At 46.8% G+C, this 142,704-nt stretch overlaps 3 protein-coding genes across 8 annotated transcripts; all 3 read left to right on the forward strand.

Moving 5' to 3' along the window:
• Positions 1–8,326: 8,326 nt before the first annotated feature.
• On the forward strand, positions 8,327–41,636 carry LOC310833274 (methanethiol oxidase-like). Its single transcript, XM_083715880.1, has 12 exons — positions 8,327–8,461; positions 14,747–14,800; positions 20,809–20,921; positions 23,394–23,579; positions 25,053–25,173; positions 27,838–28,020; positions 30,126–30,304; positions 35,559–35,637; positions 36,429–36,550; positions 38,038–38,130; positions 38,945–39,063; positions 40,510–41,636. Exons 1-12 carry the CDS (start codon positions 8,458–8,460, stop codon positions 40,670–40,672), a joined length of 1,416 nt encoding a protein of 471 aa, XP_083572006.1. The 5' UTR covers positions 8,327–8,457; the 3' UTR covers positions 40,673–41,636.
• A 6,342-nt stretch (positions 41,637–47,978) lies between these two features.
• Positions 47,979–80,166, forward strand: LOC310833263 (methanethiol oxidase-like). 2 transcript variants are annotated; one of them, XM_083715859.1, is made up of 12 exons: positions 47,979–48,198; positions 55,250–55,303; positions 60,279–60,391; positions 65,620–65,805; positions 69,380–69,500; positions 71,987–72,169; positions 72,632–72,810; positions 74,523–74,601; positions 75,866–75,987; positions 77,927–78,019; positions 78,108–78,226; positions 79,684–80,166. In XM_083715859.1, the coding sequence occupies exons 1-12, from the start codon at positions 48,144–48,146 to the stop codon at positions 79,844–79,846; spliced, it is 1,467 nt and encodes a 488-aa protein (XP_083571985.1). In that variant the 5' UTR covers positions 47,979–48,143; the 3' UTR covers positions 79,847–80,166. The 2 variants fall into 2 exon arrangements, with proteins under 2 accessions (XP_083571985.1, XP_083571986.1); XM_083715860.1 differs by lacking the exon at positions 47,979–48,198 and adding an exon at positions 52,953–53,082.
• A 5,193-nt stretch (positions 80,167–85,359) lies between these two features.
• Positions 85,360–109,657, forward strand: RFX5 (regulatory factor X5). 5 transcript variants are annotated; one of them, XM_083715675.1, is made up of 12 exons: positions 85,362–85,676; positions 86,243–86,462; positions 87,974–88,041; positions 94,895–95,032; positions 96,563–96,596; positions 101,019–101,101; positions 102,582–102,701; positions 103,579–103,695; positions 103,988–104,069; positions 104,547–104,745; positions 106,261–106,355; positions 107,372–109,657. In XM_083715675.1, exons 4-12 carry the CDS (start codon positions 94,908–94,910, stop codon positions 108,623–108,625), a joined length of 2,109 nt encoding a protein of 702 aa, XP_083571801.1. In that variant the 5' UTR covers positions 85,362–85,676; positions 86,243–86,462; positions 87,974–88,041; positions 94,895–94,907; the 3' UTR covers positions 108,626–109,657. The 5 variants fall into 5 exon arrangements, with proteins under 5 accessions (XP_083571800.1, XP_083571801.1, XP_083571804.1 ...); XM_083715678.1 differs by having other exon boundaries at positions 85,374–85,676; positions 86,276–86,462; positions 87,974–88,045; XM_083715676.1 differs by having other exon boundaries at positions 85,374–85,676; positions 86,276–86,462.
• Positions 109,658–142,704: the final 33,047 nt, after the last annotated feature.

The following is a 142,704-nucleotide window of genomic DNA, read 5'->3' on the forward strand; positions in this document are numbered from 1 at the left end:
CACATCAAACAATTTCAATATCTTATCTTTCATTCACTTGTTTCAACGACCTCCTCACACCTCCCTTTTCGTATTCCACTTCTGTTAATTGTTTCATCAATTCCTTTCCATCTTCCTCTGTTTTCTGTCCTATAATTATCTTAACATATTCTAACCTTATTTTTTCCTTTAATACACTAATAATCTATTTATACTTAATTCCTTATAACATTTCTACTAAAGCCATATAACTTCATTCCCACATTTTTCTAACATTCATTAATTTTACAATATTTCTGTAAATAGTCTTTAAACTTTTTCCAGTCTTCTTCCACCAACTCTTCTCCCTGGTCTCGGATTCTGCCGGTCATTTCCGCCAGTTCCATATAGTCCATCAACTTCATCTGCCATTCTTCCCGGGTGGGTAAATCTTGTGTCTTCCAATATTTCGCGATGAGTATTCTTGCTGCTGTTGTTGCATACGAGAGCTGCGCAACTTCGCGCAGCTCTCCCACGGCTTTTGGAGAGCTGCCTGCACCCCGAAGCCTGGGAGCGCACTGAGCTCAGTGGCCCCCAGGCTTTGTGCTTCGTGCGGCTCTCCCACGGCTTGTGGAGAGCTGCCTGTTCTGGGGGCTGGGACCGGGGGAAGCTCAGGCTTCCCCCACCCCAGCCCCGCGCCTGGAGGGGGAAAATATTTTTTTTCTTTATTTCCCCCCCAAAAAACTAGGTGCGCCCTATGGGCCGAAAAATACGGTATATAGTGGTATCTCGGGTTAAGAACTGAATTTGTTCTGGAGGTCCGTTCTTAACCTGAAACTGTTCATAACCTGAAGCACCACTTTAGCTAATGGAGCCTCCTGCTGATTTCTCATCCTGAAGCAAAGTTCTTAACCCAAGGTACTATTTCTGGATTAGCAGAGTCTGTAACCTGAAGCATATGCGACCTGAAGCGTCTGTAACCCAAGGTACCACTGTATATGTATGTATGTATATATATATATATATATGCTTTCGTAGATTTTCACGGGTACAGGAATGCAGGTTTTGGTGTCCTCGGGTGTCTTCCCGTGTAAAAGTTGGGGTGTCTAGGCGACGTTTCGACGAGGTCTCACTCGTCATCTTCAGGCTGGTGCTTTCGGCTTCTTGTTACTGGAACAGAGCGGGATCTCAATGTTTGAGTTCCTATAAATACTGTAGAGGGGGTGTGGTGTCTAGCCTCCAATGTTCTGGGCAGAGAGGCCTGGGAACTTCCTCTCTGCCCAGAACATTGGAGGCTAGACACCACACCCCCTCTACAGTATTTATAGGAACTCAAACATTGAGATCCCGCTCTGTTCCAGTAACAAGAAGCCGAAAGCACCAGCCTGAAGATGACGAGTGAGACCTCGTCGAAACGTCGCCTAGACACCCCAACTTTTACACGGGAAGACACCCGAGGACACCAAAACCTGCATATATATATATATATATATATATGTGTGTGTGTGTGTGTGTGTATGTGTGTGTGTGTGTGTATATAACCGTGTTTATGGAAGACAATCTTACTTTTCTACGAGGGATCGCCAAAGATGTAGTCCAGCATTCTGTTCTCACAGGGGCCAGCTAGATGCCAAGGAGAAACCCAAAAGCATGTTACTGGAAAAATCCGAGGGCTCCCTTGGACAAAAAGTAAAGACACCAACCAGAGTAAATTGAAGCAAATCAGCAGCCTGTAGGCTTGGTCTTTATTGAAGAAAGACTGTCGCGACAGGGTGTTCCCCTCACTTGCAGGTGAGAGGAAAGACACAGAAAAATGGTGTGCAAGGTCTTATAAAAACTTTTGGAATCCCATCCTGTAAGTCAAGCCCACTCCCAGAAACATCATGTATACATTACAGAAAGGAGGGGTTGAGGGAGGGGTGGTGGTGGTAACCTGAGTGTCCTGTCACCTGGCTGGTTCCCTTCTCTCCCCCTCCCCATGAGTCGCTTCCAGGAGACAAAGGGGCGTTTGCAGTTTCCTGCCCCCAGAGGGAAGATCTGATCATTGTCCTTTGCTTCAGTCCATGCTGAATCCACTCCCATATGCAAGTTCTTTGTGATCTTGATTGTCTTCTGTCTGGGACCATCAGGGTTGGCATAGCAACTGGGCAGGGCTCCTGTGGATGTGCTGGGATGGTGAAGGGATTATGGCTGACCAGAACCAAGCCATCCCCCTTTGATAGTCCTTGTCATATGGAGTAAAATAAAAATGGAACAGTGCAAATCCGATGTATGGCTGATTTTTCTATGAATCTACAACAGAAGTGTGGCGTATGTAGTGTGTGAGCATGAGTGTGTGTAAAGCCTGTGTACAAACTGGATGATGGGGGGGGGGGGTTCCTGCTACAAGCAGGACCTGAGCACAACAGCCCAACTCTCTCTCCTCCTGTGGGTTCCAGCAACTGGCATTCGGAGATGTACTACTGCCTCTGACAGAGGAGCGAGAGCCTGGCCACTTAATCGCAACTGACAGCTTCACCCTCCATGAATTGGTCTAGCCCTCTTTTAAAGCCATAGCTCACCTGGTAGGGCATGAGACACTTAATCTCGGGGTCATGGGTTGGAGCCCAGCGTTGGGCAAAAGATTTCTGCGTTGCAGGGGGTTGAACTAGGTGACCTTCGTGGTTCCTTCCATCTCTACCATTCTATGATTCTAAGCCCATCAGTATCACTGGTGGGAGTGTCAGATGTAAAAAGGCAGATGGGGACTATTGCTAGAATGGTATACAAAAGACGAAGTAAAGGAATCAATGATAAAATGGGCAATTGATATTGGGCATAACATTGAATTGGATGCGTGGAAAAGATTATGGAAGGAGGGTTTGAGATTTACAGGATGCATGGCTTTAAAGGAAAACTTGCTAAAAATGATGTATAGATGGCATTTGACGCCAGTAAAATTAGCTAAAACGTATAGGAAAAAAGAAAGAAAATGTTGGAAATGTAAAAAGGCACATGGGGACTATTTCCATATGTGGTGGACCTGCGATAAGGTAAAAAAAAAATGGGAATCAATTTATAATGAACTCAAAGAAATATTTAGATATACCTTCCCCAAAAGACCGGAAGCGTGTCTATTAGGCTTAATAGGAACAGAAATTAAAATAGAAGATCAAAATTTGTTCATGTATGCTACAGCTGCCGCGAGGACCCTTCTGGCCCAAAGATGGAAAGTACAAGATATACCAACTATTCAGGATTGGCAGGCGAAGTTGACAGAATATGCAGAGCTTGCCAAACTGTCAGGGAGGATCCGGGACCAGGGAGATCAAAGATACCAATATAACTGGAGTAAATTTATTGAATATTTAAAGAAGAATTGTAAAGAGGTCAAGACACTAGCAGGATTGACATAATACCTCCAATGTATAATAGTACTAATATGAGAATGATGTGCGTGATGAAAAGAGGATAAATATACCAGTTGTGGGGAGGGAGGGGGGTCGCGACTCGGCAGAGTCAAAGGGAATGTATGGTGCTATGACAATTTGTTGGAAAAGAATATGTAAGGAAAACAATAAAAATTCACTTGGGGGGAAAAAAAGATGCTGGGGGTGGTTGCTCGTGAGTAACCAGGCAGGACTCTGACCTGGCTTTTACAGGTTTTATTGTGCAAACTATTTACAGTGCAGACCTACCAAGTTCATGTCCGTCTCAGTCACTTGCAGAATCTGGGAGTGGCCCCTTCCGGCTTCTCCCCCAACATAAGAACTTCGGCACCCCAAGGCTCCTCCTCCCCTCCTTGCGTTTCACCCCTCTGCGCAAGCTGGGCGACGGAAGTGGCGTGCGTCCCTCCTGGCCGGTCTGGCCAGGTGAGGCGCTGGGGCTCTCTGAGGGAGAAGAGTTGGTGGAAGAAGATTGGAAAAAATTTAAAGTTTATCTACAGAAACATTGTAAAATTAAGGAATGTTAGAAGGATGTTGGAATGAAGTTATGTGGTTTTAGCAGAAATGTTATAAAGGATTAAGTAAAAATAGATTGTTAATTGGTGAAAGGAGAGAATGTAAAGTTACACTATATTAAGATAAATTATAGGACAAAAACTGGGAAAGATGGAAAGGATTTGCTGAAATAGCTAACCGAACTAGAATACAAAAAAGGGAGGTGTGAGGAGGTTAAGGAAACAAGCAAATGAAAGATCAGTCATGGGAAGGTTTGATGTGTTTTTTAATTGTTTTTATTTTTCTCTTTTTGTTTTCTTTCCTTTTTTCTTCTTTTTTCTTATTGTGATGTGTTGTTTTGTTTTTGCTTAATTTGGTGTTTTTTCTTTTCTAATTTTGTAACCTTTAAAACTTTAATAAATATTACTTTAAAAAAAAAAAGGAACTGGGGCTCTCTGCATCATCCTCGAGCCCTTTCCTTCCAGCCCGGCCAGGTGAGGCGCTGGGGCTCTCAGCATCATCCTCAAGCCCTTTCCTTCCAGCCTGGCTAGGTGAGGCACTGGGGCTCTCTGCATCATCCTCAAGCCCTTTCCTTCCAGCCTGGCCAGTTGAGGCACTGGGGCTCTCAGCATCTTCCTTGAGCCCTTTCCTTCCAGCCTGGCCAGGTGAGGTGCTGGGACTCTCAGCATCATCCTCAAGCCCTTTCCTTCCAGCCTGGCCAGGTGAGGCCCTGGGGCTCTCAGCATCATCCTCAAGCACTTTCCTTCCAGCCTGGCCAGGTGAGGCACTGGGGCTCTCTGCATCATCCTCAAGCCCTTTCCTTCCAGCCTGGCCAGGTGAGGCCCTGGGGCTCTCAGCATCTTCCTTGAGCCCTTTCCTTCCAGCCCGGCCAGGTGAGGCGCTGGGGCTCTCAGCATCATCCTCGAGCCCTTTCCTTCCAGCCTGGCTAGGTGAGGCACTGGGGCTCTCTGCATCATCCTCAAGCCCTTTCCTTCCAGCCTGGCCAGGTGAGGCACTGGGGCTCTCTGCATCATCCTCAAGCCCTTTCCTTCCAGCCTGGCCAGGTGAGGCACTGGGGCTCTCAGCATCTTCCTTGAGCCCTTTCCTTCCAGCCCGGCCAGGTGAGGCACTGGGGCTCTCAGCATCTTCCTTGAGCCCTTTCCTTCCAGCCTGGCCAGGTGAGGTGCTGGGACTCTCAGCATCATCCTCAAGCCCTTTCCTTCCAGCCCGGCCAGGTGAGGCCCTGGGGCTCTCAGCATCATCCTTGAGCCCTTTTCTTCCAGCCCGGCCAGGTGAGGCGCTGGGGCTCTCAGCATCATCCTCAAGCCTTTTCCTTCCAGCCTGGCCAGGTGAGGCACTGGGGCTCTCAGCACCACCCTCAAGCCCTTTCCTTCCAGCCTGGCCAGGTGAGGCCCTGGGGCTCTCAGCATCTTCCTTGAGCCCTTTCCTTCCAGCCCGGCCAGGTGAGGCACTGGGGCTCTCAGCATCTTCCTTGAGCCCTTTCCTTCCAGCCTGGCCAGGTGAGGTGCTGGGACTCTCAGCATCATCCTCAAGCCCTTTCCTTCCAGCCCGGCCAGGTGAGGCACTGGGGCTCTCAGCATCATCCTTGAGCCCTTTTCTTCCAGCCCGGCCAGGTGAGGCGCTGGGGCTCTCAGCATCATCCTCAAGCCCTTTCCTTCCAGCCCGGCCAGGTGAGGCATTGGGGCTCTCAGCATCTTCCTCGAGCCCTTTCCTTCCAGCCCGGCCAGGTGAGGTGCTGGGGCTCTCAGCATCATCCTCAAGCCCTTTCCTTCCAGCCTGGCCAGGTGAGGCCCTGGGGCTCTCAGCATCATCCTCAAGCACTTTCCTTCCAGCCTGGCCAGGTGAGGCCCTGGGGCTCTCAGCATCTTCCTTGAGCCCTTTCCTTCCAGCCCTGCCAGGTGAGGCACTGGGGCTCTCAGCATCTTCCTTGAGCCCTTTCCTTCCAGCCTGGCCAGGTGAGGAGCTGGGGCTCTCAGCATCATCCTTGAGCCCTTTCCTCGCTTGGCTGGCCCCTTCCCTCTCTTCTCCACTGGAGGTGTGGCTTTTCCCACCACTGGAAGAGGAACTGCTCCTCAGGAGTTTCAGAGGCTTTCTGTATCCCAACGCCCCCCCTGCCTCCCTCCCCTGTTCCGATGGCAGTCCCCTGACAGGGAGCATATTCCATAGTTTAACCATGAGTCCTTCCTTCTGTCTGTTCTGAATTGTCTTGACATTCAGAATCATTTGATGTCTAGAGCTTTGAGAGAGAAGAAAAACCACCCGTTCACTTTTCCCATGCCATGCAGAATTCTTATATACACCTATCATGCTGCCCCCTTCTTGCCTTTTCTCTAAACTAAGACGTCCCCGCCCCCAAGTTGTCACTTTCCCTCACTGGGGAGTTGCTCTGCTCCCTTGATGGTTTTGGATTCCCTTTTTCAGAACCTTTTTCCAACTCTGCAATGTTCTTCCTCAGGTGAGGCAGCCGTTGCGTGGCGAGTTCCCGCCCCCCACCAGGATAAATAAAGACACGAGACACCATGATTTAAGGTTAATTGGGCGAATTAGGCCACAACTTTATTGAATTCAGGAATGTTAGGCATTGGTCCTATCGACTATCCGGCTCCAGCCCATTTGCTGGAGACATGGGGAAGGGTTAACACCATATCGGGGGAGTCTCCTGCCGAGGCACGACTAGGAGCTCCCCCGGGTCACCGCTCTGGGGCGTGCCTTTGGCCCACACCTCCATAGGCTTGGGACAGGGCCACGCCCCCGGGGTCCTTTATCAGACCACCCTTCGTTCACTGAGGGGAGGTGATGGCGTTCCTCCCCCCCCACACATCCTCTTAACCCCTTCTTACCAATGCCTACTGCCAATGCCGAGAAGTTGTGACGAGTTGCTACGAGGTAGGCGAAAAACCAAAAGGCTAGAAATCGCCAATTTGGAAAAATTCCTACCATGCCCCTTGCGGCGACAGACCGAAGTCCATAGCAAAGTCAAAAACCTACCTAAAGCCTACCTAAAGGGAGGGAGGGTGGGAAAACGTGGGGGCTAGCCGGCGAAAAGAGGGCAAGCCCCCTCTCCGCCGGCTCTAAATAGGGCAGACCACGCCCCCCAGCCAGCTGATTGGCTGGCTGGGGGGGGGCAGACCCGGCCGGGATTCCCATGCTCTTGCGGGGGCTGCAACCAGCCCCCGCTCACGTGGGGTGGGCGTGAAGCCCGCAACCCCACCTCCTGGGCAGGCCGGAAGTGGCTGAACTGTACACAGTATTCCAAGTGCACACCATAGATTTATACAGTGGTACCTCGGGTTATGGACGTGGGTGGCGCTGTGGGTTAAACCACAGAGCCTAGGACTTGCTGATCAGAAGGTCGGTGGTTCAAATCCCCACAACGGGGTGAGCTCCCATTGCTCGGTCCCTGCTCTTGCCAACCTAGCAGTTCCAAAGCACGTCAAAGTGCAAGTAGATAAATAGGTACCACTCCGGCGGGAAGGTAAATGGCGTTTCCGTGCGCTGCTCTGGTTCGCCAGAAGCGGCTTAGTCCTGCTGGCCACATGACCCGGAAGCTGTATGCCGGCTCCCTCAGCCAATAAAGCGACATGAGCACCACAACCCCAGAGTTGTCCGCAACTGGACTTAACTGTCAGGGGTCCTTTACCTTTACCTTACCTCGGGTTAAGAACTTAATTCGTTCTGGAGGTCCGTTCTTAACCTGAAACTGTTCTTAGCCTGAAGCACCACTTTAGCTAATGGGGCCTCCCGCTGCCGCCATGCAATTTCTGTTCTCCTCCTGAAGCAAAGTTCTTAACCTGAGGTAATATTTCTGGGTTAGCGGAGTCTGTAACCTGAAGCGTCTGTAACCCGAGGTACCACTGTATTGTGATGAGTTCAGGGAACCCCTGGAATCTTGCACCGCTGGGGTGGCACACAACCATATGTTGTATTGAGGCAGAACTGGGCATCCGTTGCGCTTCTTGGCACAACTCACAACTTGGCTTCTTTCACAACCCCTCCGGAGCCTGCCAGCGGTTGCTTTGCACCTGACATGCAAGCAAAATGGTTTTTTGTTTTAATTTAAAAAACCTGCCCCGTTTGCCTGTTAGTTTCAAAACTGCCCTGTCAGCTCAGGCATGCGCTGGCTGGCGGGCTGCATTTTGCAACACCACCTCGAGCCAAGAGTTTTTGCTAAACTCCACTTGCTTGCTTCCTTTCCACTCCAGCCCAGGAACCCAAGATGTTTTTTTCTGCCTTCTGAAACTAGAGTTGGAGCTCATCCTGAACTGCGTCTCTGTGTGTGGGAAATAAACACCATTCAAGCCAGGGAACAAATCTGTCCTTTGTGGCTTACTGAAAGTGAGGGAAAGTACTGGATTTTGACCCTGAATCCCTCCTCCCACTTCAGCCTCTCCTCCTTCCAGTTGCCTCCTCTAACAGCTTCTTTCACTCAACACTCCCCTTCTCCGCCCATTCAGCTGGTATATATAGCCCTGCAGAGCAGATCTCAGAGTCTGTGTGCCTCCTTTTTGCTGCTGAATTCCTCAGAATCTGGAAAAAGGGAGAAGCAGAGGACTCCAGTATGGGTAAGAGAATAACCACCTCTTTCTCCTTTTCACCCAGCTGTGTGATCTGTGGGAAAGCTGAGCTTGCCCTCCTCCTGCTTTCTATGTAGCTTCCAGCTCTAACATGCTCCAGTTTTACGGTTTTTTGCCCTGCAATCCTGTACACACAACCCACACGCCTCCAAGTTTACATCTTGGAGGGTTGAAAGTGTTTGTGTGTGTGTGTGTTTGTTGCTTTTCTTTTGCAGCTTAACCAGCCCAACTTGTGGGCGCTGGTGTGGTTTCTATCGCAGGACCTTTCCATGTGGTCTCTGGTTTGGGTTGCAAGTTCATGCATGTTTCCTCGGGAGTAAAGCCTTGTGGAACTCCAAGAGAGGTTTGCATTTAGGTAAATGCGTCCGTCTAAGTGGGCTGCACAACTTTTATCCCCGCAGGGGCAGTCTGGAGAGTACATTCCATAGAAATCCATGGGGCTTCTAGGAAAATACGCTCTCCAAAGTACAGTATTTTAGTATAAATACACAACCTCATTATTTAATATGCTGATGACAGGACGTTAGCTGAAAGGCTAGCGATTACCTTAAAAGAACTGATTTGACCGGTTCAGCAGGTTTTGCTGGCATCCGTCTGTCTGGGGAGACAGTGGAAGAGTCACCATTGGGGCGAAGTCAAACCCTTGGAGAGTTACAGCGCTTGCTGCGGCTGTAGAGAACAATACAGGAGAGACATGTTTTATTGCAGCCAGGGTAGCTAAAGGCACCCAGTTTTGCTGCTACAGGTACACCATGGCTTTTTATTCTCTCTGCGCTCCTCGCAGTGGTCATTGCTGTGGATTCAGCAGGTTTACTCTTATGGATTCTAACCTCACAGATACAGAATCAGAGGTTTGAAAGAGACCCAAGCATATCATTTAGCAGGTTCCCCCAAATCTGGGTCTCCAGATGTTTTCGGACTACAGTTCCCATCATCCCTGACCACTGGTCCTTCTAGCTAGGGATGGTGGGAGTTGTAGTACAAAAACAGTGGGAAACCCAAATGTGGGAAACTGTGGTCTAGATCGATGCACCAGAACCTATGACATTTTAAATTTGACATAAATATGTGTGTGTGTACACACACACACACACACACCTACAGACATGTAGGTTTTTGTTTTACTGAGGCTTACTTCCAAGTAAGTATGTTTAGGATTGAGCTTTAATATTTTTCATAGCCTGTGAGCAGTAATTCCACTTTGAAACCGCTGCCCAGTCCTGTGCATGTTTACGTGGAGATAAAGTTTCAATGTTTTTCAACAGAGTGTTCTCCTTTTTTGCTTCTATCTTGCATAGAGAGAACTATGGGCAAATCTGCATAAGTAGTGAGATTTTAGGGCCAGCAGATGAATTGCGCACGGTGCCACTGGAATGGAGAGACAGGCCTTTTGAAAGTCCAAATACAAAATCTGGAAGAGTTGGAAAGTGGAGACTGGTCCTGCACCATGATCTGTTTGTGCCCTGCTTTTCCAAAAGCCAGCCTAAAACACCTAACAACACGATATAAAATTGTATACAACAATATCAAAAGAGAATCAAACAATCTGAAAAGTGAATAAAAGTGAGACAGTAAGCCTATAAACAATTCGCAGAATCACAACGGTGGAGGGGACCTTAAAGTTAACCTTGTCCAACCCCAGTCTGACTTTTTGATACTGGGAAAGATGGCAAAACAGGTTATAAAGTGATCAGTTTGTTCATGCTTGATTATTGTAGGAAATGCACCAATAACCTGATTCGTGTATTGTGGGAATGCTGTGGACATAATTTATCTTTGCTTCAGCAACGCATTTGACAAAGACCCCCATAATATTTTGTTTAGCAGACTAGTTAAATGTGGGCTTGATGGCTTTGCTCTTCGGTGCTTCTTCATCAAACTGGAGGAAGGTTTTCACTGGGAGTGCCATGCAGCTGTCCTGGGCCCAGTACTTGTTTAAAAAAATTGTTAGTGACTCAGATGAAAGGGTGAAGGGAATTTATCAAATCTGTGGATGACACAAAGCTGGGAGGAGTAGTGAATGCTGGGATAAAATTCTGGTATTACTGTACTTTGATAGAATGGAAATTCAGCAGTGGTAGATGCATTTAAAAAGGGATGCAGGTGGCACTGTGGGTTAAACCACAGAGCCTAGGACTTGCCGATCAGAAGGTCAGAGGTTCGAATCCCCACGACAGGGTGAGCTCCTGTTGCTCGGTCCCTGCTCCTGCCAACCTAGCAGTTCGAAAGCACGTCAAAGTGCAAGTAGATAAATAGGTACCACTCCGGCGGGAAGGTAAATGGCGTTTCTGTGCACTGCTCTGGTTCTCCAGAAGCGGCTCAGTCATGCTGGCCACATGACCCAGAAGCTGTACGTTGGCTCTCTCAGCCAGTAAAGCGAAATGAGCGCCATAACCCCAGAGTCGGTCACGAGTGGACCTAATGGTCAGAGGTCCCTTTACCTTAGATGCATTTAGGCAAAAACCAAACAAACAGGTATACAATGGGAGATACCAGGCTTGGAAGCAGAACATGTGAAAATGATATTGGGACTAATCAATCCCAAGCTGAGCCAGCCATGTAACACTGCAGCAAAAAAGGCAATTAAAATATCTCCAAACTGAAAAGTGAGTTGCTGCAATTTGGATATATTGCTTTAGTTTATTGCTGTGATAAGGCTATCGGACACCAGTCGTCTCCTCTTTGCCTTCTTTTGCTTAATCTGTTACTTATTAAATCAAATATACTGCTTTGGGACTTGTTCAGCCCAAATTCCAGTTGAGCCCAAATTCCAGCTCCACTGGCTTGCTGCAGGAAATTCAGCTCACAAAACGAATTTTCCTATGGGCTTGCTTCGCAAGACGAAAATGTCTTGCGAGTTCCTGTGGGTTTTTTCCGCTTTCCCCCCCCTTTTCCTAAGCCGCTAAGCAGCTGATCGCTAAAAGCCGCTAAACCGCTAATAGCACTAATCCGCTAAGCTGTCAATGGGCTTGCTTCGCAAGATGAAAAAACCGCTATACAAAGAGCCTCACGGAACGGATTAATTTCGTCTTGCGAGGCACCACTGTACCTCCAGATTCTAGTGCTATGGTGAGAAAGATAAAAGCTTTTCTCTGGATCCACTTCACACACACACACAATATTTGAGTGCCTCCTAGAGTTCACTGTCAAGTCACACAGCAACAGGTTTGGCCGCTGAACTAAAACATGGATGCACCTTGCAACTTTTCCCAAGACAGATTGCAGCTTGCAGGAGTCCTGCAGCAGGGGCAGGACATTTTTGGAAAACGTTATCTTTGAATAGCTTCCCCACCCTAATCTCCAGATACTGTTTTGCTTCAACTACAGCCCCCGCCCTGACCATGGGCCATGCTGGCTGGGGCTGATGGAGTTCGGAGGGCACCACGTTGGGGAAGACTGGCCTCGGATGTTTTACAATGACCCCAGGTCAGGCTCTTTGGGTCGGCGCCCGATCTCTTGCGTGACAGCAGCCGCCTAAGAGGCTTAACAGGACACTCCTAAAAAATACAATTTAGAGTGTGGGGTGTGTTTTAGCACAAGTAGCTGTTGGGTGCCAAAAATTCCATTTTCACTCCAGTGCCAAGTTTGTCCATTCCAGAGCTTCATGTTGTTTACAACCATTTCTTGGATCTCAACCAACCTTAAAAGTGGAACTGCTGTGCGGATCTACCCCGTCTGTGAGCCCACAGCCCTACACTGGCAGCTTTCTCCAGAGTAGCCATGCAGAGAGCTAGCAAGAAGAACCTCGTTAGGTCAGGCCTGTTAACGGAGAAATCTGAGGGCTCCCTTGGGCAAAAAACAAGGACACCAGCCAGGAATACCAGAGCAAAACAGCAGCCATTCGGCTTGGTCTTTATTGAAGACTGTCGCGACAGGACTCCCACCTGCCACCAGGTGGAACAAGATGGAAGCCCCGAACAAAAGAGAACCCAAACTTTTATTTGCTGCTAATCCCCATGTTACACCCCCCAAAAACTACATCACTCATACATCACGGTTACATCATGAAAGGGGAGGCCTGGTGGCCGTAATCAGAGCAACCTGGACCCTGCCCCATGGTTCTCCTTGCCCTCCACCAAACACCCATCAAGTGTAACAAAAAAGATATTTACATTTCCCTGTTTACCAGCCAAGTTAATCACACCCTTTTGTCTTCATCTGGGTTTGTTGTTTCTGGAATGGCTACCTGTCTGGCACTCAGGTATCAGGATGCCAGGGATTATCACTCAGGCAGAGGGGCTGCTGAGGAGCTGAGCTCATGTGTCTATATGAATTTCTGAAGTTTTCCCAGTGAGCCGGTACATAGAGACATTTATCAGTGAATTCTTACATTTGGTATCGTGCAGCAAAGGCCCTTTGATTTATAGGAAGAAACTGTGATGAAGTGCTTTGTGGGGACAAATCACAAAAGTCACAAAAGTGATTGTGCTGGTTTTGGTAGTGGTCTGTGTGTGCCTGATATCTGCTGGAGGGGCAACCCCCCCCCCAACCTATACATAAATTCCTGCAACAGGCCCAAGGTTCACATAGTAGCCCAGTGTCCTCTTTCCCGCAATGGGATATTCCCAATGGCCAGCCCTTCCATTAGACAGTGTGAGGCAGCTGCCTCGGGTGGAATATCCTCAGGGATGGGGTGGGGTGAGGCAAGAGCTCCCTCATGCTTACTGAGCAACCTCATCTAGTGCTTTGGCTTAGAATCACAGAGTTGCAACCTTTGCAGTATCAGCACTGTTATGGTAAAATCTGGGTGCGAGGCTGCTCTGCCACCCAGCTCGTCGGACTAAGTCCGCGGGTCCCTGCGGAGGAAAATGAGCTCAGCCGGAGACAGGAGCAAGCTGCAGAAGATCCAAGTTTATTGTGCAACAGGTTCAATGCGAGATTGAACAGCGAGAAAGGGGTGACATGAACTTTTGAAACTTCCCTCCATGTCCCAGAATACAGTGCAAAATACATCCCAGTTACATCATGAATACTTTAAGAAGAGGTTGGGTTACACAGATTACATCATGAATACATTAAGAAGAGGTTGGGTTACACAGATTACATCATGAATACATTAAGAAGAGGTTGGGTTACACAGGATTAGCATATGGAGGAGGGAGGGGGGAATATGCAGAGCTGGAGATATGCGCAGATAAGCACATCCTGAGTACCGGTGATGAGAAGACAATGGTCCATGTACGCATAGTCTGCCACCTGGCATTGCCCGCAGGAAAGGCTTGGCAGAGTGATTTGACAGGATTAGCATCTTGACACCTTGCTTGAGGGATTATGGAGGACAGGGAAGGTGTCATGGAGTCCTAGAGAAATTGAGCAAATTGGCACGTTGATTTTCTATGAATTTTATAGATTTTAGTCCCTTTTGACATTGACAATTGGAAATAAATGGATATATTGTAGCAAAGAAGAAGGTGAAAAAGAAATGCCCCCCTTTCGTATCAGCACCATTCTCTAACCAACTATGCAGCCTTAGCATTGAAGGAAGTTTCCGCTGCCAGGCTTGCGCAAAGGGGGGAAGGGACCTATTTGATACAAACTTTGGAGGATCCTAATTGCTATAGTCCTGAGGGCTAGAAACATGTGTTGTAAACAAAAATTGCCCTTTTCCCTTATGGGGTACCCAAGAGCCCATATAGAGTCCTTACGTAGGTTCCCTATCGGTAGGAGAAAATAACAGAGGCCAACCAGAGAATATTGAGAAGCAAAGCAGCTAGTAAGCCTGATCTTTATTGATCTGTTGCAACAGGGTCCTCACTCCCCACATGAAGGAGGGAGGAGGAACCCCGAACAATGATGCGCAAAGCCTTATATGGACTTTTGAAATTGCCACCCTGTAGATGAAGACCGAGGGACGCGAGTGGAGCTGTGGGTTCAACCACAGAGGCCCGGCCAGATGGGCGGGGCATAAGTAATAAATTATTATTATTATTAATTCTAATTTTAAAAGAAAGAAAGTTAAGGTGCGTAGGAAGTTGAATTCTGCATGGGGAGTCATTCTTTACTCCCTGCATTCCCCTGTTCCAAGATAGCAAACTAAAGACATTCACTCACATTAACACTCGATTGGGAGCCACCCAGAGTGGCTGGGGAGACTCAGCCAGATAGGCAGGGTATACCGGTAAATAATAAATTATTATTATTATTATTATTATTATTATTATTATTATTATTATTATTATTATATCAAAAGGTCTGGGAATATATCTAGGAAAGGCATCTTTTGGGACCAGCAAAACTGTCACCTGCTGATCTTTCAACCATTTCAATTTGCAGCGAAATGCGGAGAGTGCGGCCCTGGATACAAAACACCTTTGGACGCTATGAAAGGTAAGGGGCCAGGGTCTTTGTGGCCACTTTTTATTTTTATTACAAGCATGCCTGTATCTTGCCAACTTTCCAAGGAGTTCGGAGCAAGCTTGCGTACCTGAACAGCACAAGGGGACCCACAATTTTTTTTTTTGCCAGTCCCAATTGCTGGCTACTGTTTGTGTTTGCCAACAACCCTGTACTGGGGGGAAAACCAGTGCCTTGTCTGTGTCCTCATACTGGGATTTGAAAGTAGTGCTTTCTCTACTCCCCCACTGCTTTTTCCTTTTGTGTAGTTCCTGTTCTAGGTTGTAAGTCTGTGGGCTGGGATTCCCTTGTTTATAACTTGTGTGCAGTAACGGTTTCTAAATGACAAACAAGAGCATGGTGAAATCTAATCTATCCACTGGTCCATTGAGTTCAGTAATGTCTATACGCTGATTGGCTCTCCAGCGATTCAGCGGGTGATCTTTCTCTTTCTTATATATATAGTATTTTTATTGATACTTGTACAAAAATGCATACCTATCACAAAAATATAATACACTGAAATGTCTAAAAAAAGAACAGAGGCGGGAAGAATATGAAGAAGAAAGAAAGAAAGAAAGAAAGGAAGGAAGGAAGGAAGGAAGGAAGGAAGGAAGGAAGGAAGGAAAAGCATGGGAAAAGAGAAAAGAAAAATATATATAAAAAGATTTCTAGTTCTCTGTCCTTCACCTAAACATATTATTCGCTCATTCTGTCATCTATAAACCAGTACTTTTTCCATCTTCGAATCCAGATATTACAAGTTCATTTTCTCTTTCATGCAAAAAGTCCATAAGAAGTTTCCAGTCCTGAGTAAATGTCAATAATGATTTTTTTCTCTAATTAAACACATTACCTTTGCCATCTCAGCCAAGTCCAATAGTTTTATCAGCCATTCATCGATAGTGGGTAGGGCTGTATCTTTCCATCTTTCTACATATAACAATCTCGCCTCTGTAATCTTACATTGGAGTGAACTTCCATCGTCCTTTTGCAGTTGTGTCTCCATTAAGCCTCAAACAAAGAGTTTTGGCTTCAACTGAATACTAAGCTTTAAAATCTACTGCATCCATGTATTTGTATCCTTTTCCTCCTCCATTTTACATGTTCACCAAGCATGATAAAATGTCCCTTTGCGTTCTGGGCATTTCCATTAAACATTTGAAACACCTTTATACATTCTAAATAGTTTAAAAAGGTAAAGGGACCCCTGATCGTTAGGTCCAGTCATGGACGACTCTGGGGTTGCGTGCTCATCTCGCTCTATAGGCCAAGGGAGCTGGCGTACAGCTTCCGGGTCATGTGGCCAGCATGACTAAGCCGCTTCTGGCGAACCAGAGCAGCGCATGGAAACACCATTTACCTTCCTGCCGAAGCGGTACCTGTTTATCTACTTGCACTTTGATGTGCTTTCAAACTGCTAGGTGGGCAGGAGCTGGGACCGAACAATGGGAGCTCACCCCGTGACGGGGATTCGAACCGCCGACCTTCTGATCGGCAAGCTCTGTGGTTTAGACCACAGCGCCACCCACATCCTTCTAAATCATGGGTAGACAGCCTAAGGCTCAGGGGCTGGATCTGGCCCAGTCACCTTCTAAATCTGGCTCATGGACGGTCCGGGAATCAGCGTGTTTTTACATGAGTAGAATATGTCCTTTTATTTAACATACATCTCTGGGTTATTTGTGGGGCATAGGAATTTGTTCATTTTCCCCCTTCGAAATATAGTCCGGCCCCCCACAAGGTCTGAGGGACAGGGAACCGGCTCTCTGCTGAAAAAGTTTGCTGACCCCTGCTCTAAATAGTTTATTGGGAGTTAAATACCAATGGTCAGCCAGGAGACCTACCTGCAGACCTTCTGAGACTCCAGATTCCTGGGACCCATGCATTGCAAAACAAGCACGGTACCACTGAAGTGGTCATGCTGATCAGATTGCCTCTGAAGCCATGCACAGCTTAGGAAGGACAAAGGAAGCTTCCTTGTTCCATCTAACTCAGTGCCAGTGTGGTGTAGTGGTTAAGAGCGGTGGACTCGTAATCTGGGGAACCGGGTTCGATTCCCCGCTCCTCCACGTGCAGCTGCTGGGTGACCTTGGGCCAGTCACACTTCTCTGAAGTCTCAGCCTTACTCACCTCGCAGAGTGTTTGTTGTGGGGGAGGAAGGGAAAGGAGAATGTTAGCTGCTTTGAGACTCCTTAGGGTAGAATTATAGAATCATAGAATCATAGAAGAGTTGGAAGAGACCACCAGGGCCATCGAGTCCAACCCCCTGCCAAGCAGGAAACACCATCAGAGCACTCCTGACATATGGTTGTCAAGCCTCTGCTTAAAGACCTCCAAAGAAGGAGACTCCACCACACTCCCTGGCAGCAAATTCCACTGTCGAACAGCTCTTACTGTAGGAAGTTCTTCCTAATGTTTAGGTGGAATCTTCTTTCTTGTAGTTTGGATCCATTGCTCCGTGTCCGCTTCTCTGGAGCAGCAGAAAACAACCTTTCTCCCTCCTCTATGTGACATCCTTTTATATATTTGAACATGGCTATCATATCACCCCTTAACCTCCTCTTCTCCAGGCTAAACATGCCCAGCTCCCTTAGCCGTTCCTCATAGGGCATCGTTCCTCATAAGGCATCGTTTCCAGGGTAGTGATAAAGGGGGATATCAAATCCAAATCCAAACTCAGTGTTGTCCACACTGACTGGCAGGGGATCTTCAGAGTGCCAGGCATGGGACATTCCCAGCGCTACCTGGATGTGCCAGGTTTTGAACCCGGGACCCAGCCACTGAACTATGGCTCTGCCCTCTCTTGGGACTGGTTGCTTACTAATGTTTCATTTTTGCACATTTGATAAATTTAATGAAATTTGCACACCCCTGCAAGGTTTCCTGAACTGCAGTCGCAGCCTCCGTCAGGGAGTGGCAACTGTGTCGTCCTAACACTCAGGAGAAGCGCCAGCAATAATAAGGAAATGCTTTCAAGCTAAAGAAACTCCCTCTTTCATTTTTCATCCACATCTGGGCACTGTAGATAACAGGCTGTGGTTTTTGAGGGTATCATTGCCAGGGCTGCAAATGTATCTGAAATGATCCTGGACTGCTCTCCAGTCCTGAGGCCTTCATAACCCCCAGTAGGTGATATGTTAAAAGAGATATAGACGTTTTGATGTAGGTTTTTTACATTATGAAGGACTGCCACTCCCCCACCAATATATTTTTATTGGGTTTTACAGTACCAATTTGAATTCAAACATTATACATCAACATCACCATTTAGGATTCTCTGAATCTTATGACCCTCTCCGCCTTTCCATTGTTACAATTTTCAATCTTTTTTTCCAACTGCCTTCCTTATTTTCTCTATTTTTCAAAAAACAAATAAACCATTTTTACCATAATTCTTCATATATTACAAGCGTTACTCAAATCCTGCCAAAGTGTTTAGTTGTTTACAGTGTTCTCTTATAAATACATTGTGAATTTTCCCCATTCCTTCTTAAAATTCTTCTTTTCCTGGTTTTTGATTTTCCCAGCCAATTTTGCCATTTTGTGGTAGTCCATCTCCATCAGCCATTTGTCTCTGGTCAGAACTTTTTCTTCTTTCCATCTCTGGGCCAGTAGAATTCGCGCTGCTGTCGTTGGATACATGAATAGTCGTTTCTGCTCCTTCGGGATCTCTGCACCTAAAATACCTAGCAGAAAAGCCTCTGGTTTTTCCCTAAATGTTATTTGGGAAATAAAAGGACTGTCAAATTTAATCATGTTTGATTGGTTAGATAGATTGAAAAACATTTTGATTGGCTAAAAAGTCCCCCCTGCCTTAATTCAACAGTAAGTGTTTGAAATATGACTATTATTATTATTATTATTATTATTATTATTATTAAACCAGGTGCTTACAAGACCTTCAGATAGCATTGTCTTATGTTACGTGTTGCAGGAGGAACACCTCTTCATAAGATGGTCAAGTCAAGTAACTTTATTGGCATCACATAAGAACATTCAGAATACATTTAAAATAGATAGGCCACTTCGATCTCGTCACCACTTCAACAGCACAGTCATTTGCCAAAGGGCAGTAGAGGCGAGCAATCCACCTCATCTCTGAGGGTTTCCAGTAAGGGCAGGATCCTGTAGTGACAAAAAATCAAATAGAGGAACTTAGCTACTGTCTGGGTGAGCTCCTGGTCTCTCCCCTGTAATAAGAAGCATATGACCTCAGTCTCTGGTTTCCATGTTGGAATACATAGATGGTCTAGAAATTGTTGGCGGAGATCATCATACATTTTACATTTAAGGGCCATGTGAGCTAGAGTTTCCACCAGGTGGGCATCGCATGGGCAGATCCTATTTCCTTCTGCCATACCCGCAAGCCTACCCCAAAGGAGGTTAGAAGGATTAGAATTGAATCATAAGATTGTGTGCCCACCTGTGAGAGAGGAGGGATGCTTCATTCCCCCCAGTGTGTGAGTGAAGATGGAAGACCTCTTAGAGGAGGCGTGAGGAGAGATACGGTACCTTGTCTCAAATAGCATTAGAAAGGGCATTCTGTTCCCATGAGGGAGAATGCCTCTTTTCAGATGATACTAGACGAAGCACTCCAAAAAGATGAGGCATTACCTTCTTGCCTGCCTCTTCCCAAACTACCCCTGTTGTGATGAATACAGTGGCACCTCGGGTTACAGACGCTTCAGGTTACAGACTCCGCTAACCCAGAAATAGTACCTTGGGTTAAGAACTTTGCTTCAGGATGAGAACAGAAATCGTGCTCTGGCGGCAGCGGGAGGCCCCATTGTCTAAAGTGGTGCCTCAGGTTAAGAACAGTTTCAAGTTAAGAACGGACCTCCGGAACGAATTAAGTTCTTAACCAGAGGTACCACTGTACCTACATCACCAAAAAGCAATGTTTCTTTCCTTCTTCCCTTTAGAACTATTTCTCCCCCATCTGCAAATTCATGCATAAATTCATAAATGAAGCTTTGTTAAAAAATGGCCTCATTTCATGGCAAATCAGGGATGGCCGGCTTGTGGCTTGCACGTGGGATTTGCCCCCTCAGGCAATATTATCTCACGTCGTTCCCCCACTCCTTTGACCTTGCCAAAGTCTAACGGAAGTCTTGCTCACCATTTCATTCGAGAGCAAAGCAGAGATGTTCCAAGAAAGACACTGTTTGCATTGTTCGTCACATCCAAACGCAGTGGTGAAAGGGTTAGCTTTTCTCCTTTCCTCATGTGGCTCCCCTTAATACCAGTGTAATAAACAGAAAATCTGCCCTTATTCCCTTATGGGGGACACAAGAGCCCTTATAGAGTCCTTTGCAAGTTCTCCATCGGTTGGAGAAAATAACAGAGGCCAACCAGAGAATATTGAGAAGCAAAGCAGCTGGTAAGCTTGATCTTTATTGATGTGTTGCAACAGGGTGCTCCCTTCACACACAGGAAAGGAGGAGGACCCCGAACAAAGGTGTGTCCGCCCTTATATAGACTTTTGGAATTTCCCACCCTGGAGTCCAAGACCACCCCCAGAAACATCATACCTACATCACAGAAAGGGCGGTCTACAGCAGAAATCTGAGTGCGTTGTTTACCTCCTGTCTGGCAGGTTACCTGTCAATGGTGACTTGATTGGATACCCTGGGGAGCCTGGCCAGTCTTTTGTAATGATAAATACTTAGTTCCTGAGCCAGATCACAGGCTCACCCTATTCAACACAGACATACCCTTAAGACAGGATTTGTGAAGGAAAATACAATGCAGAGGCTTTTCCATTTTCCTTGACCTTGCAGAGAAATAATTTGGTCAGTTTGGGAGTCAAAATGGCTCCATGGCTGCTCTCCTGTGCAGCTTCAGACATGTGGTCTATATATCTATGTACGTGTTTGCCTGGTACATTTATGAACGTTTATTATATACATAAGACCTTAATTGATTTATTTCACCAGTGTGTTTGCTTCCCTGTTCCCCAACTCCCGGTGGCTCATACAAGGTTTTTTGCTTTTGGACAGGCCCCCGGGAAGAGATTGTATACCTGCCCTGCATCTACAGGAACACCGGAATAAAGAAACCAGACTACCTGGCCACGGTGGATGTGGACCCCAAATCTCCAACCTATTGCCAAGTAAGTATCTTTCGGTGTGCGAAGGCTAGTCACGCAACAAGGCTTGGCATGCACCGATATCTTCAGGGTTACGTTATTGCTCCACAATTGTGTGAGAAGTCCTGTTTGCTTTCCAAGGATAATTCTAAGTCGTATCTCGTAAAAGAAAACCAAAAGACACCCTGACACATCCCCATAGCAAAACCCCACCCTAAAAACACTTTTAAAAGTGCAAACATCGCAATCCGCCTCATTCAGGCTGTTGCAGAGGTCATCTGTGACAGCTGCTCGCTTTAAAACTGGAGAGTCCATTCTTGCAGAACAAAAGTGGGGGTGTGGTGGTTTTTCCAAACACTTCCCCGTTCATTCTCAAGCGGTTCAGATTGCTAAATCTTTTGTTGGCTTTTGTATACTTAGCCACACACTTTGTGGGGCAGTTGATCTGGTCCAGCAAGATATCTTGTCCAAGCTTGTTAATTTTATTTTATTTTATATTTTCAAAAACCTTAAACTGTAAATTGAAGAGGAGGTTAAGGGGTGATATGATAGCCATGTTCAAATATATAAAAGGATGTCACATAGAGGAGGGAGAAAGGTTGTTTTCTGCTGCTCCAGAGAAGCGGACACGGAGCAATGGATCCAAACTACAAGAAAGAAGATTCCACCTAAACTTTAGGAAGAACTTCCTGACAGTAAGAGCTGTTCGACAGTGGAATTTGCTGCCAAGGAGTGTGGTGGAGTCTCCTTCTTTGGAGGTCTTTAAGCAGAGGCTTGACAACCATATGTCAGGAGTGCTCTGATGGTGTTTCCTGCTTGGCAGGGGGTTGGACTCGATGGCCCTTGTGGTCTCTTCCAACTCTAGGATTCTATGATTCTATGATTCTAAATAAATGTTTCAAATTGCCACGTCTGTGTATGAGAGGGGGGCGGGTGGGGGAACCTCAGAGTGATAGTTGTGTTTAAAGGTTTTTTTTTAAAAAAATAATAATTAATTTTTTTACCAATCACCAAAACACAAACAGTGAACCGCCCCCCCCGACGGCTGATACATTGGGTATACAATATTCAATAATATACATATTCAATAATATATTCAAATTAACCATATGTACACTTCTATATACCTTAACACTCCTCCTTCCACAAGGTTTATTTAACTTCTAACATTTTAATTGCCCCAAATTGTTCAAACCTGCCCAAATAATTCAGTATCTTCTCAAACCAATCCTCCTCTTTCTCACTGACCTTAAACCCTTTCATTCTGTGTATCTTCACAGTTAGGTATTCTAAAATTATAATATTCAGTTTTTTCCTCCATTGGTTCACCTCTAACTCTTCTGCATTTTTCCAGTTACTCGCTATAACCTGTCTGGCTGCAATTACCATAAGTTTTACCCATTTGCAAATGCAGTTGTGTTTAAAGTTCTAAACAACTAAGCGTCCAGATATCTGAGAGACCGCCTCTCCCTCCTTCCCTACAGACACTCTCAGGTGTTAAGACCCCTCTCGCTCTGCAGGCTTCAGGAGAGCCCCACCAGCAGCCCCACAAACCCGATGTGGTTTGGAGGCTGACAGTGGGGAGACGCATGCTTCTCCCTGCCGCCAGCCCTGCAAGCTCGGGGGACAGCGCGCAGCTTCGGGATCGCTCTGGGACCTGTTCTGGGGGCTGGGGACGGGGGAAGCTCGGGCTTCCCCCTCCCCCAGCCCCGCATGCTCCCAGAGCGGGCTTTGCACAGCTCTCTGCAAGCTGTGGTAGCCCGGCGCGACTTCGCGCTGGCCTCCAAGGCTTGCGGAGAGCTGCCTGTTCTAGGGGTTGGGGTGGGGGAAGCTCGGACTTCCCCCGCCCCAGCCCCATGCCTGGGGGGAGGAATCATTTTTTCCCCTTTATCCCCCCCAAAAAATCTAGGTGCGTCCTATGGGCCGGTGCGTTCTATAGGGCGAAAAATACGGTAATTAAAAATATGTAAAAGATAATTAAAATTAAGCAGTGACAGATTAAAGGTCAACATGTTGGGATTGTTGTTGTTGTTGTTTAGTCGTTTAGTCGTGTCCAACTCTTTGTGCCCCCCTGGACCAGAGCGCCCCAGGCCATCCTGTCTTCCACTGCCTCCCACAGTTTGGTCAGACTCATGCTGGTAGATTCGAGAACACTGTCCCACCATCTCATCCTCCGTCGTCCCCTTCTCCTTGTGCCCTCCATCTTTCCCAGCATCAGGGTCTTTTCCAGGGAGTCTTCTCTTCTCATGAGGGGGCCAAAGTCTTGGAGCCTCAGCTTCAGGATCTGTCCTTCCAGTGAGCACTCTGGGCTAATTTCCTTCAGAATGGAGAGGTTTGATCTTCTTGCAGTCCATGGGACTCTCAAGAGTCTCCTCCAGCACCAGAATTCAAAAGCATCCATTCTTCGGCGATCAGCCTTCTTGATGGTCCAGCTCTCACTTATTGTTATTATTATTATTATTATTATTATTATTATTATTATTATTAATTTCATAGGTCATCCATCGCCTGCCCATGCCAAATGTCAACGATGAGCTCCACCACACTGGGTGGAACTCCTGCAGCAGCTGTTTTGGGGACACGACCAAGAAGCGAAACAGGCTCATCCTTCCCAGCTTGATCTCTTCCAGGATTTATGTGGTTGATACAGGCACTGACCCACGAGCTCCGCGCCTCCATAAGGTACAGGCTTTTCTGGGGCTCACCAGAAACCACACCCTCTGTTTTACAAGTTCCTCTGTTGCTCAGTGAATCAGAAGCCCTATCAGAGTGGCTCGCAGTGGGTCTTCGGTGTAGTATTTACAAGGCCATCAGCACTGAGGTTTTTTTGTAGCAGAACCCGTCCCTCACAAAATATGTAATAATGTTAGCACTATGGATGGGGGAGGGACGCGGGTGGTGCTGTGGGTTAAACCACAGAGCCTAGGACTTGCCAATCAGAAGGTCAGTGGTTCAAATCCCCGTGACGGGGTGAGCTCCCGTTGCTCAGTCCCTGCTCCTGCCAACCTAGCAGTTTGAAAGCACCTCAAAGTGCAAGTAGATAAATAGGTACCACTCCGGCGGGAAGGTAAACGGCGTTTCCATGCGCTGCTCTGGCTCGCCAGAAGTGGCTTAGTCCTGCTGGCCACATGACCCGGAAGCTGTCTGTGGACAAACGCCAGCTCCCTCAGCCAGTAAAGCGAGATGAGCGCCGCAACCCCAGAGTCGGCCACGACTGGGCCTAATGGTCAGGGGTCCCTTTCCCTTTACCTTTATGGATGGGGAATCAAATCCGTTTAGTTTTGCATTTTAATGCGAGCCAAACGGTTCTAACTTTCCAAGTCCAATGCATGAACCGAAATGCCACACCACCCTCCAAAATCCACACACTTCTCTGAACTTTGGGACGCAGTTCTCCAACAATGCGTACAAGAATGCAAATGTTAAGTGAAGGTGTGCCTAAAAATTCATATATTAGATAAAACAGCGCACAGGAGTGCATTATATTAGGAGAAATTGCTTGCAAAGGTTAATACGTTAAGGGGAAATGGCATTTAAAGAGTATCATAGGAGAAATGTATGCTAAAAATATTCCCTTTACGGCAGTTTCTCTTCTCCTTCATTGACGGAGAATGGTTAGGGAGTGAGGAACACACACATAGAACGTTTTCAGGACAACACTAGCTGTTATGTACTGAGTTGAATAGGATCCAAACTGCAGCAGTCTGATTGGTCCTAGAACAATAGGATTCAGAATGTAGCAGTCTGATTGGTCCTAGAACAATGCAGCAGTATGATTGGTTGGCAGGAACCACCCAATCATGCTCCAGATAGAAGTGAATCCACAACCTGATTGGCTTACAGTAGAATTCTGGAATTAGCCAATCATGTGCAGCCCATTGTGTAAATAATGTATATAAAGCAGATACTTTGAGGGGACTTTCATTCATTCCTCCTCACCACTATGAGCTGAATAAAGAGCATGAAATCACTTTGCGACTCTGAGTATATTTCACTAGCGTTACTTTCCCTGTGCAGAAGAAGGCACGATTCACACAATTTCTGTCGGTCCTGTACCCTTGGAATCATAAGAGCTAGAAACTTAAAAAGCACACAGAGGAGAAATTTTTAACACCGCACTAACCTTCGCTTTCTCTGTGCCACCTTTTCCCTTAGGCTGTCGAGCCCGTTGACATGTACTGGAAGTGCAACCTAGCTAATCCTCACACCACCCACTGCTTGGGCAGTGGCGAAATCATGATCAGTACCATGGGAGACCCGTCCGGCAATGGAAAAGGTGTTTGTTTTGGGCTGGGCAGACAAAGGAGGTGGTCTGGGCTGGGTTAACAAGAACACTAAGTCCTTTGCAAAGTGAGTCCCAGTCCAGATTTTGAACAGAGAAAATTTCTGTTCTTCCACATGCATGGTTTTTTTAAAAAGCAGATTTGCACCATGCCTTTTATTTTGTGTAATTTATTCCAATATTGATGGCTCTGGAGCAGTTTCCCCCTGCCACCAAGCTCCTGGGTGTATACATCTGCTTGTTGGGTTTCAACAGGCACGGCTCACAATTCTAGACTGCGTTTTTGCAATCATAAGGACTACAAACTTAACTTTTTTTAAAAAAAGAAAAAGGCTAGGGCAGGGGGGGCGGTGGAAGGAAGCAGAGATAATTGGGAAACTGAAATGTTAGGATTCTTGTGGGCCAGCTACTTATTTATTTATTTGTTAAATTTGTTAGTCTCTTTATCTTGCTTAGGGCAAAGTGACACAACCAAGTTACAGCAATATGCACACATACAGTGGTACCTCGGGTTACATACGCTTCAGGTTACAGACTCCGCTAACCCAGAAATAGTGCTTCAGGTTAAGAACTTTGCTTCAGGATGAGAACAGAAACCGTGCTCCGGCGGCGCGGCGGCAACAGGAGGCCCCATTAGCTAAAGTGGTGCTCCAGGTTAAGAACAGTTTCAGGTTAAGAACGGACCTCCGGAACGAATTAAGTACTTAACCCGAGGTACCACGGTACTCTCTAGGAGAGGTTTTAATTTATTTATTTAATACAAATATAACAGAAAGAAAGAAAAGAAAGGAACAGCATCAGCTCACATTAATATTAAAAATAATCCATCAATCCTAGAATCCTAGAATCATAGAGTTGGAAGAGACTACAAGGGCCATCGAGTCCAACCCCCTGCCAAGCAGGAAACACCATCAGAGCACTCCTGACATATGGTTGTCAAGCCTCTGCTTAAAGACCTCCAAAGAAGGAGACTCCACCACACTCCTTGGCAGCAAATTCCACTGTCGAACAGCTCTTACTGTCAGGAAGTTCTTCCTAATGTTTAGGTGGAATCTTCTTTCTTGTAGTTTGGATCCATTGCTCCGTGTCCGCTTCTCCTTTCTCCCTCCTCTATGTGACATCCTTTTATATATTTGAATGTGGCTATCATATCACCTGACTTAAACTATACACACACACACTATATATACAGTGGTACCTTGGTTTAAGAACAGTCCGGTTTAAGAACAATTTGGTTTACAAATTCCGCAAAACTGGAAATAGTTTCTTGGTTTGAGAACTTTACCTCGGTCTAAGAACAGAATCCGAATGGCAGAAGGTCACCAGCGGCGGGAGGCCCAATTAGGGAAAGTGTGCCTCAGTTTAAGAACGGTTTCGGTTTAAGAATGGACTTCCAGAATGGATTAAGTTCGTAAACCGAGGAACCACTGTATGTGTGTGTATGGTGTGTGTGACACCATAGCTGTCAACTTTTCCCTTTTCTTGCGATGAATCCTATTCAAAATAAGTGAATTTCCTTTTAAAAAAAGGAAAACGTTGACAGCTATGACACACAAACCAGACGCCTTCATCTGCAACAAAGCATGTCTATCCTATATTGGTTTCTACAACCTTCCAACAGTTTGACTTCACTCCAAAAGACACACTCCTCCATTGACAGACGAATGGCCAACCAACCATTATAATCTACATTCAGATGCAGAAAGGGCAGCGTGAACTTCAGACCACTGAGTAGTGGATGGAGCATGTTTACCCTTCAAACCTATAAGTCTTTTTGCAACACGCACTCACACCAGCTGGGCTATATCAAATACCTTTTGGGATTTAGAATAATGCATCTTGTTCATGGCAACGACTGTCGCTTCCTGGCAGAGCATCTCCCTTGCATGGAGAAAGCCTCGGGTTTAATCCCTGTCATCTCCAGGTGGGGTTGGGAGACAGCCCTGTTTGAATCCCCGAAGAGCTGTTGCCAGTAGGCAGTACTGCCTTAGGTGGACCGACATGGCCTGACTCGGTATATAAGGCAACTTCATGTGTTCCTACGACATCTTCATTGGCTCCCAGTACGTTTCCGAGCACAATTCAAAGTGTTGGTGCTGACCTAAAAGCCGTAAATGGCCTTGATCCAGTAGACCTGAAGGAGCGTCTCCACCCCCATCGTTCTGCCCAGACACTGAGGTCCAGCCCCGAGGGCCTTTTGGTGGTTCCCTCACTGCGAGATTACAGGGAATCAGGCAGAGGGCCTTCTCGGTAGTGGCACCGCCCTGTGGAACGCCCTCCCACCAGATGTCAAAGAGATCAACAACTACCAAACTTTTAAAAGACATCTGAAGGAGGCCCTGTTTAGGGAGGTTTTTAATGTCTGATGCTGTACTGTTTTTAAAATTCAGTTGGAAGCCGCCCAGAGTGGCTGGGGAAACCCAGCCAGATGGGCGGGATATAAATTATTATTATTATTATTATTATTATTATTATTGACATCTTTCCGCAGGGCCTGCAAGACAGAGCTGTTCCGCCTGGCCTTTGGTTTTGACTCAGTCTGACCCTTATGTTTCCCTCCCATTATTATTATTATTATTATTATTATTATTATTATTATTATTATTATTACTATTACTATTACTATTACTATATTTTTTTTTTTTTTTGTAATGTCAGGTGGTTTCGTGCTGCTGGATGGGGAGACGTTTGAGGTGAAGGGCAACTGGGAAAAAGGGTCCAAGGTCCCTAAGCTGGGCTACGATTTCTGGTACCAGCCGAGGCATAACGTCCTGATGAGCACGGAATGGGGAGTGCCCAAGTGCCTGGCTAATGGGTTTAATCCAGCTGATCTGGAGAAAGGTGAGTGCCTCCTTCTGCACATAAGCACTATTGAAGCAAAGGGCGGGGGGAATAATAATTGTAATACAGTGGTACCTCAGGTTACATACGCTTCAGGTTACAGACTCTGCTAACCCAGAAATAGTGCTTCAGGTTAAGAAGTTTGCTTCAGGATGAGAACAGAAATTGCGCCCCGGCAGCAGGAGGTCCCATTAGCTAAAGTGGTGCTTCAGGTTAAGAACAGTTTCAGGTTAAGTACGGACCTCCGGAACAAATTACAGTGGTTACATATGCTTCAGGTTACATACGCTTCAGGTTACAGACTCTGCTAACCCAGAAATAGTGCATCTTTGAAAGTCTGTATAGGAATAATAAGTCTATGGTTGAAACAAAGTACCGTATTTTTTGCTTTATAAGACTCACCTTTTCCCTCCCAAAAAGTAAGGGGAAATGTGTGTGCGTCTAATGGAGGGAATGCAGGCTGCACAGCTATCCCAGAAGCCAGAACAGCAAGAGGGATCACTGCTTTCGCTGCGCAGCGATCCCTCTTGTTGTTCTGGCTTCTGAGATTCAGAATATTTTTCTTCTTCTTTTCCTCCTCCAAAAACTAAGTGCGTCTTGTGGTCTGGTGCATCTTATAGAGCAAAAAATACGGTAATAGATGCTATTCTGTGGGCTAAGCAGTAAAACTTTTTTAGGCGCTTATGGTGCCGAAGTAGTAAGTGACTTACTATACTTCTATGGACTTTCAAAGATTGACAGACATGTGATCATTTGATTTCAAATATGTTAGAGAATTTACAAGTGTACACATTTTGTTTTTGTTGTACTAAATCATGTGTATTATGCAATAAGAATTACAGTGCTATCTAGTATACTGGTCTGCGTGTTGCTTGTATTGTTTGTGGTGCTATTTCACAATGCAGCATTCCTCTAGGAGATTATGAGGAGCAGAACGCTGAAGAATTGATAGTAGCGAAAGGAAGGGTTTCTTCACACAGTGCTTAGTTAAAATGATGGAATTTGCTTCCTGTGAGAAGTAGCAATGGCTGCCAACTAGGATGGCTTTGCAAAAGGTTTAGACAAATTCACGGAGGACAATAAGGCTATATTCTGAATGGCGCTTGCAGGGAATTGCAAGTGGGGAGAATGGCCGTTGCCCTCAGGTCTTGTTTGTGGGCTTCTGTCAAGAGCATCTGATTGACCACTGTGAAAACAGGATGCTAGACTAGTTGGGCCATCGCCCTGATCCAGCAAAACTCTTCTTACATTGTTAGATGGGAGGGATTTTGCGCACAAAAGAATGTCTTTCACAGGCAGCTGTTGTAAACAAAAATTGCCCTTTCCCCTTATGGCGTATCCAAGAGCCCATATAGAGTTCTTACATAGGTTCCCTATTGGTAGGAGAAAATAACAGAGGGCAACCAGAGAATATTGAGAAGCAAAGCAGCTAGTAAGCTTGATCTTTATTGATCTGTTGCAACAGGGTGCTCCCCTCACACGCAGGAAAGGAGGAGGACCCAGAAAATGGCATGCAAGGCCTTATAAAGACTTTTGAAATTCCCATCCTATAGATCAAGACCACCCCCAGAAACATCATACATACATCACATATAAGACCACCCCTCAGATACATCACACCTTCACACAAAAAAACCCTGTCTAAAACAGAACATTTGCATGTTGTTTTTCTCCTGTCGCTGTTTATCTCCTGTCTGGCAGGTTACTTGATTGGATTTCCTGGGTAGCCTGGCCATTCTTTTGTAGTGATAAATACTTAGTTCCTGGGCCAGGTCACAGGCTCACACCTTATTCAAACACAGACATACGCTTAAGACAGGATTTGTGAAGGAAAAGACAATGGGGGAGTCTTTTCCACTTTGACCTTGCAGAGAAAACATTTGGTCAATTTAGGAATCAAAATGGTTCCAGGTTGGTCTTCCTGTGCTGATCTATGTATGTGCGGTTATGAACATTACCATATATCTAAGACCGTAAAATTCCTATCACACAGCACTCCTCACACACCAATGCTGGGGGAAATCGAAAAAGTGACCTCTCAAGTAAGCTTTACTTTTCTGCTCTTTATTTACTCTACTTCCTCCACAACCACTGCGTCTTCGAAGGCTGCTACGGCAGCAACATTAATGTGTGGGACTGGACCACCCATGAACTCATCCAGTCCATCAACGTGGGGAAGAATTCCATCCCTCTTGAAATCCGCTTTCTCCACAACCCCGACGCGGCAGAAGGGTTCATCGGCTGTGCCCTCACCAGTGCGATTCATCGTTTCCACAAGACCGCGGTAACAAAAAGGAGTAACTTTTTAGTAATACTTGAGGAAGGGCTATGGCTCTCTGGCAGGAGATCCTCCTAGGTAAAGGTAAAGGTACCCCTGCCTGTACAGGCCAGTCGTGTCCGACTCTAGGGTTGTGCGCTCATCTCACTCTAGAGGCCGGGGGCCAGCGCTGTCCGGAGACACTTCCGGGTCACGTGGCCAGCGTGACGAAGCTGCTCTAGCGAGCCGGCACCAGCGCAGCGCACGGAAACGCCGTTTACCTTCCCACTATAAAGTGATACCTATTTATCTACTTGCACTTAGGGGTGCTTTCGAACTGCTAGGTGGGCAGGAGCTGGGACCGAAAGATGGGAGCTCACCCCGCCGTGGGGATTCGAACCGCCGACCATACGATCGGCAAGTCCTAGGCACTGAGGTTTTACCCACAGTGCCACCCACGTCCCTTTAGAAGACCCTCCTAAGCATCTCCAATTAGAAAAGGCCATTTCTTTGTAGACTTGGGGGAGAAATTTTAATTCAGTTCACACCGGAAGGCCAACTCACTCAGTTTGCACTTTCTGAAACAATGCATGGACTGCAACACAGCCTTCTTTTGAAATTTGCCCTTTTCCAAATTTTGCAGTGCAGTATCACGTACAAAAATGCATATACTGGGGGAAAGTGTATAAAAATGCATATGTTCAGAAAGGTCACACACAAAAATGCTTTATACTGGGGGAAATCGGTTTGCAAAATTGTGGATTTCAGGTGAAATTTCATACAAAAATGTGTTTGGGAGAAATTTGCACTAAAGTGCTGATGAGTTTTCACAAGGACTTTTTAAAAAAAAAATCCAAACTGATGTGGGAATGTGGAGAACTGAACTTAAGATGGGGGAAGGGGAGGAAAAACAGAATCTGAAATTGACAGGTGCCTAGTTGGATATGACCTTGGGGAGCGTACTCTGTCGGACTGCTCTCTTTTGCAAAAAAATTATTGGTGTACAGTCATACCTCGGGTTACAGCGGCTTCAGTGAGAGCCAGTGTGGTGTAGTGGTTAAGAGCAGTAGTCTCGTAATCTGGGGAACCGGGTTCGCGTCTCCGCTCCTCCACATGCAGCTGCTGGGTGACCTTGGGCCAGTCACACTTCTCTGAAGTCTCTCAGCCCCACTCACCTCACAGAGTGATTGTTGAATTGAATTAATTTTATAATGAAATGATTTTAGAATGTTTTATCATTTTATTGTTGTTAGCCGCTCTGAGCCCGGCTTCGGCTGGGTAGGGCGGGATATAAATAAAATTTAATTATTATTATTGTGGGAGAGGAAGGGAAAAGGAGATTGTTAGCTGCTTTGAGACTCCTTCGGGTAGTGATAAAGCAGGATATCAAATCCAAACTCCTCTTCTTCTTCTCTTCTTCAGGTTGTGTTTTTTCAGGTTGCGGACTGCCCAAACCCGAAAGTACAGGAACGGGTTACTTCTGGGTTTTGGTGGTCATGTATGCACAGAAGTGCTAAATTGTGCTTTGCGCATGCGCAGAAGTGCCGAATCACAACCTGCATGTGTGCAGACACATAGACGCGGGTTGTGAACGTGCATCCCGCATGGATCATGTTCGCAATCTGAGCATCCACTGTATTTGAGTGTATGTGGTTAGAGATGATAAAATAGACGACATTGCAAAGGGATGTGGCAAGGGTCCCTATGGTAGGGCCTCTGTTGAGGCTCTGCACCCTAACAGGGGCCGCATTAACAACAGCCCCGGCCCCCACCACAGACCTTCTCTTCCTCTGTACCGTTGCAGCCTGCCTGCTTGTTCACCCACCTCTTGTTCTGGGGCAGACATTAGTGGTGGCAAACAGGAAGAACAGTGATGCCCCTCTCGGCTTCCTCATTCCTTCTCTGCCTGTCAAGTAAGCAGGTCAGCAGTGATGAGGAGGAAGAGGAGCTGCTGCTGGCGGTGGTGAGGAGGGGAACTCACGGAGGGTGTTTTGTTTCCCCAGCCACCCTGGGCGGCTTCCAACAGAACACTAAAATACAATAACCTATTAAACATTAAAAGGGATGCGGGTGGCGCTGTGGGTTAAACCACAGAGCCTAGGACTTGCCGATCAGTAGGTCGGCGGTTCGAATCCCTGTGACGGGGTGAGCTCCCGTTGCTCGGTCCCTGCTCCTGCCAACCTAGCAGTTCAAAAGCACATCAGAGTGCAAGTAGATAAATAGGTACCACTCTAGTGGGAAGGTAAACGGTGTTTCCGTTCGCTGCTCTGGTTCGCCAGAAGCGGCTTAGTCCTGCTGGCCACATGACCTGGAAGCTGTACGCCGGCTCCCTTGGCCAATAAAGCGAGATGAGCGCTGGAACCCCAGAGTCGGCCACGACTGGACCTAATGGCCAGGGGTCTCCTTTACCTTTATTAAACGTTAAAAGCTTCCCTAAATAGGGCTACCTTCAGATGTCTTCTAAAAGTCTGGTAGTTGTTGATCTCTTTGACATCTGGTGGGAGGGCGTTCCACAGGGCGGGTGCCACTACCGAGAAGGCCCTCTGCCTGGTTCCCTGTAACTTGGCTTTTCACAGTGAGGGAACCGCCAGAAGGCCCTCGGCGCTGGACCTCAGTGTCCGGGCTGAACGATGGAGGTGGAGAAGCTCCTTCAGGTATACTGGACGGAGGATGTACACACACACACTTCCTCTGCAGTTTGTGACACTCCTCTTGAGACGGTGGGCAAAGGGAAGTATTTGCAGGCGAAATTAAGTTTTACCAATGGGGGCATCCAAAAGCGATCTCCCCACCCCCCAACTGGTGCAAAAGATCCCTTCTTGCAGCAAAGCACGGTGGGACAAATTGCTGACAGTCCGATTCCCTCTGAACACGTAAAAAGCCAACAGTGCACAGGATCTGTGTCGGCAGGAATAGGCGCCAGTCCAACTGGCGATGGAGTCAAACAGGTGTTGTCAGGCGGTGAGCAGGAGGCTTTGCGATCCCAACGGTTGTCTGACGGGGGCCCAGATCTGCAAGCCGTTCCCTCCCCACCCCACTATGCGCAGTTATCGCCTTTGCATCTCAGGGAGTGAATTATTGATCTTTGGCATAATGGGAGAGCGCAATCATTAACCCGCCTGGCTTACCAGAGGTGGTTCATTGAGCCGCCGCTCCCATTGTAACGGCTGTTTGCTCAGGTCCTGTGTCACCTCCGCATATGTCGAGCTGTGTACATACGATTGTGCGGCGGTTCAAGCCATTAAGCTTTCTCTTGTCTACATAAGATAGGTGCCTGTGATACCACACAAGAGCTGTTTACTCTGCAGTGCGTTGTGGAGTGGCCAAGAGACAGTGGTGACGGAGGAAGTCTCAGCATTCAGAGATTTCGCCTCTGCCCTGCACTCGCTCTCTCCTGCTGCCTCAGCCCTTCCACCTGTAAAATGGGACTAATAATGTTTGGCATGCCTTGTAACAGAGCCAGGCACACTTCAGGTTTGCAAGACCTGCTTTGAGCATTCCTCAACCCCCCCTTTTTTTTTACCCCTGAGATCCACTGACTGGAACCAGATGCAAAATAGTGGCTGGAGTGGGGTGGGGTGGGGATCATAAGTGGATTATTCCAACAGCTGGCGTGGAAGCACCCATTCTCTAAGAATCAAATAAGAAGATGCCTCTGAGTACATGCTCAGCACCAGAATTTCTTTTCAGAATTGTCACACAAAAGTCCACGCCTGGACCCACCCCCCAAAAAAAACTCTCTTCCCCTCCCAGCAACCTGATTTAGAAATAGGGCAGGAGGGTGGGGGGGACGCGGGGGGCGCTGTGGGTTAAACCACAGAGCCTAGGACTTGCCGATCAGAAGGTCGGCGGTTCGAATCCCCCTTGACGGGGTGAGCTCCTGTTGCTCGGTCCCTGCTCCTGCCCACCTAGCAGTTCGAAAGCACGTCAGAATGCAAATAGATAAATAGGTACCGCTCCGGCGGGAAGGTAAATGGCATTTCCGTGCACTGCTCTGGTTCGCCAGAAGCGGCTTAGTCCTGCTGGCCACATGACCCAGAAGCTGTACGCCGGCTCCCTCGGCCAGTAAAGCGAGATGAGCGCCGCAACGCCAGAGTCGGTCACGACTGGACCTAATGGTCAGGGGTACCTTTACCTTTACCTATTACTAAAACAAGTGGGTGTCATTTCTTACTGACGTTAAACAATTACAGTGCTACCTCGGGTTACATACGCTTCAGGTTACAGACTCTGCTAACCCAGAAATATTACCTCGGGTTAAGAACTTTGCTTCAGGATGAGAACAGAAATCATGCTGCAGCGGCACAGCACCAGCGGGAGGCCCCATTAGCTAAAGTGGTGCTTCAGGTTAAGAACAGTTTCAGGTTAAGAACGGACCTCCGGAACAAATTAAGTTCTTACCACTGTATTGAGCAATTGCCAGCATATTGCAGATCTAGTAGACTTTGATCTTCCTTAAGTCTTTTTGCCCTTGCAGAGTGTGATCACATTCTCAGCATACATTTAAAGCAACATTATACTATTTTAACAGTAGTTACTTCCCCCCTCCACCAAGAATCATGGGAACTGTAGTTTGTTCAGGGTGCTGAGAGTTAGGAGACACACTTCAATTCCCCTCAAAGAGCTCCAGGTCTCAGAGTGGCTTAATGGTCAAACCCTCTTCCCAAGGCCTGAGGATCTCCTAACAATGATGCCATTTAGGGCTTTAAAGGCCAGCACCAACGCTTTGAATTGTGCTCTGAAACGTACTGGGAGCCAATGGAGGTCTTTCAAGACCGGCGTTATGTGGTTTTGGCGGCTGCTCCCAGTCCCCAGTCTAGCTGCCGCATTCTGGATTAGTTGTAGTTTCCGGGTCACCTTCAAAGGTAGCCCCACATAGAGCGCATTGCAGTAGTCCAAGCGGGAGATAACCAGAGCATGCACCACTCTGGCGAGACAGTCTGCAGGCAGGTAGGGTCTCATCCTGCGTACCAGATGGAGCTGGTAAACAGCTGCCCTGGACACAGAATTGACCTGCGCCTCCATGGACAGCGGTGAGTCCAGAATGACTCCCAGGCTGCGCACCTGGTCCTTCAGGGGCACAGTTACCCCATTCAGGACCAGGGAATCCTCCACACCTGCCTGCCTCCTGTCCCCCAAAAACAGTACTTCTGCCTTGTCAGGATTCAACCTCAATCCGTTAGCCGCCACCCACCCTCCAATATTAAGAATATATCCATCTGTGCTGAGTGGATGATGCCGTTCCTGTGTTTAATCTCCACTGTGGTTGCTCTTTCTGCAGAATGGGACGTGGGCGGCCAAGCAAGTAATCCAGGTGCCCAACAAGAAGGTGGACGGCTGGGTTCTTCCTGACATGCCAGGTGAGTCCAGCATGGTTTCAGATTTGGGCCACAAGTAGGATTTATCTTGTGGTTTTGAGCAGCTTTCCCACCTGCCAAGCCTCTAGAGGCAAAAGAGGTTCATTCAGGGCAGCTTAAGAGAGTAAGTTCGTCCCAACAAAAGAACTGTGGCAAGAAAAATTGATGAGTTATGCAGAACTGGCTAAATTGACATACAAACTGCAGAACGAGGACAACTGTGACTTTAAGGAAGAATGGGAACTTTTTACAAATTTTAAATAATTTTACAAATTGTTTAAAAAGACAACAAAATGAACTGGACTCCTTGGCAGGTTTTGAAGAAACATACACAAAATTATTGGTTGATATGATAGATAGACAAGGCAAGGGTATGTATAATTTTATGACATGTAGAGAATAATATGTGCAGAGAAATCAGAGAGAGGAGCCGAGGGATGTCCCTGGTTGGGGGGGGGAGGAAGGGGGGGAAAGAATGTATGTGATTATATGATTTGATAATTTCTTATGTTGAAATTGCTTAATAAAAATACTAAAAAACAACAACAAATTTACCAAAAAAGCAAAGTATTTCTTTAAAGAGAACAAAACAAAACGAAAACTACATCTCCCCGCCCCCCAAAAAGAGAGTAAGTTCACTGGAGAGAATAAAATATTAGAGATTTGTGATATATTTGTAGCACCTCGTATATTTCTCTCTCTCTCTCTCTGCCCCCCCCAATACACACAAACAGGTGACTCACAAGAATTTAACGCTGTGGCTTCTTTTATTACTCTCCACTATTCTCCTTAAGGTCTTATCACGGACATCATCATCTCCCTGGATGACAAATTTCTGTATTTTAGCGACTGGCTTCATGGAGACATCCGTCAGTATGACATCACCAACACCCAGGAGCCCAAACTGGTGGGACAGGTAAAAGCTGGCTTTGAGTGAATGACCAGAGCAAATAATTAATTTTAATATATATATATATCAATATTTACCAATTAGGTATTTACTAATAGTTATTTACCAATAAGAGAACGAACAATTTCAAGAAAAAATTGTTTGACTTGGTTGCATACACACTTACAAAAGAAAATGGCTTTCAACCACCAGCAACACGTGGTAGACCATAGACAGATACTCGTTTTTGAAATTGAATCCAAAGTTAATCAACTATTTTGTTTGATTATGCTGAAACATTCTGGCAAGGAGGGTGAGGGGGGAATTCTTTGTTGTTTATTTATAAATTGTATTATCTGCAAAACAAAATAAACATTTAAATTTGTTTGTTTGTTAAATATCCAGGCTTCCACTGGTGTATAAAAAAGGAAGTGTAAACTGTAAATAAAGTGATAATTAATACCTGGCAAAGTCACCAATATATGCATATGTTTAACATCGTACTCCATTTATCAGCATCAGTCACAAATACATACAGTGGACCCTCTGGATACGAACTTACCGTATTTTTTGCTCTTTAAGACTCACTTTTTCCCTCCTAAAAAGAAAGGGGAAATGTGTGTGCGTCTTATGGAGCGAATGCAGGCTGCGCAGCTATCCCAGAAGCCAGAACAGCAAGAGGGATTGCTGCTTTCGCTGCTCAGCGATCCCTCTTGCTGTTCTGGCTTCTGAGATTCAGAATATTTTTTTTCTTGTTTTCCTCCTCCAAAAACTAGGTGCGTCTTGTGGTCTGGTGCGTCTTATAGAACGAAAAATACTGTAATTTGTCCCGGGGGTCCGTACTTACCCCAAAAAAGTCCGTATCTGGAGGCGCCGTTTCTGCGCACGTGCGCAGTGTGATAGAGCGCTTCTGTGCATGCGCTTCTGCACACACTCTTCTGTACGCTTCTGCACATGCGCACACGGCAAAACTCGGAAGTATACACTTCCGGATTTGCTGCGTTCGCAACTCAATTTTACATTACCCAAAGGTAACGTAACCCACTGTATATCAATCAAAAAACATATTAAAAAGGAGCTTGCCACACAGCGCATAGTTAAAACTATAGAGTTTGCTCCCACAAAATGTAGTGATGGCTTTTAAGGAAGATTAGGCAAATTTGTAGGTAAGGCTATCAGTGGCTATCAGCCATGCTGACTATGTTCTACTTTCCCTGTGGGAGGCAATGTACTTCCGAATGCTCGTTGCCGGCGGCTGCATTTTGCCCTATCCAAAAGGGTGAACTGTCTCCCTTTGCAGTAGTCTATATCTTACCTCTAATCAGATGCAGAGGTCACATACCTAGGAAGGAAAACTAGCTAGCATCTAACCAGCCAGATTTTTTAAATTTACACCATCTTGCCAGCTGGCCAGTACGGTAGGGAGATTCCTGGCTGCGCCATTTGCCCCTGGAAGCTGGCGACTCTGCAAACATGATTCTGTCCTGTCCTGAGTCTGGTATATTTCCTTGCAGGTTTTCGTTGGAGGCAGCATTGTCAAAGGCGGGCCGGTCACTGTGGTTGAGGACCAAGAGCTGGACTGCCAGCCAGAGCCATTTATCATCAAGGTGCATGAGAACCACCACATTCCCCCCATTTATTAATTGTTTATCACATTTTATATCATGCCTTTAACCCAAGGCACTCAAGAAACACTCCTTCCTTCCTTCCTTCCTTCCTTCCTTCCTTCCTTCCTTCCTTCCTTCCTTCCTTCCTCCTCTCTCTCCCTTCCTTCCTTCCTTCCTTCCTTCCTTCCTTCCTCCCTTCCTCCCTTCCTCCCTTCCTCCCTTCCTCCCCTTCTGTTTTTGCCCTTGTCACTGTTGTTGTTATTGTTGTTGTTTAGTCGTTTAGTCGTGTCCGCCTCTTCGTGACCCCCCTGGACCAGAGCACGCCAGGCCCTCCTGTCTTCCACTGCCTCCTGCAGTTTGGTCAAACTCATGTTCGTAGCTTCGAGAACACTGTCCCACCATCTTGTCCTCTGTCGTCCCCTTCTCCTTGTGCCCTCCATCTTTCCCAGCATCAGGGAGTCTTCTCTTCTCATGAGGTGGCCAAAGTCTTGGAGCCTCAGCTTCAGGATCTGTCCTTCCAGTGAGCACTCAGGGCTGATTTCCTTCAGAATGGAGAGGTTTGATCTTCTTGCAGTCCATGGGGCTCTCAAGAGTCTCCTCCAGCACCAGAATTCAAAAGCATCCATTCTTCGGCAACCAGCCTTCTTGATGGTCCAGCTCTCACTTCCATTCTTCTTACCTTCTTAAAATCTGGAAGGCCACAGATGTCCTGCATCCCTGCTTCACTCTTTCCTCTTGCTCCAAATTGTCCTTCCACTTACGCCAAGCAATACATGATCCTCTGGAGTGTGTTAACATATCTGTTTTTTTTCAGGGAAAGAGGGTTCAAGGCGGACCTCAAATGATCCAGCTAAGCTTGGACGGCAAGCGACTGTATGTCAGTACTTCCCTCTACAGCGGCTGGGACAAGCAGTTCTACCCAGACATGGTCAAGTAAGACACCTTTCGCCTGGATATTATTATTTTTAAAAGTCAGGGCTGTAGCCCAGTGGCCGGACACCTGCTTTGCATGTAGAAGGCCCCAGGTTCAAACTCCACGTTGGGTCGATAAAGACCCCTCCCTGAAACCCTCTGCCCCTCTGCTCAAAGCATCTTCTTCACACAGCGCCCAGTTAAACTATGGAATTGGCTCCCTTAAGGCCACGGATGCCTTTAAGATGTGGCTTAGGGCCCTCGTATTTATGGGACCACCTCTCCTGGTCTGCCCCGCAGAGGACCTTAAGGTCCATGAATAACCATAGTTTAGAGGTCCCGGGCCCTAAGGAAGTCAGACTATCCTCCGCCAGGGCCAGGGCCTTCTCAGTGGTGGCTCCGACCTGGTGGAATGCTCTGTCCCATGAGACCAGGGCCCTGCAGGATTTAACCTCCTTTCGCCGGGCCTGTAAGACAGAGCTATTCCGCCTGGCTTTCAGTTTGAATGTAGCCTGATCTTTTATTCCCCTTCCTTCCTTCCCTCCCCCTCCCCTTTTATGAAGATTCCCCGCTCTGGGATCCCACAGCTAATTCTCCCCTGGTCTCCTCGCTGGCCCAAATAGGACTAACTTAGCCAGCTAGCCCTGGTGAACATCTAATGTTTATTGGAAGGATTTTCCCTCTAAATTTATTTTTGATTTTATTGTTATTCACGTTTTATACTGTATTTTATGCTGGGTTTTTTTGTAGCATCAGTTAAGTGTTTTAAATTTGTTGTTAGCCACCCTGAGGCTGGTTTTCTGAACCGGGAAAGATGGGGTATAAATAAAAAAATATTATTTTTATAAAAAAGGATTAGGCAAATTTGTAGAGGGATAAGGCTTTCAATGGCTACTATGCTCTGACTTCATCGCTGGAGTCCAGTGATGCTTCTGAATCTCAGTTGCTGGAAACCGCAGATGAGAAGAGAGGGCTTCTGTGCTTGAATCCTGCTTGCGGGTTCCCACTGAGGCATCTGGTCCAGCTTTCCAATCCTGAACAATAGGATTGTTAGCATGTCTGCTAAGCAGGTTAGTGCTTACAGCTATGTCAGGTCTTGAACATCTAGCAATGAAATTCAGTTTGCCTGGAATGCATCTGTACAGTGTAGTGTCAGAAAATGCTTCAGCAGTACCATCTACCTGGTAACCTGTTACCATCGGTGTGTCTGCTGGGTTTGCATCAACCAAATTCAGCCAGGTTAATACATCAGCAAGCTTCTGCGTTTGGTGTACCAGAAAATTACCTGCCTGGTCTTTCTCTACCTGCAAAGAAAGATAGTTGGGTGCTGGACCAGATGGGCCACTGGCCTGATTCTGCTACTGGACTCTTCCCTTTTGTCCTCAAAAATAAATGATTATGGCCTTATTTCTGCCTTCCTTCACAACATGTTTTCTCCACTCCTGTTTCCCCTCCTCTTCACTTCAGGGAAGGCTCTGTCATGTTACAAATCGACGTGGACACCAAGAAAGGCGGCTTGAAAGTGAATAAAAATTTCCTCGTGGATTTCGGGAAAGAGCCGGAGGGCCCTGCGCTTGCCCATGAGATCCGCTACCCGGGTGGAGACTGCACCTCCGATATCTGGATCTGAGGAAGGCTCCCAGCAGGACAGAGAGCAGTTGGACCCTTAATGTTGACCCTTTGTCCTTTCTATGTTCCACATATGAAAATTGATCTCAGTGGGGCCTCTAACCAGATTTCCATGTTCTTGCAGACAGGGAGCAAGTTTATAGTCTGTGGAACTGAACAGTACAGTGGACTCTCGGGTTGCGAACATGATCCGTGCAGGAGGCACGTTCGCAGCCTGCAGCATTCGCAACCTGCAGTGGCGCATCTGCACACACACAGGTTGCGATTTGGCGCTTCTGCGCATGTGCAAAGTGCGATTTAGCACTTATGCGCATGCGCGACCGCCGAAACCCGGAAGTAACCCGTTCCGGTACTTCCGGGTTTCGGCGGGTCCGTAACCAAAAAAAACCCACAACCTGAATCATCTGTAACCCGAGGTATGACTGTACAGCTTTTCCTGGACTGTACCACTTCAGGCAGTAAGCCGGGGTGTAGCAGGTTAGGACGCTCCCACACAACATTAAAAAAAACATATGCACATAGAAAACTAGTACATTAGCAGTAAGGCTTATGATCAGCTTTCTCTATGCATAGGGAGTCTGGGGGGAGTGGGAGGGGAATTTTTCCAACATGTAACTCCCGCTTCCTGAAGGCTGAAGGAATCATCCATAGCTCAATGGGTAGATTAAGAGAATCTCTGGAACAGGTGTATTACCTGATGCTTTTAATGATACCAAACTGTCCTGCGTGTTTACTGGCCTGCCTGCCTCTCTCTACTGCAAACCATAGTCTTGCTCACATGATTTATTCTGCACCTGATAGGTCATCACACTAGGCCTTGGAGCCATTCAATAAAGCTGAATGTGGGAAGATTCAGGGCGGACAAATGAAAGTTCTTCTCCACACAGCGCTTGGAGAGTTTTCTTTCACAACCAATCAGTGTATAAATCTTACGAAATAAATAAACAAATAGCCAAACTGTGGAATGTGGTCCCCGCCGGATGTATCAATGGTTTTTTTTAAGTGTTAGACAAATTCGTGCAGGATTAGGCTACCAATGCCTAGTGACTTTGATGCCAGAGGCAGAAATGTTTCTGAATACCAGTTTCGGGGACTTTCTGGTGGGGATAGCCCTGCTGCGCTCAGATCCTGCTTCCCATTGAGGCATCTGGGTACCCAGAGTGAGAACAGGGGTGCTGGACTAGAAGGGCCACTGGCAAAATAAAAATAAAAAGGCCTTCTCCCCACTTGTGCTCCTTAAGAAGTGATATTCAGAGGCATCCTACCTCCAGTGCACACAGCTATTGTGGCTCTGGATCCGGGCATTAGCTTTTCCCTCTTAAACTACCGTATTTTTCGCCCCATAAGATGCACTTTTTTCTTCCTTAAAAGTAAGGGGAAATGTCTGTGCGTCTTATGGAGCGAATGCGTGGTCCCTGGAGCCAAATTGCCCAGGGGCGGAAAGCAGATCATGCTCTGTTTTTTTGAAAGAGGGAAGAGGGTGTTGAAACAAAGCCGCTGATCGTGTGCGCTGATCGAGAGAGATAAGGGACGCTAGAGGTAAAGGAGGCTGCCTGGGAACGGGGAGGTAAAGACAGCAGACTTGCAAAGGGGGGAAACAGGAAGACTAAAGCAATAAGGAGAGGAATTAGAAGAAAAGGAGGAGCAAAAAAACTGCTCCAGCTAAGGAAAAGACACTAAGGCAAACAAGAGGGAAGGGAGTGTTGAAAGGAAGCAGCTGATCAGTAAGCGATCGGGAGGGAGATAAGAGACGCTAGCGATAAAGGAGGCTGCCTGGGAGGGGGGAGGTAAAAGCACATGGATCCTCAGGATTTTTGCATTGGGTCACCCCAAATTCACCATCAGATCACATAGCATGTCCGTGGCACAGCCTGCACCAAAAAAATTACGCACCCACTGTTGCATGGGGCTGCAATGGTGCAAAAACGTGGTTACACAGCACGGTTCCACATGGATCCTCAGGATTTTTGCATTGGGTCACCCCAAATTCACCATCAGATCACATGTCTGTGGCCACAGCTTGAACCACAAAAACCATACATCCACTGTTTCGTTCAGAATATTTTTTTTCTTCTTCTAAAAACTAGGTGTGTCTTATGGTCAGGTGCGTCTTATGGAGCGAAAAATATGGTACTTCCTTCCTACTGCCTACTTGGATTTTAAAGTAGGGTTACCAGACATCTCTGGTTCCCGGGGACGGTCCCCAGATTTGCAAATCTGTCCCCGGGAAACGTGGCAGCGGCAGCCTCAGCAGTCCGGAGCCAGTCTGGTAGCGCAGTTGGCTCTGGCTGGCTTCAGGAGATGCTCACTGCCGAGGGGGAACCGGGGGCGTCCGGGGGTACAGATTTCCTGCCCCCTCCCCCCTTTGTTTTGACAGATTGGGGGAGGCTCAGGAGTTGCGGGTGGGCAGCCGTTGCCCAGGAGGGATGCAAGGCACGCGGTGTCTCTGCCAGGCAAGGTGCAAAGCCCTTCTTTCACACCCTGTTAAACATAAATGTGCAGTGTTTTTTAAAAATTGGGCAACGGCCGGCCACGACTCCCGAGCCTCCCCTGATCAGTCAAAACAAAGGGGGAAGGGGATGGGAGATCAGGGGAGGCTCGGGAGTCACAGGCGCACGGTGCGCCATTGCCCAGTTTTTTAAAAAAACTGTGCATTTATGTTTCACATTTATGTTTGACCTTTATACAATATGCATGTATGCTTGGGTTCAGGGTCTTTTGCTTCACAATCCCCACTACTGACTCCCTGTTGCTACTCAGCTCCCCCCCCCCCCCCCAAAAAAAGTGTCCCCAGATTCATTGAAAAAAATCTGGTAACCATATTTTAACGTTCCATCTTCTTTAAAAGTGTCAACAGGACCCAAAGGCTAATGGATTTTTTTGAATGTATAAGGTTTGGACCCGAGCACAATTTGTTTCTCATCCTTCATCATTACTGAATGATGAAAATGTGTTAAATACCCATAGTCTACAGCAGCCTTTCTCAAGATGCTGTTGGACTACAACTCCTGTCATCCCTAGCTGGCAGAACCTTTGGTCCGGGATGATGGGAGTTGTAGTCCAACAAGATCTGGGGACCCAAGAATGGCTGGTCTGCAGTGAGATCTGAAATTACAGATTGGCCAAAAATGAATGGTTCGCTCTTTATTTGGTAACTACCATTTTCTGCCACAAGAGGTCACATTCGTATTTTACCACACGCCATTTAACTAGGGGCTCTGCCTGCATCAACAATACTGTACATTACTGCTTTTAAACCAACTTGACAATAAGATCAACTGTGTTATCATGACCCACAAACCTGAGGAAGGTGGTCTTCACCAAAAATTATTGGAATTCGTAGTGAGGCTACAATCCCCAGGGAGAGGTTTCAAATTGGTTTAAGGCCTCTCTCAGACATCCTTTTTATAATGCTTATGATTATCCGTGCTTATGATAATACTGAGGCGGTTATACACAATTCTGTTTGCAGCTACAAAAGTTTTGGAGAAGACATAACTGCTTCGGTTCCAGTCGTTGCATGTCCTGTAACTTCCAGCTTGAAATCCTGTATCTTTTTATTAGAGAATGTTTTCATGACAGAGTAAGCTGCAAGCATTCCCGTGGAAACTGAGCGCATGTTTTGGAGAAATTTAAAAAGTGTTTTAACAAATAGCAGAAGGGACCAGCATATTAGAAAGGTAATATCTTCCAGGGAAGGTAGGTGACAGGTCAGAATCCAGTTAAGGTGTGTTGAGGAAGGAGTATATTACACAACTGGAGCTTCTTTTAGGAAACCTCCAAATTGTTGAGTTTTTATATGTGTAAGATCCAGGACAAAGCGCTGCCTTTCAGAAATCCCCTCCAGGCATCAATTCTGCCTTCATCCTCCACTATATAACTTTTTACATAATTTTTATTGCAGGGTTTATGCACTCTGTTTTTTTTTTAAACTAATAGTGGCATATACCGTATTATTTGCTCCATAAGAGGCACTTTTTTCCTCCTAAAAAGTAAGGGGAAGTGTCTGTGCGTCTTATGGAGCGAATGCATGGTCCCTGGAGCCGAATTGTCCAGGGGCAAAAAGCAGATCATGCTTCTTCTTTTTTGAAAGAGGGAAGGGGGTGTTGAAACAAAGCCACTGAGCACCTGAGCAGCAAGGAATCAGGAGGATGATAAGGGACTCTAGAGATAAAGGAGGCTGCCTGGGAGGGATAGGTAAAAGCACATGGATCCTCAGGATTTTTGCACTGGGTCACCCCAAATTCACCATCAGATCACATAGCATGTCCATGACTACAGCCTGCACCAAAAAAACCACACATCCATTGTTTTGTGGGGCCACAGCGGCGCAAAAATGTGGTTACAAAGCACGGATCCACATGGATTCTCAGGATTTTTGCATTGGGCTACCCCAAACTCACCATCAAATCACATATCATGTCTGGAGCCACAGAATGAACAACAAAAATCATACATCCACTGTTACATTCAGAATATTTTTTTTCTTGTTTTCCTCCTCTAAAAACTAGGTTCATCTTATGGTCAGGTGCGTCTTATGGAGCGAAAAATACGGTAAATATTTTTTAATAAAAAAAATAAGAAACTAACTTTCATGTAGTGTCAAGGGCTGCTGTGACCTCAGCAGCCAATTAACCAATCGCCTCTCCCGTTCTCTGTCACATCCCACAGCCCAGCACATCTGAAAACGCTGAGCTTGTATCAGCGAGTTGGGTCACACGGTGTAGATCTCAAATGTTCTCATCCCCAAACGCCCAGCGGGGCTTTCCGTCTTGCGTTTCTTGAATGGCAGGCTCCCTCCTTTCAGTCCCCCAACACTTTGGCTCACGTCTTAAGCTTGGGGTGATTTCAGAAGCGGCGATATGGCGACAGGGCGGTTCAAAGGAAGCGCTAATGAACTGCTGAGCATACATACATATATGCTTGCAGGCACGCCCTGCTGCTTCCTGGACCCCAGCCATGTGCTTGAACGAGGCAGCCAAAACATTTATGGGAACTTTTAGCTGCATCATGCTCATTGATAAAGGCAGAGTCATGTGTGTAGCTCACCCTCAGTTGCAATTAATTCCGGGCGCCAGGCAGAATCCGTGCCACCTGCCTCACAACCAGTGCCAAACAACACAAGACGGAAAAGAAGGTGTGATAATGATGAACTGTTTGCAATGATGAACTGGGTGGCGGGAGCACAAAAAGAACGCCATGGGTGTTGCCAAGATTTATGTTAGGGGTGCGCGACACCCACCTGTCGTTGTCTTCTTCTGTCTGGCTCTGTCTGGCAGATCGGGATGGAATGTCTCAACCCCAGTTGTCTTCAATTACTTTCCTCTGATCCTCAGTGCCCAGAAAAACCTGTCGAAATCTCCAGTCGTTTGAAAACTAGGAAGTTAAGCAAAAAATAAACACCAGGGGGTACCTTCCATGCGGTTAACGAGCCTATTTTGCATAATTACAAAGAGCACGCCTTTTTTACATCTTGTTTATAAAAAATCTAAACTAAAACAAGTTTTCTCGGTTTCGCTGGAAACCTTTTCAGCACTTTCTTCTCAAATAACTCCTTTTTCACCCCCCCCCAAGGCAGTTTTTCTGTGCACGCTCAGTAAGCAGAGCCCATGGAGACGTTTTCCTTAGCCGGGTGATTACTCTCTCCTGAATGACTGCTCCACAGTACAAGTGAGCTCAGCAAACATTTCGATTTTGAATATTCTGATAATTTCTACTTTTAGTTAAGTATTTTTATTTATTTACTTAGAATCCTAGAATCCTAGAGTTGGAAGAGACCACCAGGGCCATCGAGTCCAACCCCCTGCCAAGCAGGAAACACCATCAGAGCACTCCTGACATATGGGTGTCAAGCCTCTGCTTAAAGACCTCCAAAGAAGGAGACTCCACCACACTCCTTGGCAGCAAATTCCACTGTCAAACAGCTCTTACTGTCAGGAAGTTCTTCGTAATGTTTAGGTGGAATCTTCTTTCTTGTAGTTTGGATCCATTGCTCCGTGTCCGCTTCTCTGGAGCAGCAGAAAACAACCTTTCTCCCTCCTCTATGTGACATCCTTTTATATCTTTGAACATGGCTATCATATCACCCCTTCACCTCCTCTTCTCCAGGCTAAACATGCCCAGCTCCCTTAGCCGTTCCTCATAAGGCATCATTTCCAGGCCTTTGACAATTTTGGTTGCCCTCCTCTGGACATGTTCCAGTTTGTCAGTGTCCTTCTTGAACTGTGGTGCCCAGAACTGGACACAGTACTCCAGGTGAGGTCTGACCAGAGCAGAATACAGTGGCACTATTACTTCCCTTGATCTAGATGCAATACTCCTATTGATGCAGCCCAGAATTGCATTGGCTTTTTTAGCTGCCGCGTCACACTGTTGGCTCATGTCAAGTTTGTGGTCAACCAAGACTCCTAGATCCTTTTCACATGTACTGCTCTCAAGCCAGGTGTCACCCATCTTGTATTTGTGCCTCTCATTTTTTTTTTGCCCAAGTGCAATACTTTACATTTCTCCCTGTTAAAATTCATCTTGTTTGTTTTGGCCCAGTTCTCTAATCTGTCAAGGTCGTTTTGAAGGGTGATCCTGTCCTCTGGGGTGTTAGATTTAGGGGAGGCAGCTGTCCCTCCCTACCCCCTGGCCATGCCCATCCACCCATCTTCCAATGACAACACCCCAGCCAATACCAGCCCTAAAGGTAAAGGTAAGGGTACGCCTGACCATTAGGTCCAGTCGTGGCCGACTCTAGGGTTGCGGCGCTCATCTCGCTTTACTGGCCGAGGGAGCCGACGTACAGCTTCCAGGTCATGTGGCCAGCATGACTAAGCTGCTTCTGGTGAACCAGAGCAGCGTACGGAAACGCCGTTTACCTTCCCGCCAGAGCGGTACCTATTTATCTACTTGCACTTTGACGTGCTTTCGAACTGCTAGGTTGGCAGGAGCAGGGACCGAGCAACAGGAGCTCACCCCGTCGCGGGGATTCGAACTGCTGACCTTCTGATCGGCAAGTCCTAGGCTCTGTGGTTCAACCCACAGTGCCACCTGCATCCCTTTACCTTTTTTAAAGGCCCCCAAATTGACTAAAGAGAGAGAAACGAGGACTTCAGATAAGCAGGCACAGTTAGAGATCATGCCATCCCAACGTGTGCTTTCATCAAAGCCTGTGTGAGAAGAGGAACTGGACCAACCGGAATCCGAATCTTCTGCGACTGTCTCCTCCTGAGCTCTGAGATCTCCAAAGGGCATGTGAGCACCTGGCTACAGGTAGATGGGGTGGGCGGGCCAGGAAAAAGGATTTATTGGGAGTCAGCTTTTCCCTTAATGAGTTCCTTTACAAGACCACACCTTCCTCACCCACCGTTTTGGCATCCTCTTGGGTGTGTGTGCGCACTTATATATTTAGAGGATCCCTCTGGGTATAAGCAGATCTCGAGCATCTTCTTACTACCGTCAGACGCACAAGCCCGGGCTGCCAGAGAATGTATCAGACAAAAGGAGGGGTTGTCCCGGAACAAGAGGAGCCCGACAAAGGAGGTAAGAATTGATCCTCTCTGTCTTCAGCTGGCTGGAGCAATAATTAGCATTGTCTTTTACAGTGGTGCCTCGCAAGATGAAAAGAATCCGTTCCGCGATTCTCTTCGTATAGCGGTTTTTTCGTCTTGCGAAGCAAGCCCATTGACAGCTTAGCGGATTAGCGCTATTAGCGGTCTAGTGGCTTTTAGCGATCAGCTGAGAAGCGGCTTATCAGCGGATCAGCTGTTAAGCGGCATATCAGCTTAGGAAAAGCAGGAAAAAAGCGAAAAAAACTTGCGGGAACTCGCAAGATTTTTTCATCTTGCGAAGCAACCCCATAGAGAAATTCGTTTAGCGAAGCGCCTCCAAAACGGAAAACCCTTTTGTCTAGCGGGTTTTCCATCTTGCGAGGCGTTCGTCTTGCGGGGCACCACTGTATTTTATTTTTATTATTTATATATATTTTTTATTAAATTTTCTGTTTTACAATTTAAAATACTCATTTTAACATCCTTAAAATATTCCTTCTTCCCTTCCCTTCTTCTCTTTCCACAGTTCATTTTGCATATCATAAATCCCTGCGTATTTTACAAAAAATAAACCCTTCTGTATTCCATCAAAACTTATTTACACTGTTGAATTTATCTTAATGCTGCCAGCGTTTTCAGGTGTACGCAATCCCCCCCCCCATATATTCAATAAACGTCTTCCAACCTTCTCTAAACATATGTTCTTCTTGTTCTCTTATTCTATATGTTAAGTCTGTAAGCTGCACATATTCCGTCAGCTTCAGTTGCCATTCTTCTTTAGCTGGGACCTCGCGCGTTTTCCATTTTGGGGCTACCTAAATACAGACTGCAGTAGTAGCATACACTTTTTTGACACCTGGGAATTTCAGTCTGAATTATCCCCAACAGAAAGGACTGTGTGTGTGTGGTTTTTTTTGGGGGGGGGAGAACTTTAAAAAAAAAAATTCAATTTGTTATGGAGCATTTCCCAATACCCTTTTACAAGTTTGCCACATGTGAAAGATTGTTCCCTCCACCTCTTTGCATCTTCAGCACTTATCTTATTCAGTCTTATACATCTTAGCAAGCCTGCTTGGAGTTAGCATTCTCTTTTAGTTCATTCATTCATTCATTCATTCATTCATTCAGGGTCTCTCCAGACTGGTGAAGCTTTTCTGTAGGGGCATTGATGCAATAAATGTGCCTCGGTGATGGATTGATACCAGACCGTCCACACAGAATTCCACTTCCATTACAGTGGTACCTCGGGTTACATGCACTTCAGGTTACAGACTCCACTAACCCTGAAATATTACCTTGGGTTAAGAACTTTGCTTCAGGGTGAGAACAGAAATCGTGCGGCAGCAGCGGGAGGCCCCATTAGCTAAAGTGGTACTTCAGGTTAAGAACAGTTTCAGGTTAAGAACGGACCTCCGGAACGAAGTAAGTTCTTAACCCGAGGTACCACTGTAGTTATTTTTCTGAGATGCTTCCCCAACGTTACTGCACAAACGCCCTCAGGAGGGGCCACTTTTGCAAAACGAAAGCAGGGCAAAAAAATAAAGGGGAATGTTTGTGGCAGGATTTCGGTAGGACGTGAAGGGAAATGAATATCTGATTGGAAATGAAGCCATATGCCCTCCTTGAAACTTTTGAAAGCAGGATCGTGCCCTGACACCATCATGAGCACAAATCATCATGATTGCACAATGAAAAGCATGGGGAACCCTCGAGGGAGACCCACAGATCCCCAGAGGAGGAAGGCTCAGGGCTGAGAGATTGGTGGTGGGACCCTGAGAAGACGTCAGAGGGAGAAGATTGGGAGGAGGGTCTGGATGCTGAAGGGGCAACAGGGTTTCGTCAGAAGCCACCGCTGAATAATGTCTTACAGGTGGCCATCCATCTTCTGCTTAAAAGCCTCTAAGGAAGGAGAGTCGCTGTTCATTCCACTGTTGAACAGCTCTTACTGCCAGAAGGTTCTTCCTGAAGTTTAGTTAGAATCTCCTTTCTTGTAGCTTGAAGCCACGGGTTCGAGTCCTACCCTCCAGAGCAGGAGAAAACAATATTGCTCCATCTTCCATGTGACAGCCCTTCAGATATTTGAAGATGGCTCTCTAATAAATAATAATTATAATTATTATAATTATAATTATAATTATTATAAGTTATTTATACCCTACCTTCCCCGGCCAGAGCTGGGCTCAGGGCGGCTAACTCCAGTAAAATTACAGTAAAAGCATAATGGGGGGGGGGGGACCGGGACCAATTTAAAATACAGGTTAAACTGCAATTTAAAATGCAGCCTCATTTTAAAAGTTGTCCATAGATCAAAACCGTAAGGGGAGGGAAACGTAAGGGTCATTCTGAGGCCAAATCAAAGGCCAGGCAGAACAGCTCTGTCTTGCAGGCCCTGCAGAAAGATGTCAAGTCCCGCAGGGCCCTGGTCTCTTGTGACAGAGCGTTCCACCAAATCGGGGCCAGTACTGAAAAGGCCCTGGCCCGAGTTGAGACCAATCTAACCACCTTGCGACCTGGGACCTCCAAGGTGTTGTCATTTGTGGACCTTAAGGTCCTCCGCGGGGCATACCAGGAGAGGCGGTCCCGTAGGTACATGGGTTCTAGGGCTTTAAAGGTCAAAACCAGCACCTTAAACCTGACCCTGTACTCCACGGGGAGCCAGTGCAGTTGGTACAGCATATCTCCTCCTTTCCAGGCTCAACATACTCAGCTTCCTCAACCATTCCCAATAAGACTTAGCTTGCACGCCCTTGGTCGTGTCTTGGTCACCCTCCTCTGCACACATTCCAGCTTGTCAATGTGCTTCTTAAACTCTGGAACACAATATTCCAGGTGTGGTCTGACCAGTTTTGAGGTCTGCACCCATGCAAATGATATTGGAAGAGCATAAACAACAATGATTGACACGGACAAGGGAGTTTCCATTCAAGGGTGTACAGTCATCTACCAGGAGCTAATTGCTGATGGAATCTAGCTAGATTAAATGGCCTAAATTACTCATGTGGGTTAGTTTCTATTGGTCTACTCTCAGCAGGAATAACATTGGCTAGAACCTTGTGGATGGGCAGCATGTAGGCATTTTCTGTTCTTCCTTCTTACTGTACCTTACTTCATCTTTAAATCAGACCTGGACTAGATATAGGGTGGCCATATTCCCAAAAGTGAAAATCCAGAGAAAGTTATAGAGCTTTTTTGTGATAAAATAAAAGTATTGGGCCTTTTTTGAATTTTTAAATGATTTTATAAAAAGCATTAACTATATACAGTACTATATGTCTAGCTTTCCCGGACATTTTGCCAATTTGCCAAAAATCCGCCCAGACGCCATTTTCGGGCCAAATCCCCGGATGTGTTTCTGAAAACCTGGACGTACAGCAGCCCTACTAGATAGCCCATCAAATAGGCCACCTTTAAATATAGGGTTCTCTTCTGTAAAACAGGCCACATACCCTCAAAACTAGTCTGGAGTGCATTAATTAATGGGCAGCACATGGAGATATTGATCATGACTTGTGGTATCGTGAAGCAAACACCTTATGTGTGCATTACAGTGACAAACTAAACATTCTCTAGAATTCTTCTTTAAAAAAGCTTTATTATAGGGTTGTAGCCAGTTAGATCTTTTCAGGGTAAATCTGTTGAAGTGAATGGACCTGACTGACCTGGACCCCTCAATTTCAATGCGTCTATTCTGGATAGATTGCATAATTTAGCTGGACGCATCCCATAATTTCTATATAAACAACATCATGCAACTTCATACTATCTCCACATTCCTTACAAATTCTGAAGGCTGTGTCTAGCGTTAGTCCAAGTGCACCCATTAAGAATAAACGGGCCTGACAAACTTAGGGCTATTCATTTGAATGGGTCTACCCACAGTATAACGTACTTGGATCCAAACCATAATATTCCCTGACATTCTCAGAATGCTGTAGTTGGAAGTAGTGTCCAGGCAGAAATCTGCAAAAATGTCCGGGAAAATTTGGATGTATGGTAAGTCGATAATCCTTTAAAATTGCTCAAAAATGGGATTTCAATGCCTTTAGTCTGAGTAGCTTATTACGCTTATTATTTTATCATGAATAATTATGATTTATGAATTGCCTTTATATGCTGCCTTTCTGCAACCGTGGTTTACACTGTTAAAGCACTTAAAGAAACAATTTAACTTGTAAATTTGGCCCGGTCAGTGGGTGGGTAGTATTGAACACAACCCTAATTACATTTTTTTAAAAAAAAAACAACAACCTTTATTTTACCTTTTAATCTCTCCTAAAAATTACATTTAAAAAACGCCTCTCTGTTATCTGGGTATTATCAAAGTGAACTTGGAAAACCAGAGCTCTTTCTTGTTTTCTTTTTCAAAATAAATTTATTTGTTTGGCTTTTCAGATTGAAATTTTAGTCACATATGTAGAACATATAAAGTAAAAACAAGGAATCTCTTGGACTTTCCTCCTCCCCAACTGTTAATCATTTCCTCCTGCATCTTTTATGATCATCCAAATATTCAAGGGATATTCCGTGTCCAATAACAGTTTTAACTGTTTACAATGCTTTTTAAGATAGCTTATCAATTTCCCCCATTCCTTATTGGAATTTTTGGTCTCCCTGATTTCTGACACTTCATTTAAGCCATTTAGGCATAAAATCCATCAATTTGATCTGCATGAGACTCTGGGAACCAAGTCTTCCTCTCGTGGTCCGTCCCCTATTCCTGCCCCCCAGCCTTGACTGGTCCGTCCTTTATTGCGCTCCCCCCTCTGCCTTTGCCACCTGCCTCCCTTCCAAAGACCAGAAGGACTGTCCACAGAGGTTGTGGGAATGGCTATACGAGTGTACAGCTCGACTCTTGCTCAACTCAAACTGCAAGCAGGTGCAAAAACCGGATACTGAGGAGCAGGAAGAAGAAGAAGCCAAAAGGCTTCTTGCGCTCAGGATTAGGTCTAGCGGGCTCAGGATGGAAGATTTAGGTTGAATATCGAGGGGCGGAGGGTGTTTTCTTGGTGGCAGCGTACATTTAAAATGTTATGATGCCGTGTTCCTGTCCGTCCACCTCCCAAGTATCCTGGGAGTTGTAGTTTCTTAAGGGTCCTGTGGACAGTTGTTAAGACATGCACAGGGCCAGATTGAGGTCTGATGAGGCCCTAAGCTACTGTGATAGGAATTTTATGGTCTTAGATACAGTGGTGCCTCGCAAGACGAAATTAATCCGTTCCGTGAGGCTCTTTGTATAGCGGTTTTTTCGTCTTGAGAAGCAAGCCCATTGACAGCGGATTAGCGCTATTAGCGGTCTAGCGGCTTTTAGCGGCTTATCAGCTGATAAGCGGCTTAGGAAAAGGGGGGGAGGGGAAAAACCCCGCAGGAACTCGCAAGACATTTCGTCTTGCGAAGCAAGCCCATAGGGAAATTCGTTTTGCAAAGCGCCTCCAAAACGGAAAACCCTTTCGTCTAGTGGGTTTTCCGTCTTGCGAGGCGTTCGTCTTGCGGGGCACCACTGTATATGGTAATGTTCATAACCGCACATACATAGATCAGCACAGGAAGGCCAACCTGGAACAATTTTGATTCCTAAACTGACCAAATGTTTTCTCTGCAAGGTCAAAATGGAAAAGCCTCCCCATTGTCTTTTCCTTCGCAAATCCTGTCTTAAGGGTATGTCTGCGTTTGAATAAGGGTGTGAGCCTTATCATTACAAAAGAATGGCCAGGCTCCTCAGGAAATCCAGTCAAGTAACTTGCCAGACAGGGACAAGAGAAAAACAATATTAAAATTTCTGTGATGTAGGTGGGATGGATGAGAGGGGTGGTCTTAGGTTACACCCCTTCTGTGATGTATGTATGATGTTTCTGGAGGGTGGTCTGGATCTACAGGAGGGGAATTTCAAAAGTCTTTATAAGCCCTTGCACAGTATTTTTGTGGGTCCTCCTCCTCTCCTGCGTGTGAGGGGAGCACCCTGTTGCAACAGATCAATAAAGATCAGGCTTACTAGCTGCTTTGCTTCTCAATATTCTCTGGTTGGCCTCTGTTATTTTCTTCTACCAATAGGGAACCTATGTAAGGACTCTATATGGGCTCTTGGATACCCCATAAGGGAAAAGGGCATATTTTTGTTTGCAACACTACTGAATGTAACAGGGCCCTTTATACGTCCAGCTGTCGTTTGTCAACCACAAATTGTCGCTGTTTTTTGGGTAAATATATGCTATGTGCGGGGCCCATAACTTACATCATAGGAGCCTACACAACACAAAACACTGTTGCTGTATGTTGGTTTTATTTTATTTTATTTGCTTTTTATCTTATACAGTGGTGCCTCGGGTTAAGTACTTAATTCATTCGGGAGGTCCGTTCTTAACCTGAAACTGTTCTTAACCTGAAGCACCACTTTAGCTAAAGGGGCCTCCTCCTGCTGCTGCGCCGCCGGAGCATGATTTCTGTTCTCATCCTGAAGCAAAGTTCTTAACCTGAAGCACTATTTCTGGGTTAGCGGAGTCTGTAACCTGAAGCGTATGTAACCCGAGGTACCACTGTATTTTGGAAACATCAAGGTTTTTTACCTTTAAATTTTGGGTGGGCCCCCAAGAGAGTGGGGCCCTAAGCTATAGCTTGTTTAGCTTATACGGAAATCCGGCACTGGGGACACACACCCTATTCCCCTCCTGGAATATGTTTTGGGGTACTCTCATTTTCCTACTCACATTGAAATACTGCCCCTCAATGAGGCCAAACTTGGATTCACAAAATGTTTAGGGGTGTGTGTACCCCTGCTTCTCCCCAGAAAAAAGCACCGCCCCTATGATTGCATCCCTTAATTGTCAGTCTCTCATTAGAAGTAAATAATTTAAAGAACCTTCAATGGGTGGGATGTCTGTTTCAGTCCTGCCTTTTTAAAAAATGTAAGTTTGACATCTTTCTCTGTTTTTTAATGCTGGTTTTAATGTATGTGCTTTTTATTGCTGTAAGTTAATTTTAATAATAATTATAATATTTTTGATGTGAATATGCTGACTCTTTCCCTCTCCCTCTTCCAAAACCTGCAGAGCAGTGTGGATGTCATGGCCCGGGTTATGCAACCCCTCTGGATGCTATGAGAGGTAAGTCTCAAACTGATTCCACCACAGGCCAGAAAAAATTGAGACCTTATTTCAAGCCACACAACAATCAGGTTTAGCAGTGCTCCCAAATCAAGATTGCTCAGGAGGAAGATTAAGGGATTAGGCACAAGTACAGAGGAGGTGTGGTTTATCAGTGGCTAATAATTATGGCAAAACTTCCAGGTAAAGGAGCAGGATACATTGAAAGACCAGTTGTTGAGGATGTAAAAGAGGATGTGCTGTTCCGTTTGTGCCCTTCTTGTGGTCTTCCCAGGGACATCCAGTTAGCTGCTGTGGGAGGAAAGGTGTGGGGACTGCTCTGTTCCAGCAGGGCTCAGTTTTTTAATTTTATTATAAGAAAATTTACAAACCATCACTAGCTATAGCTATATAATGGTGGTGTACAATAAAAGCAGGTGGCGCTGTGGGTTAAACCACAGAGCCTAGGACTTGCTGATCAGAAGGTTGGCGGTTCGAATCCCCGCGACGGAGTGAACTCCCATTGCTCAGTCCCTGCTCCTGCCAACCTAGCAGTTCAAAAGCACATCAAAGTACAAGTAGATAAATAGGTAACGCTCCAGCGGGAAGGTAAACGGCGTTTCTGTGCGCTGCTCTGGTTCGCCAGAAGCGGCGTAGTCATGCTGGCCACATGACCCGGAAGCTGTACGCCGGCTCCCTCGGCCAATAAAGCGAGATGAGCCCCACAACCCCAGAGTCGGCCACGACTGGACCTAACGGTCAGGGGTCCCTTTACCTTTACAATAAAAGCATCAAAGCTATATAAATGCAGAAGGATCTCATTCGTTCTCAGAAAATGCTTGGCAAAACAGGAACATTTTCGGCAGGTGACGAAATGTCAGGATTGTTGCCGCCTGTCTGATTTCAGTAGGAACAACATTCCAAATTGTGGGGGCCACCACACTAGAAGCCTTGGCTTGTGAAGAAACTTATACCACATTTGCACTGTTTATTTAAAGTGCTGTGATACCGCTCTAGGCAGTCATAGTTTCCCCTGAAGAATCTTGGGAGCTGTACTTTATTAAGAGTGCTGAGAGATGTTGAGAGGCCCCTGTTGCAGAGGTACAATCTGTGAATCGTAGCTCTGGGTGGGGCCTCTTAACATCTTTTCCAAGATCTCACACCTGCCCTGTGGAACTCCTCCTGTCAGATATCAAAGAGATAAGTAATGATATAATCTTCCATAGACATCTGAAGACAGCCTTGTTGCTGTTTTTTGTGCTGAATATATGCTATATGGTAATTTATGGGCCTAATAGGTATCTAAACCATTTGCACATAACAAAATATGTATTTTATCAAAGTAATTGTTGAACTGAAATACAATTAAATAGAAGTATATTAATAGTGAAAAAATTTTGGGCCCCCCAAAAGAGTGGGGCCCTAAGCTATAGCTTGTTTAGCTTATACATAAATCCCGCACTGATCCGAAGGCAGCCCTGTATTGGGATGCTTTTAATATGTGCTGTTCTGTTGTGTTGTGTTTCTGCAATATTATGTTGGAAGCCACCCAGAGTGGCTAGGGCAATCCAGTCAGATGGGTGGGGTAAAAAAACAAGTTGTTATTGTTATCATAATGATGATGATGATGATCCATACTGAGCTACAACTCCCAGAATTCTTTGGGGGAGGGGAGCCATGACTGGTTCAAGTGCTATCATAACACTTAAAAATGTGGTGCAAATGTGGCATAAATAAATACATGAATACTGTCGGACAGTCAGGAGGGCGTCTTCAGATGATCACAATGATCTGGCTGGTGTATAAAGAATGAAAAATATCTCTTCAGGGAACCTGGTCCGTTTAGGGATTTCTACACTAACTAACAGGGACGAGGGTGGTGCTGTGGGTTAAACCACAGAGCCTAGGGCTTGCCGATCAGAAGGTCGGCAGTTAGAATCCCTGCGAAGGGGTGAGCTCCCGTTGCTCGGTCCCTGCTCCTGCCAACCTAGCAGTTCGAAAGCACGTCAAAGTGCAAGTAGATAAATAGGTACTGCTCTGGTGGGAAGGTAAACGGCGTTTCTGTGCGCTGCTCTGGTTCGCCAGAAGTGGCTTAGTCATGCTGGCCACATGACCCGGAAGCTGGACGCCGGTTCCCTCGGCCAGTAAAGCAAGATGAGCGCCGCAACCCCAGAGTCGGCCATGACTGGACCTAATGGTCAGGGGTCCCTTTACCTTTTTACACTAACAGAAGTTAGCTCGGTAATATACCAGTAGCCACCGCAAAGCTTTCCGTTTTGGAATAATACACTCACTGTGTGCTAGTACGCCCGGCACTTTTATCAAGATAATGAGTGCTGGCACCTCGTTTTTTTCACACACAAAAAGTGCTGAATGCACCGGTGCAGAACTGTTCCAGCCAAAAGTCAAGGCATTCTGCATTAGCTGCAGTTTCCAAATCAACGTCAAGGGTGGCCCTACATGGAGCGCATCACGGTAGTCCAACCTAGTAGTTACCTAGGCCCGCATCATTGTGGCCAGGTTATATGAATGCTGCTTCGTTGTCTGCATTCAAATACCCTTTCTGAAATGTGTAAGAAACTGCACCCAGAGCGGTGTAGCGGTTAGAGCGCTGGATTGACATCAAAGAGGCCTGAATTAAATTCCCCACAAAACACACATTAAGCCAGGCATCACCTGCCTTGATAAAGCAGTAGCAGGGACATTTACGCTGCCCCGAGGTCCTCGGATGAAGGGTGAAATAAGAATTAATAACCACACTCAAAGTCTTTCGAGTCTTCTATATTAACCTTCCACGCCCCTTAACAGCGCCGCATATTACACTCAGCACAATAAAGGAAAGTTGTGAAAGCTGGCAGGTAACAAATTACTTTCAATTCATCAAAGCTTATTAAAATTTCCCTGGGCGCCTGACTTCAGAAAATGCAGAGTCACTGGGAATTGTGAACCAGAGGATGTTTCTAGGTGGCCTGTTGACTGAGCATTCGTCTTAGGCTGTGGTGCGCACAATACTTTTAAAGCTCCTTCAAAGCCCCTTCTCCCCCCTCAAGGAATTCTGGGCACTGTAGTTCGTTGCTGGGAATTATACCGTAACTCTTGTGTGAGGTAAACTGCAGTGTCCAGAATCCTTTGAGGGAAAGAATGTGTTTTGAATGTGGACGGCTATTTAAAGAGGCTTCACTCTGATTTCACTTCCACAGTTTCCAGGCACTTTTGTCCCATAAAGTCTAATATTTTGTGGACGCAAGACCTTCCAACCATCTTTTAATTGTACCACCTGCATTTGAGTTGGAGCCCAGTGCCATCTGGAGGTCCACAAGTTTCACCTCCTGTACCTAAAACAACTAAGCAGCTCTTTTAATAAAATAAAATAATAATAATAATAATAATAATAATAATAATAATAATAATAATAATAATTTATATCCCGCCCTCCCCAGCCAAAGCCGGGCTCAGGGCTGCTAACAACAATAAGATAATACAACATTCTTAAATAATTTCTTCTAAAATCAGTTCAAATCAGATTAATGGCAACCATTGGGCTAGAGTGCTATGAGGATTACCAAAGGAGGGGGTCAGGCTGTGCCCTGGCCAAAGGCCTGGTGGAACAGCTTCGTCTTGCAGGTCCTGTGGAAAGATGTCAAGTCCCTCAGGACCCTAGTCTCTTGGGACAGAGCGTTCCACCAGATCGGGGCCACGGCCAAAAAAGCCCTGGCTCTGGTTGAGGCCAGCCTAACCTCCCTGTGTCCTGGGACCTCCAAGACATTTTTGTTTGAAGACTGTAAGGTCCCCTGTGGGACATACCAGGAGAGGTGGTCCTTTAGGTACGAGGGTCTTAGGCCGTATTGGGCTTTGAAGGTTAAAACCAGCACCTTAAACCTGATCCTGTACTCCACCGGGAGCCAGTGCATCTGGTATAGCACCGGGTGAATGTGATCTCGCAGCGAAGACCCCGTAAGGAGTCTCGCCGCGGCATTCTGCACCCGCTGGAGTTTCTGGGTCAGTCTCAAGGGCAGCCCCACGTAGAGCGAGTTACAATAATCCAGTCTGGAGGTGACCGTCGCGTGGACCACAGTGGCCAGATCAGAGTGAGAGAGGTAAGGAGCCAACTGTTTAGCTTGGCGGAGATGAAAAAATGCTGCCTTTGTTATAGCTGCAATCTGCGCCTCCATGGAAAGGGAGGTGTCGAAGATTACACCCAAACTCTTAACGGACGGTGCTGGCACTAATTGTACCCCCACAAGAGATGGGAGTTTAATCTTCCACTGAAATATTAAGAACATAAGGAGAGTCTGCGGGATCTGCTCAGTCGCCCATCCAGTTCCATATCCTGTTCTCACAGCGGCCGACCAGATCCCTCAAGCAGGATTTTCAGTTTTAGGCTTTGGTGTAAGCATTCCAGCTTCCGTCTATTGGATCATGGCACACTAACAGAGGATTGGACAAATTTGTGGAGGATAAGGCTAGCCATGGCTGTTAGCCAGGATGGCGATGTCATACCCGCCAAGTGTCCTGGGAAAAACGGGGCATCCCATTTTCTCACATGAGATTGCAGCGGCCATTTGGGTGCCACAATCTTGTCCCGGGAAAAGCCGCTTCAGGTTGCGATTTTTCAGGTTACAGACCGCCGAAGCCCGGAAGTACTGGAATGGTTACTTCCGGGTTTCCGCAGTTGCACATGCACAGAAGCGCTGAATTGCGACCTGTGCGTGCGCAGACGTGGGTTGTGAACGTGCTTCCCACACGGATCACATTCGCAACCCGAGCATCTACTGTAACCTTAGAGAAATCAGATTCGGTATGGAATATTGGGACAGATTGTAGCCTATCCTACAGGGAACGTTGAGACAAGGTGATATCCAAAGACTGTTAGGATGGCATTAGAGGCAGGTAAGCTTTGCAAAAAGATTTCTCTGAGCTTAGGCTGAGCGGCTCAGAGCTTGTCCCTTTGCTCACCCAAGACAGATCCCTAAATATGGACTTTCCCCCCCTGAAGGTCCACGAGAGAAGCTGATCTACGTGCCCTGTATCTTAACTGGGACTGGAACACAGCAGCCTGATTACCTTGCTACGGTGGATGTGGATCCGGAATCTCCCTGCTATTGCCAGGTATCACATTAGATCCGCTTTCTCTTGCCTGGTGCCCCTTCTGGCTCCTTCGCACTACAACTCCCATCAGCCCTAGCTAGTGCAGGTGGGGCTGATGGGAGCTGTAGTCCGAAGCAGCTGGAGAAGGCGTCCGACTTGGGGAAGCTGGCTTTAGGAATCTTTACCACACAGCCGGAAGACTGTCTTTGGCGACTGTAGCCTCACGAAAGATTCACCTCCAAGGATGGTTGATAAAAGATCCACACTTCTCACTTTGGGAAGTAGCATGTAGGAAAGAAATTGTTTATCAGCCAAACTATCTCTGGCCAGGGAAGAGAGCCTTGCTTCAGCGGGGCAGGATTCAAATTCAGAACCCACGGCCCAAAGTGGGTCGGGAAAGGCATTGTGACTCAATTCCGTTCTGTGTAAACGTGGACTCTGACTCCTTTTATGCATTGCCGGGAGCAGTTAATTACGCTTTCTGCCACCGGCTGATTTATAGCCTGGGAAACTTAGCAAGGTAAACACCGGCACCTGGGCACCTGCCAGGGGCCTTGGCACTTGGATGGGACCGACTGCTAACGTGACCCCCCCCCTCACATTAAGTGTAGCCACCATTTAAATTCCCTACTGTTCCCCCTACCTGGCCTTGCTCTGGGTTACTGTGATAGAAGCAGAGACTCACAGAATTGCAGAGTTGAAAGGGACCTGAGGTCCAGCGCCGAGGGCCTTCTGGCGGTTCCCTCATTGCGAGAAGCCAAGTTACAGGGAACCAGGCAGAGGGCCTTCTTGGTGGTGGCACCCGCCCTGTGGAACGCCCTCCCATCAGATGTCAAAGAGAAAAACAACTACCAGACTTTTAGAAGACGTCTGAAGGCAGCCCTGTTTAATAATAATAATAATAATAATAATTTTTTATTTATACCCCGCCCTCCCCAGCCAAGGCAGGCTCAGGGAAGCTTTCAGTGTTCAATAGATTATTGTATTTTAATATTCTGCTGGAAGCCACCCAAAGTGGCTGGGGAAACCCCGCCAGGTGGGTGGGGTATAAATTATTATTATTATTATTATTATTATTATCATCATCTAGTCCAAGCCCCTGAAATGCAGGAATATGCAGGTGGTATTATCAGCACTGCAGTCTTAACCAACTGAGCTTTCAGTTGCATTTATACCCTGTGTTTTCTTCCAAGGAGGTGGCGTAGATGGTTCCCTCACTCCTCAGTTAATCCCCACAAGAACCCCGTGAGATTACTTTAGGCTGAGAGGTATAGAGGCTGCCCCAAGCTCACCCCAAATGAGCTTTGTGACCAAGTGGGGATTTCAACCCTGCTGTCTCCCAGAGGTCCTAGTCCTGCACTCTAACCACTGCACCACGCTGCCTGTGTGGCAGAGATGGCGGCTGAACCCAGGCACTCAACACTGCTCTGAGGGGTTCTGCTTTGCCCCTCCCAAATGGCAGAGGGCACCTTCCCCAGGGCGATTCACCAGGCTCCCACTGGACCTGAGCTTGGGCTATTCCCTTGTTGGGCTATTCCCATTGCAGGGTTTTCTACCCTTTCGTTGTGGAGATGCAGAGCTAGACGCTTATAAACAGCAGCGACAGGCAACCTCGATTAGAATCGTATGGAAAGACACCCCCCCCCCCGGGGGAAGATGGAACAAAACTCAAACCTAAGGGGGTGGGAGAGATTTCAGAAGGCGTTGTGGAATGCCTTCGAGCACCGATGGGAGCCTCAAAGATGGTCAGAGTTTCTAGGGAAGCATCTCTGCCTTAGAAGTCCTCTTACGGGTTCATTATTCAACACCAGTGGTGTAGCATGGGGGTGCAGGGGGGGCTGGCCGCACCAGGTGCAACATCTGGGGGGGGGGCGCTCGCCGCCTCCGGAGTCGCCAAAGAGCCTCGGGCGCAGGGTGTAGCAGAGCCCCATGGTAGCAGCCCAGGCAGCAGCAAGAAGCAGCTGGCAGCGGTGGCAGGTTAGGGGTTAGGGGCGCAAATTACTTGCCTTGCCCCGGGTTAGGGGGCGCAAATTACTTGCCTTGCCCCGGGTGCTGACAACCCACGCTACGCCACTGTTCAACACTCCTCATTCTCCAAAATCAAAGGACTCTGCAGAAACTGGCTGCCAAAAAGCTGAAAGGCGGAATCAGCAAAAGGCAGGTCTTCTTTGCACGGCGGAGATTCTGTCCTTAATCTTCTAGCATTCAGCTTCGTTGGATGAGTTCAATGCCCATTAAATTCTAGGGTTATGAGAGAAGGAGGGGAAAAAATTCTCCACCCACTTTCACCATTCCATACTTAATTTTATATGCATCTATCATGTCCCTTGGGACACGGGTGGCGCTGTGGGTTAAACCACAGAGCCCAGGGCTTGCTGATCAGAAGGTCGGCGGTTCAAATCCCTGCGACGGGGTGAGCTCCCATTGCTCAGTCCCTGCTCCTGCCCACCTAGCGGTTTGAAAGCACGTCAAAGTGCAAGTAGATAAATAGGTACCGCTCCGGCGGGAAGGTAAACAGCGTTTCCGTGTGCTGCTCTGGTTCGCCAGAAGCGGCTTAGTCGTGCTGGCCACATGACCCGGAAGCTGTACGCCGGCTCCCTTGGCCAGTAAAGCGAGATGAGCGCTGCAACCCCAGAGTCGGCCACGATTGGGCCTAATGGTCAGGGGTCCCTTTACCTTTATCATGTCCCTACTGTCTTGTGGGAAGGAGTTCCGGAGTTTAACTATGCACTGTCTGAAAAGGAGCTTTATATTGTCTCTCCTGATCCCAACCTAATCTAGCAGGGCTCTCCTTACCTCCTTGGTTCGTTCGCTTTTTGAACAGCCATACCGAAACCTGGCTAGCTCAGTCTGTTAAAGCATGGTTCTGATAATGCCAAATTTGCAGGTCCAATCCCCGTATGGGACGGCTGCATATTCCTGCATTACAGGGTCCTTTTGTACGTGCCCTGTGTTATTTCCACCCCCTCTCCCAGTTAAGAAATATCGGGAAGGCCTTTGCTGACAATCTCCAAGATACTTTTTGCTGGAAAGGTGAAGACGAAGCAACTTAATAAGACCTGAGAACAATTAACATGCGTCTAATTAATAGAACAGTTTCTTCCAGATTGGGCAGAGCTGTGCACCTGCAGTCGCCCCAGGGGCAAAATCGACCTTTTTTTCATATCGCTGGAATCACCACTTGAAGTGCGAAGTGATAACTTGTTCAGGTTCCTCAAATAAACACTCCCTTAAATGAAAGCACATGACGCTGGTCTGGGAAATGTCACTAGCCCCGCAGCAACTAATTTGGGCCCATTAATTCCATCGTATACAAGCCCATATTTGCTAATGTGCATCTTCGCATTCTTCATTGTGTAAGCACCTTGTGTATATTTTCTCTTTCAGTATTCATAGCCTAGTTGAGGCTCTCGTAAAAGAAAAAGGAAAACGTTTCCTGAAATATACTCTGAGTCGAGAGTGGATTTCATGCTCTTTATTCAGCTCATAGTAGTGAGGAGGACTTGAAGTTCCCCCAGAATGTCTGCTTTATATATATTATTTACACAATGGGCCCCACGTGATTGGCTGATTCTGGGATTCTGCTGTAGGCCAATCAGGTTGCAGATTCACTTCCACCTGGTGTTGGATTGGGTGGCTCCTGCGGACCAATCAGACTGCTGCATTCTGGATCCCATTGTTCTAGGACCAATCAGACTGCTGCATTCTGGATTCTATTGTTCTAGGACCAATCAGACTGCTGTATTTTGGATCCTACTCAGTACATAACATTTCTGTTTTTTAAAATAAAAAGAATAGAGTTGCCCATGTCAAAATATGCCCTTTGTCAGGGGCCAGCCCGATTGTTAGGCAAAGTGAGCAAGCTGCCTCAGGCGGCAGCAAGGGCACAGCTATGCAATGAGCAAAGGATGGAAGACAAAAATGAATTCAGTTCCCATTTCTTTTTTTTATAAATATTTATTAAAGATTTTCTTAATACAATAAAAAAGACAAAGAAAATGACATATAATTTTACAATGACCATACTTTCTTCACTTCTTTGGACTTCCTCGCATCTCTCGTTCCTGCGTTCCAAATTTTCGATCTTTGCCCAGCAATTTATCACCTTGTTTCAATTCTTATATTATAATTTTCCAATATTATCCCTAATTTTAGATAGTATAACCCCCAGCTTAGAAGCTTAATTTTAACATAATATTTATCCAAAATTTATCTTTTCTTATATTTTCATTTATCTTCATACTCCTTTTAACTAGCTTATTGGTGCCATATTGTTAATAATCTTACATCTTTCTTAACATTCATACAATTTACAATATTTTTGTAAATAGTCTTTGAATTTCTTCCAGTCCTCTTCCACAGCCTCTTCTCCCAGGTCTCGGATTCTGCCAGTCATTTCTGCTAACTCCATATAGTCTATCAGTTGCATCTGCCATTCTTCCAGTGTGGGTAAATCTTGGGTTTTCCAATGCTTGGCGACAAGTATCCTTGCTGCTGTTGTTGCATACATAAAAAATGTTCGGTCCTTCTTTAACACCCTCTGGCCGGCGATGCCCAAAAGAAAGGCCTCTGGTTTCTTAGGGAAGGTATACTTAAATACCTTTTTCAACTCATTATATATCATTTCCCAGAAAGCCTTAACTCTAGGGCAGGTCCACCAGAGGTGAAAGAACGTTCCTTCAATTTCTTTACATTTCCAACATTTATTATCAGACAAATGGTATATTTTTGCAAGCTTGACTGGGGTCATGTACCACCTATATATCATTTTCATAATATTTTCTTTCAAGGCATTACATGCCGTAAATTTCAGACCGGTGGTCCATAACTTTTCCCAGTCAGCAAACATGATATTGTACCCAATGTCCTGTGCCCATTTTATCATAACCGATTTAACCATTTCATCCTGTGTATTCCATTTTAACAGCAAGTTGTACATTCTTGAAAGTACCTTAGTCTTAGGTTCTAACAGTTCTGCTTCCAACTTCGATTTTTCCACCTGGAATCCTATCTTTTTATCCATCTTGAAAACCTCTTTAATCTGAGCGTAATGTAACCAATCTCGCACTTTATCTTTTAGTTTCTCCAAACTCTGCAACTTCCAATTCCCATTTCAAGGGGAACCTAATCAGTTTGCACTTTTGGAAATGAGACGAACATGGAAGCGCTTTGGGCAGAGGGGTGGACATCTGCCCCCCCCCCCGCACCTCGCCCAGAAGTCTTAGCTTACTCTCCCGTCTTCCCAATAGGTGATCCATCGGCTTCCCATGCTGTATATCGACGATGAGCTTCATCACACGGGGTGGAACGCCTGCAGCAGCTGCTTCGGAGACACCACCAAGAAGCGTAACCGCCTGGTCCTGCCCAGCCTGGGGTCTTCACGCATTTACATAGTGGATACGGGGACGGACCTGCGAGCCCCCAGGATGTTCAAAGTACGTCTTCCTTCTCTCAAAGGAGCAGGACTGAGCTAGGCTTGGGTAGAGTGTGGGGAGGGTGGATGTAGCGGAAGGGTCCTGAAGATATCATTCATTTATTTCATAATATTTAGGTGCATCTTGATTGTAAAAAGAATTTTTAAAAACCCACCTCGCAACTTGTTTCCTAAAAAGAAAAGGGAAAAAAACGCTAATGAAAAACAGTTAAAAACAAATATTTAAAACAGTGGTTCTCAAACTTTTCTCTTTAGGCCACACTTTCAGAAATTCTCTGGCAGCACAACACATTTTTTATTGATAAGGAATACACTGGAAAATGAAAAGAAACAACTCTTGGCCGTGCTTGATTTGTAACACAGAAGAACAAAACTACTGTGTGTGTACTGTAATATGATCATGGAACTTCAAGAAAGTATAAAACAGCACAGCAGCCACCTAAGAACATTTGAATCATTCCCAAAATGTAACATTGATTACCCTTGAATATTCCTGCCACACTTACCATCCTCTCCTGCCACACCAGCATGGCACGCCCTTCGAGAACCGCTGATTTAAAACATTTTCTTTTAAAAAATTACATTCAACGCTAAGCTAAAAACCAGGTGAAGACACAGCTCAACATCCTGCGTGTCTGGGGAGAGGGGAAATGTTCTTAGCAGACGCCGAAGAAGGAAGCGAAAGCCCCTCTCTGTCATCCACATAAGCCGGGACCACATAACACCAGTCCTGAGAGATCTGCATTGGTTCCCAGTACGTTTCCGAGCACAATTCAAAGTGTTGGTGCTGACCTTTAAAACCCTAAACGGCCTCGGTCCTGTATACCTGAAGGAGCGTCTCCACCCCCATCGTTCAGCCAGTACACTGAGGTCCAGCTCCGAGGGCCTTCTGGCGGATCCCTCATTAAGAGAAGGGAGGTTGCAGGGAACCAGGCAGAGGGCCTTCTCGGTAGTGGCGCCCACCTTGTGGAACACCCTCCCTTCAGATGTGAAGGAAATAAGCAGTTATCCTATCTTTAAAAGACATTTGAAGGCAGCCCTGTTTAGGGAAGTTGTTAATATTTAATGCTGTATTGTTTTTAACGTTTGATTAGGAGCTGCCCAGAGTGGCTGGGGAGACTCAGCCAGATGGGCGGGGTATAAATAATAAATTATTATTATTATTATTAGTATTATATGGATCTACCCCATATACGGGGTTAATCCCAGTGACTGCAAACTGGAAGTCACCGCAGTTCACACGACAAAAGTAGGATGGAGAAGAAGGGAGGAGGGCTGTGTGCCCATGTGCTTTTGTTACCTGCACAGGTAAGGTCACGCCCACCTCTGGTCACATGCAAAAGGAAGGGTGCTCCAGCCCAGGAGGAAACAGGAAGTTTTCAACCAGCTGGAACAAACATCGCCTTTGCATGGCCACTCTAGGAAAACAAGGAATGTTGTACTTGACTGCTACTTATATATCACATCCCACACAAATAGAGGGCCGCATTATTCTCCCCCACCCCTGAACAATCCAGTTATTACGCCCCACGTCAAAGAGGCTAACCAATGAATAAAATGGAAACGAGCACTTAAGACAAGACTGCTTTTAATGATACCAAACGAGGGGAACAAGAAACCACCCTTGTGATTTGGTTGCTGATGAGGAGAAGAGTAGAAATTAGGGAAGGCGTATAGGTAATATTTTGCTGACCCAGAAAAACACCTTTGGCTCACTCCATTATTGGCTGGAGTAAAAAAAGTTTGTTGCGTTGCTGAAGCCAAGAATAGGCTTCATCGGAGGAAGAGGAGGAGGAGGAGAATGATTCATTCACTCTGGAAGCCGCCCAGAGTGGCTGGGGAAACCCAGCCAGATGGGCAGGGTACAAATAAATTATTATTATTATTATTATTATTATTATTATTATTATTATTATTCATACAAAAGCAATTACGCCCGGAAACTGTAATTAGAGTAGATGATATTGAGACACGATCAGCAGAGGCGGGTCTCCTCCCAGCAAAAGTGTTGGCTTTGGCGGGGGATGTTTAAAATGTTTTCAGAGGATGCAGTTGAGATCGTGAGAACAGAAATAGATTGGGCATTAAAAGTAAACATGCCCAGGAAGGGGTAAATTGATATGGTTTTCCTGGTGATATAGACCAGGAAAACAGAGAACAGACAGAAAGCCGACGAACGTGTCAAAAAAGAACAGATTTGAGTTCCCCCACCTCTTAATGATGCCTTAAAATTCAAATGAATGTATTAGAAACAAGACTTCATATTGCAGTTTTTATACATATACATGTTGTTGTTTAGTCATTTAGTCGTGTCCGACTCTTCGTGACCCCATGGACCAGAGCACGCCAGGCCCTCCTGTCTTCCATTGCCTCCTGCAGTTTGGTCAAACTCATGCTGGTAGCTTCAATAATAATAATAATAATATAATAATAATAATATCTTTATTGTCATTGCCCCCTCTCAGGGACAACGAAATTACTTCAAGAACATTGTCCCACCATCTCATCCTCCGTCGTCCCCTTCTCCTTGCGCCCTCCATCTTTCCCAGTATCAGGGTCTTTTCCAGGGAGTCTTCTCTTCTCAGCTTCAGGATCTGTCCTTCCAGTGAGCACTCAGGGCTGATTTCCTTCAGAATGGAGAGGTTTGATCTTCTTGCAGTCCATGGGACTCTCAAGAGTCTCCTCCAGTACCATAATTCTTGCTTAATTACTTGCTTTAGATATATGGTGAGTTTCTCTGTTATTTCAATTCTTGAGGTTGCGTGCTTGACCTATTCAGAGTAGACCAATTGAAATTGCAAGACAACTAATTTAAGTACATTAATTTCTGATTAGAATTTAGAGACAGACTTTGTACTCAATTTACTTCCCATTTGCATACATCCATCCATCCATTCATATACACATACACATATTTATGTGTATATGTATGTATGTATGTATGTATGTATGCAAATGGGAAGTATATTGAGTACAAAGTCTGTCTCTAAATTCTAATCTACAAAACTAATGTAGTTGTCTTGCAATTTCAATTGGTCTACTCTGAACAGGTCAAGCACACAACCTCAAGAATTGAAATAACAGAGAAACTCACCATATATCTAAAGCAAGTGACTTCCTTTAAGAATCCTGGGAACTGTTGATTACCCCTCATGATGCTATAATTCCCAGCATCCATAACAAACTACGGTCCCCAGGGTTCTTTGGGGTAAGTCATGTAATATAAATGTGTGGTGTCCACACAACTCAAGTAGCGAAAGGAGAAATATCTAGAAGAGAAATGAGACAGGTTTTATAAGGAGCAAAGAACCATCAACAGGAGAATAAGTTCCTCTGAGAAAAAACATATCTTTATAGAACATGGAGCAATTAAGAACTGGTGAGTTCAGCAAAACTCACATGATCCACTGAGGAAGATCATTTTAATTACATTACAGCCCTCACTGATGACGGCCTTTGGAGTTTGATCTGTGAGTGTGCGGAATCCTGGATTTTAAGAAAAAAGTGCTTTTGTGTAAAGAACAGGAAGAATAATCACACCAGAAACTTAATTCTCTCCCTGACTCTCCTCGCAGGTTATTGAGCCCAGGGAAGTCTTTGAGAAGTGCAACTTGACTTTCCCACACACCTCCCACTGCCTGGGTAGCGGAGAGGTGATGATCAGCGCTTTGGCCGACACACTTGGCAACGGGAAAGGTATGGCCAGCTGTGTTTGTGTGTCACTTATGTCTTAAAGGGTGTGGGAGGCAGAGACCCATTGTGCAAAATGTATATGCAGTTGGCATATGCTACTACAGTTGTACCTTGGCTGTCAAACTTAATCCGTTCTGGAAGTCCGTTCGACTTCCAAAACCGTTCGAAAACGAAGACACAGCTTTCCGATTGGCTGCAGAAGCTTCTTGCACTCAAAGCCACGTCAGACATTCAGTTTCCACAAAACGTTCGCAAACCGAAACACTCACTTCCAAGTTTGCGGCATTCAGGAGCCAAAACGTCCGGGTATCAAGGTGTTCAAGAACCAAGGTACGTCTGTATATGTTTATAGATGCCTCTGGGCAAATATTTAGATTGCGAGTGGCTGGGGCCTCCCCAGCACTGCATTCTGCACCCAGAGACCCTGTAAGAATAGTTTAGAAACATGAGGATAGCCCGGCCGCTGGATCAGGCCAAAGTCTAGTATTCTCTTCTCACAGTGGCCAGGGCTGGATTAACCATTCAACGAAATAAGGGCATCGAGGGGAGAACCACAGAAATTTTCCATTACCGGATTTACTATGGACCGTATTGTGAATCAGGTTCCACAAAAAAAACAACCTCCCAAAATCAGAGAAAAAATTACATACACACATATAATATTAATTTTTTATTTTATGGTTTATTATGGTTTATATTTTGAATTAGATATATATATGGAGGCACCAAAGTCTTTAAGTGTTTGGGGCCTCTAATGGTCTTAATATAACCCTCCCAGAGCTTCCCAGATTTACCTCAGTGGAAAACCCCAAAGTAGGAGCTGAGCACAAGAGCCCTCTGTCCACCTGTGATTCCCAGCACTGGATCCGATGGGATCCCTTTGGCTTGACCCAGCAGGGCTTTCCTGATGTTAACTCCCATCGCCCCCCAGCCACCATTGCCAATGATCAGGAAGGGTGATGGGAGTTGAAATCTAGCCATATTTGGGGGGCCACGGGCTCCCCAATGTGGGATAGTTACAGTGCATCCTGGATTACAGTGGTACCTCGGGTTAAGAACTTAATTCGTTCCGGAGGTCCGTTCTTAACCTGAAACTGTTCTTAACCTGAAGCACCACCTTAGCTAATGGGGCCTCTTGCTGCCGCCGCACGATTTCTGTTCTCATCCTGAAGCAAAGTTCTTAACCTGAGGTAATATTTCTGAGTTAGCGGAGTCTGGAACTTGAAGCATCTGTAACCCGAGGTACCACTGTATTTAAACTAAAAGCCTAAAACCAGCCTATATAAGCTCCCCTTTTAAGCTGCAAAGGGATTCACTCTGCCAGACAACAGACATGAGGGAGGAAGGGTAATAACAGCTAGAATGGTGACTAGGAGCATATATATCCAAGACCATATATTTGTTACGATATGGATGCAATGGGACTGCAAGCAGCAGGTGGCTTGGAAGCAAAACATAATGGGAATGTTGGTTCTGTTCCGTGGGAACAGAGGGAGGGTCTGTTTTCAGTGCAAAGCACCAGAATTAGCTCAGAGTGTAATATGACCTATACAGGAGGTGGAGTTTTGTCTCTCTTCTGATGGACTCTGATGAGAGCAGACGTGTTTTCTCTGTAATGCTGCAAAGACAGAAATAAAGGCATGTAAATACATTTCTGTCTCTCTCTTTCCCCCTACCTGGGAGGGGAGGAAGAGCGGTGTGTTCTTCTCACGTTGAGGAGGATCGCCGATCGCGACCTAGCCTGCATCTGCCGGGGAATGCAGACAGAGAGGTCACCAGGAGATCATGCCGGGTGCCTGGAGAGTGGCCAATTTCTCCTGATATGGCAGATTTCCTAACAATATTGGCTCCCAGTACGTTTCCAAGCACAATTAAAAGTGTTGGTGCTGACCTTGAAAGCCCTAAATGGCCTCGGTCCAGTAGACCTGAAGGAGCGTCTCCACCCCCATCGTTCAGCCCAGACACAGAGGTCCAGCGCCGAGGGCCTTCTGGCGGTTCCCTCCCTGTGAGAAGCCAAGTTACAGGGAACCAGGCAGAGGGCCTTCTTGGTGGTGGCGCCCGCCCTGTGGAACACCCTCCCATCAGATGTCAAGGAAATAAACAACTATCTGACTTTTAGAAGACATCTGAAGGCGGCCCTGTTTAGGGAAGTTTTCAATGTTTGATGTTTTATTGTGTTTTTAGTATTCTGTTGGGAGCTGCCCAGAGTGGCTGCGGAAACCCAGCCAGATGGATGGGGTATAAATATATCACTATCATATTTATTAATATTGAATAAATATATGGTCTCCTTGCAACTATTCACATCCTTGCACCCTATCCCAGTCTACACACACACACACACACACATACATACACACAAATGTGTGCCTCCCCATGCCTGTTTGAATTAATTTGCACCCCCGCTACCCTCAATGACCTCAACCCAAATCACTTATCTCCATAAATAAGTCGCTTTCTGAGAACAGTTGTTGTTGTTGTGACTGCAGGCGGATTCATCCTTATTGACGCGGAGACCTGGGAAGTGAAAGGGACCTGGGAGCGGCCAGGGGACGAGCCCCCGCAAGGCTACGACTTCTGGTACCAGCCCAGGCACAATGTCATGATCAGCACTGAGTGGGGAGTGCCCAAGTACTTTGCGAACGGTTTCAACCCAGAGGATCTGAAGAAAGGTACATCCTTCGTTTGAGACGAGCGCGGGGGGGGGGAATTGTCATGGGTATCCCCCCCTTTTGTTGCAACAAGTCCCCCTCCTCCCTGGTCTCCCAGTACCAGAAGAGGCATGAAAAGAGCAGAGGTGAAGTTAGCTTCGCAGAGGCATCGTCTCTGATTGCTTGGAAAAAGCCCTGGAGGGGATGGGAATTAGGCGGCTGTGGGGCGGCAGGGACCTTCACCCTTGGCAACTGCTTCCTGGGGGCAGGACCTACCAGAGATGAATTAGGCTTGAGAATCCTCCGCAGATTGTGTTTTTGCCACTACAGAGTTAACTCAAACTTGCATAGTGTGATTTATTGCTGGCTTGCTCCTAGCACTCAGGGCTAAAAAAACCCGAGCAGCCTGTTTGCTTGGGTGTTGCAGGATCGCAACCAGAGTCCCCCTGTGGTTGATGTTGTCCTTGTTTTGCTCCTCTGCAGAGCGCTACGGGCGTCGGCTGAACGTCTGGGACTGGACAACTCACTGCCTGATCCAGCAGATTGACGTTGGAGAGGATTCTGCCCCCTTGGAGATCCGGTTCCTACATAACCCCGACGCCGCACACGGAATGGTGGGCTGCACATTGCAGAGTTCCATCCATCATTTCTTCAAGACCGAGGTTAGAATGAATGGGGGCAAGGGAGCCCACAGGAGTTTGGGGGCCCAGTAAGGGATGCGGGTGGCACTGTGGGTTAAACCACAGAGCCTAGGACTTGCCGATCAGAAGGTCGGCGGTTCAAATCCCTGCGACGGGGGGAGCTCCCATTGCTCGATCCCTGCTCCTGCCAACCGAGCAGTTCGACAGCACGTCAAAGTGCAAGTAGATAAATAGGTACCACTCCGGCGGGAAGGTAAACGGCGTTTCCGTGCGCTGCTCTGGTTCTCCTGAAGCGGCTTAGTCCTGCTGGCCACATGACCCAGAAGCTGTATGCCGGCTCCCTCGGCCAGTAAAGCGAGATGAGCGCCACAACCCCAGAGTCGGCCACAACTGGACCTAACGGTCAGGGGTCCCTTTACCTTTACCTTTTTAAGCAGCTGGTGGATTGGGCCCTCTGACTCGCTTGGGAATGAGGACGCAGATTTGCATAAAATCTGGGCATTCCATTTGGGGAAGGGGTTCTGCATCCTCTACCCGCACTTCTCATGTAGCAGTACTTGGAGAAATTACTGTATTTTTCGCTCTATAAGATGCACCAGACCACAAGACGCACCTAGTTTTTGGAGGAGGAAAACAAGAAAAAATATATTCTGAATCTCAGAAGCCAGAACAGCAAGAGGAGATCGCTGCACAGAGAAAGCAGCAATCCCTCTTGCTGTTCTGGCTTCTGGGATAGCTGCACAACCTGCATTCGCTCCATAAGACACACAGACATTTCCCCTTACTTTTTAGGAGGGGAAAAGTGAGTCTTATACAGCAAAAAATACGGTAACTTCTAGGGCGTACCTGATCTCAGACGAACCCACCATGGGAAGGACATTTCCTGGTTGCTAGGAAAAAAGGAAGGACAAACTACAGATATTACAGGGATCAGAAAATGAGAGAGGAGCAATAAAATATCACTGTTTATTTATCACCTGGGACGCGGGTGGCGCTGTGGTCTAAACCGTGCTCAGCCACTCTGGGCGGCTTCCAACAAAATATTAAAATACAGTAATGTCTCAAACATTAAAAGTTTCCCTAAACAGGGCTGCCTTCCGATGTCTTCTAAAATTCTGGTAGTTGTTGTTCTCATTGCCATCTGGTGGGAGGGCGTTCCACAGGGCGGGTGCCACCACCGAGAAGGCCCTCTGCCTGGTTCCCTGGAACTTGGCTTCCCGCAGTGAGGGAACCGTCAGAAGGCCCTCGGAACTGGACCTCAGTGTCCGGGCTGAATGATGGAGGTGGAGGCGCTCCTTTGGATATACTGGATATACCTTCAGATATACCTTCCTTGGAGATTTTTAAGCAGAGGTTGGGTAGCCATCTCTCAGGGGGTTGGACTAGATGACCCGTGGATCCCTTCCAGCTCTTAAGATTCTTGGATTCTATCCCTTGCACAAGAGGGATAAAAATGGAACTGCCTGTGATTGAACAGTTTCAGAGGAAGACCCAAGGTTTGTAGGAGCACAGACCTTCCTTCGTGGTGAATCCCAGGAAGGGGACTCCAAAACATGGGCCACAGAGAGCTGTGTGTGCAGAGGAATGCTGACTGATGGTGGAGCGGAGGAAATCGAAAGCCAGGGGTTGGGGAGGAACGCAGTGGTCTGTCTGGGCTCTTCAGCAGAGATCCCTCCATGCTGCAGCATCATGGCGCAGCGGATCCCCCTTCTCAACATGCTTTTCTGCTGCAGGACGGGGACTGGGCGGCTGAAAAGGTGATCCAGATTCCAAACAAGAAGGTGTCAGGGTGGTACTTTCCTGAAATGCCAGGTGAGTAAAGAACGAGAAATGGGTGGCCGGTGGCTCGCTTTCTGTTATGTACTGAGCTGAATAGGATCCAAAATGCAGCAGCCTGATTGGTCCTAGAACAATAGGATCCAGAATGCAGCAGTCTGATTGGTCCACAGGAGCCACCCAATCCAGCTCCAGGTGGAAGTGAATCCACAACCTGATTGGCCTACAGGAGAATCCCGGAATTAGCCTCACGCGGTGTTTCCCACAGTGCAGCAACCCGGCAAAGGGGATGCAGACATATAAAGCAGACATTCTTGGGGAACATCCATTCCTCCTCACCACTATGAGCTGAATAAAGAGCATGAGATCCGCTCTCAGCTCCGAATATATTTCACTTTCCACGTTCCTTTCAACTGAATCCAGCAGCCACTGTTCCCGGAATAAAACCTAGCCTCGGATTTGGTCGATAGGGCAGCTAGCTAGCGCCACTTCCTGGAAGACAGAGAACCAGTCGCTGTTGTTCCGTGCTTTGTGAACCTCTTAGATTAGACTACTGCAATGTGCTTCGCACAGGGCAGCCCTTGAAGGCAGCCTGGAATTGTAGTTCTGAGATGGGAGCTTCCTGGCGACTCTCAGCACCCTTCTGGGAAGCTATAGTTCCCAGAATCCTTTGGGGGCTAGAGGAAGCCATTACTGCTTAAAGTGGCATCAAAAGTTCTTTCAACGAATGGTGTGGTCATTGAATCTGTGTGGCAGAAAATAACCTAGGGAGTGGTTTTAACCTTTAAAGCCCTAGGACCCTCGTACCTATGGGACCGCCTCTCCTGGTATGTCCCACAAAGGACCTTGCAGTCTTCAAATAAAAACATCTTTGAGGTCCTGGGCCACAGGGAAGTTAGGCTGGCCTTGACCAGAGCCAGGGCCTTTTCAGCTGTGGCCCCGATCTCTGTCCCAAGAGACTAAGGCCCTGCGGGACGACATCTCTCCTGCAAGACAGAGATGTTCCACCAGGCCTTTGGCCAAGGCACAGTCTGACCCCCTCCTTCGGTAATCCTCATAGAACTCTAGCCCAACTGTTGCCATTAATTTGATTCTGAATTGATTTGAGAATGAAATGATTTTAGAACGTATTTCAATGAATTGATTGTGATTTTATGTATATGTTATTTTTACTCTTGTTAGCCGCTCTGAGCCCGGCTTCGCCTGGGGAGGGCGGAATATAAATAAATTATTATTATTATTATTATTATTATTAAGGAATAAAAGAAAGTGAATGCTGACCTGCCCTCTTCTCCTCCAGGTTTCGTCACCGACATCCTCATTTCGATGGACGACCGGTTCCTCTACTTGAGCAACTGGCTGCATGGCGATCTCCGCCAGTACGACATCACCAACCCGTTCTGCCCTAAACTGGTTGGCCAGGTAAAGAGCACCTGACCCCTTGCCAGACTTTGTGGGGTTGCCAGAAGCTTCTGGCCGTCCACAGTTGGAAACAGGATACTGGGCTAAATGACCGCAGAATTCTTATCACATCCACACTCTTGGTTCAGTTACACCTCAGGGATGATGATGATGATGATGATGATGATGATGATGATAATCCTTCGAAGACAGAGGTCCTCTGGCTGGGTCGGGATGTCATGGGGATGAGGGACCAACTCCCTTCTCTTGCGGGGGCCCAATTAGTGTCATTGCCTTCCGTTAAAAGCTTGGGTGTAATCCTTGACGCCTCCCTTTCCATGGAGGCGCAGGTTACAGCAACAGCCAAGGCGACATTTTCCCACCTTCACCGCATCAAGCAGTTGGTCCCTTACCTTTCCCGCCCCGACCTGGCCACAGTGATCCATGCGGCAGTCACCTCCAGGCTTGACTACTGTAATTTGCTCTATTCGGGGCTGCCCTTGAAGCTGTCCCAGAAACTCCAGCGGATGCAGAATGCTGCAGCGAGGCTCCTCACGGGGTCTCTGCCATGGGAGCATATTCACCTAGCTGCACTGGCTCCCGGTGGAGTACAGGGTCAGATTTAAGGTGCTGCTTTTGACCTTTGAAGCCCTTCACGGCCTAGGACCCTTGTACCTACGGGACCGCCTCTCCCGGTATGCCCCACGGAGAGCCTCAAGGTCCATAAATAGCAACACCCTAGTGGTCCTGGGCCCTAAGGAAGTTAGATTAGCCTCAACCAGAGGCAGGGCCTTTTCAGTACTGGCCCCGTTCTGGTGGAACGCTCTGCCTCATGAGACCAGGGCCCTGCAGGATCTGATTTCTTTCCGCAGGGCCTGTAAGACAGAGTTGTTCTGCCTGGCCTTTGTCTTGGAGCCAATTTGATTCCCTCCCCCTCTTTCTTTTTTCTTTTCCTTTATCCTCCTGCGATGATGCTACATTTTAATATTTTAATGTTTCAATATTTTAATATTGTATTTTAATATTGTTTTTAAGTTGTATTCATTCAACTTGTTCTTATTATTGCTTGTTAGCCGCCCTGAGCCCGGCCTTGGCTGGGGAGGGTGGGGTATAAATAAAAATTATTATTATTATTATTATTATTACTCATGCCCTGCCCATCTGGCCGGGCCTCCACACCCACTCTGGGTGGCTCCCAACAGAAAATTAAAAACACAATAAAACATCAGCCATGAAAAACTTCCCTAAACAGGGCTGCCTTCAGATGTCTTTTAAACGTCAGGTGGTTGTTTATTTCTTTAACATCTGATGGGAGGGCGTTCCACAGGGCGGGTGCCACAACTGAGAAGGGCCACATTCAACACCCATCTGTCAATCCCTGGACATCACGATGACAACTGGAGATTTAAAAGTACCTCGCAGGGAACAAAACACGGTTAAAATGGAGGAAGAAGGCTCTGTTTTAGCAGGGGGTTCAATGTTCCTGGAACTCCCCACTGCTGCTCTAACACATAAATAATAATATACCGCCCTATACCCGGAGGCCTCAGGGCAATTCATATAAAAACATCACAGTATATAAAATACCCCCCCTAAAAAAGCCATATTTTAAAAGGGCATGGGCTGTTGATCAGGTCAACCAAAGGCCTGGTTAAAAAGGAATGTTTTTGCCTGGCTCCTTAAGCTGTATAATGAAAGCGCCAGGCGAACTTCCCTACTTCCCCCAAGGAATCCTGGGAACTGTAGTCCCCCCCCCGCAGTGCTAGAACTCCCAGCACCCTCCTCAAACTACAGTTCCCATAATTCTTTGCGGGGAAAGCCACATGTTTTAAAAGTGTACGGCATGGATATGACCTTGCCAAGCCAAACAGCTCCTTGGAAGATGCTGTTCCTCGTGAGCTCAGCTGATTGTTTCTCTCTCTTTCTCTGGGGTTTTGGGGAACTTGTTTCGCGCCCCCAGGTGTTTGTTGGCGGGAACATTTACAAAGGCGGCGTGGTGACCGTCCTGGAAGACGATGAGCTGGACTGCCAGCCTGATCCGTTTATGATCCAGGTGAGTAAACCTGGAGCTGCAAGGGTGGCGAGGGAGCGGGAGGAATCCAAACTGAACCTTCCTCACCCCACATTTTCTCTGCCTTTAGGGAAAGAGGGTCTATGGCGGACCTCAAATGATTCAACTCAGCTTGGATGGCAAGAGGCTGTACACAACGACCTCTTTGTACACACCTTGGGACAAGCAGTTTTACCCTCAGATGGTCAGGTAAGAGCATCAAGCAGCTAACTGGCTGATTCCGCCCCTTCTTCCCCGACTCTGTACTGAAATCTGGTATGTATGTATCATAAGTTCGGGGGGTTGGACTAGATGACCCTCGGGGTCCCATCCACCCTACAATTCTATGACTCTTTAAGTTTCACAGCCTCCCTGACAGGGAGATGCTAGGGATTGAATCTGGCTCCTTCTGCAGGCAAAGTAAGTGCTAATGCACTGAGCTATGCCCCTTCCCTTAAATATAATAGCAAGATTCCAGTCCTCATGGCTCTTTTTCTCAAAACATATTTTATTAAAGCTGAAATATACTCGGAGTATATTTGATGATGTCCCTTATTGATGATGTCCCTTAAATTTCCCGGGTTTCAAAGGAAGCAGCTCCTCTCCCTCCCTCCCTGCCGGCCAGGGAGGAGGGAGGCTCCAACTGTGTTGATTGGCTGTGTTGCTCACCCAATAAGGAGTCTGAGAACGACTGGGGGGTGGAGCTTGCATGCCTTGTGCCGATCAAATCGGCCGCGTTGCCTGGGGACTCGCCTTTGCTCAGCGCTTCCCAGCGGAGAGGTGACGGTGGTTTTCCTTGCTGCATCCCCTTTGCCGGGTTGCTGCGCTGTGGGAACTCCCGCTTGAGGCTTCGTTTGGCTGCTGGCTGGGCTTTTTGCCTTTGGCTCACAGGGGCTCAGAAGTTGAACATACCTGTGCTTGGAAAATCCCTTATTTTGGCTGCTGATCCCTTATTTTCGAGGCTGCTGGTCCCTTATTTTCAAATCTGTAAGTTGACAGCTATGGCACTGACTGGCAACATCCCTCCTGCTTCCCGGCACAGAGTCTTTCCCAGCTGTACCTCAAGATGCTGGGGAATGAATGAACTTTATTACGGTCACAGACCAGGATAAAAAAAACCACACACATATAAATAAAATAGCAGTTAGGATTTTTTTAAAAAACCGATAATTGTTAGAACAAATAAGGACAAAGAAACAAGCATAGGATAAAACATCTGAATAAAATACAGAATTAAACAAAGATCATGGATGGATAAAAACTGATAAAAACAGATCAGAACTAAAAACAAATAAAAACACGCAGTTAAAACAACTGTAAGAGCATTAGAACTAAAAGACTTGCAGTTAAAACAACTATAAGAGGCTGCAGAGTAGAAGCCTCTGAAATAGAGGACACTCACAACATTAGAAACTGTTGTGCAAATATGGTTAAAACAGACAATTAAAACAATGTACAACACTAAATTTAGAAACAATGTGCAACAATAAACTATCCCAGGGAGTTGACTCAGAGTCACCCATGGAACTGAGTTTGGGGATTTTCATGCCGGATTATTTTGAGTTGGGCGATGGTCTGCGTCTACAGATTTGTATGCTGGGGGAATGGATCTGCGTGCCAAGCGAAGGACCTGCCTCTGAGCTCCCTTTTGCCTTTCCCTTTTGCAGGGAAGGCTCAGTCATGCTGCAAATCGACGTGGACACCGAGAACGGCGGCCTCTGTGTGAACCCGGACTTCCTGGTGGATTTCGGGAAGGAGCCCTTCGGTCCTGCTCGCGCTCACGAGATGCGCTACCCCGGGGGAGATTGCACCTCGGACATCTGGATCTAGGTGGATCTAGGTGATCTGGGCAGACATTTCTCTCCCCTCCTTCCTCCTGCTAATCTAATTTTACGGAAGCATCTCTTCGTCACAGGTTTCAACCCTTTAAAAATGTCTGTATGCACGTGCTGAGTCATGGGAGACCCTCTCTCTCCTGAGTCAGCGGTTTTCTTCCCTGCCTGCCTCCAAAGTATTTTTTTTAATATGTATTTCGTACAACAATAAACCAGTCTAAAGGAGAGAACTTCATAGGGTGGTTTTGGCGCTCAACTCATTGCATGACAAGACTGTTGAAAACAGAGCTTCAGAAAATGAATAAACATTTTTTTTTAAATCTCATATGCTTGATACATGGCCCCTTCATTAATGGGTAGCAGGTGGTCCGGTTGTCTGATTTATTTACATACCGTATTTTTCCCTGTATAAGACTAGGTTTTCCCCCTGAAAAAATGAATGTCAAAAATTAGGGGGCGTTTTATACAGTGGTACCTCGGGTTACATATGCTTCAGGTTACAGACTCCCCTAACCCAGAAATAGTACCTCAGGTTAAGAACTTTGCTTCAGGATGAGAACAGAAATTGTGCTCCAGCGGCGCAGCAGCAGGAGGAGGCCCCATTAGCTAAAGTGGTGCTTCAGGTTAAGAACAGTTTCAGGTTAAGAACGGACCTCCAGAACGAATTAAGTTCTTAACCCGAGGTATCACTCTACACAGATACATCTCTGCTCATTTTCTTAAATCTGAGACCCCCAAAATAGTCTTCTAGACAGAAAAATATGGTAACTGAAAAAGGGAAACTAAGAGGTATCAAATGGGCCACGTTTAATCTTCCCTTGCACCTCACATATATACTGTGCTAAATGCTCAGAGAGCATTTATTATAATATTTATTTATAGTCCACTTTTCCCCCCAGACCAGGAGGACTCAAGGCAGCTTAACAGAAATCAAAGCAACACAGTTAAAATACAGAAAACTAAAAATATATAAAAGATAATAGTTAAAAGGTAATTAAACTGTAATAGAATTAAGACAATATAGCATTCCTCATAAGGCTTGGTTTCCAGACTTTTGGTCATCTTGGTCGCCCTCCTCTGCACATGTTCAGCTTGTCAACATCCTTCTTAAATTGTGACGCCCAGAACTGGACACAGGATTCCAGGTGTGGCCTGACCAAGGTAGAATAGAGTGGCACTATTACGTCCCTTGTTCTGGACACTATACCTCTATTGATACAGCCTAGAATTGCATTAGCTTGTTTTGCTGCTGCATCACACTGTGGACTCATGTTGAGCTTGTGGTCTACGAAGACCCCTAGATCCTTTTCACATGTACTACTGGCAAGCCAGGTGTCTCCTACCTTATATTTGTGCATCTGGTTCTTCCTGCCTAAGTCTGTTGGGTATGTTTAGCCTGGGAAACAGGAGACTGAGGTGGAATTTAGGTAAAGGTAAAGGGACCCCTGACCATGAGGTCCAGTTGTGACCAACTCTGGGGCTGCGGTGCTCATCTCGCTTTATTGGCCAAAGGAGCCGGCGTACAGCTTCCAGGTCATGTGGCCAGCAGGACTAAACCGCTTCTGGCGAACCAGAGCAGCGCATGGAAACGCCGTTCACCTTCCCGCAGGAGCGGTACCTATTTATCTACTTGCACTTTGAAGTGCTTTCAAACTGCTAGGTTGGCCGGAGCAGGGACCGAGCAACGGGAGAAGAAGAAGAAGAAGAGTTTGGATTTGATATCCCGCCTTTCACTCCCTTTTTAAGGAGTCTCAAAGAGGCTAACATTCTCCTTTCCCTTCCTCCCCCCCCCCACCAAACACTCTGTGAGGTGAGTGAGGCTGAGAGACTTCAGAGAAGTGTGACTGGCCCAAGGTCACCCAGCAGCTGCAGGTGGAGGAGCGGAGATGCAAACCCCGTCCCAGTTGGACAGTGTTCTCGAAGCTCCCGGCATGAGTTGGACCAAACTGCGGGAGGCAGTGGAAGACAGGAGGGCCTGGCGTGCTCTGGTCCAGGGGGTCACAAAGATACGGACACGACTAAACGACTAAACAACAACACAAAAACAACAACAACAATAATTTGTATTTATACCCCGCCCTCCCCAGCCAAGACCAGGCTCAGGGCGGCTAACACCAGGTATAAAAACAATTGATTAAAATGCAATTTAAAAACAATATTAAAATACAACATTAAAATGCAGCCTCTTTTCAGGAACCCGTTTCCCATGCAGAAGTTCCTAGGTTCAGCATCTCCCAATATAGGGCTGTGATGCTCCCTGCCTGAAACCCAGGAGATCTGCCCTCCCCATGCCTACAAACATACCCTCCAGACCCAGAGGAATGGGTGAGACCCACAGTTTCCGCAAGCTCATTCATTCCTGGGGCTGCAGCGTCACCTGGTGCCCAAACCGCCACCTAGCAATTTAAACAGCATCCTTCCTGTAACAAAAAGTCCATCCAGATCCCTTGCAGGTATAGGGATCCAATATAGGGATCCAGTATAGTATAGGGCCCAGCCCTCTGGCACCCTAAATTGTCTCCCTCCATTATTGCTGAGATCCAGGGGAGACGGCCCTTAAACCACTTCTAGTTCTTGACAGAAGCAAACAGCTGTGCATGATAAATTTTGACCCAGCCTGCATTTAAAGGCAAAGCCTTCTGCAAACTGCCACACTGCAGAACATGCCCTTTTCTTAATTTAGCAATGCAGCCAAGTAATGGGTGCAAAGATGCAGCGCTTTTTTTTTCTTAAAAAAATGTTTAGGGGTACTCTTCTTTGGACTCAAGAAAAACCACCATTCTATCGTTCAAACTGGGGAAAATAAATATAGTAAATGGACCAAAGTACAAAGATTCACATAAAGTTTAGGGGTATACGTACCCCTGCGTCCCTCTGGGGGGGGGGGGAAGCACTGCAAAAATGGGTATGCAAAGGTTGAATGAGACAAAGGATACGTGTTTCAGTGAAATGAACAGGCAATAGCCATTAAGCCGCTTTGCAAGGGTTATTTTATTTATTTATTGCCTCCATATTCCATTCCCTGCTCCCTTCCCGGAGCTCAGAGTGGCATGCATGCTCCCCCCCCCCACCTAATTTAATCCCCACAACCACTCTTGTGAGGTAGGTTGGGTAGAGAGGCAGGATCTGGCCCATGGGCACCTTCATGGCCGAGTGGCGATCTGAACCCAGGTCCAACCCTCTAACCACCACACCACAACTCTCTTTGTCAAAAATCGCATAGAAAAATATTTAGATGGGGGGCTGGTAAATGGAAATTCTCGTGATTATTTGGTGCTCTAGATGTGCTTCAAGTGTATCACAGGATCATAGAGTTGGAATAATAATAATATAATAATAATTTATTATTTATACCCTGCCCTTCTGGCTGGGCATCCCCAGCCGCCCTGGGTGGCTTCCAACACAATATTAAAACACCATCATACATCAGACATTAAAAGCTTCCCTAAACAGGGCTTCCTTCAGGAGTCTTCTAAAAGTCTGGAAGTTGTTGTTCATTGACATCTGGTGCGAGGGCATTTCACAGGGAAGGCGCCACCACTGAGAAGGCCCTCTGCCTGGTTCCCTGTAACTTGGAAGGGGCCCTGAGGTCCCTCTAGTGCAGGGGTCAGCATTTTTTTTCAGTAGGGGGCCGGTCCACTGTCCCTCAGACCTTGTGGGGGCCAGATTATATTTTGAAGAAAAAATATATTAGCAAATCCCTATGCCCCACAAATACCCCAGAGATGCATCTTAAATAAAAGGACACATTCTACTCATGTAAAAACATGCTGATTCCCAGACCGTCCACAGGCTGGATTTAGAAGGTGATTGGGCCGGATCCGGCCCCCGGGCCTTGGTTTACCTACCCCTGATCTAGTCCAACCTTCTGCAATGCAGGAGTTTTGCTCAACATGGCGCACAAAACCACAACACTGAGATTAAGACTCTCATGCTCTACCAACTGAGCTAAGGTGTTTACACGGCCTAAGAGTGCTTTACTGTCATGACCGTAATTAAATTTATATGCCACCCTATACCTGCAGGTCTCAGGGTGGTTCACAAGATCAAATGACAATATAGAACCACAAAATACATAATCAAAATATAAGCAAACAGCCGAATAACCCCCCTCAACACCCCCACATAAAAACAGCTAAAAACAATTTTTAAAAAGAAAAGAAACACAATTAAAAAGCAGTTTGAAGCAGTAAACAGTCATATACTTTAGATCACTGGTCTTCACTGCGTAGGTCAGGACCCCTTAGTGGGTTTCTGCCTGATCCAAGGTGGATCACAGGAACACTACGGCCAGGCGGATAGATGCCAAAAAGTTAGGAAATAGGCCTCTAAATGCACGTTTGGCTTAAAAGCAGGGTCCTGAATCTGAAAAAGTGTGTATCTGAAGAAGTGTGCATGCACACGAAAGCTCATACCAAGAACTGACTCAGTTGGTCTTTAAGGTGCTACTGGAAGGAATTTTTTTTGTTTTGACTATGGCAGACCAACACGGCTACCTATCTGTAACTGAAAAAGTTGGTGATCCCTGGTTTAGAAGTATTATGTGGCCGTGTGCTATGCCTATAAGGATGCGGGAGCAAAAGGACCAGCAAATGTGGATGCTGGCGCTACAATTCCCAGCACCTTGAACTAAAATTTCCCAGTGTTATTTCGTGATCCCCATCACCAAAGAACACTGGGAATTGTAGTTCAAGGGTGCTGGAAATTGTCCCTGCATTAAATGTATGGAGACCACAGCCGAGGTGCCTGCGTCCCCCCCCCCCCAAAAAAGTATGATTTTCCAGAAAGAGGAGCGAGGGACAATTGGAATAAATAGAGATCAGTTTGAAAATGACTTTTTGTGGATAGGCTTAGGATTCAGATATGTAATGACAGGAATTAAGATGTCCAAAGCTAAAATAGAAAGAATGGAAGATGTTAAGTGATTAAGTTAATTTTATGAGGAAACTGTTAAAATGATGCACATTGAAATTCAACTAGGGGGATTTGAGGAAGTCACTTAACAAGGTTACTAAGATTGGTTTAATTGCGGTTGAGATTTATGTTTGTTTAAAATTTTTGGAAAATCAATAAAAAAATGGGGGGGAAAAGAAAGAAAACGACTTTTTCTGGGTTTTGGAGCCTGAGACCTTTGCATCCTAGAGACCCTCGGGAGTTAACGTGACCCTACTGCAGCCAGTCCACTCCTTGCAAAAAAAAGGAGAGAAAAAATAAATTAAATATAAATATAAAGGCGCCCCTTTTCCTCGTCCGCTCCTGAAGTGGCAGAGCTCGCACCAACCAGAAGCCCGTTGCTAGGCAGACTTCCCGACCCCGCTGGCCAATCCGGTGCCGAGCCCGAGCTGTATCCGGGTGGAAAGCGAGAAAACCACGCGGCAGCCATTTGCATTAAAGAAGAGCGCCGTATCCGGGCAGACCGGAGGCGCGCGGGCCAATCAGAGAAAAAGAAAACCCCGCCGGCCCCGCCCACCCGCTCCTCTTCCCCCCGCCCCCCTCGGCTGCTAGTTTCTTTTTCCCTTTTATTTTTGCAAGGGCTCAGATGCGCCGCGTAAAACTGCAAGAGGGGTGGATCCCTTTGCAAGCGGAGTAGGAAATCCGCATTGGGGAAAAGGGGGTCCTAAAAGATCCAGGAAATATTATTAATTGGTTTTTTTTTTTGGGGGGGGGGGGAAATAATCCATTAACTCTTTGGGGCAGGGAGAAGTTTAGGTTTTGGAGCAGCGATGTTTGCAGCTGCTGAGTTTTTTCTGAGCCTCCCCTTTTTGCAAAACGCGGCCCGGATCTTAAAAAGCTGCAGGAAGAGGAATCTCAGCCTGAAATAAAAGGTAAGTTCCATTTCACCCTTTCTCCCCAAATAAATAAATTTATATATATATATATATATATATAGAGAGAGAGAGAGAGAGAGAGAGAGGGGTTGATGGGGGGGAAAGAGTTTACAATTCTGGGAGTTTTCTGGATTAAGGAAACGGATCGAATTGGGTGTGTTCAAGGGAGATCCGTTTCCAAAAAGAGAGCATGGATCAAGACAGATCCCTTAAAATGCATCTGGGCTGATGGAGGAACTTTGCAAAAAGGCGCCTGTGTTGTTGTTGTTGTTTTTCATGGCGAGTTTTTGGCTTGAGATGCATGCATTTTAGAAGCAGGGGAGCATAGCTGGCAACTTTCCCCTTTTCTTGCGAGGAATCCTATTCGGAATAAGGGAATTTCCCTTTTTTTTAAAAAAAAAAAAAAAAAAAAGGGAAAAGTTGGCAGCTATGCAGGGGAGACTCCTGAAAAATAAGGGTTTCCTTCTAAGGGTAGGGGGAAGGGGAAGAAGAGGTGGTTTGTGTGATCTCAAGCAACAAAAAAAGGTTGACCCAATCTCTCTCTCTCTCTCTCTTTGCAAAAGGAGGTTTCGGGTTTTCCCACATTCTCACTGCAGGAATTCGAATTTCCCTCCTCCTGGAATTTAAATACCTGGTGCAGCTGCTAGGAGGATCACCCGCCTCTGGGGCAGGGAGGAGATCAACTTCAGTTTCCCGCCCAAGGAATGTGTGTGTGCTTATTATGGGGTGTTTAGGTTTTAATCGGGATCCAACAGAGGGAATCCACTTGGAGTAGCAATCTTGGTGAGCAGAAAGGTACCGTCAGCCGAGACAGATTGTCTATCACTGATATATTTTGTATATTTATAAAAAGCACCCAGCAGCCCTCCACATGAGCCTGGAACCCTTTGGGGAGTTGCTAAAAAACCCAAATAATAGGTAGGGTACTGTGGCGAACAGCAGCTGTTTCATCGTCATGTCTAGATTTGCACAGCTGCTGAAAACCTGACGCGAGGATGCTTAGCCGAACTTCTGAGTCAGCTTGGCGTGGGGTGCAGGAATTTAAAATTAAAAGCCTGATCTTGAACATCTAAAATGTACGCTGAGGGGGCGGCTGGCCTTCTGTGATCAATCCAGAGCGTGAAAGGTTGATTTCAACATGTTCAGCGCTTAAAACAGTCCCCAGCTTTCTCTCCCCACACATGCCTTTCATTGGGGATGAGGGACCAACTCCCTTCTCTTGCGGGGGCCCAATTAGTGCCATTGCCTTCCGTTAAGAGTTTGGGTGTAATCCTTGACGCCTCCCTTTCCATGGAGGCGCAAGTTACAGCAACAGCCAAGGCGACATTTTTCCACCTTCGCCGCATCAAGCAGTTGGTCCCTTACCTTTCCCGCCCCGACCTGGCCACAGTGATCCATGCGACGGTCATCTCCTGGCTTGACTACTGTAATTCGCTCTACGCGGGGCTGCCCTTGAAGCTGTCCCAGAAACTCCAGCGGGTACAGAATGCTGCAGCGAGGCTCCTCACGGGGTCTCTGCCATGGGGCATATTCACCCAGTGCTTTTCAAGCTGCACTGGCTCCCGATGGAGTACAGGGTCAGATTTAAGGTGCTGCTTTTGACCTTTAAAGCCCTTCACGGCCTAGGACCCTCGTACCTACGGGACCGCCTCTCCTGGTATGCCCCACGGAGAGCCTCAAGGTCCATAAATAACAACACCCTAGAGGTCCCAGGCCCTAAGGAAGTTAGATTAGCCTCAACCAGAGGCAGGGCCTTTTCAACACTGGCTCCAGCCTGGTGGAAGGCTCTGCCTCATGAGACCAGGGCCCTGCAGGATCTGATTTCTTTCCGCAGGGCCTGTAAGACAGACTTGTTCCGCCTGGCCTTTGGCTTGGAGCCAATTTGATTCCTTCCCTCTCTTTCTTTTTTCCTTTCCTTCTCCTGCGATGAGGCTACATTTTAATATTTTAATGTTTCAATATTTTAATGTTGTATTTTAATGTTGTTTTTAAGTTGTAATCATTTAACTTACTTTTATTATTGCTTGTAAGCCGCTCTGAGCCCAGCCTTGGCTGGGGAGGGCGGGGTATAAATAAAAATTATTATTATTATGGGCACAGGTCTCTGCCCCCAAGGAGCTTACATTTGTTGGAAAACTGAGTTTAACGCATTGTTCATTGCCGCAGGTGTTTTTGTCGGCTGACCGGCAGAAATGAAGAATGAAAAAATGTTTAAAATAAATTCGTAAGATAAAAAGTAAAACATTTTTTAAATTGAAAGTATTAACTTATGTGTGTATGTCTCTTTTCCTCAGGGACCTGAAGGCGGCGTACATGTTGCTGTCTTCCTCTCTACATTTTATCGTCACAACAACCCTGTGAGGTAGGTAAGGCTTGATGTGTGCAACTGCCGGCTTCAGGGTCACACCTGAGAATCCCGGGAACTGTAGTTTGCGAAGGGTGTTTGGAGTTGTAACTCTCTGGGGAGTAAACTACAGTTCCCATGATTCTTTTGGGGCGATGTGGTTTAAATTTATGAGTCCAGATCTCTCTGCCAAAGCAGCTGGTGAGTTTCTGTTTGTTGTTAAAGGCTCAGGGGCTTTGGCAACAAAAAAGAGTTGGCGACTTAACTATGATGGGCGGTTTGACAAAGAGTCAGGCATAACTTTCAACTGAAATTACTGTTAACTTGTTTACATATTAGCAATGTACAGGGTTGTTTATGGTCAGGAGAAAGTTCCCTGCCCCAAAGAGACTACAGGTTTAAATCACCCGGGCTCTACTCTGAATATTCTGAATGTGTTGCTGCTGTCAAGAGGTGAGTGCCTTTGATCACGCACAGAGTGCCCAGATATTCATATCAGGTTGAAAAAGAGCTGGCTTTCAGGTTGATGTGGGATCTAATTATTATTATTTTTTAAAGAGAATTACAGTGGTACCTCTGGTTAAGTACAGTGGTACCTTGCAAGACGAATGCCTCGCAAGATGAAAAACACGCAAGACGAAAGAGTTTTCCGTTTTTTGAGTCGTTCCGCAAGATGAATTTCCCTATGGGCTTGCTTTGCAAGACGAAACATCTTGCGAGTTTCTTTCCTTTTTCTTAAAGCCGCGCTTCGCAAGACAAAAAAACCGCAAGACGAAGAGACTCGCGGAATGGATTAATTTCGTCTTGCGAGGCACCACTGTACTTAATTCGTTCCGGAGGTCTGTTCTTAACCCGAAACTGTTCTTAACCTGAAGCACCACTTTAGCTAATGGGGCCTCCTGCTGCTGCCGTGCCGCTGGAGCACCATTTCTGTTCTCATCCTGAAGCAAAGTTCTTAACCCGATGTACTATTTCTGGGTTAGCGGAGTCTGTAACCTGAAGCATCTGTAACCCGAGGTACCACTGTATAGGGTCACGCTTAAGGGAGCACAGACAGGAACGCATCCCACCATAATACAGCGATACCTCTGCTTGCGAACAGGATCCATCCCGGAGGCCTGTTCGCAACATGAGCAGAATGCAGCCTGCGGGTTGCAATTTGTTGCTTTTGCTCATGCACGTGACGTCATTTTGCGCGTCTGCGCGGGCGGCAAAACCCGGAAGTAATTCTTTCCGGTACTTCCGGAGGCAACCTGAAAAGCTCAACCTGAAGCAAACGTAACATGAGGTATGACTATACTGTCATACCTCGGGATACAGACGCTTCAGCTTGCGTTTTTTCGAGTTACGGACCCCCCCCCCCCGAAACCCAGAAATACCGCAACAGGTTACTTCTGGGTTTCAGCGGTTGCGCAGAAGCGCTAAATTGTGCTTTCTGCATGTGCAGAAGCGCCAAATCGTAACCCATGCGTGCGCAGATGTGGCGCTGCGGGTTGCGAACGTGCCTCCCGCACGGATCACGTTCACAACCCGTGCGTCCACTGTAATGAGAAATAGTGGGTGAGGGAGAGCAGGTTTGACGGCTTATAGTTCCGAAACATTTCAGCGCAACGGCTTGGGGCGTTGCAGCGTAGGGGAGGAAGGATTGAAGACGGTCCCTGCTGAATTTGGGGTGAAAAGGATGAGAAATGGCTGAGTTTGAGCAAGTTCACATGAGGCTGTGGCGCACTGGCAGGTGCTGTTGCGTGTTTTTCATCCATGGACTTTGCAGGGCTGCTTCCCTCCTGGAAGATGGTATTCTGTGCTTTGGAAAAAGGGGTTGTTGTTGTTTTAGGTCAAGGGTGTGCTTTGACTCCTGTTTATTATTATTTTTACTTTAAAAGCTTCTTTTTTCTCCCCCGGCCAGTGTTCAGTCAGTGGACTTGCTCGTCTTGCTGTTGCCATGGTTTCGGACCAATCTCAGCCTCCCGAAGTGGAGGAGCTCTCTGTTGCTAGGCAGGATTCTCTCACAAGGGCATGGACCTTGGAAGAGTTTGCAGTTCAGGTGAAGGTTAGAAGGAGGTGTGAAAGGAGCTGCGGAGAAGAAATAATATCTCCGGGGAGATGAGTCTGAATTTGTTTCAGAGGCGTTGGGGGTGGGAAGAAGAAGAGGAATCTTCTCTGAGGTCCACAGGATGGATGGAAGACGGGCAGCTTTTGAAAGCATGGAAGAAACTGCAGAACTCACTGCCACTGGGGGAAGTGAGGACCGCCAGCTTGGGTGCCTTGAAAAGAGGATGGGACAAATTCAGGAGTGATCGTGTTGCTGGGTGCTTGCTTTTTCAGCCGAATTTCCTCTTTTCTTCTTGCAACCTCTAAAGGTTATTTTTATATATATAACGATTTTTATTGTTTTTTCAGTTTATACATCTCAAAATAAACATTTTACATGTAACAATTGACTTCCCTCCTTCCCCTTCCATGGTTTATTTTACTTATTTAACTTTCCTACATATTTTACTATAACCAATCTATTCGTTTCTCCATTTTATATCCTTCAAATATTTATCATACTGTTGAGTTTATCTAAACTCTACCAGCTTTTTCAGTTGTAAAAATTTATTTTCTAAGTATTCAGCACTTCTCTTCGAATGAAGATTCTTCTTGCTCTCTTGTTCTGTAAATTAAACCGGCTTCCTCTGCAAATTCTACCATCTTAATTTGCCAATCTTCCTAACGAGGGATCTCACTCCCTTTCGATCTTTGGGCTAGCAAAATTCGAGCCGCTGTGGTTGCGTACATAAATAACTTTTTCTGACAACTGGGATCTTCAGACTGAGCTATTCCTAACAAAAAAGCCTCAGGTTTTTTAGGGGGGGATTGTTGTTTTAAACATGTTTTTTAACTCATTGTATGTCATTTCCCAATAGTCTTCAAACTTTTTCCATGTCTACCATATGTGAAAAAATGTTCCTTCCGTTTCTCTGCATTTCCAACGCAGATCTGATCCTACTTTGTACATCTTAACCAACCTAGTTGTGGTTAAATACCATCTGTGTATCGTTTTCATATAATTCTCTTTCAAAGTATAACATGCAGTAAATTTTGAAACCTTCTTTCAGAGTTTCTCCCAGAGGTTTAGGTCTATGTTATGCCCTATATCCATTGCCTAGTGTGTCACTGAAACTTTGACTAACTCATCTTTTGTTTCCCAGTCTAATAATAAGCTATACATTTCTGACAATATTTTATCCTTATTCCATAATAGTTCTCTTTCAAATTCTGAGCTTTGATCCGGAAACTCATTTTAAAAAATCTAATTTAAACGTGTCATATATTTGACGATACTGTAACCGATCCGTAATTTGGCTCCTTACTTCTTCCATTGGGGCAACCTCAGAAGGTTAGGCTTGCCAACTGACTGGGAAATCCCCAGAGAGACCTGCTCCTGCGCCTTTTAGCATCCATACAACATGCAGAAATCGGCTCTGCTCAGAAAGACACCCGTTAAGATAAACGGACACGACTAACATAGGTTTGGGGATTTGGGTGGCGCTGTGGGTTAAACCACAGAGCCTAGGACTTGCCGATCAGAAGGCCGGCGGTTCGAATCCCCGCCACGGGGTGCGCTCCCGTTGCTCGGTCCCTGCTCCTGCCCACCTAGCAATTTGAAAACACACCAGTGCAAGTAGATAAATAGGTACCACTCCGGCGGGAAGGTAAAGGGCGTTTCCGTGCGCTGCTCTGGTTTGCCAGAAGCGGCTTAGTCCTGCTGGCCACATGACCCGGAAGCTGTACGCCGGCTCCCTCGGCCAGTAAAGCGAGATGAGCACCGCAACCCCAGAGTCAGTCACGACTGGACCTAATGGTCAGGGGTCCCTTTACCCTTTACCTTTACTAACATTGTTGTTGTTGTTGTTGTTTAGTCGTTTAGTTGTGTCCACCTCTTTGTGACCCCCTGGACCAGAGCACGCCAGGCACTCCTGTCTTCCACTGCCTCCCACAGTTTGGTCAAACTCATGCTGGTAGCTTCGAGAACACTGTCCCACCATCTCATCCTCTGTCGTCCCCTTCTCCTTGCGCCCTCCATCTTTCCCAACATCAGGGTCTTTTCCAGGGAGTCTTCTCTTCTCATGAGGTGGCCGAAGTCTTGGAGCCTCAGCTTCAGGATCTGTCCTTCCAGTGAGCACTCAGGGCTGGTTTCCTTCAGAATGGAGAGGTTTGATCTTCTTGCAGTCCATGGGACTCTCCAGAGTCTCCTCCAGCACCAGAATTCAAAAGCATCCATTCTTCGGCGATCAGCCTTCTTGATGGTCCAGCTCTCACTTTACTAAGATAGGTCTATCGAATTTCGAATGGTTGTCCTCTGAGTAGGGACATCAATCCAGGGGCTGCCCCTATCACTCCAAAGAAGTCCAGTTCAATTTCCATTTCTGCAAAGACCAGAATTTACACGCCGTGATTTACCAGTTGCCGTTTGAACACACCAGATAGTCAATCCGAGCAAATGAGGCTGCGAGATCCGACCAGAGCGTTGTATCCCATTCAGTTCTGCTCCCAGCAGAGGCATCGAAATAAATGAACTTAAGTTACTGTTCATTTCAGTGGGTCTACTCTTTTTTTTTTTTTATAATAATTTTTATTAAGGTTTTCCAAATTAAAACAAATCAAAACAAATTAAATCCAATCTATAAACTTTTTGCCAATAACTAGGACTTCCCCTCCCTACCCCCTCTTGTGTTCCAAATCTTCCAAATAAGCAATTAAATTCAACAAGTTCTTATCCCCAAATTACACTCTTCATCAATAACCCAATTTATCCAAATTCCCATCCCCTAAAATCGATCTATACCCTTCCACGAGTTTCCCCCTTTCAAACATAGTACAGATAGAAATAAGATAAATATGAATAATAATTCTACAGCCTTTGGATTCCAATTTTCCCTCCCCTCTTTCCCCTTTGCGTTTCACCTATCCCTCCACTTCTAATATCTTCCTGGAGTTCCCACATTACACTATGTCCCTCAGGTTCTTTGCCAGTCTTTAATTACGGATGACCAATCATAGAAGGAGTCTATCAGATAAGGGCCCATTTCTTCTATCCAGGTTTTTATATCCAGGAGTAAAAACTCCAATTTTGTATCCATAAGCTTGTCAAACCTGAATATCCCAAATGTTCCCCCAGTTCTGTCCAGTTCTTGTTATTTCCTTGTTCTTGTCAATCATTCTCCTCCTTTTTATTTCTCTGTTCTCCCACAGAAATGTTCTTTTTCCAAAAGTTTCTAGTGTCTCTGCAGAGGCTTGTTATTCATGAAGCAAAGCATTGCATCATGTTCCTTTCATTTTCCAACAAATAGTTCCATTGTTTCCCGTAGTGTGTAGACCTCTGTAGACAAAATAATGTTCCATTCCTGCAGTTTCCCAGGAGATTAAAAGTTCCATTCAACTGTTCAAGTTTCCTGTAAAAAACACATGCAATATCCCTCGGCTCCTCTAGGTGGATTGCAGTAACAAAGTTCCCTTCCAGAATCACATCCACCAGACCAAGTAGCTTGTTGACCGATATTTAAAACAGTTTATATTCAATTTATAACAAATATAACCGGCAAAGTCCTCATAACAAGGTCTCTATTTTAATCTTCCTTTTTGACAGCTCTTTGACAGCTGTCAAAACCTCCATCGCTTTTCTCCAGGCAGTTTCACGAATCGCTCCAGGGATTCGGGGGGGGGGGTTGCTTTTTTTAAAACAATTCCACTTTTCTCCTCCAGCTCAATCTTATAATTTTCCCTCGCGAAGTTGCTGATTCGGCAAGATAAGGTTACACTCGATCTTAGTTGTCCAGTCCTTTGTTTTGGCTCTTCTACAATTTAGGGGTGGGCTGACTTCCTTTTTTCCGCCTCCCCCGTTCGCTCCGAATTTTAAAAATTTATCCCCTTTTTTTTAGTCCATATTCCAATTACTCACGGGTTCTTCTTTAGAGCCGAATTTTCAATAGAAGAAGTCAGCGCTCTCCGCCGGATGGCATGCGGCTGCGCTCGGCAGGGATAGCAGAGAACTCAAAGCACCACGCTTCTCCCCGGCACCCGATCCGTAGCCTTTAAAAAGGCTCCTTCACGAGTCGGGAGAGCGCTAACGGTGCCAGCCGAGTCTCCATGTCCACGGCCTCCTCTGGCCGTGGTTTTTAAGGGTCCCCGCATCGCCGGTGCGGTAGGACCCAGCCCCTGCCAAGCCGGCTCCCTCCGGAGCTCGGAGGGAGCCCGCCATTCGGCGATGGCGCCGACCCGGAAGTCTCAGTGGGTCTACTCTTGAGTAGGACCAGCCCTGGGTGTAACACAGGATCAGGGCCGGATTTAGGTTTGATGAGGCCCTAAGCTACTGAAGGTAATGGGGCCATTTATATGTCCAGCTGTCCTTTGTCAACAGCAAATTGTCGCTGTTTTTTGTGTTGAATATACGCTATATGGTAATTGCTGGACCTATTGCTGGTATCTCAAGCCATTTGCAAGTGTTGCCCTGCAACCAGTCCATGCAGAATGTAGGCACCCTATATATAGCAAGGAGCAAACCAGTGATATTTTAGGGAGCAGGCGGGGCCCATGACTTACATCACAGGAGCCTACACAACACAAAACACTCTTGCTGTATGTAGGTTTTATTTTATTTGTTTTTTTCTCTTATATTTTGGAAATGTGCAACCAGGTGTTTTTTTTCCTTTACATTTTTTGGGGGCCCCCAAGAGAGTGGGACCCTAAGCTCTAGCTTGTTTAGCTTTTACGTAAATCCGGCACTGTGACAGGGTTGTTTTCCCCCGGGGTGGTGGGCACGCGCAATGTGCAAATGCACGCTGCCCTGGACTAAGGCGTTGGGATCCTCTTTCTCTCTCTGAACCAGGGAACCGGATGCCATGGCGGACGACAACGGACTTTATACGAAGATCGCAGAAAACGTGAGCGAAAGCTTAGAGGCGGATCCGCAGGGCATCTCCGTGGAGTCAAGTACCTTGCTACAGAAACTGAGAGGAACTATTTCGTAAGGGCGATGCTTCTTATTCCTTTCCCCTGCCTTCCTTCTCTCCCTCTTTCTTTCCTTCCTTCCCTCCTTCCTTCCTTCCTTCCTTCTTAGGCCCCCTTTGCACCAGGCATACCAGTCCCGTATTTGCAATAAATCATATATTTTAGTGTAGCAGCACTTCGGAACTCCCTGCCTATTGACCCACCTGTCCTTTTTTAGACCCTTGCTAGAAACATCTTTGCTTAGGCACAGCCTGCATCCAGACATGTAGAAAGTTGGCACGCGTTTTAATCTGGTTTCCAGCTGATTGCTGGTTTTAATTAATTCCGGATGTTTAGAAAGAGTCGTTTTAAACTGCATTTTTTTACTGGTAACGTCACTGTTTTCTTTTGTGAACCGCTTCGAGGTTTGTTTTCCAATCAGGCGGTATCTGAATTTTGTGAATGAATAAATATATATTTCCCCCCCTGAATAAGAACGGTATGTTTAAAGCAGCCCCTCTTTAAACAGTCACAGCTTCCCCCAAAGAAGTGTAGTTTGTTCAGGGTGCTGAGAGTGGGGGCGACGAGACTTCTGTTCCCCGTCACAGGCCTACCGCTCTTGGAGGGTTTTAGCGATCCATCCCTGAGCGGAACAGGGTCTCTTAACCACTCTCAGTACCCTGAACAAGCAACAGAGAGAGAGAGAGAGAGAGAGAGAGAGAGAGAGAGACCTGTTTGACTCCTGATCCACAGCTAATTCTCCCCTGACCTCCTCGCTGGCCCAAGTAGGACTAATTCAGCCAGCTAGCCCTGGGGATTTATCTAATGCTTATTAGATGGATTTCCCCTAAATTGATTTCTGTACTTTCAATTTTATTGTTATTCATGTTTTTATACTGTGTTTTTATACTGCTTTTACAATTACAGTGGTGCCTCGCAAGACGAAATTAACCCGTTCCGTGAGGCTCTTTGTATAGCGGTTTTTTCGTCTTGCGAAGCAAGCCCATTGACAGCGGATTAGCGCTACTAGCGGTTTAGCGGCTTTTAGCGATCAGCTGATAAGCGGCTTAGCGGCTTAGGAAAAGGGGGGGGGAAAGGAAAAAAAACCGCAGGAACTCGCAAGACATTTTCGTCTTGCGAAGCAAGCCCATAGGGAAATTCGTTTTGCAAAGTGCCTCCAAAACGGAAAACCCTTTCGTCTAGCTGGTTTTCCATCTTGCGAGGCGTTCGTCTTGCGGGGCACCACTGTAAGTGTTTAAAATTTGTTGTTAGCCGCCCTGAGCCCAGTTTTTGAACCAGGAAGGGCGGGGTATAAATAAAATTATTATTATTATTATTATCCTGAGGTTGCCTGCACATGTCCTAGAGCAGGCACGCCCAAACTCGGCCCTCCAGGTGTCTTGGGACTACAACTCCCACCATCCCTAGCTAACAGGACCAGTGGTGAGGGATGATGGGAACTGTAGTCCCCAAAACATCTGGCGGGCCGAGTTTGGGGGTGCCTGTCCTAGAGGGTGAAGGGAGCTGAAAAAAATCAAGAGAGTAACACGTGGTTTTCTTCTTACAGGAAGTCTGTGCAGTGCAAAATCGACTACATACTGGTGAGTGGCCGGATGGGGCACTTCAAAAGCAGCTGGGGGAAACTAAAATAACAAGCACCTGTTCATACAATATGTGGCGGATGAGTTGCGCTTTGGGTAAATATGGGCTGAGTTCTCCCTCCAGTCTCGGAGGCAGAATACCAGCTGCTGGGAACAGAGACTGGGAGAGTCGCCTTGGCGGTTTCTAAAGAGGCATCTGATAAGCATCTATGAGAATAGGATGCTGGGCAGATTCTGCCTGACGCAGCGCTTCTGGTATTCTTCTAGTGCAGTGATCATCACCTGGTCTGGACCCAAGACTGGCTGCCAGCCTGCAACCTGGACCTACGTCCACATTTTCCCCCCTTTCCGATTTATTCTTAGCAGTGCTAGCAGTGGACATCATTAATCCTAAAGCGGCGCTTACTAAAATTAGCATTACTCCTCAATGATAAGCAGCAGTTTTTACGCCTTAGCCGAAAGGCTGAGGAGCTGTTGAAAAAATGGTGGCCGCGTGGTTGGCCGGAAATCTGTATCTTGTAAGAAAAATGGTTCGTGCCTTTCACATTCCGTTTTTGCAGCATTCATGGGAATTGATAGAAAGGGTGTCTTGTCAGAAGATTGTATCCCAGCGCGCACGGCATGGGTTACTCTTTTGGTCTGGTTGAGCCTTGGCTGGAGTTGAATGTGGCAGCAATAAGATTTGCCGTGTCCTGTCCGATGTAGCCTTGCGACTCACCTGTGGGTTCCGACCGATGTTTTAGAGGGTTACTATAAGAAGCTAACTACAAAAACATAGCTAGAAGCAAGTTAGTAAAGGTAAAGGGACCCCTGACTGTTAGGTCCAGTCGTGGCCAACTCTGGGGTTGCGGCGCTCATCTCGCTTTATTGGCCGAGGGAGCTGGCGTACAGCTTCTGGGTCATGTGGCCACCATGACTAAGCCGCTTCTGGCGAACCAGAGCAGCGCACGGAAACGCCCTTTACCTTCCCGTCGGAGTGGTACCTATTTATCTACTTGCACTTTGACGTGCTTTCGAACTGCTAGGTGGGCAGAAGCAGGGACCGAGCAACGGGAGCTCAACCCGTTGCGGGGATTTGAACCGCCGACCTTCTGATCGGCAAGTCCTAGACTCTGTGGTTTAACCCACAGCGCCACCCGCGTCCCTCCAGAAGCAAGTTAGAAGCCCAAAAATAAGGAGAAAGTGGGACTTGGCATGTTCCGGAGTGGAATATGCTCAGGTCGGACCTTTAAATAAAGAATTGATGAGTGCAGGAGTTTCTGGCGAGTGTCTCTAGGTTAAAGGAATAAAATGAAGAAGAGGAATGGAGATTGGTGGGCAGATAACCTTATTTACCTGTCTTTTTTTCTGGGAAAGGAAGCTCAGGCAGTGGAAGAGGCTATTGGCAGGGCAAGGTGGCATTTAACCAGAAAGGATGCTCCGAAAAATTGGAGGGTGAAAGTCATGGGGTGGAGGGCAAACACCAGGTGTATTCCAAAGCATGTCATTGACACGATTTAGCGGTGGATCATTTACGCAGCATAAAATGAAAGCGGGAGGAAGGGTGAAACCCCCCCCTTTTTTTTTTAAAGAAATCAAGAAGAGTTTATTTAACGAATAATGGCGGAGATACATGGATTATCTGAAAAAATTACTGTAAACAATTAAATACATTAGCAGGATTAATTTAAAATCTAGCACTTAAAAGGTGTTTTTTAAAAAAATAATATTTATTAAAGTTTCAAAAAAGTTACAAAAATGAGAAAGAAGAAAAAAAATGAAAAAAAGAAAAGAAAGAAACAGAGAATACAAAATACAGAAAAATAAGAACAATTAAAAACATTTCCCTCTTTCCATGTCTTATCTTTCATTTACTTATTTCCCTGACCTCCTCACACCTCCCTTTTTTGTATTCTAGTTCAATTAAATATTCCAGCAAATCTTTCCAGCTTGGTTTTTATCCTAATAGTTTATCCTAATGTAGTATAATTTTACATTCTCGTCTTTCAGCAGTTAAAAAAACAATTTTTACCTAATCTTTTATATCATTTCTGCTAAAACCACATTACTTCATTCCAACATCCTTCTAACATTCCTGAATTTTACAATGTTTCTGTAAATAATCTTTAAATTTCTTCCAATCTTCTTCCACCAACTCTTCACCTTGGTCTCGGATTCTGCCAGTTCCATATAGTCTGGCAGAATTGGTCATCTCCATATTGGTCATCTCCAGTTCCATATAGTCCATCCGCCAGTTTCATACAGTCCATCACTTTCATCTGCCAAACCCATTCATGCTCCTAAAGGCAGGAATAATAATAATAATAATAATAATTTTTTATTTATACCCCGCCCTCCCCAGCCAAGGCCGGGCTCAGAGCGGCTTACAAGCAATAATAAAAACAAGATGAATGATTACAACTTAAAAACAAAAATAAAATACAACATTAAAATAATGGAACATTAAAATATTAAAATGTAGCCTCATCGCAGGAGGAGAAGGAAAAGAAAGGGGAAAAAAAAGAGAGGGAGGGAATCAAATTGGCTCCAAGCCAAAGGCCAGGTGGAACAACTCTGTCTTACAGGACCTGCGGAAAGAAATCAGATCCTGCAGGGCCCTGGTCTCATGAGGCAGAGCTTTCCACCAGACCGGAGCCAGTGCTGAAAAGGCCCTGCCTCTGGTTGAAGCCAGTCTAACTTCCTTAGGGCCTGGGACCACTAGGGTGTTGTTATTTATGGACCTTAAGGTTCTCCGTGGGGCATACCAGGAGAGGCAGTCCCGTAGGTACGAGGGTCCTAGGCCGTGAAGGGCTTTAAAGGTCAAAAGCAGCACCTTAAATTTAACCCTGTACTCCACCAGGAGCCATGAATGAAACATCCCACCCACTGGAAGGGACAGAATAATAGAACTGTAGAGCTGGAAGGGACTCCCTGCAATTGCAGGAATCCTGTCCCTGGGTGGGCTCGAACCACCATCCTTCTGGTTAAGGGTCAGATGTGCTAACTCATTGTGCTGCAGGGGCCACAGATAATTAAAAGCCAGAGGCCTGGTGGAAAAGAAATGCTTTTTTGCCTGGTGCCTAACGATAAGTAACGATGGTGGCGCCATAGAATCATAGAATCCTAGAGTTGGAAGAGACCACCAGGGCCATTGAGTGCAACCCCCTGCCAAGCAGGAAACACCATCAGAGCACTCCTGACATATGGTTGTCAAGCCTCTGCTTAAAGACCTCCAAAGAAGGAGACTCCACCACACTCCTTGGCAGCAAATTCCACTGTCAAACAGCTCTTACTGTCAGGAAGTTCTTCCTAATGTTTAGGTGGAATCTTCTTTCTTGTAGTTTGGAACCATTGCTCCGTGTCCGCTTCTCTGGAGCAGCAGAAAACAACCTTTCTCCCTCCTCTATGTGACATCCTTTTATATCTTTGAACATGGCTATCATATCACCCCTTAACCTCCTCTTCTCCAGGCCAGTTAAGCCTCCCTGGGGAAAATGTTTGACAAGCAGGGAGCCACCACTGAAAAGGCTCCATTCTCATGTCGCCGCCCTCCAGATCCCCCCATGGAAGGGGCACCTGGAGGGTAAGAGGGAATTCAACGCAAAAACTAAACCAAGAATGGATCACCATATTTTTCGCTCTATAAGACGCACCAGACCACAAGACGCACCTAGTTTTTGGAGGAGGAAAACAAGAAAAAAATATTCTGAATCTCAGAAGCCAGAACAGCAAGAGGGATCGCTGCGCAGTGAAAGCAGCAATCCCTCTTGCTGTTCTGGCTTCTGGGATAGCTGCGCAGCCTGCATTCACTCCATAAGACGCACACACATATTTCCCCTTACTTTTTAGGAGGGAAAAAGTAAGTCTTATAGAGCAAAAAATACAGTATATTCAAGGAGTACCTGAAAAACTACTTGTAACAGCACAAACCACCTGGCAGGTCTTGAATGACTCTTGCGTTGTAGAGACAATATATCTAAATTTAATGCGTTTTTTTCCCGTTATCAAAAAGATTTAAGAAAATGATATATTAATAAGATACTGTGTAAAATATAACAAGTGTAATTTAGGGTTTTTAGAACAATTGGAAGTCTATTTTAGGTCTTTTTAAAAAAAAATGTATTTTTAATTTTTCTGCCGTATGGGATACAAATTGTAATATAATATATTGCTGTATAATTTTGTGAAATATGTTTAATAAAGAATTCAATTAATAATAATAATGATGATGATGATGGAAGGGGCACCTGGAGAAGGGCCTCAGATGATGATTGCTGGGCCCGGGTCGGTTCCTATAGGGAGCGGAAGTCCTTGAGTTATCCAGTGCAAAGCTGTGCATTGTCGCAACAGCTGATCACAAAACATGGCTTGTGTTTACTTCTTGGCAGTTTTCATTTCCTGGTGATCTTCACGTGTCTCTCTTTCCCCACTTTTTCAACACAGCAAGATGTCCAGAGGTTTACTGACCACGCCAAGCTGTATCTCTACCTCCAACTCCCTTCTGGCCCAAGTTCAGGAGAGAAAAAGTGAGTGATCGCGGCCTTGTTTCCAAAATCTTGTTCATTTCCTGCTTTGTATATACTGGAAACGCTGTGGTGGAAAGGCAAGGAAATCAGAAAGCTGCTTTCTTTAAAATAAAATTTAAAAAAATCATCTAGGAGTCAGCAACTAGCAGCCTCCGAGCGAAACCAGCCCCATGGGAGATATAATTCTGGGCCTGCCCTCATTGCCCACCTAAACGAGTGTAGGAATGAAACTTGGAAGCAAACTATTGTAGGCAGAGGTGGACCCTACACAGCACCTTCGGGCCTCACTCTGTTGGCAGCCTGCACCCTAGAACTTAACCCATGACTAGGCAAACTAAGGCCCTGGGGCCGGATCCGGCCCAATTGCCTTCTAAATTTGGCCCGTGGACAGTCCGGGAATCAGCCTATTTTTACATGAGTAGAATGTGTGCTTTTATTTAAAATGCATCTCTGGGTTGTTGTTTTTTTTTAAAAAAATCTTTATTAATTCAAATTACACACTGAAACAAAGAATTTACAATCTCATTCTACAAAATGAAAATTAAAGAACAATTAAGAAAATACAGAAAGAAGAAAGAAGAAAAAGCAAATTTATATACAAAAAAACTTCAATCTTCCTAATTAATACTTAATTAAAGACTTAAATAAAAAAGACTGGGTTATTTGTGGGGAGTAGGAATTTATTCCTTTTTCCCCCCTTCAAAATGTAGTCCGGCCCCACAAGGTCTGAGGGACAGTGGACTGGCCCCCTGCTGAAGAAGTTTGCTGACCCCTGACTTATCCGAACCAGTGAGACTTCCAGCTAGGCCTAAAATTCAGCAAAGTGCTGCCGTGGAATTTAAAAACCAAAGGGCAGGTTTCTAGTCCTTATGGATCCGGAGGATGCAGGAATCTGTGAGGTGTAGGGCAGAGAATCCATCCTTGCAACCGCCGTTGAAATTCAAGTTGGTGGACCTCATGGTTCCCGAGGCAGGCTTTGACTGTGAGAGGGGCAGGGTTCAAAGGATGTCAGGTCTTCCCCAAGGGACGCTGTGTGCTGGGAAAAGGAAGAGGGTGCTGAATTTACACACATTTTGCCAAAACCAGGGGAAGGGGGGATTACAGTGGAACCTCGGTTTTCGAGCATCTCGGAAGCCAATCGTTTCAGTTTTTGAACACCGAAAATCTGGAAGGAAATGCTTCCGTTTTCAAATGCGTGTTTTTCAATTTTCTCTGTTGAAATTGCCTACTGCCCTTTGCGCCTTGGTTGTCGAACATTTTGGAAGTCAAACAGTCTTCTGGAGTGGATTACTGTTGACAACCGAGATACCACTGTATTGGGTTTTAGTTTTCATTATGTGGTTTGTGCTTTTATATTGTGCTTTTATGCTGTAACCACCCCGAGACCTGCAGGTATAGTACGGTATTATATTACTATTATTATTATTATTATTATTATTATTATTATTATTATTTTATTTTCCTTTCTCGGGGCCACCAGCCTGGACCTGACTTCTCTGAGCTCAGCTGAGCACATGCATGCTTGCACGTGGATCCGGAATCACCTGGAGGAATACCCAGACACCTGCTTGCCAAAACAAGATGTCTTCGATGCTTACAAGTGAGTTCTGGCTCCGAAGAGTGCGAACCAGAGCCATCTCTGTGGGGTGGGGAGGTTGCCTCCTCTTATTCTTTGGCGATCCCTCGTAGCCGAGTAAGATTGTCTTCCATAAACATGGCCTTAACAGTGAGTCTGTGACTATGGAGGCCAATTCTGGATCCACACGTTCTTCCACAGTGGGGACATTAGTTTCCAGGCGGGAGTTGATCACGGTGTGGATTTGCCAAGTGTGCCTTCCTCTTAGCACGTTTCTCCCTTGCGTCCTGAGTTCGAGTGCCTTCAAAGCCCACAACACCTTTGGTAAAGGCTGTTCTCCAACTGGAGCGCTCGCAGGCCAGTGTTTCCCAGTTGTCAGTGTTTATACTACATTTTTTTAGATTTGCCTTGAGACAGCCTTTAAACCTCTTTTGTTGACCACCAGCATTACGCTTTCCATGTTTAAGTTCAGAATAGAGGAGTTGCTTTGGAAGACGATCACGAGGCATTCACACAACATGACCAGTCCAACGAAGTTGATGTTGAAGAATCATTGCTTCAACACTGGTGATCTTTGCTTCTTCCAGTACGCTGGCATTAGTTTGCCTGTCTTCCCAAGCGATGTGTAAAATTTTTCGGAGACAACATGTAAACCATAAGCGAGGCAGTGGTGGTGTAGTGGCTAGAGTGTCAGATGTGGAGCTGGGTTCAAATCCCTGTTCGGCCACACAAAGCTCCCCGGGGGTGACTTCTCAGCCTAACCTGCCTCAAAGGGTTGTTGTGGGGATCGAACGAGGAGGGGAGGGAACCGTAAATGCCGCTTTGAGGGGAAGGGAAGAAGATGGGATCTAAACGCAACTGATAAATAAACCGCCTTTCCCTTTTGTCCTTCCCCTGGCAGGCGCTACTGCGATAACCTTTGCAGCCGCTCTCTGAGCGCGGCCAACTTCGGCAAGATCATCCGGGAAATCTTCCCGAACATCAAAGCGAGGAGGCTGGGGGGTCGCGGGCAGTCGAAATATCCTTTTTGTGTGTGTAAAAAGTCGCCAGGCGGTGTGGGCGGCAGTGAGGTCAGTGAAAGGCTGCGGCGGTCTGTCTCACGCTCCCCAAACACAGGCATGTTGGGCCCAGCTGTATGTCCCACCTTCACAAAACTGGTACCTCCAAACAAAAAACAGGTGCAGTGCAGATTCTTTCCGCCAAGGGTACCCCCAAACACCTTTGAGCCTTCCCAGGCATGAAATAAATGGATGTGTGCAATGGAAATGGAGCCTTTTGAGTTTCCTCCTTAATTCTGCCCCCCCCCCCACGTATTGCTACAGCGGGATACGGAGGAAGACTGTGGTGAACATGCCCCCCCTTCCCAGCCTGGATCTGAAAGAGACGGAGTCGGTAAGGCCCTGGTTGTTGACTCATTATTCTCTTGCGTGTGTCTGTTATTTTTTTCTTGCTGGTTCTTGTTATGTCTTTTTTGGTAAACTGTTGAGGTCTTTTGAGCAGTGTGCGAGTCTTCTGAAACACCAATGCAGTAGGCGCTCGGGTTGCGAATGTGATCCGTGCGGGAGGCATGTTCGCAACTCGCAGTGTTCACAATCCGCAGCGCATGCGCCAAAACCCGGAAGTAACCTTTTCGGGTTCGGCATGGTGCACAACCCAAAATCACACAACCCAAAGTGTCTGTAACCCGAGGTATGACTGTAAATAAAGCCTTCTGAGCTCAAGATTGGAGGCTGCGTTGTGCGATAGCGGAATGGCAGAAGCATGGAATATCTGGGCCCAAAGCGGTGCTTCAGATCCGCTTTTGACGGTATGTGGGAAAATGGTGCCTTGCGTTCCTCACTCTTCCTGTTCTTCTTTCCTCTCCTGCAGCCAGAGCGGCCAGAGGTGTTCCAGTCCTACAGCGACGAGGTGATGGAAGCAGCCTGCGCCTTGACCTGCGACTGGGCCGAGAAGATCCTCAAGCGCTCGTTCAACAACATCGTGGAGGTTGCCCAGTTCCTCATCCAGCAGCACATCATCAGCTCCCGTTCGCCCCACGTCGACCTCATCATGGCCATGGTGGTCTCAGGTGGGAGGCCCCTCCTCACGCCCGCCTCCGCCCCTGGAGAGTCCACCACCTTTCCTGGGAGTCTGTCCCACTGTCAAATGGCTCTTGCTGTCAGAAAGGTCTTCCTCATGTTTAGTCGGAAGCTCCTTCCTTGCCACTTGAAGCCACGGGTTCGAGTCCTGCCCTCGGGAGCAGGAGAAAACAAGCTCACTCCCTCTTCAGTCCTTGAGATACCGTAGATTCTGGCATATTGGGCGACTGGGCGTATAAGACGACCCCCAACTTTTGCTGTTCAATTTTAGAGTTAGAGACTTTGAGCACCGCCAGGGCAGAGCGCACACCCCTCCTCTGCCGTCGCAGCAGCAGCCCGAGGCGTTTGGGGGGCGGACGGGCCAGCGCCATGCTCAGAAGGACTTTCCGCGTCCCCTTCTGTGGGGAGGGAGGAGGAGTGATGCCAGAAGGGGTGCCTCTGCTCACTGACTCCCTCTCCTCCTTCCCAATGCGTATACCCGGCGTATAAGACGACCCCCGACACTTGGGGTGATTTTCCAGGGATAAAAAGTCGTCTTGTACGCCGGAACATACAGTATTTGAAGATGGCTTTCTTGTTGAGATAATTTAATTTGTAAATTGCCTCAGGCTTCTAGGCGGCCTGCGAGTGTAGATGAGAGTGATTCCCACGTTGGAATACAAAATAGAAACCTCTTGACTTGCGAGATAAAGCAGGTGGGGAACTTCTGGATCGTGGGCCACTCTTGGGGGTCCAATTTGGCCCCTGAGAAAGCCTCTGTCAGTTTGCAGACAACACTGAGCTAGATTGGTGACGCAGTCGAGAGCAGCTCCTGAGTTAAATCGGTCAAAACCATGAGGACTAGAATCTTGCTTTATGTTTATAGCCAGCTCAGGGGTAGCTTTGCGTGCAGAAGGTCCCTGGTGCAATCCTCTATTGGCGTCTTCAGGTAGGGCTGGGGGTGGCCCCTGCCTGAAACCCTGGAGAGCAGCTGCTGCCGGCCAGTGTAGATAATACTAAGCTCAATAGGTGGGACGCGGGTGGTGCTGTGGGTTAAACCACAGAGCCTGGGACTTGCCAATCAGAAGGTCGGCAGTTCAAATCCCCGCAATGAGGGGGTGAGCTCCCGTTGCTCGGTCCCTGCTCCTGCCCACCTAGCAGTTCGAAAGCACGTCAAAGTGCAAGTAGATAAATAGGTACTGCTCTGGCGGGAAGGTAAACGGTGTTTCCGTGCGCTGCTCTGGTTTGCCAGAAGCGGCTTAGTCCTGCTGGCCACATGACCTGGAAGCTGTATGCCTGCTCCCTCGGCCAGTAAAGCGAGATGAGCGCCGCAACCCCAGAGTCGGCCACGACTGGACCTAATGGTCAGGGGTCCCTTTACCTTTAAGCTCGATAAACCAATGGGTTGGTTCTGTATAAGACAGCTGTGTTCCTATCCCACAGTGATTTCCCCACTTTTTAAAAACTTTTTTTTTGTAACGGAGCTTTGTTCAGAGAAAGGTCTCTTGAATCTTTTCTGGTTGCAGAAATTACCGAGAACCACCGTGACAAACGGCCGCCCCAAACCATGAAGAAAAATGAGCCAGAAGGCCTGGAGAGTTCAGACAATAAACAGACCCAGGTAGTAGTAGTAACAACAACAACAACACTTATACCCCGCCCATCTGGCTGCTTTGCCCCAGCTACTCTGGGTGGCTTCCTGTATAAAAGCTTCCCTAAACAGGGCTGCCTTTAGATGTCTCTGGAAAGTCTGTGGTTGTTTATCCCTTTGACATCTGCTGGGAGGGCGTTCCACAGGGCGGGTGCCACCACCGAGAAGGCCCTCTGCCTGGTTCCCTGTAACTTGGCTTCTCGCAAGGAGGGAACCGCCAAAAGGCCCTCAGAGCTGGACCTCAGCGTCTGGGCAGAACGATGGGGGTGGAGACGCTCCTTCAGGTATACTGGGCCGAGGCCATTTAGGGCTTTAACGGTCAGCACCAACACTTTGAATTGTGCTCGGAAACGTACTGGGAACCAGTGTAGGTCTTTCAAGACCGGTGTTATGTGGTCTCAGCGGCCGCCCCCAGTCACCAGTCTAGCTGCCGCATTCTGGATTAGTTGTAGTTCCCGGGTTACCTTCAAAGGTAGCCCCACGTAGTGTGCATTGCAGTAGTCTAAGCGGGAGATAACCAGAGCATGCACCGCTCTGGTGAGACAGTCCGCAGGCAGGGAGGGTCTCATTCTGCGTACCAGATGGAGCTGGTAGACAGCTGCCCTGGACGATGTGAGCACCTCAGAAGGGCCTTTTAGTTGGACCACTCCTGCATCATGTTCCCACCGTGCCCAAAACGGCCCCTAAGGTGTTATCTGGTGCCATCTGCCTCTGGTCTGGGAAGTGCACAACACCCCACTGGAAGAAGTCTAAAGACCCAGGTGTGGTGTCAGGTGGGGCACAGAGATTCAAAAGTCAAAATTCAGCTTTATGAGGGGGAACCGCACCCCCAATTTGGGCAGGATTTTCGATTTCTGCAGCCCCATCTGTAGTTGACCCATTTTATCTCCGGCCTTGTGTCTCATCCCTGGGTTTGGGCCTGCGGTTCAGCCGAGGTCCAAAGAGCAGCTGAACCAAACGCTTCTCTCGTCCTTTCCTCTCCTCAGGCCAAAGCGGAAATCGCTGCCAAGCCCTCGGCCGCAGCTCCGCGGAGCGAGGCCAAGAAGCCGCCGGACGCCCCGGCGAAGCCCGCCAGCAGCCCGCAGATCAATGCCTTGGTGGCTCGGCTGCCGCTGCTGCTGCCCCGCGTCCAGGTCCAGCCCGGGGACAGGCTGGTGGTGTCTCCGGGGGTGGCGGCCATGCACCCGGCCCCCGCCGTCTTGGCGCCCAAGCTGACTGCCTCGGGAGGGACGGTCAAGATGGCCCTCTCCATGGGGCCGGGGCCCTCCACTCTGTTGGCCCCCACGGTGAACGGGCCGGCCGGCGTGGTCAGCCCTCCGAGCGCCGTGCCAGTCATCAACATGATGCCCGTCATCAACATGGCGGTGCCGCCCGTGGCCGAGATCCCGCTGAAGCACAAGAGCGCCTCTGCCGGCGGAGGGGTGAATGGCTGTGAGGCTCAGCGGAGCCCCCAGGACCCGCAGAGAGCCAAGCCCCCTGCCAAGCGGCCTGCGGAAGCACCCGGGGAGGCGACGGCAAAGAGGAAGCGGGGTCGGCCGCGCAAGAAGGTGGACCCCCCTTCGCTCGAGAAGAGCACCGACAAGGAGGGAGTGCCCGGCGCCGAGGAGGACTCGGATATCATCGTCGTGACTGTGGGTTACGGCGACCAGGCCGCCCGCCCGTCCTCCCGCTCAGGGTCTCGGGACGAGAGCGCGGAGGTGGAGGTGGTCCACGTCGGGAAGCCCAAGAGCCCGTTCCCCCAGGAGACGGGCGAAGAGGGCCCTTCCCGGGCCGGCAGCCTCATTGTCAGCCCTGCTCCAAAAGCCGCTGTCCTGCCCACCCAGGTGAGCGTCATCAGGGGCCGGAAGTCCGCCATGCCCGTTGTTGTGAAAGAGACAGGAAGTGACTGGAAGGAGACAGGAAGTGGCTCCAAAGAGACAGGAAGTGGCTCCAAAGAGACAGGAAGTGGCTCAGGGGAGCCCCCGCAGTTTGCTGAAGGCGCCGGAGCGCCGGGGATGGGTACCAGAATCACCGTCGCGAGGGACTGGGAGGATCCGGAGAGCGAGAGCTCCTCAGAAGGTGAACTCCAACCCACCGATCTTTCCATGCGCAAAGTTGTCCCGCCGCCCACCAAGGGTTGCTTGGAGGCCTGCGGCTTGCGGCCCTCGTCTGTAAACTTGCACAGAGTCAGTGCGGACCAGGGGAAGGCAGCAGAGATGGCGAGTCCGCCAGGGACATCGGCGCAGGCCCCCAGCCGATAACATAGCCCCACCCCTGCTCTGGTGTGCGTCTCCCAATGCCAAGCTCTCCCGCGCAAAGGCGCCCTGGTTCTGCTTGCTTTTACTAATTTAATGCACACGTGTAGGGGGGGGGATACGCGGCGATGTGAGCTTGCAAAAGCGACTTTCTGTCATGCCTCTTCCTTGGCCGCCTTGCAAGGCTATGTGGCTGAGAAGTTGCCTGACCTGGGCTCTGGCGCCACCTGCTGTTCAGCTCCCTGCTTTCTGGCCCACCAGCTGCCACCGCACACCCAAACCTTTTTCTCAAAAGCCCAAGCGGCCTAATGCGCTCTGATAAGGGGAGTGAAAAGGTCGGGAATGGAAAGGGTCTTGCGGAGGTCATTTAGGCAGGCCAGATATGGGAATGGGGGCGTATTTACGAGACACCCCCCCCCCCCACACACCGATCTCTCCCCATCACTCTCCTTGGGACTTCAAAGGGCTGGGCAGGGAGAGTACAATCCTATCCCGTTTGGAATCTCTGCACAAATCTTTCTCGATCCGAAGGGGGCGAAATAGTGTTGTGTTCTGAGTGTGGATCCTAACCCTGAAACACTCCCCCCCCCCAAAAAAAAACCCTTCTACTCTGAACTTTAGAGACAATCACCTTGCAGCCAACATCCCAAAGAGTTTTGTTGTTTTCCCCTCTCCGTTTCCAGCTCAGGGGCTTGGGGACATTGGTGGGGCAAGGGGGGTGTCCCTCCAGATGTTGCTGGACTCCCAGCAGCCAGCAAGCCTAGTGGTCAGGGAGAGCAGGAGTCGTAGCCTGGCCACAGATCAGTGGCGCCCTCGTATCCCCTAGTCTCTCTCCCAGAGAGTCCACTGACCTGGGGGCAGTTTAAAAAAAGTTAATACCCGTTTTTTCTCCTTTTTTTGTTACTCGTGTGAGTTGTTACTCGCCTCTTCCAAGTTCTCCTTTCCCGCCTCTTGTTTCCATTATAAATACTGAAGAAACCATATGCACATTAATTTTTTAAAATAAAAATAAAAATGGTTGTATATGTTTTGTTAAAAGTTATTTCATTGCCTCCGCCGCTCCGGATCTTATAAATGGTGGGTTAGTTCTACTCTTGAAACTATTGGATAGGCCTAACTTAAATCCCTTATTTTTTTGTGGGTCCATGCTGAACAGAACACAATTGTATAAAATCCTGTGCCTCTTGGATACTGGGATTAAACAAGCTGTGGCTTTTTAAACCAGGACCGAGGTTGCTGTTTTTGTTTGTCACGATATTAAGTATTTTTGTGTTTCTATTTTGCAAAGCATCCTCTGATCTTCGGATGAAAGGTGGTTTAAAAAAAATAAATCATTTTTGGTGAAGAAGACCTCAATTGCTGCTGAGAAGAAGCCTATTTAAAATGCTTTGAAAGCACCCCCTCCCCCCCCCAAAAAGACTCCTGGCAGCTGTAGTTTACCCCTCACGGAGCTACGATTCCCAACTCCCTTAAGAAACTACACTTCCCAGATTTCCTTGGGTGAGCGTTATGTGCTTAGTTCTATGTTATTATTTGGTGCAAGTTGCTTGGAGTTAGTTTCATTAAAAAAAAGAGGACTAGTAAGTTTACTAAATAATAATTTAGTAATAACCCTCTCTCGCCCTGATCTGGCCAATGTGATCCATGCAACGGTCACCTCCAGACTTGATTACTGTAACTCACTCTACGTGGGGCTGCCCTTGAGACTGACCCAGAAATTCCCGCGGGTGCAGAATGCCACGGTGAGACTCCTTACAGGGTCCTCGCTGCAAGATCACATTCACCCGGTGCTATACCAGCTGCACTGGCTCCCGGTGGAGTACAGGATCAGGTTTAAGGTGCTGGTTTTAACCTTTAAAGCCCTATACGGCCTAGGACCCTCGTACCTACGGGACCGCCTCTCCTAGTATGTCCCACAGAGGACCTTACGGTCTTCAAATAAAAACATCTTGGAGGTCCCAGGCCACAGGGAAGTTAGGCTGGCCTCGACTAGAGTCAGGGCCTTTTCAATACTGGCTCCGATCTGGTGGAACGCTCTGTCCCAAGAGACTAGGGCCCTGTGGGACTTGACATCTTTCCGCAGGGCCTGCAAGATGGAGCTGTTCCACCAGGCCTTTGGTCAGGGCACAGTCTGACTCCCTCCTTTGGCAATCTTCGCAGAACGCTGGCCCAGTGGTTGCCATCAATTTGATTTGAATTAATTTTATAATGAACTGATTTTAGAATCTTGTATTATCCTATTGTTGTTAGCCGCCCTGAGCCCAGCTTCGGCTGGGGAGGGGGGGGATATAAATAATAATAATAATTATTATTTATTATTATTAAATGATGCCCATGCAGCTTTAACCTGGGGAACCTTCGGCCATCTGGCTGTTGACTCAACTCCCATTGGCTGGCATGCAGGCTGATATTGCCCGTTCTGACTGGCAGCGACTCCCCCTGTTAAACAACAGCGTGATCTTCTGTAACTGGGAGATCCCAACTGGTTTTGGCAATACTGTAGGGCTGCCGTATGTCTTGATTATTTCGGTCATTACTGGGATTTCAAAGGCGGAATTGATGTCTGGGGGATTTCTGAAAGGCGGCGCTTTGTCCTGGATCTGAGGCAAGTCGGAAAAATCAACAATTTTGAGGTCTCCCCCCCAAAAAAAAAAAGATTGGGGATTGGAGTCCAACTTTTGGAGGGTCACAGGCTCAATAATAATAATAATAATAATAATAATAATAATACTCTCCATCTGTCTCCTGAGAAATCTGCGGGACAAGAAGCTACAGTTAGAACTGGATATGGAACAACTGATTGGTTTAAAATTGGGAAAGGAGTACGACAAGGCTGTATATTGTCTCCCTGCTTATTTAACTTATATGCAGAATTCATTATGCAAAAGGCTGGGCTGGATGATTCCCAAGCCGGAATTAAGATCGCTGGAAGAAATATCAACAACCTCAGATATCCAGATGACACAACCTTGATGGCAGAAAGTGAGGAGGAATTAAAGAACCTTTTAATGAGGGTGAAAGAGGAGAGCGCAAAATATTTTCTGAAGCTCAACATAAAAAAAACGAAGATCATGGCCACTGGGCCCATCACCTTCTGGCAAATAGAAGGAGGAAGAAATGGAGACAGTGAGAGATTTTACTTTCTTGGGCTCCATGATCACTGCAGGTGGTGACAGCAGTCACGAAATTAAAAGACCCCTGCTTCTTGGGAGAAAAGCAGTGACAAACCTAGATAGCATCTTAAAAAGCAGAGACATCACCTTGTCGACAAAGTTCCATATAGTTAAAGCTATGGTTTTCACAACAGTGATGTATGGAAGTGAAAGCTGGACCATAAACAAGGCTGATCGCCAAAGAATTGATGCTTTTGAATTCTGGTGCTGGAGGAGACTCTTGAGAGTCCCATGGACTGCAAGAAGATCAAACTTTCCATTCTGAAGGAAATCAGCTCTGAGTGCTCACTGGAAGGACAGATCCTGAAGCTGAGGCTCCAAGACTTTGGCCACCTCAGGAGAAGAGAAGACTCCCTGGAAGAGACCCTGATGTTGGGAAAGATGGAGGGTAGAAGGAGAAGGGGGTGACAGAGGACGAGATGGTGGGACAGTGTTCTCGAAGCTACCAGCATGAGTTTGACCAAACTGTGGGAGGCATTGGAAGACAGGAGGGCCTGGCATGCTCTGGTCCAGGGGGTCACGAAGAGGCGGACACGACTAAACAACAACAACAATTATTTATACCCCAGCCACTCTGAGCTGCTTCCCACAGAATATTAAAATACAATAGTCTATTACGCATTAAAACCTTCCCTAAACAGGGCTGCCTTCAGCTGTCGCTGCCTCCACTTCTGGCTCAGGAATCAGCCTGGGAACTCTAGCGCTGGCATTCGGCGCCAGCAATATTGAGCTAGATGACGGAGCGTAAACCAGCTAGCTTCCCCTCAATTTTGGTGCGTCATTTGATCAGTCCTAAAAATGCTTTGCTTCTCCCCCCCTTCAAACCACTAGGCGGCGCTACTCAACCATCTGAGCATTCTCCCCGGAATTGCCAGAGGTAAAGAACTCTCCCTGGGATTACGACACAATGTGCGATGTGCACACGCAGATAGCTTGACAACGGACAGAGAGACACAACACAGACCAGGTTTCATTTTTTTAAAAAAGGAATTTTTATTACGTTTTCAATTTTTTGTAATTACAGTATCCATACATAAATCAATAAGCTCACACATTGCTCTAACCGAGCATCAACCTCCTCCTGCCCCTCTTCTTGACTTCCGTACATATTTACTTTATTCTTAGTGCTTCTATAACCACTTTTTTACCTTCTCTCTTATTTATTTTTTATTAAGTTTTATTAAGTACAAAATAGAAAAGATATACAAAGAAATAAAGAAAATACATGTAACCAAGGGAAGATTAGAAAACATTTCTTCGCTCTTATTTTTATATTTCCCCTTATTAAATGTAAATCAGTTCCTTACACAGTGGTACCTCGGGTTACATATGCTTCAGGTTACATACGCTTCAGGTTACAGACTCCGCTAACCCAGAAATAGTGCTTCAGGTTAAGAACTTTGCTTCAGGATGAGAACAGAAATCGCGCGGCAGCAGCAGGAGGCCCCATTAGCTAAAGTGGTGCTTCATTTTAAGAACAGTTTCAGGTTAAGTACGGACCTCCGGAACGAATTAAGTACTTAACCTGAGGTACCACTGTATTGTCATTACAAAACATTTCAACTCAAAGCTACAAACATTTTCAGATGTTTACAATCTTCTTTCATATATAATATAAATTTGCTCCAGTCCTTTTGAAACAGTTCATCGCGCACAGACCAGGTTTCAAACTGGCAATCAGTTTAGATGGGGTGGGGAGAAGCAGGATTATCGTAAATTTCTGCTCAGCAATTATTTCCTACAGTATTTCCTAGAATTGTAGAGTGGGGAGAGATCCCGAGGGTCATTTAGTCCAGCTCCCTGCAATCCAGGAACATCTTGCCCACTGTGGGACTCGAACTCTGCTTCTGATCTTGAACCGATTCTAGATTCTTTATTTGAGGATGACGGCGTCCCTTCGAGGCCTCGGCGCGTTCCCCAATTGTGAGGATCCAGCGATGCCATAACAACCATTTACACCACCCGCTTTTTACTGGGGTCTAGCCATAAAAGGATCCGATGGCCACATCCATACATTTAAAGCACTTTAAACCATCATGGCTCCCACTCAAAGAATTCTGGGAACTGTAGTTTGTTAAGGGTGGTTCTGAGACCTGTTAGGAGACTCCCTGTTCGCTCACAGACCTACAATTCCCAGAGTTCCCTGGGAAGAGGGATTGCTTCTTAGACCACTGGGTATTTTAGCTCTATGAGGGGAGCATCACCTAGCACACTTGGAAAACTAGAGCTCCCAGAACTCTTCGGGAGGGAAGCCATGACTGTTTAAAGCGGTATTGTAGTGCTTTCAATGTCTGGTGGGAACGCCGCCTTGGAGATGAACCAATAACATAAAAATCTCCCAGCAACCAGTTCGGTCAATGCTCAGGAATAATAGTGGGAACTGTAGTTTCGTAACGCCAGCAAGGAGACATTTCCCTATCCGCCTGCTTCAAACTGATTCCGAGACCCAGCTTGGCTTACGGGTGCAGATCTATGGCAAGCACATTTAAGGTGCACGACTCCACTGGAGATTTTTATGCAGAGTTCAGGCGGCCATCTGTCATGGGTTCTTTAGCTGTGTTCCCGGCATTGCTGGGGTTGGGCTAGATGACCCCCGTCCAACGCTACAATTCTACGTGTCTGTGCCTTCGCCCAAAGATTCCCAGGAACTGTAGTTTCCTGCTGCACAGAGCTGCAGTTCCCAGCCCTCTTAAACTACAGTTCCCAGGATTCTTTGAAGGCAGTAAAGGTAAAGGGACCCCTGACCATTAGGTCCAGTCGTGGCCGACTCTGGGGTTGCGGCGCTCATCTCGCTTTACTGGCCGAGGGAGCCGGCGTACAACTTCCGAGTCATGTGGCCAGCAGGACTAAGCCGCTTCTGGCGAACCAGAGCAGCGCACGGAAACGCCGTTTACCTTCCCGCCAGAGTGGTACCTATTTATCTACTTGCACTTTGACGTGATTTCGAACTGCTAGGTTGGCAGGAGCAGGGACTGAGCAACGGGAGCTCACCCCGTCGCGGGGATTCGAACCGCTGACCTTCTGATCGGCAAGTCCTAGGCTCTGTGGTTTGACCCACAGCGCCACCCGCATCCCCTTTGAAGGCAGTAATGTGCGTCCAAAGCATGGTGGGGATTTGCCCTTGTGAGTGCGCACAGAGGAATGCATTGCTTCGCAGAGTAAACCCTCCAATATGGCCGGATTCGTGTTTGTTTGGCCGCTGGGTCTGTTTTGAACATTCTGTCCCCACAGAGAGACATTCCAGAGGTCTGACTCAGCTTTGGCCTGGCACAGCCGGTTCCAAGGTAAACAAGCCGGGGGGAAATCGGATTCCAGCTTGGCGTTTCTGTACCTGAATGCACTCGGTTCAGCGATAGGGAAAAAGGCATGTTCCAACGTGTGAGGATGGGGGACAGGGGACCGCTTTGCTGATAAATATTTATATACGTGTCCCTGCATTTTTCTTTCTGTTAAATGCTGAACTGTGTTTCTTTGTTAAATTTTTAAATTTTTTTACCAACAACCAAAACACAGTGAATCGCTCCCAAGGCGGCTGATACATTGGGTATACATAATCAATAATAACATATTCGAATCAACCATATGTACAATTCTATATACCTTAACGCTCCTTCCTCCACAAGGTTTGATTAACATTTTAATTGCCCCAAATTGTTCAAACCTGCCCAAATAATTCAATATCTTCTCAAACCAATCCTCCTCCTTCTCACTGACCTTAAACTCTTTCATTTTATGTATCTTCACAGGTATTCTAAGATTATAATATTTTTCAATTTTTCCCTCCATTGGTTCATCCCTAGCTCTTCTGCATTTTTCCAATTATTCGCTATAACCTGTCTGGCTGCAATTACCATTAATTTTACCCATTTACATTCCTCTTTTGTTTCTAACTCGGTGCTACTCAGTAGCACCCAGTAGTGCTGAACTGATGTTTTTAAACAATTTTGGCCCCTGTTTATGCACAAATATTTCTGCCGGGGTGGCTTTGAGCATATGCAGAGTGCCCCATGAGTGAATAGCTGTCCTTTTGGGGGCAGGGGATGGACCTACCGATCAAATGCAGAGTGCGTTTCCCCCATTTTTTGGTGGTGGTGGGGGGAAGCTTTTCGAAGCAATGTGCAGTGTGCAACTGTTAGGGGAAGATTCGGACCCAAGGTGAAACTTCACGCAGCACACAGTTAAACTGTGGAACTCTCTGCCACAAGATGCAGGGATGGCCAGCAACTTGGAGGGTTTTAAAAGAGAGTTAGGCAGATTTGTGGCGCTCAGAAGTCAGCGTAAGTAATGCCAAAGGCCCATTCAGTCCAGAATCCCACTTTCCTTGGTGGATATGTCAATTTTTGGCCTCTGATTTCCCCACCCTTACATTGTTTTCCACGACAGTTTGTGATTTATTTATTTTTCAAAGCCTTCATGAAAATTCACCAGTATTTTAGTGCAAAATTCTCCTAATATTTTTCTGTGCAACTTTTGTCCAATTTCTGCAAAGCAGTTCCCCCTAATATAAGCATGATTGCATGTTAATTTCACTAAAACGTGCAGAGTCCACCTAGTTCCATGGCTTAATACCACTGGATAGACCTCACCTGCGCAGAATGTTCTCAAACTCTCTGAGCTGCTATATGGAGAAACTTTCCCAGGCCCAGGGCCACACTGTCTTGCAGATGACCTTCCAGGGGCCGTGTGGGCGGGGCCTGAGGGGGAAGTGGGCGGAGCAAGAGAGAATGGCGTTTGACCTTTGCACAGGAGTCCAGGTTGCAGCCAGGCAAGAGTCTATGCACAGATTTCTCTAGCATCACAGATTGAGGTACATATTCCAATCAGGAAATAATAATAATAATAATAATAACAACAACAATAATAATAATAATAATAATAATAGCACCTAGAAGGGGCACTGGACACAGATGGTGAATGGAGGGCCTGATCTAAGCATCCCAGTTGAGTTAAAGCATGTTTTCCCTTTGTAAAACCCGTGTGCCTTGCATCGTCCCGGATTCAAATAACCAGACTTATCAGTACTTTGCAGACGTTAACTCAGTATTTCTGACAACCCCCTTGCAAGGTAGACCAGTAGGCTAAGATCCCCCTTGCGATTTCAGCTTTATTTGGGGAGGGGGCCGAGGGCTCTCACCCGTTCGGCTCCGGGTTTCCCGGTGAGTTGGTGGGCCGAGGCGAGATCCGAACCCTTTCTCGCTTTTGGGGTGCTTCCTTTTAACCGGCTCTCTGACTCGAGGGCCCCTGAATGCCACAGGAGGCGTGGCAGAGAATGCCTTGCACCCAGGGCCGGATTTAGGTTTGATGGGGCCCCAAGCTACTGAAGGTAATGGGGCCCTTTATATGTCCAGTGTCCTCCTTCTTGCATAATTCAAAAGCATCCGTTCTTCGGCGATCAGCCTTCTTTGTGGCCCAGCTCTCACTTCCATACATCACTACTGGGAAAACCAGAGCTTTAACTATACGGACCTTTGTTGGCAAGGTGATGTCTCTGCTTTTTCAGATGCTGTTTATGTTTGTCATTGCTTTTCTCCCAAGAAGCAGGCATCTTTTAATTTCGTGACTGCTGTCACCATCTGCAGTGATCATTGAGCCCAAGAAGGTAAAATCTCTCACTGCCTCCATTTCTTCCTCTTCTATTTGCCAGGAGGTGATGGGACCAGTGGCCATGATCTTGGTTTTTTTTGATGTTGAGCTTCAGACCATATTTTGCACTCTCCTCTTTCACCCTCATTAAAAGGTTCTTTAATTCCTCACTTTCTCCCATCAAGGTTGTGCCATCTGCATATCTGAGGTTGTTAGTCAATATCAAATTGTCGCTGTTTTTTGTGTTGAATATATGCCATATGGTAATTTATGGACCTAATAGGTATCTCAAGCCATTTGCAAGTGTTGCCCTGCAACCAGTCTATGCAGAATGTAGGCACCCTATATATAGAAAGGAGCAAAGCTGTGCTCGCTTCGGCATCACATGTACAGTGGTGCCCCGCAAGACGAATGCCTCGCAAGACGAAAAACCCACTAGACGAAAGGGTTTTCTGTTTTTCGAGGCGCTTCGCAAGACGAATTTCCCTATGGGCTTGCTTCGCAAGACGAAAACGTCTTGCGAGTCTTGCGAGTTTTTTCGCTCCCCCCCCCTTTTCTAAGCCGCTAATAGCGCTAATCCGCTAAGCCGTCAATGGGCTTGCTTCGCAAGACGAAAAAACCACAAGACGAAGAGACTCGCGGAGCGGATTATTTTCGTCTTGCGAGGCACCACTGTACTAGAAAGGAGCAAAGCAGTGATATTTTAGGGAGCAGGCTAGCAGGTGGGGCCCATGACTTGCATCTTAGGAGCCTACACAACACAAAACACTGTTGATGTATGAAGGTTTTATTTTATTTGTTTTTTATCTTATATTTTGGAAATGTACATCCAGTTTTTCCCCTCTTTACTTTTTTTTGGGGGGGGGGCAAGAGAGTGGGGCCCTAAGCTATAGCTTGTTTAGCTTATATGTAAATCTGGCCCTGCTTGCACCAGGAGAGGAAGCGGCAGGAAGGAGCAAGGCTGGTGCAAGAGGATCCACGGCAGGGTGGTTTCCTCTCTCTGCCGCCCACACGCTCTTTGCGGCTGATCGGGGCCTGATGGGGAGGGCAGGGGAAGCCCGCAGCAAAACAAGCTGCAGCCAATGGCTCGCTCGATCCCAGCTTTTTGAAAAATGCAAAAAGAGAGAGCAAGTCAAGGGTTTTGCATCCACCACATGGCTTGGTCCACGGTGCAAATAAACCTGTGGGAATGATATCCGTTTCCCTTTCTTTGGTGGGGAGCTAAATGCGGCCCCCGTAACTCTCTCTCTGGCCCTTGGGACTCTCCCTGAGACCACACTCCTCTCCCCAAGCTTGAATTTTGTCCTTGAGATCCGCCTGGACGGAGGATAGATAAGGTCGCACCATGTGTGTAAAAATGAGCCTACCTGCACAAAGGTAGAAATTTGCATTCGTTGCTCCGCCCCCACTTTTGCCTCTGGCCCCGCCCACAGTGGTATGTGGCCCCTGGAAGCCTGTGTGGAAAGGAAGGCGGCCCTCGGCTGACAAAGGTTCCTCAGCCCGGCAGTTACAGAAAAGTGCCCTTCCTGAGATGACTGGAGAGAGCTGCTACCAGTCTGTGTGGACAATATGGAGCTAGATGGGCCAAGAGTCTCACCTGGAACAAGGCAGTTTCCTCTCTTCTGGTGCACCTGCTTCTTCAAAGAGATAGGCAGGCATTGCCCTCACGTCCCACTAGTACCCAGCTTTTTTTATTTTTGCAATCCATAAGGACTAGAACCTTAAGTGGCATTTCAAAACCGAGTTCTGCAAGATTGCAACCCTGCAGTTTCTCAGATGTGTACAGCCTTGCCTTGAATGGAGGGCAGGGGTGGCAATGGCTGTTCAGCTTCCGTCCTCAATGTTGCAGCAACAGATTTCAAATTTTTCCAACAAAAAAATTGAGCTGAGCCACCGCAGAAGCGTCTCCCGCCAGGCACTGAACTGGAGAAACCTGGGTCCAAAAACTGTAATGGAAATAAACAGGGCAAGTTTACGGAACTTGACTTGCGGCTCTGCCAGGTACCACAGAGAAGTATAAATATTGTTGCAATCCTAGCATTGTTGATTCATGTGGGGTGCAGTTCATGGGTCGCTATGCCAGGAATGTGGACCAGCCGTCCTCCGGGGCTCAGCAGGAGGTGAGAGCCCGCTGGCCGGCTGCGCAGCACTTTGAAAGCACTCTTGTGCAAGCTGTAGAAGTCAGGGCTTGCCCCAGCTGCGCCCCCGTGCAAAGAATCTTACAAACTAGTTTGCAAAGGGGGCAGAGAGTTAGGAGATTCTCTTTCCACACTCAGGAGATGTGTTTCCCCCAACAACCCTGACCAAACTGCAGGCCCCAAGACACTTGGGATGGTTTTGCTGTTGTTGTTTAGTTATTTAGTCGTGTCCTACTCTTCGTGACCCCCTGGACCAGAGCACGCCGGGCCCTCCTGTCTTCCACTGCCTCCCGCAGTTTGGTCAAACTCATGCTGGTAGCTTCGAGAACACTGACCCACCATCTCGTCCTCTGTTGTCCCCTTCTCCTTGTGCCCTCCATCTTTCCCAACATCAGGGTCTTCTCCAGGGAGTCTTCTCTTCTCATGAGGTGGCCAAAGTATTGGAGCCTCAGCTTCAGGATCTGTCCTTCCAGTGAGCACTCAGGGCTGATTTCCTTCAGAATGGAGAGGTTTGATCTTCTTGCAGTCCATGGGACTCTCAAGAGTCTCCTCCAGCACCAGAATTCAAAAGCATCCATTCTCTGGCGATCAGCCTTCTTTATGGTCCAGCTCTCACTTCCTTACATCACTACTGGGAAAACCAGAGCTTTAACTATACGGACCTTTGTCGGCAAGGTGATGTCTCTGCTTTTTAAGATGCTGTCTAGGTTTGTCACTGCTTTTCTCCCAAGAAGCAGGTGTCTTTTAATTTCGTGACTGCTGTCACCACCTGCAGTGATCATTGAGCCCAAGAAATGGTTTTCAGTGGTACCTCGAGTTACATATGCTTCAGGTTATATATGCTTCAGATTACAGACTCCGCTAACCCAGAAATAGCACCTCGGGTTAAGAACTTTGCTTCAGGATGAGAACAGCAATCGTGCTCCGGCGGTGCGGCGGCAGCAGGAGGCCCCATTAGCTAAAGTGGTGCTTCAGGTTAAGAACAGTTTCAAGTTAAGAACGGACCTCCGGAACGAATTAAGTACGTAACCAGAGGTTCCACTGCAAATGGGATGATTTAAAGTGGTTTAAAACTTCATACGTTTAAAGTGCATGACTCTCCTCCCGAAAAAATAGAATTCTGGGAACTGTAGTTTGTTAAGATGGCGTGATGATGTAGTTCGGTGAGGGTTGAACTTTAAGAGAACCTGGCAAGGGTTTTTATCTCCTTTGTTGACACTGAAGAGCCAGGTCGACAAGCCCCCTTCTGGAATTCCGGGGTGCTTTCCTCTGGATCACAGAAATAACCCAGCTGTTCATAAACCCAACCACATAAGAAAAACAAAAAGTTTTCTGTCTTCGTTCAAAACAGCTCATCTTCCTGTTTTCAAGCGTGCCAATTGGCTCGTCGGATTGTCTTTTATCTAGGAATCAGTGAATCTATCAATTTCAGCTTCTTTCGGTTGCTCAGTCTTTCCAGGCTTAAGTTCAGTTATCTACATTTCCATATCCGTTAGCAATTTGTAGATATAAAGTTCTCATGAAAACTCATCAGCATTTAAGTGTGAGTTTCTCCTAACAGAACACCTTTTTGCATGCAATTTTGATTCTTCGTTTATTTCATTTATTTCCTTTTTATCCTGTCAAGGTGGCATTAATAGTCCTGGTCCCCATTTCATTCCCACATGCAAGTTAGGTCAGGGAGCTTCATGCGGCTGTGGGGATTTGAACCCTGGTCTCTCCCAGGTCCTAGTCTAGTGCTCTAACCACTACACCACACCGCCTAACAGACACAATTTGGCAAGGCAATTGCCCCTCATATGACACAACTTTGCACGTTATTTTCATTCATCTATGCATTTCTGTGCATCCTTCAACCTAGCAGAAGCCATTTTTGCACCTGGATTGAATTTTCCTCCATCCCTTCTTATATCAAATGTTTGCAATGCTTTTTCTTTTAAAGTGCTATGTTGTTAAGTGTTCCCGTTTCCCTGTGTTATATATCAGGAACATTTAGAATCCAGAAACTTTTATCCCAGCCTGGATCGGATCGGCAACGTTAGTAATTCCAAACCGGTGCATTCCCTAAGAAACGGATTTTCTTTAAGCAGGGCAGAGCCAGGTGGAAGAAATTTGTGAAGATATGTTTAGGGAAGTTTTAATGTCTGATGCTGTACAGTGGTACCTCAGGTTACAGACGCTTCAGGTTACAGACTCCCCTAACCCAGAAATAGTACCTCGGGTTAAGAACTCTGCTTTAGGATGAGAGCAGAAATCTCGTGGCGGCAGCAGGAGGCCCCATTAGCTAAAGTGGTGCTTCAGGTTAAGAACAGTTTCGGGTTAAGAACGGACCTCCAGAACGAATTAAGTTCTTACCCCGAGGTACTACTGTATTGTTTTTAATATTCAGTTGGAAGCTGCCCAGAGTGGCCGGGAAACCCAGCCAGATGGGTGGGGTATAAATAAATTATTATTATTATTATTATTATTATTATTATTATTATTAGGATTGGAAAGTGCCCCTCTGGAGCTGAACAGCTGAGTCCATATGAAGCTCCCAGCGGAGAACAGTTTGTGTTGCTAAGGAGGGACAAAGTCCCACATCTGAGAGAGACAGCCTGCATTCCTTCATAAATAGGTTTGTGTGGTGTGTGTGTGTGATGGTGGTAGCAAGACTTCTAGGGACGCTAAAAAATGCTGCAAGCATCTACCTGCCAACCGCAGCGACAAAGGCTCATTGCCTCCCGCGTGGCTCCCTATACAACTCACTGTTTGCAGAGCGTTCCGGGAAGCATTGATCCTTTCGCGTCCCTTCGCAACCCTGCGTCTTCTGAGCCGCAAACCAGGCTATGTGGTCTCCGCACCAGTGCATGACCTCCGATCTCTTTTTGCGGGGCATGCACAGGCTCGACGCTCCACCATGGCGCTGCACAAGAACGTGGCTGGATCAGGCCAAAGGAGGCCCGTCTAGTCCAGCACTGTGTTCTCACCACGGCCAACCGGGACCTGAACACAGGAGCACGCCCCCCCCCCGGCTTGGATTTCTAGCAATTCAGGAAAATTAGTGCCGCTGACCATGATGGCTAGTGGCCATTGATAGACACATCCGCCAAGAATTTGCCTAATCCCCTTTTAAAGCCACGACTGTGGAAGCGAGTTCCGCAGATTAACGGCACACTACATGACCGAATACCGGTACTTTCTTTTCTGTCCTGTACGTCCCAACATTCAGCTTCATTCTCTGTCCCTGTGTTCTAGCCTTATGATGTTGTTGTTGTTTAGTCATGTCCGGCTCTTCGTGACCCCCTGGACCAGAGCACGCCAGGCCCTCCTGTCTTCCACTGCCTCCCGCAGTTTGGTCAGACTCATGCTGATAGTTTCGAGAACACTGTCCCACCATCTCGTCCTCTGTCTTCCCCTTCTCCTTGTGCCCTCCATCTTCCCCAACATCAGGGTCTTTTCCAGGGAGTCTTCTCTTCTCATGAGGTGGCCAAAGCCTTGGAGCCTCAGCTTCAGGATCAGTGAGCACTCAGGGCTGATTTCCTTCAGAATGGATATGATAGGATTAAAAAAAACGCATTTTCTATCCACTTTCTGCATCGCATCTGGATATCTATAAATTTCTAAACATGTCCCCTCTCACTTGCCCTTTCTCTAAAGTATCCTGCTGCTGATCGGGCCATGTCAGAGCCAGGGCGAAGAGGCAGCGCTCAAGGCAGATGTGGGTTGGGTGGCGCGTGAGTGCAACAGGGCCTGTTTCTGCCAACTCAGCAGAGCACGTTTTCCCTTGTGTGAGCAGTTTTGCCCTTCGCAAACAACTGTTGCCTGGGCAGAGGAAGACTGGGCTGGTGTGAGCATGAGCGTGTTGCTGGAGAAACCAGCGTGAGGTCTAACGCATAACTGAGCGATGGTTTCTCCCTGTTCCGCTGGGTGAGCAGGGATGTGGGATCAGGGCCAGCTCGCCCAGCTTCTCATGCGACTCTTGGCTACAGATAAGTGCTGCACGCGGGTGCGCAGGGAGATGCTCTCTGTACGTGCTCAGGGATAGCCTCTCGAGGTGGTCACGTTCTGTCTTGGATGGAAGGTCATGGACTGGTTGGGTGAAGAGGAATGGTGGGAAGAATGAGGTGGGAAACCCTCCAAGGGAAGATGGCTCAGAGCCCGGGGATTGGCGGTGGGACGGCGATGGGTGGCCAGAAGGAGAAGATGAGGAAGAGGAGGCGTCGGAAGCTGAAGAGGCAACAGGGCTTAGTGAGCGGGGAGATTCTGTGTCAGAGAGCAGTCCAGAATCAGGAGCAGGAGAGGAAGAGAGGCCAAGAGGCGGAGGCAGAGCTATCTGCTCTGCAACCCAGAGCGGCGCACATGTTGTGCACATGGGGGCAGGGCTAGCCGCCTGCAGGGGAGGGGCTAGTCACCCACAGGGGCGGGGTGATCGTCCCAGGGGGGTGTCGTCTGCGGTGAGTGGCAAGCATCCCCAGGGGGTGCATCCTGCAGTGAGTGTCCCAAGGGGGCAGCACAGTGATGTGACCCCCCCCCAGGGATGACACCCAGGGTGGGTCGCACCTACCGAACCCACCTTCCTCCGCCAGTGCCAAGAGGCAAAGTTAAGTCTGGCTGGAGAAGAGTCACAGGTGTCTCCCTCTCTTGTTGCAACAAGTCCTCCTTTCGCCTTGTCTCCCAGATCCAGAAGAGGCATGAAAAGGGCAGGGGAGAAGTTAGCTTCGCAGAGGCACAGTCTATGAATGCTTGGGGAAAGCCCTGGAGGGGAGGGGACTTAGGCAGCTGTGGGGAAGCAGGCTACTTCAGTCTCGGCGACTGCTTCATGGGGGCAAGACCTGCCGGAGATGAGTTGCTGTGCTCACAAGGTCTGACACTCCTGTGCACACCCTGTTTTCGCTAAGAGAGAGTTAACTCCAGCTTGCACACTGTGATTTATTGCTGTCATGTAAGAACTGGATGAGTTTCATCCGGTCCTTCGCATGCAGCCAGATGCGACCGCTCTGACTCCCAAGACATCAGCAGGCATTTCCCACATGTTGTTGTTGTTTCGTCGTTTAGTCTTGTCCGCCTCTTTGTGACCCCCTGGACCAGAGCATGCCAGGCACTCCTGTCTTCCACTGCCTCCTGCAGTTTGGTCAGACTCATGTTTGTAGCTTCGAGAACACTGTCCCACCATCTCGTCCTCTGTCATCCCCTTCTCCTTGTGCCCTCCATCTTTCCCAACATCAGGGTCTTTTCCAGGGAGTCTTCTCTTCTCATGAGGTGGCCAAAGTCTTGGAGCCTCAGCTTCAGGATCTGTCCTTCCAGTGAGCACTCAGGGCTGATTTCCTTCAGAATTGAGAGGTTTGATCTTCTTGCAGTCCATGGGACTCTCAAGAGTCTCCTCCAGCACCAGAATTCAAAAGCATCAATTCTTCAGCAATCAGCCATCTTTATGGTCCAGCTTTCACTTCCATCCGTCACTACTGGGAAAACCATGGCTTTAACTATACGGACCTTTGTTGGCAAGGTGAAGTCTCTGCTTTTTAAGATGCTGGCTTCCTCTTTAATTGAAGAAGCTGAGATTCTTAGAAAACTGACCCCGGGACCCTCTCCCAAGGAGGTGGGGGGGGAGACATTTTTTAGCTGAAGGGCCACATTCCTTTCTGAGCAGCCTTCTGGGAGTGACATGGCAATGGTGGGAGGAGTCAGAGGCAAAAATGGGTGGAACAATGCATGCAAATTACCTGAGGGCCAGAGAGAGGGCTACATGTGGCCCCTAGGTTCCCTAGACCCACCCATTTTCCCGCTATGCAATCTTGTCGAATATACAGACTTTCGCCAACCAACGTAACGTTTTCGTTTGGTACGTTGCTTTCGCGAACGGACAAATTCATACACACGCTTTTCGTACAAGTTGCTCGGCTTGAGAATTGCATTGTGAAAATTCTGGGATGGCTGTGTTTCATCGTTTATGCATCATTTTGGAAAGCGAAGGTTCGGTTAATTTCGCCTTTCGATGTCAACTGAATCACGCTCCCATGCCTCTCCTGCTAGCAAGCTCTGGTGCAGGTTAATAGAGGCAGCTGGTGTGACCAGGAACAATCTGACTTTGATACGAAGGGTTTTGTGTACCCAGGTGGGTCTGAGAAAAGTTTGGCTCAGATGCTTTTGCTTATCGACCTTTGCATGTTTTGAGACTAATCCTGGCATGGGAAAGCGGCGACACCCAGTTCCGATGATATGATTGAGGCCATTAAGAATGCCCTTTCCTTCCCTATGGACTATGTCCATTATAAAACTGCAATTCTCTCCCTCTGGAAACACGTGTGTTTATATTCTTTTAACCGGGGGTGGCAGTGGTAAAACCCCAGCCCTGATATCGGACGAGAGAGGCAGAGTGGGAAGTGTACTGTGAAAAACCTGCTTGGCATTTAAGCCCCAGTGCGTTCGTTCTGATAAAGAAGGGCGTTGCCCCGCTTGCCAGCTGGCTTCACCCAGCTGACAAGGCTGAATATCTGTATATATTGCACATGTTGAGGCCTGAGGCACCTGGCTGCAAACGTGCTCCCAGGAGCACTGTCTTGGGCCCTGGAGAGAAGCAAGTGAAAGTTTTCCCTTTTTCCCTCCCTCTCTGTCTCCTCACTTCTTAGTCACCTGCTAAATGCACAAGCAGCAGCTGGGCGGCAGATGCACACGTTGGCATGACACGTTACGAAGCCTGCGGAACTCACCGCTACAAGGAAACAGGCACTGGCTTAGACAGATTTCAAAGGGGGTCTGATAAAGTGGGGCTGGTGGTGGGAAGCTCTATCTATGACTGTCAGCTATATCCAGAATCTCTGTGTACAGGTGCAGTCTACATCTGAATATTAGATGTTGAACAGGGGTCAGCAAACTTTTTCATCAGGGGGCTGGTCCACTGTCACTCAGACCTTGTGGGGAGCATGACTATATTTTGAAGAATAAAAAATGAACAAATTCCTATGCCCCACAAATAACCCAGAGATGCATTTTGAATAAAAGCATACTTTCTACTCATGTAAAAACATGCTGATTCTTGGACCGTCCATGGGCCAGATTTAGAAGGCGATTGGGCCGGATCCGGCCCCCGGGCCTTAGATTGCCTACCCATGATGTTGGGGATATACAAGGGTGTGGGTCTGTTATCTTTGTGCTCCTGTTCATGAGCTCCCCACCGCTTTGGGTGTACATAGTCATAGGGGCAGAGTTCATCCTTTTTATATTGATGGGTGGCCATTTTCAGTAATCTTCTATTATTTTTGTGTCGTTCCCCCCTGCACAGCTGGTTTCTAATTACTATTCAGCTGTTTTGTAGTCGCTTTGAGACTTCCTGCAAAAAAAGATGACTAAACGGCCTCGGTCCAGTATATCTGAAGGAGCGTCTCCACCCCCATCATTCTGCCCGGACACTGAGGTCCAGCTCTGAGGGCCTTCTGGCAGTTCCCTCATTGCGAGAAGCAAAGTTACAGGGAACCGGGCAGGTGGCCTTCTCGGTGGTGGCGCCTGCTCTGTGGAACGCCCTGCCACCAGATGTCAAAGAGAAAAACAACTACCAGACTTTTAGAAGACATCTGAAGGCAGCCCTGTTTAGGGAAGCTTTTAATGTTTAATAGGTTATTGTATTTTAGTGTTCTGTTGGAAGCCGCCCAGAGTGGCTGGGGAGGTCCGGCCAGATGGGCGGGGTATGAGTAATAAATTATTATTATTATAAATTACTATTATAAATGATGGCAATGACGCTCATGAGGATCACAGGACACCTGCACACCAGTGCACACACAAGTATATACACTTGGGGCAGCTTAGCCTAGCGGTTACTTCGAAGCAATCTTGGCACTTTCACCAATTCCTTAACGGCAGTTTGATACCCCACGAGCGCTGTCTGGCTTTAAAAAACCCCAGTTAAAGGGTCCCATCAGGGGTGAACAGCGGACTCTTGATTCCTTGGATTGCCAGGGCGAAACGGGTGCAAAACGCCGGCACCCTGTCTCTACAACTCCACTAGCATCTCTCAGTATTGTGAATATCACCGAAGATACCTTTTTGTTGGTATCTTCATGAACTTATCTAATAGACCGAGTGAAGCATTTGAAAAAAATCTATTGAAACCGGACATTATAAGTTCATTTTAGGCTGGGTAGTTTGCAAGTCTTTGTTTAATGTTTTGTATTTTTCTCAGGAGGTTGATAAAGTATGCATAATTATTGTTCTGTGTATATTAATCGCCAACGTGTTGCATGAGTCGCACTACTTCTATTAGCGACACAGGTTGCATTTTTCGAACAGTTATATTTCCACAGCAGGGTTATTTCCCCTTTGTGCCTGGAAGGTCGCAGTTCAGCCTCTGCAGAGCCCCTGCCCTAAGGGATGAGGGGACCCCAGTGGGGAAGAATCAGGATTTTTTTGTTGCAGGGAGATGGGTGTCAGGGCTTGTGGATTTCATTCATGCGCTCTCTCACACAAATAATTTGAACATGAGGAAGGAGGAAGGACAAGAGTTGGCATTCCCGCCTCCTGCATCTTATTAGTTCTAAGACAAGTCAGGGGACCATTAAAGGCACAGAACCAAGTCCCGGAGAAGAAAATAGCAAGCTACAAGCTTAATTAGAGACAGGGCCGGGCATGTACAAATGTAAGAAAGCCTCGTTTTCCTTTTGCAGATTCTTCGCACGCAGCTTTGTTTCCATTGTGCTGCAGTTTGTCTCCCGCCAAAAACAGTGCTCAACTTGCTGCCCCCTATTGTGAAATTACGTAACATTTTCATCTTTAATTGCATCAAGATCAAACCTCTCCATTCTGAAGGAAACCAGCCCTGAGTGCTCACTGGAAGGAAAGATCCTGAAGCTGAGGCTCCAATACTTTGGTCACCTCATGAGAAGAGAAGACTCCCTGGAAAAGACCCTGATGTTGGGAAAGATGGAGGGCACAAGGAGAAGGGGACGACGGAGGACGAGATGGTGGGACAGTGTTCTCGAAGCGACCAGCACGAGGGAGGCAGTGGAAGACAGGAGTGCCTGGCGTGCTGTGGTCCAGGGGGTCACGAAGAGGCGGACACGACTAAACGACTAAACAACAACAATGTTGTCGTGACATTATCCCACCCACTTCCATATATCGAATTTAATAAATAAGTTCAATTTAATAAAAGTATTTATTTTAATGAAATTATTTAATCTAATATATAAAAAAGATAACACAATGCAAATGGAGGTGGGAAATTTAATTCAAATTTTTAAAGGTTTTTAAAAAATATTATTGGGTATTGGTAACAAACAGATGATGGGGTTTTGTTTGGTTTTTTTACAGATTATTTCATTGTTTTGCTCTTTTTTGTAAACTGCTTTGAGGTTGGTTGGTTTTTGCAAGCAAGCGGTATATAAATTTTATGAAATGAAATGAAGTAACATGATCAGTTATGTGTCTCTCGTGGACAGAATGAAGCAACAAGAGTGAATACCAGACGGATTTCCGTTCTGGATGTGGGGCGAGGAAGCGAACATGAAGCAATTTCCGCTCCTGTTTTCACTTCTGCTGGAATTCTCTGACATCCCTCCCAGCTCATGTAACAGGAATCAGTGGCGTAGCGTGGGTTGTCAGCACCCGGGGCAAGGCAAGTAATTTGCGCCCCCTAACCCGTGGATTTTAGTAGGGGCAGAGAGCTGCGAATGCGAGCGCGCCCCCCCCCAGATATTGCGCCCGGTGCGGCCGGCCCCCCTGCACCCCCCACGCTACGCCACTGATGGGAATGCAGATAGTCTGGTCTCAGGCGCCAAGCATCCCTGACTTTGCTTTGAGACCAAACTCTGTGTCACATTCCTTTGCTGATCATCACATCACTCTTCAAAACAGAAGGCACAGAAGCAGTTGTGACTTAACTGGAAAGGATTGCCCTACGGAGTAAAAGAAGTCAGATCCTTCTAATTACGCAGCAAGGCTCGCCTGCTCCCCCACACAAACAAACAATTTGACTTGCATCACACTTGTGGGGCAATGAGGGATTTGTCATTGTGACAGGGTCTCCTGCAACAATGGACAGGCAGGTCTGTCAACTTCATCTCTTTCTTCCTTTCTCCCCTTTGCAATCCCAAGTTCAGCTTTCCACATTTCCACATCCCCAAACCCTAAAATGTATTTTATACAGTGGACTTTTTATTTCTATTCTTTGTATATCGTATTGTTGTTTTATTGCTATGGACGATGGCTGTCGCAAATAAAGATTCATTCATTTCCACATCAGCGTGCCAATTTATTTTTTCCCAGGTCTTCGTGAAAACTCATCGTTTTCCTGCAAATCTCTCCCAGCATAGGACTTTTTGTACGCAATTTTCCTTTATACGTTTTTGCAAAGCCATTCCCCCTAATGTCATGCATTCTCGTAGCATATTTTCACTGATCTGTGCAGTTAAATGTACATTTTTCTATGCATTCCTTGGCTGGAGAGTTGCATCGCAACACTGGAAGAAGCGCAAATTTCGAAGGATGGTTGCGTTTTGCTTTGCATAATGTTTTGGAAAGCACAGATTGGTCAGGTTCGCCTTTAAATGTGAACCGAAAAGTTTCTCCTCCATCCGTGGTCGCACACAGCTCCGTCCTGGCTGCTGATCCTCAGAATAAGCTGCCTGAAGCAGCTAGCTCACTCTGCCTAATAATCCGGCCAGCCCCTGCCTCTGTGGACAACAGGTGTATTTTTACATGGGCAACTTAAATACTAGTTGGATTCTCACCAGTTCCGCAACAGGTCTACTCTGTGCAATCTCTGCCATGTGTATCACCGCAGAGAGTCATGCTCCAAACCTTGCCAGGCCCCGAAGAGGATTGCGAATTTTGGAAAAGGAAGAAAAGCTATCAGCTCCAATTCAGCAAAGGAGAGGTATCTGTTGGCTCTGGTTTCCCTGCATGAAGCTGGTGAGGCTGGTGGTTGCTCTCACTGCAATGAAAGGGATGGAAGCACATGCTAGCTAGGAAAGTGGTCGAACTTTTTTTGGCCAAGTTTTTGATCTTTTTTTTTTTAGTTTTGCCCAAAGTTGTTGTTACGGAAAATTAGCAAAAACAGCACTGCCAATGTGGGCAGCCATTCATTTGGATTTTCCTGGACATCTGGCCGATTTCTGCCCGGACACTACTGCCGACTTCAGTATTATTCTTAATAATAAATTTGAATTTATATCCCGCCCTCCCCAGCCAGAGCTGGGCTCAGGGCAGCTAACACCACAAAAAAAAATTACAATAAAAACATAAAGGGGGGGAAGCCCAATTTAAAATACAGGTTAAAAATACAATTTAAAATGCAGCCTCATTTTAATAATAGCCCATAGATCAAAAACCATAAGGGGAGGGAAACATAAGGGTCAGACTGAGTCCAAACCAAAGGCCAGGCGGAACAGCTCTGTCTTGCAGGCCCTGTGGAAAGATGTCAAGTCCCGCAGGGCCCTGACAGAGCGTTCCACCAAGTCGGGGCAGAGTGTTCCACCAAGTCGGGGCCAGTACTGAAAAGGCCCTGGCCCTAGTTGCGACCAATCTAAACTCCTTGCGACCTGGGACCTCCAAAGTGTTGTCATTTGTGGACCTTCAGGTCCTCCGTGGGGCATAACAGGAGAGGCGGTCCCGTAGGTACGAGGGTCCTAAGCCGCATAGGGCTTTAAAGGTCAAAACCAGCACCTCAAACCTGACCCTGTACTTCCAGACATATTGCACCCTAGCAACATGCCCATTTTGGCAGCAAGGGCTGCTTCCAAGATTCTCCTCCTGGCCCAAATTTTTCCCTGCCTTTGGACCTGCTCTTCTTTCTGAAGGGGAACAGGTTCATTCAGAGTGTTCCTCTATCCTGTTTTGTTTTATTTTCAAACTCTGTATTGCAGAAGAAAGGAAGTTGCTTTATTCTGAGTCAGAGAGTCAGCCCTTCTATTTATTTTTAATTTTAAACAAAGTTTTGTTTAAACATTTACTTTAACTCTTCGTACACTGTATCGCAGAAGCCTTTGATTTTATCGCATTTCCACCACATATGTATGAGTGTCCCCTCTGCTTTGTTACACCTCCAATACAGATCTGATTTTGTTTTATATATTTTACATATTTTGGTTGGTGTCAAATACCAGCTGTAAAACATCTCTATTAAATTTTCCCTTATTGCTTCACAAGCTGTAAATTTCCAACTCTCTTTCCATAATTTCCCCCATGATGATAATTCAATAGTTTTACCTATAACTGTAGCCCCTCTAATCATTACCTCTTTTACCTGTCCGTCCCTCACCTCCCATTCCAGTAGCGTTTCATAAATTTTAGAAGTTAGCTTGGTCTGATTTTGTGACAACTCTTTATCTAGTAATGAGATTTTCTTTGTCAAGCCTCTTGTCTGCCTTGAACACTTCGTTTAAATGAAGTGTCATTCTAGGTTAGGGATGCCCACACTGACTGGTCCAGATCTTTCCTGGAACTCCCTGGAGATACTGGGCATCAAAGCTGGGCGCTTCCACATGAAAGCCAGCTGTTTTCAGTCTCATTTGAATGCAATGGGACATACGTCTCAGGAGGCCTGTTCAGGATCGCACGGAAATTCGTCAGCTTAACACCCGTGTGGTTGCGTATCGGCAAAGACTGCGGCAAAACTGCCTTGGGGAGTTGCAGCGCAGAGCACCAGGTTTGCACCAGGCTGGTGTATTTCAGGGGGTCTACTCTGAGTAGGAGAGGGATGCGGGTGATGCTGTGGGTTAAACCACAGAGCCTAGGGCTTGCTGATCAGAAGGTCGGTGGTTTGAATCCCCGCGACGGGGTGAGCTCCTGTTGCTCGGTCCCTGCTCCTGCCAACCTAGCAGTTCGAAAGCACATCAAAGCGCAAGTAGATAAATAGGTACTGCTCCGGAGGGAAGGTAAACGGCGTTTCTGTGCGCTGCTCTGGTTCACCAGAAGCGGCTTAGTCATGCTGGCCACATGACTGATGGGGCTACCTTTGAAGGTGACCCGGAAACTACAACTAATCCAGAATGAAGCAGCTAGACTGGTGACTGGGAGCGGCTGCCGAGACCACATAACACCAGTCTTGAAAGACCCAAATTGGCTCCCAGGACCTTTCCGAGCACAATTCAAAGTGCTGGTGTTGACCTTTAAAGCCCTAAACGGCCTCGGTCCAGTATACCTGAAGGAGCGTCTCCACCCCCATCATTCTGCCCGGAGATTGTGGTCTAGATCTGAGGGCCTTCTGGTGGTTCCCTCCCTGCGAGAAGCCAAGTTACAGGGAACCAGGCAGAGGGCCTTCTCGGTGGTGGCACCCGCTCTGTGGAACGCCCTCCCATCAGATGTCAAACAATAAACAACTACCTGACATTCAGAAGACATCTTAAGGCAGCCCTGTTCAGGGAAGTTTTTAGTGTGCATACATTTTAGTGCATTTTTGGTCTCCGTGGTAGCCGCCCAGAGTGGCTGGGGAAACCCAGCCAGATGGGCGAGGTACAAATAATAAATTATTATTATTATGACCCGGAAGCTGTACGCCGGCTCCCTCGGCCAATAAAGCGCAACCCACGACTGGACCTAATGGTCAGGGGTCCCTTTACCTTTACTCTGAGTAGGACATAGGTGGCCACCACCCAAGTCTTGGGAAATCTGGGAACGGCATCCAAAAGCAGCTGGGATAGGGTAGGGGAATTGAGAAGGATTATGGGTCCTTCGATGCCCTGGCCAAGCTCATTCCAGCGATGAGCAAAAGCCAAACCAAATACCGTATTTTTCGCTCTATAAGACGCACCTAGTTTTTGGAGGAGGAAAACAAGAAAAAAAATATTTTGAATCCCAGAAGCTAGAACAGCAAGAGGGATCACTGCGCAGTGAAAGCAGCAATCCCTCTTGCTGTTCTGGCTTCTGGGATAGCTGTGCAGCCTGCATTCGCTCCATAAGACACACACACATTTCCCCTTACTTTTTAGGAGGGATAAAGTGAGTCTTATAGAGCAAAAAATACGGTAATTAACGCACGCTCCCCAAAACGCATCCTCCATCCCGGTTGTGGAGTCTGGCTCTCCCTGACCAGAGTGGCAGCATTGTTTTTCCGACTGCAGACGACATTGCCACCCTGGCCTGGGTCACCCTGGCACCGTTCACGCTGGCGGGGTGGGGGGCAGAGTGAGGTTGGTACTTCCTAGTCCTGTCAAGCCTCAGAATTTCCCTTTTGCACCCAGCAGCTAAACAAAGGCACTTTGTGCTGATCCAGCCCCCTCCCCGCTTCGTCCCATAAAAGCACCCGTTGTTCTCATTTCCTCTGCTGAGCAGAGCCAGGCCTGAACTGGCTGGTTTTTGTCACGCCGAAACCTCGCCGCCCCCCCTTCTTCCGTAAAGGAATGTTTCCTCCCATCCAGAGCCCGACAACCGTGCTTGGAAAAACTGGGGGGGGGGGTCCCCTTCTTAAAAACCAGCCGGGTTTCCATGCTTGTTGATCCGTTAATGCTGCAGACGGTATTCTGTGCTAATTGACTCAGATTAAACCCCACAATTTCCCTGCGCCTGAACAGTGGTTGTTTTTAAAGAAACCTCAGGTCCAAGAGCTGAATACGGACCCCTGTGCCTCACAATGTGGCCCTCAGATCTCTCCCCAGGACACAAGCCTCTCCCAGCCAGCCGTGCCCCTTGTCGGATCTGTTTTGCAACCTCCTTAGGTGTTTTTGCCTGGCTGGGGTTTGCCCTTGAACTCTGACCATGCCCCTTGCTCGCCTGCCTGCCTGGAGCTAGCCAAAGCTAGCCTACTGCACAAAGGTGGCAATCACCTTGGTTGCTCCGCCCACTTTTGCCTCTGGCCCCGCCCACTTCTGCCCACCTGTCTCTCTTTGGCACCTGCGCCTCGTTCCCAATCCCAGGGGGTTTCAGTCTTAGGACAGAGGCAGAAATGAAAGGGGGGAAAGAGGAGAGTGACTTGAGTGATGTGCAGAGTGCAAACATTAATCTGCCACCCCCGGCTGGGATTTGGGAAGTTTCTTCTCTCCAAGCAACATGGCACAACTTCTGTCTGTTGTTTTGACAAAAATGCAGAATACCTTAGCTGTGTACGTGCAAGAAGTTGTGTCACTTCGGTTACGGAGATTTGCAACAAGGAAGTCTCTTTTATGTGTGTGTATGGAGTAATGCTTTAAACTCACTCCCCGGGTATTTTGCCCTGGCAAAAACAAACAGCCACAGACAGTCATCAAGGGCAATCCCTTGTGGGGCATGCTGTTGTTGTTTTCGCCCACAAATATAATAATAATAATAATAATAATAATAATAATAATAATAATAATAATTTATACCCCGCCCATCTGGCTGGCTTTCCCTAGCCACTCTGGGTGGCTTCCAGCAAAATATTAAAATACAATAGTTTGTCAAACAAAAAAAGCTTCCCTAAACAGGGCTGCCTTCAGATGTTTTCTGAAAGTCTGGTAGCTGTTTTTCTCTTTGACATCTGGTGGGAGGGCGTTCCACAGGGCGGGCGCCACCCCTGAGAAGGTACTCTGCCTGGTTCCCTGTAACTGGGATTTTCACAGGGAGGGAATTGCCAGAAGGACCTCGGAGCTGGACCTCAGTGTCCGGGCAGAACGATGGGGGTGGAGATGCTCCTTCAGGTATACTGGACCTAGGCCGTTTAGGGCTTTAAAGGTCAGCACCAACACTGGGAATGTACTGAGAGCCAGTGTAGGTCTTTCAGGACTGGTGTTCTGTGGTCTCGGTGGCCACTCACAGTCTATCTGTCGCATTCTGGATTAGTTGTAGTTTCTGGGTCACCTTCAAAGGTAGCCCCAATATGCAATGGATGATCGTTCTCCCCTTTCCTGCTCACAGTTTGCATTGTGCTTTCTTTGGGTTGAAATGAATGGGGTAGAACAACATAGCAGGCTGAGATAGATATCATAGGGTTCCCCCCCCCGAAGAAGCTGAACTGCAGCAGATAGGAAACGGTGGTGCGGGCGACGAAGGAAATCAGTGCTTCCTTCTTGCATCCCTTGTGTAGCGTTATAGGAAGAGACAGAAAAATAATTTCCTGCCTCTTTTTCTTTTTCCCCAGCCTACCCAAGTCATCCAGAATTATAGCCTTTAAGCCATGGGTAGGCAAACTAAGGCCCAGGGGCCAGATCTGGCCCAATTGCCTTCTAAATCCGGCCCGCGGATGGCCCGGGAATCAGCGTGTTTTTATTTAAATCAGTGTCCTTTTATTTAAAATGCATCTCTGGGTTCTTTGTGGGGCATAGGAATTCGTTCATTTTTCCCCCTTCAAAATATAGTCTGGCTCACCACAAGGTCCGAGGGATGGTGGACCGGCCCCCTGCTGAAAAAGTTTGCTGACCCCCGCTTTAAGCAACAACAATAATAATAATAATAACAACATTTTATTTATATCCCACCCTCCCCAGCTGAAACTGCGCTCAGAGCAGCTAACAACAATAAAAGTAACACAGCATTCTAAAATCAATTCTTTCTAAAATCAATTCAAAATCAAATTAATGGCAATCATAGGGCTGGAGTTCTATGAGGATTACAGAAGGAGAGAGGGGGTCAGAGTGTGCCTTGGCCAAAGGCCTGGTGGAACAGCTCCGTCTTGCAGGCCCTGCGGAAAGGGCTCTGGTCTCTTGTGACAGAGTGTTCCACCAGATTGGGGCCAGTACTGAAAAAGCCCTGGCTCTGGTTGAGGCCAGCCTAACCTCCCTGTGGCCTGGGACCTCCAAGATGTTTTTGTTTGAAGACCGTAAGGTCCTCCATGGGACATACCAGAAGAGGCGGTCCCATAGGTACGAGGGTCCTAGGCCATATAGGGCTTTCAAGGTTAAAACCAGCACCTTAAACCTGATCCTGTACTCCACCGGGAGCCAGTGCAGCTGGTAAAGCACTGGGTGAATGTGTTCCCGTGGCGAGGACCCCGTAAGGAGTCTCGCTGCGGCATTTTGCACCCGCTGGAGTTTCTGGGTCAGTCTCAAGGGCAGCCCCACGTAGAGCGAGTTACAGTAATCAAGTCTGGAGGTGACCGTCGCCTGGATCACAGTGGCGAGGTCAGGGCGAGAGAGGTAATGCAGCAACTTTGCCCCCACCCTGGCAGCAAAACCTTCCACCTTAATGGTCCAAGGCGATGGGTGAAGTTGCAAAGTTACAAATAAAGGCAGGGGTGCTTTGGATAAGCCTGCCTCCCTTGGGGGGCTTCCAGATGGGTGGGATTCCACCCCATGCCTCCAAATGCGGGTTGTGCGATTATAGTTAGGAGCCCTTGCGCAAGACGCCTGCATCCCCGAGAGATCAGGCTTTTTGGGGTGAGGAATGGGACGGCGAAATGCGCTGGATAGAATCACAGAGCTGTGATTCGTCTAGTCCAACTCCCTACAATGCAGGAATCACAGCTAATTTGTCCTTTTTTATTATTGGTTTTTTAACATATCATTTCCAACAATTACTAAACATACTTTTATATCTTATACAGTTTTTTTTTACTTCCATCAATCACATCTGAAAATTTTCCAATGTTTTCCACTTAATTTATATTTCTTACTTTCACTGTTACATTTAAATATCATAATATCTCTCTTCTTTCTTTTCTTTGCGGTGTTTCATATATTCCTCCTTACAAAACTTCTTGTAGTCCTACTAGCGTAATTTGTTGATTACAGTTGCTCTTCAAATAGTTTGTAGATTTCTTCCAATCTTCTGTGAATCTCTGGTCCCGCAGGTTTCGAATCCTTCCTGTCATTTTGTCCAAATCTGCGTAGTCCATTAATTTCGTCTGCCATTCTTCTTTTGTCGGAATTTCTTCTTGCTTCCATTTCTGGGCCAAGAATACTCTTGCCGCTGTTGTTGCGTATAAAAACAGTTTTAATATCCTGTCTATTAATGTCCTCACTTGTAATACCAAGTAAAAATGCTTTTGGTCTTTTTAAAAATATATATTTCAACATCTTTTTCATCTCATTATATATCATTTCCCATAAGTCTTTTTACTTTCTTACATTCCCACCACATATGATAAAATGATCCTTCTTTTTCTTTACATTTCCAACATTTATTACTTGTCTTATACATTTTAGCTAATTTCACAGGTGTGATATACCATCTATACATCATTTTCATCATATTCTCTTTCAAAGCGTTACATGCTGTAAATTTTATTCTTTCTTTCCATAACCTCTCCCATTCTTTTAGCTGTATATTATATCCAAACACAGCTAATTTGTCTTAATCATCAGGACAACACTTGCTTTCACGCAACGGCACCCAAACGAATCAGAATGAATGCTCATTATATAGACAAATGTTGTCTAATCTTGCAAACAAATGAGGATGAATAAGCCCGTTGTTTGGAATCACTTTTAGTAGCAACTCAGATTCTCAAGCTGTTGTAAGACTACTTGGAGTGAAATAATCTGCCCTGTGCCTGATGAAAGACTCAGTTGGTCACAATGCACTTATTATTATTATTATTACTATTATTATTATTATTATTATTATTATTATTTCCCCATATGTCCCAAAGCAATGCAAAGAATAAAATTGATGTCTGGTTTTAATCTTCACTTTATGGCTTTTATTGCATGCTTTTACGTCCTTTTGCTGTAAACTGCTTTGAGGTGCTTTATGAAACAGCGGTAGATAAATATTTGCATGAATAAATAAGAACAGTTAAAAATAGCACAAAACGAACAAACAAAACAGAAAATGAATAGGAAAACATTCCAAAGTGGACCCCAAGGCAGAGCGGAAAAGCACCGGATCAGACCCTTCTCCCCCCCCCCCACATATTTGTGCTTCTGAGCATGCAAAGAGTGCTTTCCTGGCATCTCCCTGCAACTGCAAACACTTCATAGGCGCCGACTCCATGGGGCCTGAGGGGGCCCGAGCCCCCTCAAAAATTCGTTTGGGGGGGCTCTGCCCCCCCAATAATTTAAGAAAATTATTAGTTATATTATGCTTTGTAAAATCACAAAATTATGTTGGTATTTTTTATTTTCCTTGTTTGATGATAGTTACCTTTTAAAATACATGCAGTAATGAGTTAAAACAAAGCCACTCCCGATCTAGAGAGGGGGTGGGGTTGCGGGCTCTCGACCCATCAACAATCTCGCGGGGCTAGCGGGGATTCCCCCTAGCTCATTAATATTCACCGCCCACGGCAGCAGCCAATCGGCTGCCGCAAAGGGCGGGCCCTCACCGGTTCACTTAAGGTCGGGGCAGCCGGGGGCTCACCCCTTTCATTCCCCCAGCAGCAGCGGTTTGGAGGTCTTGGCCCCCCCCCCGATATTTTTTATAAGTCGGTATGGGCCCCCGCCCCCTCCAATATTTTTTATAAGTCGGCGCCCCTGAAACACTTCCCATGTTCCTGGAATTCAGGAGAAGGGATTCCAGTTCTGGGGAGCAGGCTTATAGCTCTTCTCGCGAGCTATAAGCGCTCTTGCAACAAGTGTTTTCGTTCTGCTTTTGTTTGGGGCTAATGGAGAATCGAATCTAGACGATGAATCAATACCAGCGCGGGGAGGAAAAGGAATGAAGAGGTTTGTTTCGCTTCTCTCTGGTGTGCAGATATTTTTTTTGCAGCCGTCGCCATCGTTTTGGAGCTCTTGAGCAGCTCAAAAACAGCAGCCAGAAGGCAGGAATGCCATATCACTCCTTGCTATGAAATGTAAAGGTAAAGGGACCCCTGACCATTAGGTCCAGTCGTGGCCGACTCTGGGGTTGTGGCGCTCATCTCGCTTTACTGGCCGAGGGTTAGGGTTAGGGTACAGCTTCCGGGTCATGTGGCCAGCAGGACTAAGCCGCTTCTGGCGAACCAGAGCAGCGCATGGAAATGCCGTTTACCTTCCCGCCGGAGAGGTACCTATTTATCTACTTGCACTTTGAGTGCTTTTGAACTGCTAGGTTGGCAGGAGCAGGGACCGAGCAACGGGAGTTCACTCCATCGTGGGGATTCGAACCGCTGACCTTCTGATTGGCAAGGCCTAGGCTCTGTGGTTTAACCCACAGCGCCACCTGTGTCCCACTATGAAAAGTCCCATCTGCTAATTTCTGCAGACCCAGGTTCTTAAGGGAGCAGCTGGCTGTGCTGCATTTCTGACACACACACATGCTTTAAATGAAGGGTCAGTCCATCCAGAAGCAATTTGCTGGTTGAAGGTAAATCAAGTTCATCATGCTCTTGAAGGATGCTGATACCTGCCGGAGCAAATGTTCTAGTCCTCACGAAGATGAGGGAGCAGTTTGCATTCTAGAGTCAGGGCTGAGAAGATTCTGTGTAGGCCATGAAGCTAACATCTATCTCAGCTAGGACACAGCTGTGAAACAATTGGCAGGTGCATGGCCCTTTCAGATGTGGCTGGATTTGAACTCCCAACCGACTCGGCCAGCATGACAAAGGCTGGGGGAAACGGGATTCAGGCCAGATTTTGCCAGCCAAAGCCTTTGGATTGTGGCCCCACCAGCCCCACTCGAAGCAGCACTCAAAATCTTAACAAAGCCAAAAGAAGGAACCTTTTATCACATGTGGTGGACGTGCTCCAAGGTAAAAGACTTCTGGGAAAGGATTTATAATGAACTGAAAAAAGTGTTGAAAATCACATTTATTAAGAAACCAGAAGCCTTTTTACTTGGTATAGTGGGGGGTGAAATCCCCAAAAAGGATGTTACTTTTTTTCTGTATGCCACAACAGCTGCGAGAATATTACTAGTGAAGAATCGGAAGAAACAAGATTTACCAACTATCGAAGAATGCCAGATGAGGATGACGGACTAGATGGAACTTGCCGAGCTGACGGGGAGACTCCGAGACCAGAGAGAAGAGACGGTGGAAGAAGATTGGAAGAATTTTAAAGAATATTTGAAAAAAAATATGTTAATATTTAAACCTTAGAATAGCTTTGGAAGTGGATATAGGCTGTAGGGTTAGAAGTAGAAGATGTTGTTGTTGTTTAGTCGTTTAGTCGTGTCCGACTCTTCGTGACCCCATGGACCAGAGAACGCCAGGCACCTCTGTCCTCCACTGCCTCCCGCAGTTTGGTCAAACTCATGCTGGTAACCTCGAAAACACTATCCAACCATCTCGTCCTCTGTCGTCCCCTTCTCCTTGTGCCCTCCATCTTTCCCAACATCAGGGTCTTCTCCAGGGAGTCTTCTCTTCTCATGAGGTGGCCAAAGTACTGGAGCCTCAGCTTCACAATCTGTCCTTCCAGTGAGCACTCAGGGTTGATTTCCTTCAGTATGGAGAGGTTTGATCTTCTTGCAGTCCATGGGACTCTCAAGAGTCTCCTCCAGCACCATCATTCAAAAGCATCAATTCTTCGGCGATCAGCCTTCTTTATGGTCCGGCTCTCACTTCCATACATCACTACTGGGAAAACCATAGCTTTAACTATACGAACCTTTGTTGGCAAGGTGATGTCTCTACTTCTCAAGATGCTGCCTAGGCCTGTCATTGCCCTTCTCCCAAGAAGCAGGCGTCTTTTAATTTCGTGGCTGCTGTCACCATCTGCAGTGATCATTGAGCCCAAGAAAGTAAAATCTCTCACTACCTCCATTTCTTCCCCTTCTATTTGCCAGGAGGTGATGGGACCAGTGGCCATGATCTTCGTTTTTTTGATGTTGAGCTTCAGACCATATTTTGCGCTCTCCTCTTTCACCCTCATTAAAAGGTTCTTTAATTCCTCCTCACTTTCTGCCCTCAAGGTTGTGTCATCTGCATATCTGAGGTTGTTGATATTTCTTCCGGCAATCTTAATTCCGGCTAGGGATTCATCCAGCCCAGCCTTTCGCATGATGAATTCTGCATTTAAGTTAAATAAGCAGGGAGACAAAATACAGCCTTGTAGTACTCCTTTCCCAATTTTGAACCAATCAGTTGTTCCATATCCAGTTCTAACTGTAGCTTCTTGTCCCACATAGAGATTTCTCAGGAGACAGATGAGGTGATCTGGCACTCCCATTTCTTTAAGAACTTGCCATAGTTTGCCGTGGTCGACACAGTCAAAGGCTTTTGCATAGTCAATGAAGCAGAAGTAGATGTCTTTCTGGAACTCTCTAGCTTTTTCCATAATCCAGCGCATGTTTGCAATTTGGTCTCTGGTTCCTCTGCCTCTTCTAAATCCAGCTTGCACTTCTGGGAGTTCTCGGTCCACATACTGCTTGAGCCTTCCTTGTAGAATTTTAAGCATAACCTTGCTAGCGTGTGAAATGAGTGCAATTGTGTGGTAGTTGGAGCATTCTTTGGCACTTCCCTTCTTTGGGATTGGGATGTAGACTGATCTTCTCCAATCTTCTGGCCACTGCTGAGTTTTCCAAACTTGCTGGCATATTGAGTGTAGCACCTTAACAGCATCATCTTTTAAAATTTTAAATAGTTCAGCTGGAATACCATCACTTCCACTGGCCTTGTTATTTGCAGTGCTTTCTAAGGCCCATTTGACTTCACTTTCCAGGATGTCTGGCTCAAGGTCAGCAACCACACTACCTGGGGTATACGAGACATCCATTTCTTTCTGGTATAATTCCTCTGTGTATTCTTGCCACCTCTTCTTGATGTCTTCTGCTTCTGTTAGGTCCTTTCCACTTTTGTCCTTTATTATGGAAATCTTTGTACGAAATGTTCCTTTCATATCTCCAATTTTCTTGAACAGATCTCTGGTTCTTCCCATTCTATTGCTTTCCTCTATTTCTTTGCATTGCTCGTTTAAGAAGGTATTTTTGTCTCTCCTTGCTATTCTTTGGAAATCTGCATTCAATTTCCTGTATCTTTCACTATCTTCCTCGCATTTTGCTTGCCTTCTCTCCCCCGCTATTTGTAAGGCCTCATTGGACAGCCACTTTGCTTTCTTGCATTTCCTTTTCATTGGGATGGTTTTTGTTGCTGCCTCCTGTATAATATTACGAGCCTCCATCCATAGTTCTTCAGGCATTCTGTCCACCAAATCTAAATCCTTAAACCTGTTCCTCACTTCCACTGTGTATTCATAAGGGATTTGACTTAGATTGTATCTTACTGGCCCAGTGGTTTTTCCTACTTTCTTCAGTTTAAGCTTGAATTTTGCTATAAGAAGCTGATGATCTGAGCCACAGTCAGCTCCAGGTCTTGTTTTTGCTGACTGTATAGAGCTTCTCCATCTTTGGCTGCAGAGAATATAATCAATCTGATTTCGATGCTGCCCATCTGGTGATGTCCATGTGTAGAGTCGTCTCTTGTGTTGTTGGAAAAGTGTGTTTGTGATGACCAGCTTGTTCTCTTGAC

Source organism: Podarcis gaigeae, assembly GCF_964106915.1.
Source record: "Podarcis gaigeae genome assembly, chromosome: 16".
NCBI classification, from domain to species: Eukaryota; Metazoa; Chordata; class Lepidosauria; order Squamata; family Lacertidae; genus Podarcis; species Podarcis gaigeae.

Excerpts from the sequence above, each read along its gene's own strand:
- RFX5 (XM_083715674.1), top strand. The coding sequence starts at position 94,908 with ATGGCGGACGACAACGGACTTTATACGAAGATCGCAGAAAACGTGAGC. Across the intron at positions 96,597-101,018 it reads GCAAAATCGACTACATACTG|CAAGATGTCCAGAGGTTTAC; the intron begins GTGAGTGGCCGG and ends TTTTCAACACAG. Across the intron at positions 104,070-104,546 it reads ATCTGAAAGAGACGGAGTCG|CCAGAGCGGCCAGAGGTGTT; the intron begins GTAAGGCCCTGG and ends CCTCTCCTGCAG.
- LOC310833274 (XM_083715880.1), top strand. Across the intron at positions 35,638-36,428 it reads GGTTCTTCCTGACATGCCAG|GTCTTATCACGGACATCATC; the intron begins GTGAGTCCAGCA and ends ATTCTCCTTAAG. Across the intron at positions 38,131-38,944 it reads CAGAGCCATTTATCATCAAG|GGAAAGAGGGTTCAAGGCGG; the intron begins GTGCATGAGAAC and ends GTTTTTTTTCAG.
- LOC310833263 (XM_083715859.1), top strand. The coding sequence starts at position 48,144 with ATGTATCAGACAAAAGGAGGGGTTGTCCCGGAACAAGAGGAGCCCGAC. Across the intron at positions 72,811-74,522 it reads ATCATTTCTTCAAGACCGAG|GACGGGGACTGGGCGGCTGA; the intron begins GTTAGAATGAAT and ends TTTCTGCTGCAG. Across the intron at positions 78,020-78,107 it reads CTGATCCGTTTATGATCCAG|GGAAAGAGGGTCTATGGCGG; the intron begins GTGAGTAAACCT and ends CTCTGCCTTTAG.